The sequence below is a fragment of the Mus musculus genome, chromosome 2 (genome assembly GCF_000001635.26).
Source record: "Mus musculus strain C57BL/6J chromosome 2, GRCm38.p6 C57BL/6J".
Lineage (NCBI taxonomy): Eukaryota > Metazoa > Chordata > Mammalia > Rodentia > Muridae > Mus > Mus musculus.
The window spans coordinates 127,070,077-127,182,417 of record NC_000068.7 but is presented as its reverse complement, the minus strand read 5'-3'; the positions used below and the strand labels follow the sequence as shown (position 1 = coordinate 127,182,417).

General features: G+C 44.5%; 3 protein-coding genes, 2 long non-coding RNA genes and 1 pseudogene across 14 annotated transcripts; 3 read left to right on the top strand and 3 right to left on the bottom strand.

Moving 5' to 3' along the window:
- Positions 1-38,960: 38,960 nt before the first annotated feature.
- Positions 38,961-43,649, top strand: Itpripl1 (inositol 1,4,5-triphosphate receptor interacting protein-like 1). Of its 4 annotated transcripts, none has more exons than NM_001355634.1 (3): positions 38,961-39,203; positions 40,204-40,444; positions 40,692-43,649. In NM_001355634.1, the coding sequence occupies exons 2-3, from the start codon at positions 40,218-40,220 to the stop codon at positions 40,954-40,956; spliced, it is 492 nt and encodes a 163-aa protein (NP_001342563.1). In that variant the 5' UTR covers positions 38,961-39,203; positions 40,204-40,217; the 3' UTR covers positions 40,957-43,649. The 4 variants fall into 4 exon arrangements, with proteins under 4 accessions (NP_001342563.1, NP_001156999.1, XP_030107977.1 ...); XM_030252117.1 differs by lacking the exon at positions 38,961-39,203 and adding an exon at positions 39,221-39,894; NM_001163527.1 differs by having other exon boundaries at positions 40,204-43,649.
- Positions 43,650-43,674: 25 nt separating this feature from the next.
- On the bottom strand, positions 43,675-48,465 carry Gm35347. Its single transcript, XR_374955.4, has 3 exons — positions 48,122-48,465; positions 44,200-44,500; positions 43,675-43,793 (listed from the first exon to the last, which is right to left on the bottom strand). It is a non-coding gene; the product is annotated as a predicted gene, 35347 (long non-coding RNA).
- Positions 48,464-78,609, top strand: Ncaph (non-SMC condensin I complex, subunit H). Its single transcript, NM_144818.3, has 18 exons — positions 48,464-48,569; positions 54,696-54,933; positions 55,224-55,314; positions 56,211-56,303; positions 56,732-56,867; positions 57,463-57,587; positions 58,692-58,881; positions 60,287-60,378; positions 61,091-61,293; positions 64,193-64,341; positions 64,806-64,912; positions 65,764-65,886; positions 68,748-68,858; positions 73,760-73,933; positions 74,948-75,064; positions 76,223-76,314; positions 76,497-76,572; positions 78,138-78,609. Exons 1-18 carry the CDS (start codon positions 48,551-48,553, stop codon positions 78,195-78,197), a joined length of 2,196 nt encoding a protein of 731 aa, NP_659067.2. The 5' UTR covers positions 48,464-48,550; the 3' UTR covers positions 78,198-78,609.
- Positions 78,610-78,724: 115 nt separating this feature from the next.
- Gm39922 lies at positions 78,725-83,761 on the bottom strand. The gene is made up of 2 exons (XR_866703.1): positions 82,541-83,761; positions 78,725-79,202 (listed from the first exon to the last, which is right to left on the bottom strand). It is a non-coding gene; the product is annotated as a predicted gene, 39922 (long non-coding RNA).
- A 1,572-nt stretch (positions 83,762-85,333) lies between these two features.
- Blvra (biliverdin reductase A) lies at positions 85,334-111,789 on the bottom strand. 7 transcript variants are annotated; one of them, XM_030246651.1, is made up of 10 exons: positions 111,688-111,761; positions 108,173-108,319; positions 103,341-103,488; positions 101,760-101,888; positions 99,368-99,486; positions 96,336-96,455; positions 95,476-95,573; positions 90,272-90,379; positions 87,161-87,332; positions 85,334-85,683 (listed from the first exon to the last, which is right to left on the bottom strand). In XM_030246651.1, the coding sequence occupies exons 4-10, from the start codon at positions 101,769-101,771 to the stop codon at positions 85,425-85,427; spliced, it is 888 nt and encodes a 295-aa protein (XP_030102511.1). In that variant the 5' UTR covers positions 101,772-101,888; positions 103,341-103,488; positions 108,173-108,319; positions 111,688-111,761; the 3' UTR covers positions 85,334-85,424. The 7 variants fall into 7 exon arrangements, with proteins under 7 accessions (XP_030102511.1, XP_006498632.1, XP_006498634.1 ...); XM_006498569.3 differs by lacking the exon at positions 103,341-103,488 and having other exon boundaries at positions 111,688-111,748; XM_006498571.3 differs by lacking the exons at positions 103,341-103,488; positions 108,173-108,319 and having other exon boundaries at positions 111,693-111,787.
- Gm31414 lies at positions 88,891-90,098 on the top strand (annotated as a pseudogene).
- Positions 111,790-112,341: the final 552 nt, after the last annotated feature.

The window sequence follows — 112,341 nt, the reverse complement described above, 5'->3', positions numbered from 1 at the left end:
AGCTAACCATCCAGTAAATGACGCTGTAAAAGTAGATGGCTAAGGAGCTCTTTGTTAATCATTATCTGTGATCTAACCAATAAATGTATCAAAATATATAGATACAAAAATGTATCAATGTACAGAAAGAACAGAGAACACTAATGCAGAGGACCAACCTCACCTAGGTCTGGGTTCCTAAGAGAAGGGGTGTTTGAGAGCAACAGGGAAACAAGCAACTTGAACTCAAATCATGGGTCCAAGCTGCTGGCTTATGTTCTGCTGAGATAGCATTCCAGATGAGATGGCTTCCCAGACTGCTTTCTCTGTGTCTGTGTGCTCTAGACTGATTTTACTTTCTATTCTAAAACCTCTGTGGTTGAGACAGCTAGCTTTCTGCGTGAGACAGCTCTCTCTGCTAGTAAAAATTCTAAACGCTCTCTGGATAGCTCCTCAGTTTTCTCACCAAAGTCAGAAAAACTGATCTAAAAAATTCTTGGCTTTTCCAATCAAGTCAAAAATACTGTTAGAAAAATTCTAAAAGTAATTCTTGGGTTATCAAAATCAGAAAGGAAAAAAAAATCTGCTGTGTTCACTCTTCACATAGCCTTCTCTGGATAACTGCTAGAAAACATTTTAACAGAGCTCTGTCACCTCTCTAAGTAATTCTTGGAATTTCTAACCTCAGACATTAGAATGTTAGGAAAAAATCTTGAAGAGCTGTGTTTGCTTTCCAGAGATATCCAGATAGCTCAGCTCTCATTACAGAAAAAACACTTTAAAAAGTACTGCAGTATCTTCCTGCTAGCTCATCATATACAGATCAAAAGCCTGGGTTTTTTTTATTACATATGAATTTGGTTATTTATTCCAGGATCCCTTTTGATTATCCTATGAATCATCTGCCCATAACCCCAGCTCCTTGATACTTAAGAGACAGCAAGTACATTTTATTTATTTATTTTAACAATGTAAAAGAATTCAGAAATCTTGCTTAACTCTGTTATGTAGCTGGGTAGGAGTGTGCTGGGGGGACACAGAGTAGTTGCAAGCAGTGGAATGTTTCTATTGAGGCTTACTGGGCTATCCTAGTAGGTATTTGGAAGACTCTGCTGCTGAGAGTGACTTGTACTGTGCAGACCTGGCCCAAGATGTTTCAGTGAAGAAGAACTTCAGTATCTGGCCTAGAGACTGTTTTTGGTGAAGAAGATGGTTCAGACCCTTGTCTGAAGAGTCTACCTGAGACTAAAGTAAAGAGATTTATATTAATTACATTAACAAAATAAGTCTTAAAAAAATCCCAGCAGAGACCTTGCTCTCTTGTTTTGTCTTATAAAGAGTGTTTTAATTAAAAGGAGCAAGCAGAGAAAGGAAAAATATAAAATGTATGTTTTAAGTATTAATGGGGCACCAGGAAGTGAAATGAAGCTGAATCAAATGATCAAGGAGATAAACAAAATATGGGGGTGGTAGCTTTGGTGCAAGATCCCAACCAACAAAGCTTAGATCCACGCATGATGGAACATGCCTTTAATTTCAGGAGACAGAGACAAGCAGATCTCTGAGTTCAAGGCCAGCCTTGTGCAGAGCAAGTTCCAAGTACAGAAAAGCTTAAGTTCAGGTGTGGTGGTACAAGCCTTTGATCCCAGAATTCAAAAGAGAGAAACATACAGATCTCTTAGTTCCATCCAGGTCAATCTACAGAGCAAGTTCCAGGACAGCCAAGGTTAGGCAAGGAAGAAATTGGAAAACAGAAAGATGGTGATAATGTAATAGAACAAGGAGGGCATGTTCCAGCTCAAACAAGCAGCATAACTAAGCAGTTTCAGCTATGAGGCTCTGGCTTTAGAATAAAAATCCAGAGACAGCCAATATTGTACCTTGCACTTCAGTTGGGTTTGGTAATGTTTAAGAATCAACCAGGTGTTAGTGGTTTTAATGGTATGAAGAAGTCATGGATAGCAGCTGAGGCTTGGGACTGTGAGAGACCCAGGAAGGCCATTGGTGAAGGTGCAGTTGACAGCCTACCACTGAAGGGTCATGCAAAGAAGTTAAGGCTCGACACCATGAAGAGAGTCCATGAAAGGATTTTGGTGGTTCCTAGTTGCAGCAGAAGACCACAGTGTATTGGAGATGCCAGCACCATAGGATGGTCACCAAGAACAGCAGCAGCAGTGAAGTAGAGTCAAGTGCTACAGAGAGCAGAGCTGGAGATATGACCCAAGTGAGGAGCAGGGAAGATCATGTGTGGATCCCAGATATTAAAACAAGAAGCTGCAACCTTAAAGTTGCCTTCGATACCCAAAGATGTTAGAGATGCTAGAGCCATGGAATATCTGCTGAGAAAAGCTACAGATAGAGTGGAAACAGACCAGGAGAAATGTTTGTTCCAGTCAACACAAAGATAAAAAGGACTTAGAGATCTGAAAACCACTTTGACATCAGACATGGAGATGCAGAGTTTGGAGTTTGCCCAACTGGTTTCCTGTCATGCTTTGGGATTACAATGAAGTGATTGGATGAATCTCAGAAGAGACTTTGAACTTTGGAATCTTAACATTTTTGAGACTACTATAACTAAGGGGAGTTTGTAATGTATTTTTTAAAATTATGCTATGGCTAAGTGTGGCCCCCATAGGCATGTAAGTTTGAACAAACCTATAGGGACCAGTTACTGGAATGTGGTTGTTTGAATATGATTGGTCCAGGGAGTGGCACTATTAGGAGGTGTGGCTGTAGGGGTGGGCATTAGGACCCTCCTAGTAACCAGTTGGGAGCCAGTGTCCTCCTAGCGACCTTCTGATAAAGATGTAGAACTCTCAGCTCCTCCTGCACAATGTCTCCATAGAAGCTGCCATTCTAGCCTTGATGATAATGGACTAAACTTCTGTACCTGTAAGCCAGCCCCAATTAAATGTCCTTATAAGAGTTTCCTTGGTCATAGTAAAGCCCTAAGACATAGGCAAAAACACTCATATATATAAAGTAATGTCTAAAATGTGTGTGTGTGTGTGTGTGTGTGTGTGTGTGTGTGTGTGTGTTGTCCAAGCTGGACATAGTAGTGCATTTCTTCAATCCCAGTACTCAGACCACAGAGGCACACATACACACACAGGAAAAGAAGAGCAAAATTAATAGCACAGATAAAAGAAGCACTATAAAGCTGGAACAATACAATCACTCTGAACATCATATCAGTTATTTAGAATATACAATCATTTTCAAAAACTAATATTGCCAAGCATGATAGCATGATCCCAGCACTTCAGAGGCAAATATATGTCTATGAATAATTTGAGGCCACACTGTTCTACACAGTCACTTCCATAGTATAGCATGGTGGGACAGACATATGTTTCCTATAATGTGTCTGTGGCATTGCCATCAAAGGAAATTACAAAAAAGAAAAAAAAAAGAAAAAGAAAAAAAGAGAAAAAAAAGAAAAAACATGAACATAATAAAAATTCTGAATGGAGTTACTAGCAGCAGCTAGTTGAGATATGATCATTAAATCTTAGGAAGAACTATTTACCACAGGGATCCATAATTCAAGTTGAAAGCCCTTTCTCCATTTGGAAAATTTAACACTCTCTTATCAGTGATCTCCTTATTGCAAAGAAAGAAAATCTTATTTCTGCTTAGGATTCCATTAAGGGTAGTTTATCTTATTGCCCTCTTTGTCATACTTCTTGAAGTCATTACCCTTTCTGAATCTTCTCGACAGACTGAGACTTCATTGAGGTAAATGTATCCTCTCCTAGGTCTCGGGTAATGAAAAGTGTTTGTTCTTGTGTCTTTAACTATGATTTCTCTGTCTTTTGAAGAGTCTTCATGTTAGTTTTATTGCTGAAAATAAAATTTGAAATGAATTTATTTTTTAGCATCCACAATTAAATCCTTTCTTTTATAAGAGTTGCATTGGTTGTGGTGTCTCTTCACAGCAAAAGAACAGTGACTAAGATATCATTTTAATATGGGTTTTTGTGGGAGTGTGTGTGTGTGTGTGTGATGTTTTGTGTATATTAAATTTTAACCAGGATAAGTATTGAAATTCATATGTGAAATTCCAAGTGGTAGCATATACTTTTCTAGGAAGAGCTATAGCCAAGAAAAGAGGTTCTCATTTTCCAACATTATTACAATGTGTTTGTTAATTTTTACTGGAAGTCATTATTCTTTCTAAGTGGTTCAAGGAAGATTTAAAAAAAAATAGTTGCTGTACTGGCTGGTTTTGGGTGTCAACTTGACACAGGCTGGAGTTATCATAGAGAAAGGAGCTTCAGTTGGGGAGATGCCTCCACAAGATCCACCTGTAAGGCATTTCCTCAATTAGTGATCAAGGGGGAAAGGCCCCTTGTAGGTGGGACCAGCTCTGGGCTGGTAATCTTGGGTTCTATAAGAGAACAGGCTGAGCAAGCCAGGAGAAGCAAGCCAGTAAAGAACATCCCTCCATGGCCTCTGCATCAGCTTCTGCTTTCTTACCTGCTTGAGTTCCAGTCCTGACTTCCTTGGTGATGAACAACACTATGGAAGTATAAGCTGAATAAACCCTTTCCTCCCCAATTTGCTTCTTGGTCATGATGTTTGTGCAGGAATAGAAACCCTGTCAAAGACAAATTGGTACCAGAAGTGGGGTATTCCTGTGACAACCTGACCATGTTTTGGGGAGGACTGTGGAAGGACTTTGGAACTTTGGGCTAGAAGATCAGTGTTAAGTGCTCTGTCAGACGTTGTGTAGGAGTTTGGAAGATAATGTTGAGAACAGTGCAGAAGATGGAGGCCTGGCTTGTGAAATTTCAGAGGGAAAATTAAAGACTTTTCAGGGCCATTGCTATTTTGGACTGTGAAGATTCTGTGGTTCTGGTTAGCTGGGGCTGAAGAATCAGCTGTGATTAACAAGATACCAGAACTACTAAAGTGGAAACTTTTCCTTACTGGGACTATTGATGCTGGTTAGCTGGAGCTAAGAAATTAGCAGTGATTAAGAAGAGACCAGCATCATTGAGGTGATATCTTCTGGGAAGTGTCTTCTGAGAGCACAGAGGCTGTGTTCCAGACATAGCAAAGTTGTACCTCGTACTGCAGCAGGACTTGGTAATGTGTAAGAGTTACCCAGGTGGTACTGGTTTTGAAGGCATAAGGGAGTCACGAAGAGCAGCTGAGGCTCAGCACTGTGAGAGGCCATGGAAGGCCATTGGTGAAGGTGCAGCCTCAGTTGCATTTGATGGCCCAAGACTGAAGGGGTCATGCAAAGGAGTTGAGGCTTGGCACCATGAAGAGAGCCTATGGGAGGCTGTTGGTGAACCCAAGTTACAGTGGAAGACAGCAGCGTTTTAGAGATGCCAGTACCATGAGATGACTACCAAGAATAGCAGCAGCAGTGGAGTACAGGCAGCTGGAGCCTAGAATACAAGGTGTGTGCTACAAAGGGCATGACTGGAGAAGTGACCCAAGCCCTTGGAGAAGCCCAGAAGATTGTGAGTTAGATCCCAGACATTGGACAGTTGGAGTTTAACTTTTGCTTTTGATTGTGACTGTGCCCTGATATTTTTCCCTCTTGAAGGAAGAAAATATTTTAGTGGATCCCACAGTTAAGAGACTTTTAATTGTAAAAAGACTTTGGATTTTAAAAGATATTGGATATTTTTAAAGGATTGGACTTTTAATATGTAAAGACTGTGGGTCTTTTAAAGTTATTTAAGATCTTGGGGATGAATAAGAACTAAGGGTTGAGGCTTACTAGTGATGTGTTTGTGTGTCAAGTTGACAAGGGGTCAATTGTACTGGCTGGTTTTGGGTGTCAACTTGACACAGGCTGGAGTTATCACAAAGAAATGAGCTTCAGTTGGGGAAATGCCTCCACAAGATCCAGCTGTAAGGCATTTCCTCAATTAGTGATCAAGGGGGAAAGGCCCCTTGTAGTGGGACCAGCTCTGGGCTGGTAGTCTTGGGTTCTATAAGAGAGAAGGCTGAGCAAGCCAGGAGAAGCAAACCAGTAAAGAACATCCCTCCATGGCCTCTGCATCAGCTCCTGCTTTTTGACCTACTTGAGTTCCAGTCCTGACTTCCTTGGTAATGAACAGCAATATGGAAGTATAAGCTGAATAAACCCTTTCCTCCCCAATTTGCTTCTTGGTCATGATGTTTGTGCAGGAATAGAAACCCTGTCTAAGACAGTTGCTATCAGCACATTCAGATAGGATGTCAATGGGCTGGAGAAGGGTCTCGGTGGTTAAGAGCACTGGCTGCTCTTTTAGAGGTCCCAGATTTGAGGCCCAGTATTCACAGGACACACATCCATGTGTGACTCCAGTTCCATGGAAATCAATCCTACTTTTCTGGCCTCTACAAGCATCAGGCATGCATGGAATGCATAGATATACATGCAGTCAAAACTGCCATACACAAAAAATATTAAATAAAGCAAATTCTTTCTCTCAAAAGTCGAATTGGTCAGGCTATTTTTATTTATTTATTTTTAAACAACCGACTGAATAAATAAATATGTAAATAAATAAATAAACAAATAAACAAGTAAGTGAAATGGATTGTGTCAGAGGAGTAAGGCTTGTGGTAGAAAAAATAATGTGAATTTGTGGCTGTTTATTCCTTTGAACAATGTTTTTAGGAGAGGGTGAAGGTGGAAAACCGTGCTGTAGATGACGTTGAATGCTGAAAGACTGAGAGGCCATTCTTGTTGAAAACTGAATGCATGGTGCTAGAATCACTGTGTCTGTTGGGTAAACATATGCACATGAATGAAAGTATCCATGAAGGACAAAAACTAATGGGAAGTATTTACCCTGTAGCTACTGTGACATGCAGGTTTAACCTATCTCTTGTCCTTGTTGGGAACTGAATTCTGGTCCTCTGAAAGGGCAATGTTTGCATTTACTCAGTGAGCCATCACTCCAGCCCCATCACCTACTTTCTTTTGTCTCCCAAAACTACCTGCCCAAGGTGCCACTGTACAAGATGGGTTAAGTTCTTTCACATCAATCAGGAGAATCTCACATGGGTTAGACTAAAGACCAATCTTATGGATGCATATTCTCAAGGTTTTCTTTTCACAATTGCCTCTAGCTCAGATCAAGTGAAAAAAAAATCTACCATGAATCACAACATACATATTATACACATATGAATAAGTAAGGTTATATAAACCAGTATTTGATTTTTAATGCTTTATGTTGATCAAATACCAGTAAATGCATGTTAACATTTGTTCTAACCCGTAGATTGGAAATGAATTATTTCTTTTATGTATTCATATTTAAAAAGGCAAAGTCAAGATTTATTCCTCCAAGAGAACATCATATTTGCAGATAAGTTCTATTATTGTCAAAAATATTTGGAATAAGTTTCTTTTCTACAGATAAAATGACTGGAAATATATTAACCACCTGTAGTAGCATCCAAAATGCATGCAAGATTGCTATGTATATAATAAATGGGCTGCCATAAGACATATCTTCTCCAAACTAACTGTAAATAATAAACACAACGTGTCTGGGCTAAAGCAGGAGGGGGGGGGTTATGGGTTTAGGGCATGGGTGATGCTCTATGAACTAGGATCTGTGATGATGCCCATATAAGGTAAAAAAGCTGAGCCCTTGGTGGGTACTCCTGGGTGAGTAATGAGAAAGGCAGTGGTGGCCCAGCATATTCTCATTGAGGGTGGGATTGGGAAAGGAGAGCAAAAAGGTTTCTTAGCTTGTGTGGGGAATAAGTAGGGGGTTCAAGCAAACAAAATCACCTAAGTCCTTTGTAGTCCCGGGAGTTGCATCATGATCTCAAGGTGCTGTAGAAGGAGCAGCAGAGTTGACATTTGCCGCCCTAGAATTTGGACTTGCTTTGGTTTGATTCCTTGCTATGCTCTGATTCTTCTTTGGGGTGTTTTCTTCTATGGCACTTTATGAGAGATATAATGCAGAATGTAAAATAATAGAATTATTATGGCCCTAGAGAGCACTGTAAATTTTGAACTGCTTGAGAGGTCTTCCTGGGGATATAAGCTATGAGCAAAAAAAATAAATAAAAAATAAAAAAAAAGTTGTTAAAGGTTTGCTTTATCCACTGTGTGTGTGTGTGTGAGAGAGAGGGGGGGGGATTTTTTCCATTTTAGCTGAACCCAGAGAGCATTTCGTTGGCACCAAAGAATTAATATGTTTTTCCCTCAGAGAATTGTCGACTGAGTGATTAATTGCCGACTCGATGCCCATTCTCAGTTTACCTCACGTGTTGAAAGTGGCCTTCTATAGTAGGAATGATCCGAAGATTGACCAGCCAAGACTGCCAAGAAGAACTCACCCTGCTAAAAACATTCTCCTTTACTTCTAACCAGACCAATATCAATTCACTTGGAAGCCCCCTCTTCTGTAGTAGACTATCATGCTAGGAATGATGCTCCAAAGACACAGGATTAAATATATACAACTACTTAAAGAGTCAATGTGTGTTATTCATTATAGTGTACTTAGTGAATCAAGACAGCTGGGGTACTAGATGAAAACCTGTCAAATTAAGGAAACCAATCAAAATTATATTCACTATTTTTTCTTTTCTTTTCTTTTCTTTTCTTTTCTTTATTTTCTTTCCTTCCTTTTCCTTTTTATTAAATTATTTTATTTATTTACATTCCAAAAGTTACCCCCTTATTTGTCCCCTTTCCCTGAGTTCTTGATCCTATCCCCTTTCCCCCACCCCTCAGAGAGTGTGCCTTCACAACCACCCACCACAAACTCACCCCCACCAACACCTCTCTTCCCTGGGGCATCAAGTTTCCACAGGATTAAGCACATCCTCTCACACTGAGGCCAGACAACAGTCTTTTGCTACATATGTGCCCTGGGCCTCTGAGAAGCCCTACTCTCTTTGGTTTTTGGCTCAATCTCTAGGAGTTCTGAGGAGTCCAGGCTAGTTGACATTCACTGTGGGGTTGCAATCCCCCTTGGCTCCTTCAGTCCTTTCCCTAACTCTTCCACGTGGTTCCCCAACCTCATCCAATGGTGGTCTGTAAGTATCTGCATTTGACTCAAGTCGGTTTCTTGTAGAGACTCTCAGAGGACAGCCATGCCAGGCTCCTGTCTGCAAGCACAATATGGCATCAGTTATAGGTTCTGGGTTTGGTCTGCAGGCATGGGATGGATCAAAGGTGGCCTGGTCACTGGGTGGCCTTTTCTCCAGTCTCTGCTTCATTTTTGTCCCTGCATTTCCTTTAGACAGGAACAATTCTAGGTTAAAATTTTTGAAGATGGGTGGGTGGCCCCATCCCTCAACTCGGGACAATGTCTATCTACTGGAGGTAGTCTCTTCAGGTTCCATCTCCCCACTGTAGGGCATTTAGGCTAATGACATCTCCTTGAATCCTGGTAGCCTTTCACATCCCAGATCTCTGGGACTTTCTAGAGGTTTCCCACACACACACACACACACACACACCCTACCTCCCACTGCATCATATTTCGATTCATTCTCCTGGACCTTTGGACATCTCTCCTGTCTGCCCCATACATGATCCTGTCCACCTTTTTCCCTCCCTCCTTGCCCCTCCCCTCTCCCACCCAGCTCCCTCCCAGTCTCGGCCTCTCATGATTATTTTATTCCAGCTTCTAAGTGGGTTTGAAATATCTACACTTGTGCCTTCATTCTTGTTAAGCTTCATACAGTCTGTGAGTTGCATCACAGGTATTCTGAACTTTTCAGCTAATATCCACTTATCATTGAGGACATATGATGTCATTTGGGGTCTAGGTTACCTCACTCAGGATGATATTTTCTAGTTACAGCCATTTGTCTGTAAAATTTATGATGTCTTCACTATTAATAACTGAATAGTATTCTATTGTGTAAATGAACCACATTTTCTGTATCCATTCTTCATCTGGGTTGTTTTCAGCTTCTGCCTATTACAAACAAGGCCGCTATAAACATAGTGGAGCACATGCCCTTGTGGTAAGGTAGAGCAGCTTTTGAGTATATTACCAGAAGTAGTATAGATTGTTCTTTAGGTAGAACTATTTCCAATTTTCTGAGGAACCACCAGATCGTTATCCAGGGTGGTGGTACCTGTTTGCAATCCCACCAGCAATGGTGTGGTGTTTCTCTTTCTCCACATCCTTACCAGCATGTTTCTTCACTTGAGTTTTTGATCTTAGCCATTCTGATTGGTGTAAGGTGCATTCTCATGGTCGTTTTGATTTGCATTTCCCTGATGACTAAAGACTTTGAATGTTTCTTTCAGTGCTTCTTGGACATTTGAGATAACTCTGTTGTGAATTCCCTGTTTAGCTCTGTACCCCATAGTTTAAGTGGGTTATTTGGTTTTTTGGAGGTTAACTTCTTGAGTTATTTGTATATTTTGTATATTAGTCCCCTACCAGATGTTGGGTTAGTGAAGATCTTTCTTGAATCTGTAAGTTGCCATTTTAACCTATTAACAGTGTCCTTTGCCTTACAGAAACTTTTTAGTTTCATAAGGTCACATTTGTCAATTGTTGACCTTAGATCCTGAGTCATTTGTTCTGTTCAGGAAATTTTCTACTGTGCCAATGAATTTGAGGCTATTTCCCACTTTCTCTTCTATTAGATTCTATGTATCTGATTTTATGTTGAGGTCCTTGATCCACTTGGACTTGACCTTTGCATAAGGAGATAAATATGGATGGATCAATTTGCATTATTCTGAATGCAGAATGCCAGTTAGACCAACACCATTTGTTGAAGATCCTTTCTTCTTTCCACTGTGTGGTTTTGGCTTCTTTGTCAAAGATCAAGTGTCCATAGGTGTGTGGGTTTTTTTTTTCTGGGTCTTCAATTCTCTTCCATTGATTGACCATGAAGTTTTTATTACTATTGCCCTGTAGTACAGCTTGAGGTCACAGACGGTGATTCCCCCAGAAGTTCTTTTATTGTTGAGAATTGAGTTTGCTATCCTGGGTTTTTTTTTTTTTGTTGTTGTTGTTTTTCCCTATGAAGTTGAGAATTGCTCTTTCCATGTCTATGAAGAATTGTGTTGGAATTTTGATGGGGATTGAATTGAATCTGTAGGTTACTTTTGGTAGGATGGCTGTTTTTACTATGCTAATCCCATCAATCCATGAGCATGGGAGATCTTTTCATTTTCTGAGGTCGTTTTTGATTTCTTTGTTGAGAGACTTGAAGTCCTTATCATACAGATTTTCACCTTCTTAGCTAGAGTTACACCAAGATATTTTATATTATTGGTGACTACTGTGAGGTATGTTGTTTCCTTGTTTTCTTTCTCAGCCTATTTATTCTTTATGTAGAGGAAGGATACTGATTTGTTTTGTTTAAGTTGATTCTATATCCAGAGTAATTCAGGAGAAGAGAAACCAGATTGAATCACTCAGCTTGGAGAGGAATTTGAATCTGAAGAGCTAAGTTGAACCAGTCATCAAGAGATAAGAAAGAAGAAAGGAGCCGGGTGGTGGCGGCGCACACCTTTAATCCCAGCACTTGGGAGGCAGAGACAGGCAGATTTCTGAGTTCGAGGCCAGCCTGGTCTACAAAGTGAGTTCCAGGACAGCCAGGGCTATACAGAGAAACCCTGTCTCGAAAAACCAAAAAACAAAAAGAAGAGGAAGAGGAGGAGGAAGGAGGAGGAGGAGGAGGAGGGAGGAGGAGGAGGAGGAGGAAGAGGAGGAGGAGGAAGAGGAGGAGGAGGAGGAGAAGAAAAGAAGAAGAAGAAGAAGAAGAAGAAGAAGAAGAAGAAGAAGAAGAAGAAGAAGAAGAAGAAGAAGAAGAAGAAGAAGAAGAAAAGGAGGGGTGAGTTTATTTAGCAGAGTCTCAAAGGCTGAAATCATTATAGTCCTAGATTAGACTGTACACAGGGTAGAAGCTTCCAGGACTAAGCCTAGATTACCAGACTAAGGCAGTAAGCCTCTGAAACAATTATTACAGAAGAATAGAAGTTACGTTTATAGGAATATGTCCTGTGCGATTTAATTTGTTTCTTGATTTTATAAGGTATCACAGACAACAGATTGTTTTTAGTGTCAGTAGAGACTTTGGCCATTTGAACACTATTGCTACTATTACAAAATATGGGGATCTTTGAGGTTAGACTAAAACCATTGATCATAAGTTATAGTGTGGTGGGTCAGAATGTAGTTGACTAAAAAAAACAATCTCCCAGATATAATGATATATTTAAATGCATGCATCTTATTGGTTGCTTTCTTAGAGATGCTTACAGAAGGTCTACTAGGAGGAGTCTTAGTGGGGGATGGGATTTCACTGGAGATGGGATTTCAGTGTCTATAGCCTTACCACATTCCCAGCAGTTTGTGTCTACTTTCTTGTGGTTGAAACTGATCAGATAGTTTCCTTGTCATGCTGACATGCCTTCACTACCATTACAGACTACCCCTAAATAAACTAAGATACAGTAAAACAAATTGAATTTCACTGCTAAGCCAGTTTCCCCACCTTATGCTTCCTTGAATTTATTTATTTTTATTTATTTATTTAGTTAGTTAGTTAGTTTTGCTTTGTTTTGTTCTTCTGTTTTGTTTCATTTTGTATTGTTTTCAAGACAAGGCTTTTCTGGATAGCCCGTGTTGTCTTTAAAAAAATATGTCTAAATATCAAGTGGCCTTGAACTCAGAAATCCTTCTGCTTCCCAAATGTTCGGATTAAAGTTATGCTCTAAAGATCACATAGGGGAGGAGGCGTGGGATGTGGAGCAGTCAGAAGGTGGATGTGGGGGGGGGGCAGGGAATGGAATATGGAGTGTAAAAAAATGAATTAGAAATAAAATTAAATTAAAAAGAAGAATGAAAAAAAACGATCACATAAATGAAGTATATAGTAGTGTCTTAGTTAGGGTTTTACTGCTATGAACAGAAACTATGACCAAGACAACTCTTTTTTTTTGATTTTTTTATTAGATATTTTCTTTACATTTCAAATGTTATCCCCTTTCCTAAGCTTATCTTAAGCATAAAAGATTGCAAAGCCTGGCACCACAATGACATGATTCTTCCAACAAGACCACACCTCATAGTAATGCCACTCCTTATGGACTAAGCATTAAATCATATGAGTCTATAGTGGTCATTCCTATTCATTGTACCACAGTAACTGTGAAAGTAAAAATAGGAGCTTAGAACCCTCCCAAGGATGCTCTTCAAGGGCAGGGGAAGAAGATCTAGTAGACATGTCAGGTTAGTTTCATTCTTATTTGTAGATGGGTAGCTCTCAGTAAAAGCTCCTTCTCTGTGTCTGTTTATTCTTTGGTGTCTCTTCATTTCTGGCCTTAAGAATGAAGTGTCCTAAGTTTTCTGGACACAGTCCTGGATTGAATATAAACTGTGAAATAAAGGATGCACTGTACAGAAAATTATCACAGTAGTTTATTTTTCTACAACTTGATCTCTTTACAGCACTGGGGTTACTGACTGAGTTTTCCGGGTTTTCTGCATCTACTTGCAGATTCACCTGAACTGATTATTGTATTAGTCACACCAAGTCTAACCGGAGATCATCCAGACTGTGTGCAGCAAGATTATCTCCAATTGGATCCTAAACTTTATTATTGAATGTATGTGCAGAACCTCTTGAAGATACCAGATAACATGGAGCAGTGTGGTAATCATGCGGACGACAGTGATAATCAGTGGAGAATAATGAGAGTTAAAGGGACATTCCCAGACACCAAATCCTCAGCACAAAGCAACCTCCTCAATCCTGTAACCCTTACAATCTATAAGGTTTTTCTTTGCTAACCCTTGGGAGTAGGAGGACTTTGTAGCTGTAGCAACTAGGATTGTGCTCCATGACTTTGAACTTTTATTGGTACTTAGTTTCTTTAGTGATCTCTATCTGTTGCAAAGAGAACTTTCCCTGGTGAGGGGATGACTCCACTTATCTGTGAGTAAAAGGACAAATGTTCATAGATTGTTGCTACAGGTTATGCTGAGTTAGTAAATTAAGGGGTTAGATTCTCCCTCGTTAACCAATTCAACTAACATTGAGTAGTTTACTGGGTTTCCAATACTAGGAAAGGTCTTCCTCCTGTTGAGGGGGGTCTTAATTCCAATTAGAGAGTTGTGAATTACAGCCAATGTATGCGCACTACTACTTCACTGTGATGATTACAATGCTATGTTGGTGGCTGTCATGTTTCATAGATGTCACAAAAGGGTAGGGACTGTTGTTTTTCTCCCTACTTTGGAAGTTTGCATGCAAATTCTGATACCCTGGAAGCTAGAACTCAGACACTATTTGCCCAAGAATTAAGGCCAAAGTTGACAACGAGGAAGTCATGAAACTAAGAAGCTTCTGCAGAGCTGAAGAAATGATCAACAGAGTGAATAGGAAGTCCACTAAATGGAAGGGAAGCACTCCTAGCTATGCATCTAACACACACACACACACACACACACACACACACACACACACACATATATATATCAACAAGCCAAAGTGGAAATAAATAAATAAATAAATAAATAAATAAATAAATAAATAAATAAAGGACCCGTTCAAAATGGGCCTTGGAATAGAGCGTTCTCAAAAAAAAAAAAAAAAAAAAAAAAAAAACACTTTATAAGGAATTGTCTGGAATGAACTACAGTCTAGAAATGGAGGGCACACCTCTGACCCAGAGGCAGGATGCAACAAGTTCAAGGGGCAACACACATCCTTAATCCGAATCCTTAGACACAGTCTTAGTCTGAGCTCCATCTCCTGCTGGGGCCTCCGTGAGAGTAGCAGAAGAAGGGAGATGTGTTCATTCTTCCTCTGCTTGCACGTACTTGACAGCACATCTGCTGGAGCCCACTTTTTCAGGATTGCACTTTATACAGAAGACCAGCTGAAACATCCAGCCTTGTGGGACTGAGCAACGACTAGAGTTTTAGGCTTTCCATTCATAGCTGGTCATTGTTGTGTTAGTCAGACTGCAACATAGAAGTCTCTCTCTCTCTTTCTCTCTCTCTCTCACACACACACACACACACACACACACACACACACACTAATACAGATCTGCTCTCTGCTCCCTCTTTGTGGGGAATTTAGTCTTTGCTTAAATCTCCACACTATCATATAACACACAACTAGCAGCTTTTTCTTCTCTTTTATTTTTCTTAGAAAGAACTCAAGATGTTTGCTCATCTATGTGCTTTCTGATTCTCTTATATATATATATATTTTATTATTATGTATTTTCCTCAATTACATTTCCAATGCTATCCCAAAAGTCCCCCACTTCCCTACCCACCCATTCCCATTTTTTTGGCCCTGGCATTCCCCTGTACTGGGGCATATGAAGTTTGTGTGTCCAATGGGCCTCTCTTTCCAGTGATGGCCGACTAGGCCATCTTTTGATACATATGCAGCTAGAGTCAAGAACTCCGGGGTACTGGTTAGTTCATAATGTTGTTGCACCTACAGGGTTGCAGATCTCTTTAGCTCCTTGGATACGTTCTCTAGCTCCTCCATTGGGGGGCCCTATGTTCCGTCCAATAGCTGACTGTGAGCATCCACTTATGTGTTTGCTAGGCCCCGGCCTAGTCTCACAAGAGACAGCTATATCAGGGTCCTTTCAGCCAACACTTGCTAGTGTATGCAATGGTGTCATCGTTTGGAGGCTAATTATGGGATGGATCCCTGGATATGGCAGTCTCTAGATGGTCCATCTTTTTGTCTCAGCTCCAAACTTTGTCTCTGTAACTCCTTCCATGGGTGATTGTTTCCAACTCTAAGAAGGGGCAAAGTGTCCACACTTTGGTCTTCGTTCTTCTTGAGTTTCATGTGTTTTGCAAATTGTATCTTATATCTCGGGTATCCTAAGTTTCTGGGCTAATATCCACTTATCAGTGAGTACATATCATTTGAGTTATTTTGTGATTGTGTTACCTCACTCTGATTCTCTTTAAGATCTGAGCTGCCTGCTGTAAATTTCATTTAAAAGTGGCAACAGAGCAATTTTCAGGACAAGCCTGACATCTAGTGGTTGATGTTGTTAAGTTAAAATACAGATCTTTCACCACAGATAGGAAGAAACAGGTTATTTGAAGCTAAAAGTGAGTGACCATGCCAGTGAATGTAGATTCAGCCTTCTCCAAAAAGCTAAGGTTCCCCCATTAGTATATAACATTCATGGTCACAGAAAAAAATATTTCAGAGTCAATGCAAGCATCAGATATAGTAGAGAGACTCTACTATAGATTTTATTTGCTGTCTTACAGCCAGCAGGGCTTAGGGTTAGAGGGAGTTTGTGGCTTCCTCCAAACACTGTAAATGTTTGGCCTGAAGGCCACAAGGATGCATGGGTACATAAAGACTAGACTAATAGATGGAAATGACTCATGATGACCAAAGACAGTATTTGCTTCAACAATAAAACTCCACTTCTCAGAATCATCAAGTTCCAATCAGTCACTCAGTACTTAAAACCTTCAAAACAGATTTGACATTTCCAGAAAACCTAGTTTCACAACTGAAAAGGAAGCCATATTCAAAACCCAGAGCCACAGCAGGCATTCAAATAGAGACAGCACGATAAGAAAGGAGTTAACATTCATGCAAGAGAACACAGTGACCTCAGCATATCCCAGGGGATTCTGTCTTTCGACATTTTTGTCACTTCCTCTTCATCACAATGCAGAATATCTGACCCTGCTTATGTTTTGTCATTTAAAAGGCCTCAAAAAGTTACATATTATTCTCGAATCTTTTTACTAAAAGTAAATGCAGTGTGTACGTGTAGAAAATCTGGGCTTGGCCAGGAGATCATCACAAATGAAAGCTGTCTCAACTGAAGCCGTCCTATGAAAATGGGAGGAGCAATTATATCCCTAATGCTTCCAAACGCCCCTGCTAAAGACTGTCACTTCCAGCTTTCCCTAATGAGTACAAGGCCTGCTTAGAGTTTTCAGTCCTTTCTCATTCTATTTCTTTGCAGTAAGTACCAGCCCCTGCTCTGTGAAGTATTCCTATATCCCTGAACACTCTGGAATTCCTGTCACATGCTCTGAAGCCTCTAGACCTGGTCCTACCACATGGCTTACTTGCTGGACTCCACAGCAGAAGACTTTCTCCCAGCCTCTTCAAGCTCTTGCTGGAAACTGTTTTTCTGTCTGTCCCTCACACTTGAAGAAAGTTATGCCAGAGCTTCTTTTAATTCTGTTCCTAAATTCTTTTTGGCAGGAATTTAAAACCCCAAGAAGAGGAGCCCTAACACTCCTAGCAATGCCCTCATAGCGTGAGCCTAAATAAAGCTCTTCCTCCCTCAAAGCGCCTCTTGTCAGGGCATTTGTCTCAGAGAAATGGACAGTAACAGATAAAGAGAATCCCAATGGGACTAAGAAGTGGGAAAAAGCCACTTTGGGTTGTGCCAGCTCTGAGAAGTCACTAATACTCTGATCTCACAGGCAGCCATTGTGCGGAATGACAGACAGTATAATGAACTCTCTGGGGCTAGTTTGTGTCCTGTACAGAGAGCTGTTTGGTGGTGATCTGTAAGAGTTGGTGGTTGGATTGGATTTGGACTTTGATGGTTGTTTGGACCTCGGCATTGTCCATCAGGTACACTTCCAGATAGTGAATTCTTTCCTGCTGTTTTCTTTGCGCAAGCTCAGAGGTCTAGATTTCTGTTTATGTGACTTTATCCATTTGGGGGCTTTGTTTTTCTGTTTTGTCTTCTTGATTAATTCATTTTTCTTCTTGCCCTAACTTCTACCCATCTTTGTTTCTTCCTCGCATGTTTCCTCCCCACTCTCTCTTTTCCCTTCTCTTGCTCTCTCTCTTTCTCTTTCTTTCTTTCTTTCTTTCTTTCTTTCTTTCTTTCTTTCTTTCTTTCTTTCTAGCTTTCTTTCTACCTTTCTGTCTTATTTTCCTTCAGTTTCTTTGCTTTTTTGAAACTAACTTTCTTCTCTGTGTGGCACTGGCCATCCTGGAACTTGCTCTGTAGCCTGGGTGATGTTCAAACACATATTCAACTAATCATCCTTCTGTCTGTGCCCTGTAGGAAAGTTCATTCTGGTCTGCAGTCCAGGATATCCTTGGACCAGTTCACTGCTCTGTGTAGGACTCACAGCCCCTGGAAAACAATCATGCAGTGCTGGTGATTTCCAAGGAAACTGAGAAGAAACAACAGGCTTGAGAGAACCTTCTGGGCACAGTCAGAATGTCAGTCCAAGATGCCTGACTCCAGGTGTACCTATGAGATGATGGGATAGTGGCCCTGCTAGCAGAAGAGAAAAGCAGGAGGACCTGACCTACTGCACGTATCCAAGAGATATGTAGCTGACCCGGTTAGAGGCAGCAACAGAAGACCGAGAAGTAGTGAGGGTACATCTGGAGTCCAGAAGTGAATACAGAGATGACATCAACAACTCATTTGGACAGTTCTGCTGCAGGACCCCATAGCATCCGTCAGGATGCACAGTCACAAAGAGAGAGATCCTGAAGTCCTCACAAATCTACCAGCACTAGTCTCTGTTCATGTTGAATTTACACTTGAGTCATGTTTGGTTTTAGATATCTGCTTGGAAACACACACACACACACACAGAGAGAGAGAGAGAGAGAGAGAGAGAGAGAGAGAGAGAGAGAGAGAGAGAGAGGCAGAGAGGCAGAGAGGCAGAGAAGGAGAGACCAAGAGACAGAAGGAGACAGAGAGATAGAGACATAATGCCACTGCATTTAATGCCCCTCATGCACAGTCGATACTAGTGAGGTTTGCTTGAAATGCAGAGCAGTAACATCACAAGCAAGGTAATTTCATATGTTGTATGACTCCCACTTCTGGAAATGCCTAGGTCTCCCTCCAAATCAGTTTTAGCTTGTCTGCACCCTCATCTGAAACATGGGCCATCTGCTCAACCGCTTCATAGGAGACATGGGAAGTCAGTATGGGGCTTGCTCCCTGCTAGGTTGGTCTAGGACATCCAGCCATGTTCAAGACAAGGCTGACCTACTAATTGTCTTATGAGGAGATCCAAAGTGAGGGCTGAGGACCTTGCCACTTGAGTCCAGAGAAAGTGTGGTAACCAGTGTTACAGTGGGCAGGGAAATGTGGATGGGAAACCATGCTGAGATCTTCTGATCTGACTTTGTGGGCTTCCCTCTGGGTGGCTCCTGGTGACTTTCCACATTCCCTCCAAGTGAAGAGACCCAGAGACCCTCAAATGGGGTTAAAGAGGAACTGGATTCCCCTATCTTTTGACCCCCAAAACTGTAGTGCAAACTATTTTGCGAATATTGATCAGTTTTACCACAAAGCTGGCACCTGATATCCACATGACCTGGCTTCCTCTGCTGCCCATACTACTGTGTTGTTGTTGTTGTTGTTGTTGTTGTTGTTGTTGTTGTTGTTGCTGCTGCTGCTCCTGCTGCTGCTGCTGCTTCATTGTTATGTCCATTGCAGGCTAGGAAAGGCCAGGTGCTTCTGGAGCCAATCAATGAACATTCCAAAGCCCAGTGCTGTGGAAAACACAGAAAACACCAGGAACCTCATCAAAAGGGAACAGGGCTTGCAGCCAATCTTACCCGCAGGCACTTGGAGAAGGGCCACCTCTTTGAGCACAGGCACCTATGTAGAAGAGAGTCACACAGGTGATATTTCCTGGTTCAGGCCATCTAGCAGGGGTGGTCATTTAGTGGGGGTGATGCACAACTGGACTTTAAAAATTCTTACAAAAAAAAAATACCAAAACAACCCTTTTTATTCAGATCTCCCTGCTGAAAGATACTCCTGCTGACTGACAAGGAGGTAAGGGCAAAGTCAGACTCACAAGTGGGTGGACTGAGAAGAATAAGAAATGAAAAACTTGTTCTGATCCCAGAAGCACCTTTCACTTATACTGACCCCCTGTTGTGGGAAAACACTGAGGCAGCTTGAAGAACTTCCTCCCTGGAGACAGTTTCTCTCTGTCCAAGCAGGAGCCATGTAATCAGGATAGGGGGCTTCTTAAGTTCCCTCCATCTGCCACCTCCACTGCAGTGCATATGGGACAAGGAGAGTCAGCAGGTACTACTGCCCTCTGTAACCGAAGCAGGGAAACCTCTTCCCTAGAAAGAAGACTCAAGAGAGACTGCCACCTGCAAGGGCCAGACATGCAGAACAGTGCCACTTATGTTGGGGGCTCTTTATGTTGGTACCACACACAGCAGAGGCACCAGCCAATCCCTGTAGAACTGAACCATTTTCAAGGGACCCAGAGTCTGAAAGCTGAGTGGTTTTGCTGATTTTAGGCATTGTGTATCTGGGTGAAGATCGGCTACCCAGGATGTGCACAGAAAACTGGGCATCGTGCTGTACCTGCAGAAGTGTTACCAAGAGTGTTGCACACAGCCACCTGGAATAAATCTCCATATCTGCAGTACAAAGATAATTATTTTCTTTTCAAAAGAAATTTTATTGTCCACTTTGGGTGCCAAATGCCACCACTATTTCTTGACACATCATGTCATCATACCAGTAGCCCAGGTGACCAGAACCTGGGTTATTCACAATAATCCACCACACCCATTGCCTGCAGTGCATCTCTGACTTCTTGCCACTACACACTGCCTCATTTCCATCCTTAGGCCAACATCATTTTAGCATCTTGTGTTAGGTTCCTCTATTCTCCTTCGGTTAATGGCTTCCTTTGCTCAGGGTGTTACCATCCCATTTTACCCATCTTGACATAAATGACAGGATCTCTTGGCCTTTCCTTTCTTAGAAGCAGGCTGGTATTCTGAAGCGTAGACTGGTCATTAGTAATTCTCCATCTTTTTCTAGATCCTAAATGCTGTGGTGACAGGTTTACAGATCCTGCATTTTTAGACCTATTCCTACAATTCCTCTGCCTAGACATGTGGGTGTCTTGAGCAGGCATTTCATGGATTCCAACCCTTATCATACACACAAGCATTCACTGGGACTGGAGTTTTTTCTGTACCTTATTTTTTGTTTGTTTGTTTTTTATGCACCCGTTGCCTTGAGTGCCTTAAGGACTTGATGGCTTGAAGATCTTCCTAGGAGCTCGGATTTTTGACACCAGGGTACTTCCTTCCAGGTCTGGCTCATTCTCGGTTTATGTGCTTTCCTCAGGAACAAGTAGCAGAGACCCTGTTGTATACATCCTCTAGAGGTATGTAAGTAAAGGATGACACTTTATTCAGGGGCTGCTCTCTGCACTCTGGTTAAGAGGGTGCAGTCTAAGTGCTGTGGGTATAATGGTGATTTGCAAAGAGGACAGTGTTATGAGGGTCATGGTTGAATGAAGTATGTTCATCTAGGGAAACTATGGTATTCATGTGACGGACAAATCATTTTAGGTCTTAGACATAAGTTCCAGGCAGGAAAAAAATCAAAAGTTGCAGGCAGAGAGAAGTGGGCCACTGATGTGGGGGAAATATATGATACAATAAACTGAAATTATATTTGAACAGAAAAACTGTCCCCAATGGGTCATGGGAGGGGCTGCAGACAGAAGTGGGAGTCCTGTTCTCTCCCATCTGAGCTTTTATATGCTCTAGATGGCCTCTGTTTCTGTTGCACATGACAATGGCACTGGGTACTGAACTTTCCCTAAAAGGAAGAAGTTTTCACATCCTGGATACTTCTATTGACATCACTGAACCACTTGTGTGGCCCCCTTGACACAAGGCCTGACCTAAGGTCATCTTGTAGTTGGTGTCCAGGATACTAGACCTGTCTTGGGGAGGCAGTGTGTAGGCTACAGGGTACTGAGCCTAAAACAGTCATGAATGTGATAGCGCCTGATAGGTCCTGATCTGCCTTGGGCATAGCACAAGATCCAGCACCCAGTATTATGCTGTCTATGATGTCAATTTGGGAATAGGCCCTGGATACTTTCCCCAACTACAATGTGGTGGTCCCTGGCTATTGTTTCTTCTTGGAGAGTGCCATTTGGTGTACTCCCAGGTGCTCTCTTGTCCAAGTATCACTTTGCAGTCTCACAGCCTGCTAGTCTGTCCTTCTATCCTCTTCTAGGATCCGGATAGTGCAGGAATGTCCTCTCCTTCTAGAATTTTGTTGTGCTTGGAGGTAAAGAAAGAAGGGAAGTCACACCAGAGAAGCACTGCCTGGGGGTGAGACTAATTAGAGGCTTCATCGTTACTTTACCCCTGATACAACCTCTAAAGCCTTTTTTGGTTAGTTTCCCTTTTGTTGTTGTTGTTGTTGTTTTGTTTGTTTGTTTGTTTGTTTGTTTGTTTCGAGACAGGGTTTCTCTGTGTAGCCCTGGCTGTCCTGGAACTCACTCTGTAGACCAGGCTGGCCTCGAACTCAGAAATCCTCCTGCCTCTGCCTCCCGAGTGTTGGGATTAAAGGCGTGCACCACCACGCCCGGCTAATTTCCTATTTTTAACATCTTTAATTTTTATAGCTTCCAATTTTTTTGTTTTTTAAAATAATTAATGTTGTTATTTTGTGTATGAGTTTTCTTCCTGTGTGTATAAATGTGCACTTGTTGAGGGAGGGAGGTGCCTGGTGCCAGCAAGGGTCAGAAGAGGACTTTGGATCTCCTGGAACTGTAATTAAAGAAAATTGTGAGCCGCCCTGTGGGTTCTGGGGACCCAATCCAGGTGAAGAGTAAAAAGCACTCTTAATCACTGAATCACCTCTCCAACCTCAATCGTTACTTTTTGTAAATTAGAAATTGCATCATTACTATTCTTAAACATTTTAAAATTCAAGTCAAACTAGGCTTCTATACTCTTTAGATCTATTCTGGGTACTTCTAGTTTATATCATGCAAAAATAACCAGGTTATTCCACCAGGCCTGCCAGTATGCAGTCAAACAGTCCTCTGAGAGGGGAGTAAGGATGATTATAGGAAAGATGGAAAGAAGACTCAGAGACAAGAGTTAGAATTGGAAGGGCCGCAGGTCAGTACCACGCCAGCCTCCAGTTTACTTTTCTTAGCCTTTTGATACTTTATAGTGTCATGGGAAACAAAGTCACAAGTTAGCAGAGACATGGCTGACATACATAGAATATCTGTTCCCATCCGGAGACCTTTCTGTACCTTCCTCAGAGATTGATAGAACATTCAGCCCCTTGCCTTGAGCCTCAAGTGTATCCCTTCTAATTGTTTCATGTGTCAGCAGGACAGGAAATCTGTCAGCAGACCCTGAGCTGCCTTGACTCTGCCTGGTTGAAGCAGACAAAATGGCTCCCAACAAGGTATGAGTTTGGAAAAATAGCTTGATGGTCAAAATCACTTGCTGCTCTTGCAGAGGCCCCAGGTTTGCTCCCTAGCATGCATTATAAGGAGGCTCACAACTGTTTCAAAACTCTAGTTCAAGGGGATCCAATTTCTTTGTCTAGACTCCACAGGCACCTGCACACATATGGGTCATATGCATGCACCTGGGCATACACACACACACACACACACACACACACACACACACACAAAATAGAATAAATAAACCAATTTTTTAAAAGATCTGCAAAAGTCGCTTTCATTTTCTTAGAAGCACCTGTTGTCTTGGAGGCTTACTGCCTCCATCTGCTAGCCCAGGCCTAGTCCTGGAACCCAAACCTCTGAGACTTCTGCTGCATAAGCTCACCCTTTCTAATTCTTCCCGAACTCTGGCTGGCTCTAGCCAGCTGTTCTGGCTCAATCTCCTCTCCTACCTGATTAATTCAATTTGGCTTCTCTTGCAGCCTCTGACTTTTTGCTCTGGTTGGCCTCAAACTAACTCTAGCAATCTGTTCTGCTCTTCTGGCTCCTTCTCATTCTCTGGCTCATTTTCTTCACTTGTGTCTGCTTGTTCTCGCTGCAATCTGTCCTTGTACAAACAACTGTCCCAGTAAGACCACTTCCTCCCTCTCTTTCTCTGAACTGCTCTCTCTCAAGTAGCTTCTCTTTGTTCTTGTGAAAGTTGGACATATTTTATTCTGTCAAATCTTTCTTTGATTCGTCACTTTGTCTGCCACTCAATTAGACATCACTTTCAAGCATGGGTCCTTCCTTCTACAAACTAACTTTACCTTCGTGGTTGGGATTAAAGTGTATTAAGACTGAGCCACACCACAACTTAAAACAGCTTTTTTTTTTTTTCTCAGTAAATAACCCAATGTCAGGGTTCACAGTATGATTAAATATACTGCAATACAAATCAGACACATCAAATGCTTTCCACAGGGGAAGCTGTAAAACCAAGTTACCTCTAGTTACATTTCCCCAAATACTTGTGAGTTTATTAACCATAATCATTAAGCAACTTGAATATACCAAAAGAGAGGATTTCTCCAGACAGTCTCTCCTCCATTTTCCCCAGGAACAAACTTCCCTATGCTAATAATGGGAATAGATTTCTGGGCTGCTCATGGATGCTCCTCAGTTCTCATCTGGGGGTTGCTTCCTCCTATTGTGTCCCTGCTTGGTCCTACAGTTACACCTGGGAAGGCTGAGTGACCATTATGTCTTCTTGGCTGAGTTAGTAAGGTGCCTTCCAACCAAGACATAGTGCATGTTTTTTGGGTTTCCCATGAGAATATTACACTTTCTGTCACACCTCCGTCCTATTAGGGCAGAGGAAACAATGTGTCTTTCAGGTTTTTATGATCATTTGCTCATAGAATTTCTGAACTAAAAGTGATTAAGGTTGCAGTAATCAGGAGAGGTCACAAAAAATTCAAAATTACATACTGGAGGAGTGGCAGGAAAAAGAAACTGAATGCTGGTAAAGAATTTAGGTTTTATTTAGAACCAAACCAAATTATCTGAAAACATCCATATAAAATAAGATATTGTCTGAAAAAAAAACTAGGATTGTCAAGCAACCAGCTCAGAGTAAATCAGTAGACTTCTAAATGAAGAGAGGTCCCAAGCCCCAGAAAGAACTCACCAACTTCCAAGCAGTAGGGCACCATGAATGGATGGTCACAGAGCATCCCATGCTGGTATCTGATGCTAATCTGGGTGACTTCTCTGGTGACAGTGCATCTCCCCTTGGGGCCTAATGTTCATTTGGGTGCCCAAACTGTCACAATGCTCTTATCTCAAGGGGATTGATAGATGTTTTTGGTTTGGTTTTGTCTTTTTTTTTTTTTTTTTTTTTTTTTTTTTTGGTTTTTCATGACAGGGTTTCTCCGTGTAGTCTTGGGTGTCCTAGAACTCTCTCTGTCGTCCATGTTGGTTTCAAACTCAGAGATCCACCTGCCTTTGCCTCTTGAGTGCTGGGATTAAAGGTGTTCACCACTGTGCCTGGTTGAGATATTTCATTTTTTTTAAAAAAAATTGATTCTATTTTATATGTGTATGTTCATGTGGTGAGAGGCCAAACCTACTTCATCTTGGGACAGGCCTTCATCTTAAAAGAAGAGAGAGAGAGAGAAAGAGAGAGAGAGAGAGAGAGAGAGAGGAAGAAGGAAGAGGAGGAGGAGGAAGAGGGGGAGAACTTGGCATGCAGCTAATCCCAAGCTGCACCCAAATACCAGGAAGGACCCCATGGCTTGTCTTTGGCCAGTTACTCCCTAGCTATTCCTAGCAACAGTTAATCAGTTGCAATAGACATTCAGTTAGATGCTTGCCAGGCTGCACCTCCTCCCCACATTTACTTCCATTTCCTATAAAACCTTGTCCTGATGAGAGTTCAGGGATGCTTCACCAAACCGTCCTGTGGGCCCATGGAAAAAGCTCAAACTTGAATTTGTAATGAAGAGACCCTAATGTGACTATATTGGGAACTTCTCCTTGGTGGTCTTTTGGGGTTCATCATGAATGTTTTGTGGCACAACAGTGTTGCCTGGGAAGGACACCCAAGCACCTAGGGGGAAGACAGAAAAGGGTATCAGAATCCCTGGAAGTTGAGTTACAGATGGTTGTAAGCAGCCATGTGAGTGCTGGGACCCCAACCTGGGTCCTTTGTAAGAACAGTCAGTGCTCTTTTTTTAAAAATATTTTTATTAGGTATTTTCCTCATTTACATTTCCAATGCTATCCCAAAAGTCCCCCATACCCTCCCCTCCAACTCCCCTACCCACTCACTCCCACTTTTTGGCCCTGGCGTTCCCCTGTACTGGGGCATAAAGTTTGCAAGTCCAATGGGCCTCTCTTTCCAGTGATGGCCGACTAGGCCATCTTTTGATACATATGCAGCTAGGAGTCAAGAGCTCCGGTGTACTGATTAGTTCATAATGTTGTTCCACCTATAGGGTTACAGATCCCTTTAGCTCCTTTGGGTACTTTCTCTAGCTCCTCCATTGGGGGCCCTGTGATTCATCCAATAGCTGACTGTGAGCATCCACTTCTGTGTTTGCTAGGCCCCAGCATAGTCTCACAAGAGACAGCTATATCTGGGTCCTTCCAGCAAAATCTTGCTAGTGTATGCAATGGTGTCAGCATTTGGAAGTTGATTATGGGATGGATCCCCGGATATGGCAGTCTCTAGATGGTCCATCCTTTCATCACAGCTCCAAACTTTGTCTCTGTAACTCCTTCCATGGGTGTTTTGTTCCCAATTCTAAGAAGGGGCAAAGTGTCCACACTTTGGTCTTCGTTCTTCTTGAGTTTCATGTTTAGCAAATTGTATCTTATATCTTGGGTATCCTAAGTTTCTGGGCTAATATCCACTTATCAGTGAGTACATATTGTGTGAGTTCCTTTGTGATTGGGTTACCTCACTCAGGATGATATCCTCCAGATCCATCTATTTGCCTAAGAATTTAATAAATTCATTCTTTTAAATAGCTGAGTAGTATTCCATTGTGTAAATGTACCATATTTTCTGTATCCATTCCTCTGTTGAGGGGCATCTGGGTTCTTTCCAGCTTCTGGCTATTATAAATAAGGCTGCTATGAACATAGTGGAGCATGTGTCCTTCTTACCGGTTGGAACATCTTCTGGATATATGCCCAGGAGAGGTATTGCAGGATCCTCCGGTAGTACTATGTCCAATTTTCTGAGGAACCGCCAGACTGATTTCCAGAGTGGTTGTACAAGCTTGCAATCCCACCAGCAATGGAGGAGTATTCCTCTTTCTCCACATACTTGCCAGCATCTGCTGTCACCTGAATTTTTGATCTTAGCCATTCTGACTGGTGTGAGGTGGAATCTCAGGGTTGTTTTGATTTGCAGTTCCCTGATGATTAAGGATGTTGAACATTTTTTTCAGGTGCTTCTCTGCCATTTGGTATTCCTCAGGTGAGAATTCTTTGCTCAGCTCTGAGCCCCATTTTTTAATGGGGTTATTTGATTTTCTGGAGTCCACCTTCTTGAGTTCTTTATATATATTGGATATTAGTCCCCTATCTGATTTAGGATAGGTAAAGATCCTTTCCCAATCTGTTGGTGGTCTTTTTGTCTTATTGACGGTGTCTTTTGCCTTGCATAAGCTTTGCAATTTTATGAGGTCCCATTTGTCGATTCTTGATCTTACAGCACAAGCCATTGCTGTTCTATTCAGGAATTTTTCCCCTGTGCCCATATCTTCGAGGCTTTTCCCTACTTTCTCCTCTATAAGTTTCAGTGTCTCTGGTTTTATGTGGAGTTCCTTAATCCACTTAGATTTGACCTTAGTGCTCTTATGTGCTGAGCCACCTCTCCATCCCCTGAATAAGAGTGATTTTAGTGGGTGAAAAATAAGTGAACATGACCTGGGAATATACACTCCAGTTGTCACCAAAGCCATGTCTACTCTCTATCTGGCTATGTGAGATTGTTTATTAGCTACAGAGCAAAGAAATTCCGGGATCCACTAAGGTATTTACCAAATACCTTGATGGGAAACCACAGACAGATGGGCTATTGTTAGCTGGGAAAACTGCTCCATGTTTCACATGCTGTCTGATGAGTCTTAGCTTTTTCCATTGGCAGAAACTCATGGTCTGCTAAGAATACATCTTCATGGTTTTGATAGTCAAAAGGGTGGTAGGTCAGATACACGGGTGAGAAATGAATATCATTCAAGGGGACTAGAAATAGCCTGAAGTGATTAGGTTCTGACTCTCCAATATTTAATTCTCCAATATTTAATCAGTAAACTCAATGCAGTCATTTATCCTTCTAGCATCTTCAGTGCAGGTGTGGTTTATTTTGGGGGTGGGGCTTCTACTCATTCCTATCATCTAAATTGATTGCAGACATTTGTGCTAATGAGATTTTATTTCTTTCTTCTTTGAGGAGTGCCTCCATAAGCATAAGTACTGCCGAGACCAATCCTCAAGCACCTGATTTTCACTGGAAAATTATTTGTATAATTACATTTAATTTTTTCCAGGCAGGGTTTCTCTGTGTAGCTCTGACTGTTCTGGAACTCACTCTGTAGACCAGGCTGGCCTCAAACTCAGAAATCTGCCTGCCTCTGCCTCCTGAATGCTGGGAATAAAGGCGTGGGCCACCATTCCCAGCTCTATAGTGGGTTTTGAGTATGTTATTACTTTGTAGACTAAATGTTCCTAGTTGAAGGTCAGATGGAATCCCCACAACTGCAAAGCAACGCTTAGAATGAAAACCGTTCTTTTTACTGTAGTGAGGTCTGAAGCATCCTGTTGGAGCTGGATCGTGAACCAGAAAACATAACTGCTGCAAAGTGACATCAGAGGGAAGAGGTCATGCTTGTTTACTTTCCACAGTGTGACCAGTGCATTCAGCAGCTTCATATTATAAGTCAAAGTTAGTTTTGAAAACGGCTTCACCATGGAACCCGTGGCCTATAGGAGAGGGTAAAGACATCTGGGAGGCAGAAAGAATTCTGGGATAGAGGCAGGGACAGGAGAGTCGCTTGGGAAGATGTGACAAGGTGGATGTATGGTACCTGAGCACAGATAACCAGCCATGTGGCAGAATGTAGATTAAAATAAATGAGTTGTTATAGTTAATGATTCTAGTCAGAGAAGAGCCTAGCTATATGGCCAAGGTATTTGTAAACTTATTTTGAGTTTTAAGTCTTATTTCTGGGAGCATGAGATGGGAGGAAGAACCAGGCTCAACTTCTGCAAATGGCTCCTAACTTATGGCAACTAGAACCCAAGCTTACAGCCTGAAAAGGCCTTTGGGAAAAGTTGGGAAAAGTCAGGCCTTGGTCTAGTTAAAATAAAGAATGAAAGCAGACCAAAGCCTGAGGGCACAATAGCTGTGACAACTCCCAAGCAAAGCACAGTTAAAAGCCTGCTAGAGAGAGTTCAGCTTAAAGCCACAACCTGAAGCAACACAGAAGCACCTTGGGTTGAAAAGGCTTGGCCAGGACCAGCTTAAGGCAGAGGAGCCCTGAGCTATCTGAACAGTGAGGCCTGGGCTAGCAATAGCACAAGGTACAAAATAAAAAGGCCCAGGTGTCTGCACTGGTAAGGAGTTAAATTTAAGACTGGTAAATTAAAGTCCTTAGGGAGACGTTTTGAGATTTTAAAAAATGTTTTCTATATTTGGGGCGGAGGGAAGCACAAGGACACACTGCACCTGGATTCCATATGATCCTGCTCTACTTCTCAGCATATAGACGGCTGTCTTTTCAATGATTACAGTTCTGTATGTCCTCTTTGGGAGAGATCAGAATAACACAAACTTGGAGAAAGAAGAGACTAAGAAATTAGATACTAGATTAGAGACCATAAAGCAGAGAAAAAGAAGAAAAAAAAGAAAAAGTTATGGGTTCCTTCTAAAATGATAAAAATTGCTGGGCAGTGGTGGCGCACGCCTTTAATCCCACCACTTGAGAGGCAGAGACAGGTGGATTTCTGGGTTCAAGGCCAGCCTGTTCTACAAAGTGAGTTCCAGGACAGCCAGGGCTAAACAGAGAAACCCTGTCTCAAAAAACCAAAACCAAAACCAAAAAGAAAAAAAGAAAAGAAAAGAAAACAAAAAACAAACCTAAAATGATAAAAATCAGACATGACAGAGGGAGACCTCCTGAAGATCTTGACTGCAGAAAGAAATACGAAAATGAAAAGAGGGCTGGAGAGAGGGCTCAGCAGTTAAGAACACTGACTGCTCTTCCGAAGGTCCTGAGTTCAAATCCTAGCAACCACATGGTGGCTCACAACCATTCATAAAGAAATCTGACTGGGATGGACATATGGTCAATAAAATTTACTGGCTACAGAATTCTCATGACTTATTATTACATTATCGTCCTTTCAGATGGCATGAATGGGGACTTACATTGCAGTTTGATTACATAATCAAACTAACTTAAAAAGAAAGACAGATAGATGTCTTTCATCTGCACAGACAGAGATCAGACAGTCTTCTTTGGCAAAACTGTGCACCTTGCACATTCCATACATTGTTGGTACAGAACTATGTATTGCTTGTAAGAAATAATGTTTTCAAAAAAAGACAACCGGGGCTGGTGAGATGGCTCAGTGGGTAAGAGCACCCGACTGCTCTTCCGAAGGTCCAGAGTTCAAATCCCAGCAACCACATGGTGGCTCACAACCATCCGTAACAAGATCTGACTCCTCTTCTGGTGTGTCTGAAGACAGCTACAGTGTACTTACATATAATAAATAAATAAATCTTAAAAAAAAAAAAAGACAACCAAGAAAGCAGCTGTAACAATCTACTCTCGAGAATGCTGGGACACCTGATCCTGCCTCAGACTGCTTCAATGTCATTCCTCAGGAGAATTGCTTTCAGAACAGTTTCAGAAAGCTGCTGACCCCAATCCAGCCTTACAGGCTGATCCAGTCAGGACTTCACTTAAGCCTGAATTTTCTCTTCATACAGAAACTAGAAAACAAGTGATGCAGCTAACTTTTTTTTGACTTAACAGTTTTCCTCATTTCCTTTGCTGTCCCCCCCCCAAAGAATTCTTCACCCAAATTCAACAGGAAGCAATTATAAGATGACCATCGTCCCAGTCCCTTAAGTTGGAGTGGATGGCTTTGATCACTTATGAATTATAGATATGTTGTCGTTTTAGGGCATGATTACAAATAATTATGGTCTTGAACAGGGAGGAAATGAAATGAGCTTAAACTCAGGGATTTATGTCTTTTCTTTTCTCTATTCTTCTCTTTCCTAGATAAAAGGGATGGAGTTGAGAAGAAAATGGAGGGAATATAGAATTATCATGTAGAAATAATAGAATAAAAGGGTAGGTTATTGAATCTACTTTTCAACTTAGAGCAACTGCTATTCTCAAATAAGGTTATTTTTGTTTACACTGATATGAATTATTGTATATTGATTTAGATTTAAGATTTTCATTGATATAAATCTTTGTGTATAGATACAAATTTTTTTCTTTTTCTTTTTCTTTTTTTTTCCGAGACAGGGTTTCTCTGTATAGCCCTGACTGTCCTGGAACTCACTTTGTAGACCAGGTTGGCCTCAAACTCAGAAATTCACCTGCCTCTGCCTCCCAAGTGCTGGGATTAAAGGCGTGCGCCAGCACCATCCACCTAGATACAAAATTTTAAGGTTACTTTTGTTACAACATACTATATATTATGTTCTTAGACATTGTGCCTATACAACTTTTGCAAAAATACAAGGTTTAGTTCCTTCAGTTCTAGTCCTTTTAATAGCTGCTATCACAAACTGTTTAAGATAATTAATGCAAGTTAATAATCAATCAAACTCATGGTCTTATCAGATACTAGTCTAGATTATCACAGAAATACATATCCTCAGTAGAACAGATAATAACTAAAAACAAGCAAAGTTTGCTTGCTCAGATATGCTATAAATAAATGGTCTTCAAAAACCTCAGAGACTCACAGGATATGGCATTTAAACATGTTTTTATTAATTTAGGTCTCTTTTGACCATGCGACATGTCTGCTCCTGACAGTACCTTCATTCTACTTCAGAGATGATGATGAGCATCAATAACCTCCATATGGAGTTGCTTCAATCATGGCAAACTAGCCACTGGGCAAAGAAAATGCCCATGCTTCAATTACAGACAAATCTGTCCAGAAAGGACAAACAGACACAGGGAAGTCAACTGCCAAGCTCTGCCAAGACAGAGTAAACAAGTCCTTCATAATTCCTGCTTCACAAAGTCTGTCAGATATACTGGGCCAGAAAGTTGAAGATGATCCAACATTATAGAGACAATTCTGGGTAGCTGTTTAGGCAGCCAACTGTCTGTCATTTCTATATTTTTTAGAAGCTGTGTCCCTGTATTTCCTGCATACTCAGTTAATAGTTATTCTTTCTCAGGTCTCTGATGGGAGTGAAGGCTAGATAACCAAAGTCTTACCATAAGCTTAAGTTGTTTAGGATTTAGGAGGATATTCTAGGTCTAAGAAGATGTATTTAGGTTGATAATACAAGTTAGGATAGAAATTGATTTAGATACAAAATTTGAACTCACCAGAGTAGGATAGGTAATAGAATCCTTTCTTCAGACTTGCCAAATACAAGCAGACTGGACTTTTGCTTCCAACTCTTACTTTATAGTTTCATAACTGCTATAATTGTATTCAATTCATATTTTAAAGAAAAGAGCCTTCTATTGGACTAAAATGGGAAATTATAGAGAGAATATCTTGTGTATTACATGGATGCATCGCCTGTCAGTTTAAAAACCTATACTCTATAGGAAAGGGTAGAATAGAAGGTGGGACATATCTGGGAAGCAGGAAAAAAATTGGGGGGGGGGCCTGGAGAGATGGCTCAGTGGTTAAGAGCACTGACTGCTCTTCTGAAGGTCCTGAGTTCAAATCCCAGCAACCACATGGTGGCTCACAACCATCCATAATGAGATCTGATGCTCTCTTCTGAGGTGTCTGAAGACAGCTACAGTGTATTTACATATAATAAATAAATAAATCTTAAAAAAAAAAAAGATGTGTGCCACCACATCTGACTTAAAAAAAAAATTGGGACAGTGCCAGGCATGGAAGAATCACCTGGGAAGATATGATGAGATGAGCACAGGAAACCAGGAATATAGCAGAATGTAGGTTAAAATGGGTTATTTTAATTATTCTAGTCAGAGAAGAGCCTAATTATATGGCCAAGGTATTTATTTGTAAATATATTTTGAGTCTGAGTCTTATTTCTGGAAGCATGGGGATGGGAGGAAAATCCAGTGCAAACTTCTATATGACATCCCAGCCTTTGAGAGGTAGAGGCGGGAGGATCACCTCAAGTTTAAGGCTAGCTTGCTGTACACCAAGAACTCAGAGACAGTCAAGGATACACAGTTTCAAACAAAAATGAAAAAGTATCAAATCTGTAACAAAAGTATTTTCCAAAAGTGTTTGCTTATTGAAAATGTTTAATTTCTTTCTTTCTTTCTTTTTTTTTAAAGGGGAGGGAGGTCTACCCAGAATTAATTCTTTTTTTTTTTTAGATTTATTTATTTATTTTATGTAAGTACACTGTAGCTGTCCTCAGATACTCCAGAAGAGGGCATCAGATTTCATTACAGATGGTTGTGAGCCACCATGTGGTTGCTGGGATTTGAACTCAGGACCTTTAGAAGAGCAGTCGATGCTCTTAACCACTGAGCCATCTCGCCAGCCCAAAAATGTTTAATTTCTTAATTGTAAATTAAAACAAGAGCTATAAAAACACACCATGACTATCATAACACTGGGTGAGTCTCACGGGTTATGCTTGCTTAGTTTGTATAAGGTCCTGTATTCAATCTCCATAATCACATAAACAGGCACACAGGCCAAAACTACTTAGCCACTAGCCAGCCAGTCGGTGTGGGAACCATGACTGGGGAACTGAGGATGGTTATAATAGAGGCAGAAAGAAGATGCAAGAGACAGATATGGGTGGGCTGCTGGTCAATACTATGCCAGTAAACAAGTGTATTTTCTCAGTGCCTTTTAAAGGCAAGCAACACAAAGCGTGACCAATTCCAAGAAGATAAACAATGACCCCAAATGCTTACATGGCAAATTTATGGTACACAATATCTATGTTTGACTAAGGCCATTTCCTTCAGGCTAAGACAGTCTCTCAAGGATATATGCATAAGCGGAGGAACTTGGCAGGGTATAACGCATATCTTAATTAAAAACAAAGACAGATGTCGGCAGACTCATTCATGGTTGATCACAAGCAAGAAGTCAGCCAAAGTTAGCTCTGTAAGTGCTCCCCACAGTTGTATGATGGCAGGTAAGTATATTCGGCTTCCTTATTTAAGATTTGATTATTTTTCTTTTTATGTATATGAATGTTTTGCCTGGGTGGATGGATGGATGGATGGGCACACGTCTCTGGTGCTTATATAAGACTATCTTTTATTCTCCTTTTGTAGTCATCATCTCTGAGGCTTTTGCCTTTGTCTGCTCACCTAGGCATAGTCCTGGAAGCTTCTAGCCTTCATACATCGTATCTAGATCTTTAATGTTTTCAACCTCTGAGACTTACTGCTGAATAAGCTCACCCTTTCCTACCTCTTTCTGATCTCTGGCTGGCTGACTCAACTGAGTTGTTTGGCTCAAACTCCTCTCCAAACTGATTCAATCTGGCTTCTCTGAACTTCTGAATTGTCCTACTTGGCCTGGCAATCTGTTCTAATCTTCTGGCTCCTTCTCATTCTCTGGCTCATTCTGTCTTTACCTGTGTCTAACTTGTTCTCTCTGCAACCTGTCTCTCTACCACTGTCCTGGTAAAAATACCTCCTTCCTCTCTCTCTCTCTCTCTCTCTCTCTCTCTCTATCTCTATCTCTCTCTCTCTCTTTCTGTGATGCTCTCTTAAGTAGCCTCTTTTTCCTGTCTGTTCTCATGAGAGTTGGGCATATCCTATCTCTGACTCATTCTGTCAAATCTTTCTCTGATTTGTCACTTTGTCTGCCCCTCATTTAGACATCACTTTCAAACATGGCTGCTTCCTTCTACAAACTAACCTTATGAACATCGTTTGAGAATAAAAGTATGCACCAAGGGCATGTCTGTATTCTAGCCAGATTAAAGGTGTGTGGTAAGGGTGAACCACACCACAACTACAAACAGGGTTTTCCAGTAAATAATATAGTCTCGAGGTTCATAGTGAGATCAAATATCCTGCAGTACTCATGAGTCAGAAGAGATGTCAGACCCCTTAAAATGGAGGTACAAATGATTGTAAGCCACAACGTGTGTGCTGGGAACCAAACCCTAGACCTTATCAAGAGCAACAGGTGCCCTTAACTGGTGAGCTCTCTCCCCGGCCCCCATCAGCTTCCTTTTCTAATGAAATATACAAGACTGATGGTTCTCAACGCCGTAAGAGTTTATGGAGTTCATCACTGACACATGAAGGACTCATACGCTCCCCATTTCTGTTGCTAAATATGGCCAATAGCCAAGGTGTTAAACACCGTGTGTTTTCCCCATTTTCTGAACTTACCTACCTAAACTTTTTTCTTCCTCACATATATTTTCAGTTACAATGTGTTTTTAGCTCATTTCACAGTGTGTCTTATTGAGTTTGGGTGGGCTTTAAAAAAAAACTCTGAAATTTTTTTCTCTAATTCCGCTAGATTATATGTAACATCTAATTTCTCATTAATTATAAAGTCTGAATGAGTCTCATAGATGAAAAGCAACAACTAAAGAATACCAATAATCTTTTGATTGAGAACTGAGGAAAATGAAATTGCCTTTAAAGCAATCATTTCTTGATATTTTTCTCAATGTTGAATCTCTAAGCAACTCACCAAAGGGCAAAAGATTTTAAACAGAATCAAGGCTGTTATGTTGGTCACTACTTCCTGTCTTTTCCCCTTTTCTGGTGCACCATCATTCCTGGCCAGTTTGCATCTTTCATTTAGTGTGGTGTGCTTGTCTATTTTTGTGTGTGTAGGGGGGTTACTGCAAGGGTGCAGAGGTCAGAGGACAATCTAGAGTGTTAGCACCTTAGTCTTTACCCTCCACCTTGCTTTGAGACAAGGTCTCTGTTATTTGTGTGCTGTGCTCACCAGGCCAGCTTGCCCCTGAACACCCAGATATTTTTCTGTCTCTATTTCCCACCTCCCTGAATAAGCAATGGGGCTATACACCCCCTCCTAGATGTCCGTCCTTTTAGGAAGGTCCTGGGATTTAAGCTTATGTCATCATGCTGCACAACTAGCACTTTACCAACTCTCTCTCTCTCTCTCTCTCTCTCTCTCTCTCTCTGTGTGTGTGTGTGTGTGTGTGTGTGTGTGTGTGTATTTTGAGAAGCAGTCTTTGCAAACTCACCACTAGCAAAGTAAGGGTCCACATAAGACAAGAAGGAAATCTAGTCCAACACAACTCAGTAGCTGATGTTAGTTCAAAATTTCTTTTTTTTAAAAGATTTATTTATTATATGTAAGTACACTGTAGCAGCCTTCAGACACTCCAGAAGAGGGAGTCAGATCTCGTTATGGATGGTTTTGAGCCACCATGTGGTTGCTGGGATTTGAACTCCAGACCTTTGGAAGAGCAGTCGGGTGCTCTTACCCACTGAGCCATCTCACCAGCCCCTCAAAATTTCTAGAGTCTGACACAAGGTGGTTTATTTCAGGCATATATAAGTACAGTACAATTTGAAAAACAAGTTTCTGGTATAACACACAGTCCCGTGTTCATAAGGAGGCATAATTACATTGAAACTCTTCTCAAAGTACATGTCGCTTCTTCCATGCAGATGGGTCCTAAAGATAGGCTGCATGTGTTATCTTAGGGACCCAAGGGGAGGATCTGGTGTGGTCTCAGCCATACAGATAGCACAGAGGTCATCGAGACTGTTAGTCACCTCCATTCCCAGCCTTCTGGGCAGAGACCAGTTGTACATTCATGGAGGAGACAGCCCCATACAGTGTTTAACATTCCTAGCTTCCCTAATGCTCTCTGTGAGCACAAGGACCTTTGTGCTCCTAACACCTGTCCAACCTTTGCAGGGTCTCATGTAGCCCGGACTGGCCTGGAGCTTATCCCCTGCCTCAGATCTCCCAAATTCTGGGATTATAGTCCTGTGCTATGATGTCTGGTTTACAGTGTTAGTTTTTAGGGGCCACAGCTGAATTTACTTCACAGAAAATCTACCATATTTCTTTGCTTAACATGGGTAAATAAATTCCCACGATGTTAGAGTTCACTTGTTAAAATGAGTCACCTGGAGGGTTTCCTATTTATCCCACTATTAAGTTAACAAAATACAGGTTGGAGCGGCCTGGAGGAACAGCTCAGCTGCTAAGAGTGCCTGTTGCTCTAGCAGTGGGCCTGAGTTTAGAGCCCAGCACCAGTTTCAGGGGATCTGGTGCCTCTTCTGATCTTCATGGGCACTAGGCACCATATGTAGTACACGTACATACATACAGGCAAACACCCATACACATAAAAAGTAAAAATAGAAATACAACTTGGAGCTGGGCATGGTGGTATACACCTATAATCCCAGCACTTGTGAGGCAGAGGTGGTAGATCTCTGTGTTTCAGACCAATCAGGGCTTCAGTGTAGTGAGACCCTATCTCCAAAACAAAACAAGTTGGGGAAAAAAAGTGGTGGTGGTGGTGGAAACAAAAGATGTTCACTGATAATGAGATAATGAGATAAATGAGATAAAGAGATATTTGTTAATTCAAGTGTGATCTTTAAGTGAGATAGCTTGGTGGAATTTTTTTTTTTTTAAAGACTGATTCACTTTAAAAAGTTGTGTATGTTTTGCCCACATGAACTCTGTACCTAAGTCCATAGAATAAAAGGAGGGTGTCAGGTTGTCGGATTCTCTGGAACTGGAATTACAGATAGTTGTGAACCACTTAGTAGCTGCTGGGAACCAAATGAGTGTCCTCTAGAAGAGTAAGTTCCCTTAACAGCTGAGCCATCTCTCTAGCCCCTTGTTGTTTTTTATCTATTTATTTAATGTGTATTGGTGTGTTTGCCTGCATATGTATGTTCACTGCATGCACAAGTCACAAACAGTTGTGAACTACCATGCAAGTGGCTGGGAATCAAACCTGAGTCCCCTCAGAAGAGTAGTCAGTGCTCTCAACCGTTAGGCCATCTCTCCAGCCTCTTGTTGGGGTTTCTTAACATGTAGTAAGCCTTGTCGTGCCTTCACACTTTATGAAGTTCTCTTTGCTATGGACGTAGGATCAGCAGAGCTGCCTGAAGGCTTAGGAATTTTTGTTTTTTGTTTTTGTTTTAGAGGACCAGGTTTCTCTGTGTAGCTCTGGCTGTCCTGGTACTCTCTCTTTAGACCATGTTGGTTTTGAACTCAGAGAGGTGCCTGCCTCTACAGCCTGAGTGATGGCATTAAACATATGTGCTACCACTGCCTGGCTAGGTTTAGGGTTCTTACCTCTATGTGACTAGTAAGTGACAAACAATGCTCCAAGGCAGGTCTTTGAGTGACAGATGTCCTTTCCTAAGAGTCACTTTGATTAGGGAAAGATACCTGATTTGGGGAAGTGACGTCTATAGTGGGGTATGCATATACCTGTGCATGTGTGTGTAGTATTGCATGTGTATGCTCGGACCTGCCTCCTGTGCACCTGGGTGCAAAATCATCGTCTTTAGAGATCTCTACTTTGAGACAAGGTCTCTTAATAAAACCTTATACCAGTCACTTAAGCTCAGTGGCTCTGTCTAGCTCCATTTTTTAAACTTTGGATTAGAGGTGGATGTCTGGGGACCCAAACTCACATTATCGTGCTTGGGCAACAGGCTCTGTACCCAAATGAGTCATCTTCCCATCGAGTGAGGCTTATTAGTGGTGCCTAAAAACATCTCATTTCCTTTTTCACCTTGCATAGAGCCAGAGGGAAGTGAGAATGGCTTTTCCCAGTCCTTAATTTCTTTCTCACCTTCCCACCCAAATTCTCAATAAGCACACATTGCCCTGGTAAAAGAAACTTGGTGGGAGTGGCAGCAGGCACTTCAGCCTTGTGCCACGGAATGAAGCAGAATAGCTGTGAGCGCGTGGCCACAGATGCTCTGCTGTCCCTTCAAACCCTAGGGGGGACGACTAGAAACAAAAAGGTGTGAGGCCTTAGGGAGGGAGGGCCCCATAGGGAGGAAGGGCCCCATAGGGAGGGAGGGCCCCAGCTCTGGAAGAGTCCCTGCCTTGGGCCCCGCCTCTTGGCTTCGAGCAAGGGGTGGGGTTTGTCGGGGCGGAACCCCTGAGGCGGGAACCGCTGTGGATTGCTGGAGTCCGCCGGGACCAGCACCGCGTGGTAGTCGCTGCAGTCCGCTGCCCGCAGACTTTGGACCTCGGAGACATGGTCTGTACCCAGAAAGAGCTCGTCAGGTGGACTCTCTCAGTTTGTGTGGAGTATGAACTGGGAGCATCGCGTACGCCCGGAAGAAGGCGAGGGCGGCCAGGTCGCGCTGTCTCTTTAAGAACGCTCTCCTGCTAACTGAGACCGTGAGTAACTGAGCCCCTAGTTCCAGGAGAAACCCTTAAATTTGGGTATTTTATTGGGTCAGGAGAGATGGGTGAGTTTGGGGGAAGTTACTAAGGGTAGAGGGGGGCCTTCACTTTGAAGCAGGGCCGGTGGCTCGGGTATTTTGAACATGGAGGGGGCAGTTGGGCTTAATTCCAAAGCGAGGAGTGCCCCTCACCTGAACTCGATGGCCATGGTGCACTGCCTTTCATGACTCAAGAAGCCCCATAGCTGGTGAATTACTGGGGTGAAGGCCGGAAGCTTCAGGTTTCAGTGGTTGGGCAATGGGGCCAGGGAATCTCTGCTACTGTCTGTCAGTTGGGTCTTGGCCCCTGAATTCTGCAGGCACTTTCCTGGACTGAGAAGTGCAGCTGGACTGATGGCCATATGCTAGCCTGCCTCAGAACCTCATCACTGTAATACTAAGGAGTTGGCAGCACAGTGCCAAGTCTGGCACCTGCAGGGCAGAGTGGTGAGGTTAAGTGGTCTAATGACACAAGGTAGGGTTGTGAAGTCACAGAGGAAGTGGGATGCTGCAGCTAGGGACTGAAGCTGGCTACCCAAGGATGGGGAAGACATTGCCCGAACAAGATTCTGTGTTTTCTGCCTGTGGAAGGGAGCCTCTGGGACTGGCAGGGCATATCTGGGGCCCGAGGTGGACCGATGAGTCGGGTGAGGCCACCCCACTGTAAGGGTCCCCCTTCCCATCTTATACTGGAATAAAAACAGTCTCATGTCCCCTAAACACCACCCACGGTATGTGGAAGGAAAGAGGTTGACTCAGGGTACATCCTATGGTCTCCACTTCCTTTCCCCAAGGCGGACCGTTCTTGCTAACTCCCACCCTAGCTCTATGCACTTTCTGTTCCTCCTGAGTAGTTGGCATCCAGGATTTGAGGTACCAGGGCTCTGGGGACTCTGTGCTGGAGAACAGATGTGCCCCGGAAATCACCACTGATCCCCACCCTCCTACTCCTCCAGATGCAGAGGCCTCCATGGCTGTGATAAGCCTCATGTTCTTGGCAGTGATGTATGTTGTTCACCACCCCCTGATGGTCAGTGACCGCATGGACCTGGACACGCTAGCTAGGAGTCGGCAGCTGGAGAAGCGAATGAGCGAGGAGATGCGGCAGTTAGAGATGGAGTTTGAAGAGAGGAGCCGAGCCGCTGAGCAGAAGCAGAAAGTGGAGAACTTCTGGAGAGGGGATACATCCAGTGACCAGTTAGTGCTGGGGAAGAAGGACATGGGATGGCCCTTCCAGGCCGGTGGCCAAGATGGGGGGCCTCTGGGCTGGATACTGGGAAACCTGTGGAATGCAGGCCTCTTTTGCCTTTTTCTCATCTTTGAGCTCCTACGACAGAGCATGCAGCACGAGCCAGCCTTTGAGTCCAGCAGCGAGGAGGAAGAGGAAGAGATCCGTGTCGTGCCCGTCTCCTCTTACACCCGGCTCTCTGATTTTCCCTCCCAGGAAGCCCTGGAAGCCTTTTACAAACATTATATCCAAAATGCCATCCGTGACCTGCCCTGCACCTGTGAGTTTGTGGAGAGCTTTGTGGATGATCTCATTGAGGCCTGCCGGGTGCTCAGCCGCCGGGAGGCTCACCCACAGTTGGAGGACTGCCTGGGCTTTGGGGCTGCCTTTGAGAAGTGGGGAACCCTCCACGAGACCCAGAATTTCGATGTCCTGGTGCCCATTGTCCCTCCCCAGGGCACTATGTTTATCTTGGAGATGAGAGATCCGGCTCTGGGCCGTCGTTGTGGCTGTGTGAAGGTGGACTCTGAGTGCATGTGCAAGCATGAGAAGCTCTTGGGGGATGTGTTGTGCCTGGTGCACCACAGGGACCACTCAGCCATGTTGAGCAAGTGTACTAGCTCCATCAAGGCAGCTCTCTGCACCAGCTCGCACCTGGACGTGTGTAAGACCGTGCAGTGGTTCCGAAACATGGTGAGCAATGCCTGGGCACTAGTGGCCCACAAATACGACTTTAAGCTCACTTTCCCACCGTCCACCACCTCCTGCAAGCTCAGGTTGGGTTACCGCTCAGGCCGCTCTCTGTCCATCAGTTTGGTTCTAGGGGTGCAACGGGAAGATACCTTGGTCTACCTGGTGAGTCAGGCCCCCGAGCAAGAACAGCTCACCAGTGTGGATTGGCCTGAGTCCTTTGCAGCTTGTGAACACTTGTTTCTGAAGCTGGTGGGGCGCTTTGCCCCTGAGAACACCTGCCACCTCAAGTGCCTGCAGATCGTTTTGAGTCTTCAGGACCATCAGATCTTACCCCCGGGAGCATCTCGCCCCATTCTCACCTCCTACCACTTCAAGACAGCCCTCATGCACTTGTTGCTACGACTGCCTCTGACAGACTGGCAGCACAGTATGCTCTCTCTGCGCCTCCAGGACCTCCTCTGGTTCTTAGGCCGAGGCCTCCAGCAAAGGTCTCTCCATCATTTCCTCATTGGTAACACCTACCTGCCCCTGACCATACCCATTCCTAAGGCATTTCGGAATGCTGAGCCTGTCAATCTTTTCCAGCACCTGGTACTAAACCCAGTGGCACACTCGCAGGCAGTGGAGGAATTCCACAACCTTTTGGCCCAGGTGAAAACTCTACCTTGCTCCCCAGTGGCTGGAGGACTTTAATGGAAAGACCATTAAAATATATACATGTAGATAGGTATTGCTGATTCCTCAGGCTGCAAATGTGACTGACCTTCGCCTTGCCCGTGGGAAGAAGGCTGCAGCCAGTGGAGCCTGATCTGGGAGAGCTGGGGGTGGCTGAGGGCTTATCTCCTGACTTAATTTCAGTCATGACCTAAAGAAAGTAAAAGTGCGTGAAAACAAATGTTATGGGAGGGGATTGCCGCTGTGGCACTGAGATCCTGTTGAACTGCATTTTGTATCAACCCTGGAAGCCAAAGCTCCAGCGATCCCTCCGTGCTAGCTCAGTTCTTTCTGTGACTGGCTCCGTGTTCCCTGTGAAACAGCTTGTGTTGCACTGTTAGCGTAATTCCCACCCAAACTGATGCCTCCCACCTTTCTCCCTTGAAGCGACAGCCACAGTTTATACTTCAAGATGTAAGTTTTCATGACTGGTTTGAAAGCACAACCAAGATGTTTCTTTTCTTTTCTTTCTTTCTTTCTTTCTTTTTTTTTTTTTTTTTTTTTTTTTTTTTGAGACAGGGTTTCTCTGTGTAGCCCTGACTGTCCTAGAACTCACTCCATAGACCAGGCTGGCTTTGAACTTATAGAGATCCACTTGCCTCTGCCTCCCAAGTGCTGGGAGTGTATGCTGCCACTGTCAGACAAAGATGTATTTGTAGTTCATGTGTATGAGTGTTTTGTCTGCATTCTAATCTATGCATCATACGCATGTAATACCTGCAGAGGACAGGAGAGGGCATTAGTTCCCCTGGACCTGGAGTTAAAGATGGTTGTGAGCTGCTGTGTGGGTGCTAGGAATTTAGCTTGGATCCTCTGGAAGAGCAGCCAGTGCTCTTTAACCACTGAGCCAACTTTCCAGCCCCATTCTTTTCTTTTTCTTCATTGGCACACAAATTTATAGCTGTTTTTGTGTGTCTGAGTACTCAAATATTTGTTAGTTTTGATTCATTATGAGTTAGTGGTGACTCATCCCATTTTAAGAAAATGTGTTTCCTAGACTTAGTGAAACCAGCGACACCTGATGACCCTCCTCGTTCCTGGAAGCGCTATTAGAAAGCTCTTCCTGGTGATGATTTTCTGGGGGCTCTACGATGGACAATCTGTTTCCTAGAGAGTGGCCTGTTTGTTACATGGAAAGGCTGAGCTGCCGCTCACTGTGCGTTCCTCTGGTGATGGCTTTCCATTTTCTTTTCAAAGATGACACAGAGGTTTCTTGAACTTTGTGGTTTTGAAACGAGGAGTCCCCACAATCCAGGCCGGTTGCCAGGCCTGGGCAGGAAGGCCTGTGAAGTAGATCAGTTCCAAGAGCCCTGATTGTAGTCGGTGACTGTCACGTTTTCCTCTTGTTCCAAAACCTGCATCTTGAGTATTAAAAAAATAGTTATGGGTGTGGTTGTTTTTGAAGTATCAAAGCTGTTCTGTACCCAACACTGCCAGGAAATCTGGGAAGGAGACCCTGGCCCTTCGTTTGACTTTCCCTCTGCAGTTGGTGAGGAAGGAGGTATCAGATGCTAGCCTTTGGGGTTTCTGTGGAGGGATCCATACCATAGCCAAAAATAAAAGAATTCTAGAAACGTATGTCAATCTTTGAAATTCTTGCTACACAGAGGTATAGTATTCTCCATGTTACCTGCTTTCCAGGTAAAAGGATGCGGTGATGCCTCTGTGCTGGTGGGAATTCTGTTTTTAAGATGTCTGTAGACTTTTGAGAAAACTATCTGCTTCTATATTAACTCCAATAAAAATGTATGGAGGCTGGTCTCTGTATGAACTGGAATCTGTTCACTAACAACACTGGTACATACCTTTCCCAAGAAGTTCTTGTGACTCTCACAGCTCAGGCTGGTGTATCCTGGTGTTTCTCAATGCACCTTGAACCAGTCTGCCCTGTGGTTTCCAGTGGCATGGCCACTGGCCAGGAGGGAAAAAAAACTCATAAAGTTAAGGAAGGTCTAAGTTATTAATTTCCACGGTGCCTAAACCCAGATTTCAGCTAAATTAAAAGCTCTTAGTAACTACAAACAGCACGCTGTAGGAGTCTGCTGGGGCAGAAAGACGGTGCTGTGATTGCTACGTCTGCAGGGTTGTTTCTCATCTGACAGACAAGAAAGAAAACGTGAAATTATGAGTTGGGGGGAAGGCTACAAAGGGAATAGTCAGCAAAGCTTGGGTGGGGCAGAAGGTACAGGGTGTGTGTGTGTATGTGTCTATGTGGGGGTGGGGGTAGGGGTGGTGAGTAATGGAAAGAACAGATCTGTAGTGTACTGGGGATATTCTTAACAATCAAATGGAGAACCTCTCCAGATAGGATGCTAACCTTGATTCTGATACAGAACCTGGCAAGCCCTCAGGATGCAGCAGCACTTCCAGTAATGTGAATAGAGTCCTCTGAGTGGCGCAGGCACTGCTGTTCTCAGTAGGAATTCACTCCTTCCTTATATGATAGCCCACCACATCGCACAGGCTCTGTATTGTGCATGTGAGAGACTGAGACGCAGAGAGGGTGTGCACGTTCCTGTGGTCGCACACCTAGTGAGTGGCACCTGGAATAACGTACCCGCCTAGCAACCTTCCACTGTGGGCTTTGGAATGAAACAAGATGAACCGGTACAATAGCTCTGAAAAGCAAATGTATTATATTAGTTTTAAGAACAGGGCGGTATGTTATTGTTTGAAAGTTCTAAAATTAATTACTAGTTCATAGCCCAGGATTTAGATGAGGGATTTCTATTTCATACAAGGGGGCAGGGTGGGGGTGGGGGAGAGATAGAGAGAAGAATGTAAAGCAATTTCCTTTTTTATGTCGTTTCTTTTTCTTTTTAGTTTTTGGATACATGGTTTCTCTGTGTAGCTCTGGCTGTACTAGACCAGGCTGGGTTTGAACCCAAAGATCCACCTGCCTCTGCCTCTGCCTCAGGAATGCTGGGATTATCTATCTATATATTTAAATGATCTATTTATTTTTATTTTATGTGCATTGGCATATTGACTCCTCACACAGGTGAGGAGTGCTTGGACTAAAAGCATGCACCACCATAGATAGGGCCAGGATGTTGAAAAGTCATTTTAACAGCAATCCCTTTTGGTCTCAGTAACTTGATGACTTAAATTAGAAACTGTTAGGGCAAAAGCCAGCAAATCTGTAGCGAAAGGTTGCTTGTTTGGCCAAATGGTAACTGTTGTTCCTCACCCAAACTAAGGCTGTTTCTTTTGGATTTTCAGGAAGTAGAATCTGTTGTGCTGTCGGGGTTCTGGCAGCCTATAAGTGGGGGAGGGGCCGAGTACTTCACTTCTGTACAAAGAGAGGAACTGAGCTTCATGTGCCTCTGATGCTACTGATAAATCACTTAATCTTTTGGCACCCTTCATAGCCTTAACTCTGAAACAAAGGAGGCATTCAGAGTAGGACGTGAAAGACCTGCCTGGGCATGCTTGGCCTGTCGACACTGGGTATGGAGCTGGCACAGAGCCAAGCAGTCAGTTTAGGAGGCTCATTATTGCTTCGGCATAGCATAGCCTCCAGCTTCAGCCAGTGGGTCACTTAGCATCTTTCCTTTGTCAGAGGTTCCAAACCAGTTCTTCAGGGGCCTCTAATTCAGAGCCACCCACTACCCCTCCAGTGCTTGTTGCTCTTAGTTTAAACATCTAAGTCTCCAATAAGGAGCCTTCCATGTTTCCAGGAATACTTTCCTGGGAAAATGGTAAGAGCCAAAACCTGACTGGAGCTAACTGGAGGAAGATAAAGATGGAGAGACCCCCCCCCCACACACACACACACAGGGTTTCTCTGTGTAGCCCTGACTGTCCTGGAACTCACTCTGTAGACCAGGCTGACCTTGAACTCAGAAATCCGCCTTCCTCTGCCTGGAGAGACTTCTAAGTGGAAGAGAGCATGCATACAGAAAAATGTGCTAGGAGCAGGTAGGATGAAGACAAGTATGAAAAAAGGTGGATGAAGGAGGGAGGTGCCAAGCTCAAAGCAAGGCTGAAGAACCTGTGTGTGTAAGAGAGAGAGACAGCGAGCACAGGGATGGAATGGGGGGCTGTAAATCATTGTAGGTCCCTTTGGAAGTTCCCAGAACAATGGAATCTTTGAAGGGGTTTTAGACGTCTGGGAAGATGCTGTGGTAAGCAGACAAATGGGAGTGAGGTCAGATTTACACTTGGCAAATGCCACTCTGGGCTCACTGGGAAGGAGATCATAGCTGAGCAAGGTGATGTGGATGAAAAGGTGAGGGACCTGCAGAGATTTTTTTCAGAGGCAAAAAGCTCAGTACCAGATGAGGTGGGGAGTGTCCAGTCCTGGGTGGCTGACAGTAGCATTTAGGAAGGTGAGGGACATTGTGATCTTTTCTCCACATAATCCTATTGTTGTGGGGCGTCTGCCAGAGAGGACTGCTTGGAAGTGGGTTTAAGCCAATAGAAAGTCTTTGTTAGCCGGCTGATGCCTGTACTGAGTGTTCAAGATTTCAGTGTAGCCCTGAGCCTTTCTCATTGTGATTTTTTTTTCTTTCTTTCCTTTTTTTTTTTTTTTTTTTTTTTTTGAGACAGGGTTTCTCTGTATCGCCTGGCTGTCCTGGAACTCACTCTGTAGACCAGGCTGGCCTCGAACTCAGAAATCTGCCTGCCTCTGCCTCCCAAGTGCTGGGATTAAAGGCCCATGCCCAGCTTCATTGTGAACTTTTAAGAACAAAAACCATGTTCTGGGTTGACATACTTCAGTTAACATGAACAGTTAGCCAGAAGTGGGACTACAGAAGCTAAAAAACAAAGTTAGGACATTTAGAGACTTTCCCAGAACTGTGGACTTTGATGGAGTAGGTATTTGGCAGGTGCTCCTATCTAAATGATAAAGTTTAACAGTCCAAACTGTCATGGAGTCAGTTGTGCTAAGGTCTGGGGCCTTATTCTAAACACTCTGCCTCATTCTAAAGTGGTGCAAAAACTAGCTTTAAAGAGTAACTTTTGGACACCATTGCATATACTAGTAAGATTTTGCTGAAAGGACCCTGATATAGCTGTCTCTTGTGAGACTATGCCGGGGCCTAGCAAACACAGAAGTGGATTCTCATAGTCAGCTATTGGATGGATCACAGCGCCCCCAATGGAGGAGCTAGAGAAAGTAACCAAGGAGCTAAAGGGAACTGCAACCCTGTAGGTGCAACAACATTATGAACTAACCAGTACCCCAGAGCTCATGTCTCTAGCTGCATATGTATCAAAAGATGGCCTAGTCGGCCATCACTGGAAAGAGAGGCCCATTGGACTTGCAAACTTTATATGCCCCAGTACAGGGGAACGCCAAGGCCAAAAAGTGGGAGTGGGTGGGTAGGGGAGTGGAGGGGTGGGTATGGGGGACTTTTGGGATAGCATTGGAAATGTAAATGAGGAAAATACCTAATAAAAATTTTTTTAAAAATCCTGAATAATAAAGTAACTGCTGGAATATCACTAAAAAAAAAAAAAAAAAAAAAAAAAAAAAAGAGTAGCTTTTGGGGTTAGAGAGGTAGTTTAGAGTACTCGTTGCTCTTGCAGAGGACCTGAGTTTCATTCTCAGCACCCACATGGTGGCTCACAAACATCTGTCATTCCAGTCCCGGAGGATCTGACACCCTTTTCTGATCTTCTCAGGTACCAGCCATGCATGTGGTAAATATACATACATACACACAGGGAAAACACTCATACACATGAAATGAAATATTTTTTTAAAAAGTAGCTTTCAACAAAAGGCAGAGTTTTGGTCACCATAATGAGGGGTACTGCTGATAGGCAGGCAAATAATGTCAAGGATGCTAAACAGCTACACCCCAGCCTCTTTTTAAAAAAATGATGGTAGGTAAATGATTTCCAAAAAGCTCTTTACAAGAATCTGGACAAAAATTTAGTTTTAAATGTGTGTGCATGCATGTGTATAGATATATGAACACAATGCTCTGGTGCAGATACACATGCCTGCACAATGTTCTGGTATGTCCATGTATAAGTAAGAGCATACACAATGCTCTGGTATGTGTGTGTATAGACATGTACACACACACACATACAGAAAACTCTTTGGAAATGTACACACATATATAAAAACTACTGGGGGTATAAACATAAGTAAACACAATGTTCTAGGGTGTGTGTACACACGCATACACAATGCTCCTGGAAGAGTATACACATGTAAACGCAATGCTCTGGGGCCTGTGTACACATGAGCACACACAATGTCCTTGTGGGTGTATACATACACAATACTCTGGGTGGAGTCTACACGTGCATACACAATGCTCTGCATTCCTTCTTGCCTGCCTGGAACTTCCAATAAGGGCAGCGTTTTCTACCGGCAAAGAACCTCGATTCCTCAGAAACCTGCCTCCCCGTTACAATCCAGATTCTAGGAAAGCACAGCCTTCGCCTGCCCAGATCCACACATCCTACTCCGCGCCCAGCGCTCGGCGCCAGAATGTTTCCAAACGTCTTCAGCTGGGTCACCGCTGCACCTAGTTCACTCGCGCGTAGACTCAAAACTGTCCAAGTTTCCGGGGCCACTCTGATCAGCCAGCCGCCTAGGCGGCCTGCGCAGGCGCACCAAAGACCACGCCCCAGTGACGTCACGCGGCGGTTACCGCGCTTGGCGCTCGCGATTTAAAACTTACTCCGGAGACGTGGAGAGCAAGATGAGAATTCCGCGCTCAGGTGAGCTCGAGTGGGTCCAGGCGCGGCTGGCAGGATCAGGACCGAAGGGTGCTCGCGTGGGCAGGTCCAGAAGGGACGAATGTGTTCGGCGGGGTTCGGCCGGGGGCTCCGGCGGGGGAGGGGAAGAGAGTGCAAGGGAAAGCGGGGCGCTGGGCCAATCAGGACGCAGCTGCCAGTGGCGGCTGGGCTCTAATACTCCCCGCGCCCTGGTTCTAACGGAGGATAAAGTGGGTTTTTTTTGTTTTTTGTTTTTTCTGGACTGGACGTTGTGTGGGGAGCTGTGGAAGCAAAGTGTCGACCGCTCTGTGTTGAGCATTCGTGCCTGTGTTTTGGAACTGATTCTAAAGTCTTGAGGGCTTCCTTTGGGACAGACCTTCGGTCAGACGCCGAGATTCGCAACCGAAGAAGCCTGGGCACTTGAGATGGAGACTGGAGGATTAGAAGTTCAAGGTTGTCCTCAGCTATAGCGACTTCGAGGCTAGCCTGGATTACAGGAGACCCACTCTGAAAGGGGGCGGGGGGTGGGGAACGAAACAGATAAATACCTTTTCCTCTTGGAGCTTGTGTCAAGTTGAGGTAGTATGGCAAATATTTGACAGATAAAACCTAGTGCTATAACTCCTGTCCGTTATGGACTCGAGATTTTTAAGCAAACATTGAGAAGAACTTTATGGGCTGAGCATCCTGTACAAGAGAAGAGCTAGGAAGGAACCTGGACTAGTCTAGGAATTAACTACACCGTAGGTTCTCAACCTTTGGGTGGCAGCCCCCATGGGGAGGTGTCAAATGACCTTTACACGGGGTTCGCCTAAGATCGTCAGAAAACACAGATATTTACATTATGATTCATAACCACTAAATTTACAGTTATAAAGTAGCAATGGAAAATAATTTTATGGTTGGGGGTCACCACAACATGAGGAACTGTGTCAGAGGGTCACAGCATTGGGAAGGTTGAGAAACTCTGAGCTAGACCGTCATAACTAAGCTTAGTGAGACTGACCACCTGGTAGACCTAAGTCATAGTTTTGGAATAATAGTTTCAGTTTGGATTTGTTGCCTGTGACTTCTGGAGAGGCGCTCAGGTGAAGGGGTTCGTATCTACTGGGCGAGTTTGACCGAGGTCCATAGGCTGGGAGGTAGATTTGTTTTTCTTCATCATGGAGATGATAAAGCCATGGGTACCGGTGAGATCACTAGACAGACCTTGCAGAGAATACATTCAGGACCTGCACCAGTTGTCCGGGTGTGGGGAGGAAATAACTCAGGTTATGGGTACCACAGGGCCTAGAGCAGCTCAAGAAGAAAAAGATGAGTCCCGAAGTGGGCACTTCAGGCTGAGAACCGAAGCAGAGCAGAGGAGCTGAGGAACGTGCTCTTGACTTCAGTAACAATCTGTTGAACTAGACTCTTGTCTACTGCCCACGGCAGAGAGCAGCGGGGGAGGAGTTAGCCCCTCCGTGCTTCCAGTTTCTCAATTCCTTTCCATACCCACATTTACAGAGTCACAGATGTCTTGATTTATGCCCATAAAACGTCTCTCATCTCCTCTTTTGACCTTTTTGTTTTGTCTTGGTGTGTCAACTATACTCCTCGACCTGTAGGAAGCATTGTAATGCCTTTCCTCCTGCTGCCCTGTGGACAAGCATTTGTTGTTTATTATGTCTCTTTGTTTACTTTTGTGGTGAAGCCTTGTACCATGGCGTGTGTGTGCCAGGCAAGAATTCTACATTGCTCTATACTCCCTGCCTCCTTTTATTTCTCCGTGTTCCTATAAAATGTCATCGTGCCACCTGTTCCTAAACAGCAAGTTCTGTGCCCGGGTCACTCCCCCCCATCCCTCCTCCCATTTCTCTCCCTCTCTCCTTTTCTCCCTTTTTCCCTCCCTCTTCCTTCTTCTCAGCACATGCCCACCTACCAGCCAAGGATGAGCGCTAGGTCAGGACTCCTCACTAGCTGTACCCACAGCCAAGTGATGGTCTTCCATTCAGGGCGATGGTGAAGCAGAGACAGCATAGAGACAGAGAGCTTGTTTGCTTGCCTAAAGTTTTCTTAGCTAATTCATTATAAAGCCAGGTTTAAAACAGTGCTCTCTGTTTCTTAAATCGGGGTAGGGATGAGGATGAGTTGGGTTCTTTTAACTCCTTCCAGGAATCTTGTGTCTTGCTCTAAAACAGTAGGTCAGCAGTGCCACAGTCACACGTTGAACATGTCATTGATGGGAGCCTCGTCAGCTGTTACCTGTGTGTTCACTATCCCCCCACCCCCACCCCCGTGTGCCCAGCTCATTTCCTCTTATTTACATACTGAGGTCGGCTTTTGTTTCTGCGGCTTCTCACCATGCAGTGCCACCTTGTGTTCCTTTCCCTCCTTATTTATGTTACTTTCCTGGTCAGTCAATATGATCAGGTGTCTCCCTGTGTCCTCTTGGCAGTGCCGAGAACGCTGGTTAATTTAAACACTGCCATTCTGCACACTTGACAGTGGCCAGAGAGACATCCTCAGGGCTGCTGAGTGACTGGTTCTGGGCCCTTCAGAGCTTCGTCAGCAATGCCATCCTCTCCACTTCATTCATTCCTAATCCTAGATGGCCACCTCTTCCTTTCCTTAGCTTTCCAGTGCCTTTTCCCTGACTGGCCCCCTAGCTGCTAAGTTCACCTGCGTTCTAGTCATAAAGAGAGTAAAAGCCACAGAGAGCGTGTGACCTAGTTGGTAGAGCCTCGTTGGCTTTTCCCGATTCCGTGTGCTTCCGCAGCCCTTTTCCTGTTGTGTAGGGTTGTTTTTTTTTTTGTTTTGTTTTGTTTTGTTTTTTTGGCGGGGGTGGGGTGGGGTGGGCTTTTCGAGACAGGGTTTCTCTGTGTAGTCCTGGCTGTCCTGGAACTCACTTTGTAGACCAGGCTGGCCTCGAACTCAGAAATCCACCTGCCTCTGCCTCCTGAGTGCTGGGATTAAAGGTGTGCGCCACCACCGCCCGGCCTGTTGTGTAGTTTTGTAGGTGTCCCAGGACCCCTCTACGCTGTCACCTCTTCTCCATTCACTTATTTCGTGAATAAATGACTACCTGCTGGCGACTCCCAAACTTACCTAGCCAGAAACTGCCCCCTGAGATCTACCATTACGCGTCCAGCTGTGTAGTGCAGTTGGATGGCTAGGAAATGCATGTGGGGTAAAGCTACGGCCTTGCCTCCTGCCCCGCAGCATGCTGCTTCTGTAGCTTTCTCAGGTCCAGGCAACTCAGTCAGTTGTTGATGATAACTCGGAGTTAGCCTTCAGCCTTCACAATCCACATTTAAACCATCAGGAAGTCATACTGACATCATGGAGACCTATCCAGTATCCATACACATCTAATCATCAGTATTGCCGCCTGTCTGGTCATCTTACTGTTAAGATGGTAATGATGGTTGCTTAACTTAAATCTCTTCTAATTGGCTCTTACCTGGTCCTCTGTCCTCTAGAAGCTCAGGCTAGCTCATTTTGTTCTTCCTCTCACTGTTACCCAGTGATGTCCTTTCTCACTGCATTTGAGATGCACAGGTAGGGCTGGGGACGAAGCTCGGTTGATAGAGTGCTTGCCTAGCGTTGAGTGAACCCCAGGTTAGATCCCAGCACCATGGAAACCAGGCATGGTGGCATATGCCTGTCATGCCAGAATGTAAGAGGTAGAGGCAAGAAGACTAGAGGTTGAAGGCCATCTTCTCAGCTGTTGTGACTTTGAGGCTAGCCTAAGCTACGTGAGACCCTGTCTAAATATTTTCAGGGGGTGGGGTGAGATGTAAAGTCTGTACAGTGGTCTCCTGCTAGTCTGTCTTCATTGCTCTAATTAGTGTTTTTCCTCCTTGGCCCTGGAGAGCCCAAGGCGTCCATGGACTACTGTATTCAGCCACAGTAGGTCCTGACACATGCCAGCATGGTCCCACCTTTGGCCTGTGCCCTTGCCTTCCATTTGGGTTTTCCAGACCGTCTTCACGGCTTTGATAATTTCTGCTGTAACCTTTTTCGAAAAGCCTGCCCTGACCACTGTATTTAAAGCCATCTCACTCACAGCCCCTGTCTTCCTTATTCCTTTCCTGCCTCACCCCGTCCCCAAAGCACGTATACCCATCTCACACACCATCTGATTCCCAACTTGTAATTGAAGTACCAAGAAAGGAAAAACTCCGTGCCTTGACCTGAGTCCAACAGTTGCTCATGTTTTACCACCTTTACTGTGAATGCAAGTTACACTCTTCAGCTCACTCCACACCGAAGCTGTTTCTCACACATCTTTGAAAAACAGTGACTTTCCACATCAAAATGTCACCGTGACACCTAAGATAATCAAAATCGATTTCCTACACTAAGGTCTAGACTTTATTCTAGATTTCCAAAATCACCTCCAAATGTTGCTCTTTGCCGACTTTTTGAGCAGGGATTGGCTGAAACCTTCTATGTGCTGCTTGGCTTATGTGGCCAGTTGCTTTCTTTTCATCCAGAAGAGCTCCCCTGGCTCTGTTGATAATTCGCTTGTTACTCTTGTTTTGAGACCATATCACCGTGTAGCCCCCACCTGCCTGGAGCTTGACCAGGCTGGCTTCAAACTTTAGTGTCCCACTACAGCATTCTAAGCATGCACCACTCAGCCCAACCTTCTTTTCTGTGTTCCCTGGCACTCATCTGTCTCAGCACCGCTTGTCTGAATCAGCCCTAAAGACAGCTGAGCTTTCTTTTCTCTCCTTGGGCACAAGCAGAGGAAGCTGTGGTGTGATGAAATGCGCCACTAGACTTGGAGTTAGAAGCCTTGGATTTCGGTCTGAGGCTTGGTGGCCCTTGCTAGGTTGTTTTAGACATGCGTTAATCAGGAAAGTCTTGCTTCTGCCACAGTTCTTATCTTTAATGATACTAAGTTTCCATTCATTTCCTTTTTGAGACCTGGCTCATTACTTAGCCCAGGTTGGGCTTGAACTCTTTGCAGTTGTTCTCCTGCCTCAGCCTCCTAGATGCTGGGATTACAGGTGTGAACTAGTTTGTACATACAGTGTCTCTCCCCATTCTCAATTTAGGTAAATGCTTATTTGTCTCCTTTGACTCATTCCCCGTTCTTATAATTTCTTACAGGGTGGTAACATCTAAAGTGTTAGTAACATTTAAATAAAATAGTCCTGGTAAAACCATTTCCAAGGTGATTCTAAGAATTTCCTGTAGTTGGGGCTGGGGCTGGAGAGATGGCCCAGTGGTTAAGAGTACTGGCTGCTTTTCCAGAAGACCAAGGTTTAATTATCAGCACCCACGCTCGTGTGCACACACACACACACACACACACGCACACACACACACACACACGGCAGCTCACAACTGCCTGTAACTCTAGTTCCAGGGGATCTGGCACCTTCACACAGTCACATATGCAGGCAAAACACCAGCACACATAAAATAAAAATAAATAAATTATAAAAACTTGGTGCTGAGTCACATCAGAGGTGAGGAAACTTCAGTTTCTCATTTTTGTCTGCTTGGTTAATGTAGTCACTGTTGAAGGGTTTTATGTTTGCATGTGATCTGTGGGCAGTTCTTAGGAAGGATGTGTGTGTATGTCTGTCTGTCTGTCTGTCTGTGTTCTACATATTTCCAATGTTTTTTCGCTATCTCGCTGCTAAGAGATGGAGGAGCCAGGATCAGAGCCCAGCCTTGTCATCGCTTCACACCAGTGTCTCCCTGGCCTGGGATTATGAGTGACAATGAGTGACAGATGTTTGTTCTGCCAGTTTGTGAGCTTATCAAAGGCAGCAGCAAATTTTCCTCATCCATCTCTCTGTCCTTGGAAGTGCTGGGGACGGACTAGCCTTGAGCATGCTAGGCAAATGCTCTACCAATCAACTCCACCCCCAGTCCTGCCTTGCCATTCATATACCCTGTGGTTTGCTTGAATATACAGTAGCTGTGAAGTGGATATATGTCCTGTCATCTTTTCTTTGCCCCTCAACCCCCACTCTACCAAGAAACCCAAATTGTAGTGTCTAGCATCATGCATTGTTGGACTTAAATGAGAACGTACCAGGAACACCATGACAGAACCGGGTCCCCCCTTCCATATAGGAAATTATTCTGTTGAAGCTTTCTTGAGCAAGTACTTTGTTTTGTCACCAGAAACAATGAATAGCTCTTTTCTGAAGGCCCGAGGACAACAGGATGTTCTTTCCTCACCTTTGGAACGGGTGCCCCCAGCATCCCGGCCCGGGAAGGCTCCACTTGGCACTCCTAAAACCCCAGTCCTCGAAGACTTTCCTCAGAATGACGATGAAAAGGAGCGGATGCAGCGGAGACGCTCCAGGGTCTTTGACCTGCAGTTCAGTACAGATTCGATTCATCTGGCCTCCCCTAACAGGTGAGTGCAGCTCTGCATTGATTCTGTCGGGGTGGCATGGGGGTGGCGTGGACTGTAAGGGTCCTCCCTCGGGTCTCCAGAGGACTTCATTGGCATTTGTTTCTTATTTTAATATGTTTATTCTCTGTGTGTAAGTCAGAACAGAAGTTACTCCCCCACCCTCACCCCCTTTGGTTTCAGGGATCAATCTCAGGTCTTCAGGTTGGGCAGCAAGCACCTTTACCTCCTGGGTTTGTGTTTTGAAGTAGTTATATTGTAGATCCTTGCTAGAATTTTTGTTTTTCATTTAGGAATATTGATGTTTCAACTACCATATCTAAGTTTACAAACACACAGATTACAGAACATTACTCTACCTGTATCAAGCTTTCTTCTGAAAATGTGAGTATTTGTTGGTTTGGAGTTTTTTTTGTTGTTGTTGGCTTGGATTTTTTGTTTATTTGCTTTTTGTTTTTTCTTTTTGCTTTTTTGTTGTTTTTGTTTTTGTTTTGTGACAGGGTTTCTCTGTGTATCCCCGGCTGTTCTGGAACTCACTTTGTAGACCAGATTGACCTCAAACTCATAGAGATCCACCTGCCTCTGCCTCCCAAGCTCTGGGATCAGAGGTGTACGACACCAGGTCCAGCTTCGTTTATATTTATTTAGGCAGGATCTTGCTATGTAGCTCAGGCTGGCCTTGAACTTGCAATCCTCCCGCCTCACTTCCCGAGATCTCAGGTGTACACCAGCATGCTGAATTCTGATTCTGGGCTTTCTTGATTTATGTAGGAGACGAGGTGGTTTGTTTATTCTCTAGTGTAGCTGTGCTGTTTCTGGCAGAGCTTTGATGCTGGGTGCTTAGTCCTTGCAGTACCTCTCACACAACAACATGGCTTACAGGCAAATGGTGTGAGTGTGGAAGCTAATAATGAGTTCTGGAGTCACCTGCAGTAGAACTTTCTTTCCCACGTATAAACTGGGTGGCTGTAACAAATCTCTGACCGCCCCCCTGCTGTAAAGGGGAGTGAGGGTGGAGGCTATTCCTGCCTCACAGGTCCCAACTCGACTGAGTCCTCTGTGCGGAGTTCTCAGAGCAAAGCGTTAGAGCTCTCAGGAGGAGCGGTCCATCCCAGTTAGGCTGTGCTACAAGTGGTTATGGGAACTGAGGTTAGTGTGGGTATTTGTGTGTAAACTTTGGTGGGATTATTTACATGCTAGGTATTTGTATGTAAACTTTCTTTACATGCACTTATAAGGCAAGCCTATAAGTAATAAAGTTTTAATTCTCTTTCCCCTAGAAAATCACTACTAAGAATGCTTTCGGCTTGCATTTGATTGATTTCATGTCAGAGATTCTGAAGCAGAAAGATGCAGAACCAACCAACTTTAAAGTAAGGAGAACGCACACTTCCTGTATAGCTCACCCAGTTCTTATCATCAGTGCTTACTGTAACACACTTGGACTCTGCACACAAGAGAGTACCACTCTCACACTTGGACTCTGCACACAAGAGCCCCGGTGAGAGAGTTCCATCCTCACACTGGAATTCTGCACACACAAGAGCCCCCGTGAGAGACTCACACAGGAATTCTGCACACACAAGAGCCCCTGGTGAGACAGTACCAGGCTTCTTTATATCCTTTCCTCAGAGGTGAACTGCAGAGAAAGAGGGACATGTTTTTATTTCCCATCATTCACTGAGTACCTTTCTGTCTCTCTCTTTTTTTAAGTATTTAATAAATCTCGCTGGATTTTACTTGTTCAAAGTGCTGTCCTGTGCATCTTCACAAATGTAATGTAGCTGTGCTTTTGACCTAGGTGGCTGCTGGCACCTTGGATGCCAGCACCAAGATCTATGCTGTCCGTGTGGATGCCGTCCATGCTGATGTATACAGAGTCCTTGGGGGGCTGGGCAAAGACACACCACCTCAAGGAGAGGAGAGCCACAGTGGAGGTACACAGGCTGGGGTCTGGACTTAAAGGGCTGCTTCTAGTATGTACTGGACAATATTTGAGTGCTGTGTCAGGATGAAAACAAAAATTTGGAAAGCCTTTTTTTTTTGAAGGCATGGCTATTTCCAGAATGTGGTTTTCCATGAGGAAATATAGGAAAATCTAGTTTACTTGCTTCCGTAGAGAATTCATGATGGATGGTTGATTATTTTATATATCTACTTGTCTCTTGGGATGGGTGGTTTACTGGAAATTGAACCGAGCCTCATCCAACTGACAGCCCTTACATTTGTATTTTGTGCTAGGGTTTCTCAGGGTGGTTTTGCTGGTTGTTAAAGGCCTTCTATTCTCCTTAGAGGAGCTTGCTTTTGGCCACACTAGTTCCAAAGACTGTATAAAAGCTCTTAGGATTACTTAGTTAAATTTGAGTAAACACTAACTAGGGAGCTTCTGCATGGTTTTATTAGAAGTGAAGTGTATTGTCTAGTAAGTTACACTGTCACCGCAGGTTAGATCAGCCTGCTGACGTGAGGGGATTTCCTGTTTAAATTATGACTGCCGTAGAGGGCTTTTAAGAACTGGTGTTACTCCTTCAGATGGAAGTACCCTTGAAACAGAAAGGACTAAAAAACCTGCAAAGCCAAAGAAGAAGCAGTCCTGCAAAACCATTGAACAGAATCTCAGCAATATCAATGTCTCGGAAGCCGATGGGAAGTGTGCGGTAAGGAAGTGTGCGCCTCGCTCGCGTGGTCTCTGGCAAATTCGGCAGGACAGTCGGTAGGGCCAGTGTTTATGGCTTGGCTGGGCTTTGAAAGAAAGCTGGATGGATTTGGAGCATTAACTGCAGACTCAGGACCTGTAGGTCTGGGCGACACACAGGAGCACAAGCCTGAGAGAGGAACTGGCAGTGACAACACTGGTTCTGGGGGCCCGGTGCATGAGTGGCCCTGGGGGGAGGAAGGGTGAGTGGATGCTCATGGTGGGTGCTGCCTGCATGGGGACAGCTGAGAGGGTGGAGGTGTTCCTTTCTGGGACTCAGGATGCTGAGATGGGGTTGTGAAGACAGCAAGGTCCCACCCTCCAAGGGAAGCCAAGGAGCCACATCTATGTTATCAGATCCAAGTGTGCTTCTCCTTGGAAGCCACATCCTGAAGCTCCTGTTCTGTTCCTGGGAGATCCCAAGTGATGTGCTCTTTTCCGCCTCACATTCATTTGTCTTGACCTGTCCCCATGTGTGAGATGTGATGTACCTTTGGGTTGGTATCACATGACTGTGCCCCTCTTCTCCCTGACCCAGCCTCTGAGCTCCTCACAACCCTTGCCGCCCTTGCTCTGCCACTAGCCCTTCTGGCTCTGCCTGTCCTTCACCTCGCCATCCTGGTTGGGTTCTCCCAAATCTTAAAAATTGTGTTCAGAGGAACAGTAGTGAGTGAGTGAGCCAGATGTGGTTTCGCACACCTGTAACCCAGCACTCAGGAGGCTGGGCAGGGGCTTCTGAGTGAGATGCCAGCCTGGGAGTAAGACCCCACCTTCAATAGAAGGTCCCCAGAGCTAGTAGGAAGGATAGAGCCTGTGACTGCTAAGCAAGCAATTTGTTGTGATGTCATTTACTGTGCTGGGACTGTTAGATGTAGTCATTTAGGAACTGCCTGCAGCAGGGTGTCTGTCCATGTGTGTTGTAGGTAGAGAGATTGACAGTACACTTCTCCACACTTATCCATCTGAGCATGCGCAGACATTCAATCTTGCAGACAGCTGTGGGTGAGCTTGTGTCTCCTGCTGCTACCGCCGTCATTCTTTGGTTCCCTGTTTTCCTCGCGTGCAGGTGGATCCTATGTTTCAGAAGACAGCAGCCTCCTTTGATGAATGCAGCACGACTGGGGTATTTCTCTCCACGCTGCACTGCCAGGACTACAGAAGCGAGCTGCTCTTTCCTTCCGACATGCAGACCCTCTCCTCAGGAGAGCCCCTCGAGCTGCCGGATCTGGGTTTCGTAGACATGACAGATTTAGAAGGTGAGTAAAGTCAGCCTTTGTCAGGGCATCTTAGTCACAGAGATGCTTCTCATAGTCCGAGGGGCAATGTTTAAGTTGCCTCTGAACACTGAACGTTACACAGGTGGCTCTTCTGGAAAACCACCTTGGGTGTTCTTTGGCAGTGCCTAGCAATCCACTCTCCTCTTCCTTCTTCTGTGGTAAAGAGTCTCAGCAGTAAGCCATCACTGTGTCCGTGTGCTGTGGACCTTCTGCAGTAAGAGTCTCAGCAGTAAGCCATCACTGTGTCTGTGGGCCGTGGGCCTGTTTACTGCTCACTGGTTACAGCACCCAACTCTGCCACTCACAGGCTCACCTGGAGGGTCAGTGACTGAGCTGGGATGCAGGAAAGAGACACTGTTTGGCTAGAGACAGCTTGTTCTTACTTGCTCCCAGTTCACAGGTCTTTTCAGGACCCGTGGGGTTGTTATGACTTTATTCTTGTTGCAGTTAAGAACTGACCTATCCTGTTAGTAGTTAGTAGTTTCCTGATACTTGGCAGGATTTCAACATCTTCCCCTAGCCCCCAGTTCTCCCTCTTTCCTACTGACCCAGAAATGTTGTAGGGGACATTGTGAAGGACATGTGCTGCAGTGTAGTAACTGGGCAGCTTGTGGTCCCTTCTATGTGCTGAACACTATTGATCTCCCCCCTCTGGACTGACCTTACAGATACTTTGTTACCTATTCTTGTCATTGTTATAAAAAGAGTCCTGCTGTTTACCTAAGCTGTCCTAGTACCTCTCTCCTTCCCCCTTCTTCCCTGAGTGCTGGAATCACAGGCTCACACTGGTACTTTCACTTACATTCTTTGTAGTCTTTCTTTTTTTGTTTTGTTTTGTTTTTTTAATGGCATAGCCATTTATTTTTACATATGTGACTACACGGAAGCTGTCTTCAGACACACCAGAAGGGGGCATCAAATCCTATTGCAGATGGTTATGAGCCACCATGTGGTTGCTGGGATTTGAACTCAGGACCTTTGGAAGAGCAGTCAGTGCTCTTAACTGCAGAGCCATCTCTCCAGACCCCTTTCTATTCTTGCAGAAGTTATGACCTCAGCTAGGGCTCTGATCCCCTGAGATTTGTCATCTGTAACTACTTTAGTTTCAGACTGAAAAGGAGTACCATTTTGCCATTACTGAAGGGCTTAGTATACTTTTAAAGAAAGGCTTTATGCATTTTCGAGCTACACTTCAGAAAGAAATGTCTGTGCTTCTGGTTTCTCCTTTGCATTTAACTCTGGGAATAGCATTTAGCCCGACTCCACTGTGGGTGCACTTGTGTCTGTGTCAGGAGATTGTGAAGTAATGATGTGACTGCCTCTCCCTCTGTGTCATCCTTGCCCCCCCCCCTCTAATCTATGCTGTGATCTTGCTGTCCCCCAGCTTCCTTGCAGCAGTGTGTGGAAGACCGCCCGCTCTGCCCATCCCTGGCCGGGTTCCAGTTTACTAAATGGGACAGCGAAACACATAATGAGGTGCGGTCAGCTTTGGGGTTTATAGGGCTCGGGGTGTTCCCGGTGGCTGGTGGTTTCAGTTAGCTAGCCCAAGATCAGCTCTGCCCAGTGGGAGCCGAGACATGGACTGTGTTTATTCAGGAGCACAGAGAATATTTCCTGTGGCTCTTGTGTAGGAACTCTCAGCTTGGCTGGGAGGGTGGGACTGTGAGCCCCAGCTGGACCATCACACAGTTGTGGGTTCTGGGGTCAGCTCCCTGTCTCTTCATTTGCTTCCCAGGGGTCAGATTTGCTCTGGAGTCCACATATCACAGTAGCCTCTGGCCTCCAGCCACTGTCAGGCTAGAGGCATTTCCTTCTTTGGGGGCTAAGTCACTTGGCACACTGTTTCCTGAGAAACTGTCATGTTTAAAGCCTTCCTTTGTGTATTTTTAGCAGGGCCCCCTTTAGCCTACTTACTACAACTTCCAACATAAATTGTCTCCATGGAAAACTGTTCTCCAAACATGCAGTTGATGAATGCAGATTCCTGTTTAGTGTTTTACAAAATGTACCTAACACAATGCAGCCGCAACCTGCACTGCACAATGTAAACTTCCTCCTGACAGCGCTGCTTCTGGTGGGGCAGGGCCAGGAAAAAGAGAGGCTGAAAATGTGGGGGCTACTTTCCAGGGATGAACTGGGGCGACCCAAAGAACGGGGACAGCTGGAGAGCTGTGTCTTCTCCTTGTAGTCTGTGTCGGCCCTGGTGGACAAGTTTAAGAAGAATGATCAAGTATTTGACATCAATGCTGAGGCTGAAGACGATGAAGAGGATGTCCCTGATGGGCCCCTGGTGGAGGATTTTGTTGACAATGATGAGCCAGACCTTTCTGCAGCTGGGGACCATGAAGAGTTCCGGAGCTGGAAGGAGCTCTGTCAGGTCCAGAGCAACCAGTAAGGCTCCCGGGGTCCCAGAAGGTTTCTAAATAGGCCTCTAGCTCCAGCTGGCCGGGCTGGTATGCCATGTTGAATACACGGCTGAGCTACATCCTGACTCACAGGGAGGGTCACACCTGGCTTTGTGTGTTGGTGACCCACTTCATTATAGAACTGATGTTGGTCAGGCAGCGCTCACTCCCACTCTGAGAGTAAAGGACTGAAGTGTTCTGCTGGCTGACAGCTGCCTCTGAGCTGGCTGGCAGGAATTGTTAGCTCAATGGCATTAGGACAATTAGACTGAAGGGGAGGGTCTCTGCATTGTCAGAAAGATGTGACAGAAGTGAAGATTGGGAGGAACAGCCTTAAAATGAAGTATAATATAGATTTTGTTAGTTATATAGAGTTGGGCAAGGGGTATCTGTCACTCAGAATGTGTTGAAGGATATTTTGGGTGACTGGAGAGTTCTGTAAGCCTACAGGGCCTCTGTATGGTATCAGGCCAGGCTGTGGGGAAGGGAGGCAGGCTCCTCACACCTTTGCCTGTAAATGCTTGTCTTAGTCCTGCACAAACATCATGACCAAGAAGCAAATTGGAGAGGAAAGGGTTTATTCGGCTTACATTTTCATACTGCTGTTCATCACCAAGGAAGTCAGGACTGGAACTCAAGCAGGTCATGAAGCAGGAGCTGATGCAGAAGCCATGGAGGGATGTTCTTTACTGGCTTGCTTGATCTGGCTTGCTCAGCCTGCTCTCTTATAGAACCAAGACTACCAGCCCAGAGATGGTCCCACCCACAAGGGGCCTTTCCCCCTTGATCACTAATTGTGAAAATGCTTTACAGTTGGATCTCATGGAGGCATTTCCTCAACTGAAGCTCCTTTTTCTGTGTCAACTCCAGCTGTGTCAAGCTGACACAAAACTAGCCAGTACAATTGACCCCCTTGTCTACTTGACACACAAACACATCACTAGTAAGCCTCACCCTTACATTCTTATTCATCCCCAAGGTCTAAATAACTTTAAACGTCCCACAGTCTTTACATATTCTTAAAATTTCAATCTCTTAAAATATCCATCTCTTTTAAAATCCAAAGTCTTTTTACAATGAAAAGTCTCTTAACTGGGCTCCAATAAAATAGTTTCTTCCTTCAAGAGGGAAAATATCAGGACACAGTCACAATCAAAAGCAAAAATCAGTCTCCAACCATCCAATGTCTGGGATCCAACTCACGATCTTCTGGGCTCCTCCAAGGGCTTGGGTCACTTCTCCAGCCACGCCCTTTGTAGCATATGCGTCGTCCTCTAGGCTCCAGCTGCCTGTACTCCACTACTGCTGCTGCTCTTGGTGGTCATCTCATGGTACTGGCATCTCCAAAACACTGCATGACCCCTTTAGTCCTGGGCCGTCAATTGCAACTGAGGCTGCACCTTCACCAATGGCCTTCCATGGCCTCTCACAGTGCCGAGCCTCAGCTGCTCTGCATGACCCCTTCATGCCTTCAAAACCAGTACCACCTGGGTGACCCTTACAGTGCTTAACCACTAAGAGCCGACCACAGAATGCAGGTGGGGACCCATGAGGGGAGGCTCTGACGCAGTCTAGTTCCATCTGTAGTTCTGTGGGACTACACATGTTAGTCCGTGACATGCTCTAGGTCCTTGACAGCACTGATCCAGTGGGCCGGAAATGTGGGGCTTTTGTGTTTTAATTTTAAAAATTATGTTTGAAATATGTAGTTTCTTGGGCTTTTGATTTGTTTGGTTATGTTTTTGGTTTATTTTTGTTATTTTTGAGATTTTATAGAGAAAACCAGTCTGCTTTTTACGGCTTTTTTTTTCTTGCTCTGTAGAGTGTGCCATAAGGATTCATTCTCAGCTCAATACCAGTACAAGGCCACTCTGAAAGATCTCACTCGTCACCTTTATCCTCACAGGCCGGCAGAGGAGAGGGTTCCCTCCCACACTAGAGCTGCCGAGCTGAACAGGCTCTGTGTATCACAGAGAGCAGATGAAGCTGGATGACATCGCAGATTGTTTTTAAAAAAGGGGGGTCCCAAAGTGTTTGGAGCTACATATGTAAAGTGGAACGACTTTTTCACTTTTAGGAAGAACTAAGGCAGTGTCTAAGGGTCATAATGAGTGAGCAAATGGAAACTAAGATTGTCTGGGATTCAGACAGTTGCATCCTTTGCTTATTTTTTTGAGAGTAAATATCATTGTGTAGCCTAGGCTAACTTCAAACTCAAGATCCTCCTGCCTCATTCTCCTCCCTATGTATGCCACCACACCCAGCCCAGCACTGCCGTTTCCCTGGGGTATGTAGTGAGTTTCAGGCTCTCCAGAGCTATGTAGAGACCTGCCTAAAAACACAAACAGCCCTTGACTTTTCTACCTGTTTTCTTGTCCCTCAGATGGGCTACCACTGGGACCACTCAACAAGGAGAAACTTGGTGGTTCCTTTTGTTTGTTTGCTTGTTTGTTCCTCTAGATAGGCTCTTACTGTGTAGCCCTGGCTGTTCTGGAATTCACTCTATAGACCAATCTGACCTCGAACTCACAGAGATCTGCCTCTGTCTGCCTCCCAAGTGCTGGGATTAAAGGCATGTGCCACCACCGCCCAGCTAACTTGCTGGTTTCTTAATGAAGTATTTGCTTGGACTGGTTGCTCACAACCATCTGTAATTCCAGTTCCAGGGAATCCATGCCCTCTTCTGGCCTGGAGAGTACCAGGCACGTATGTAATTCATGTAGGCAAAACATCCATACATATTAAAAAAAAAATGAAAAAGAAAGAAGTGCTCTTTTGTGGTAGAAGAGGTGGCTAGCATTTCCGGTTTCATCAGTTTCTTACATGTAACTACATGGTTTATATTCCATGCCGTGTACATGAACATGATTTCATATGTGTTACAGGGAAGAAGTTATTTCCCTCGAGGACAGAGACATCCAAGTCATGTGCTCCTTTTTATCCATGAAACCTGGGGAATATTCCTATTTCAGTCCCCGGACCATGAAGATGTGGGCTGGCCCAGATCACTGGCGCTTCAGGCCTCGACCCAAGCGTAAGTCCTGTGGGTGGGACTTGTAGACAGGGCAGTGCAGCGGCACATGCTGCCTGCGGTCTGCAGTAAGCAGACAAGAGATGCTGCTGATCTCTGTCCTTTGCATCTCCTGAGGAGGAGCTAAAGCCGGAGAGCTGAGCCAGCCTCTGTCTGCGGTCAGTGTCAACCTCGGGAGAGTCAGCAGGAGGGGCAAGAGGGAGATTTAGTCGGGAGAACAAGGCTCATGGCCTTACCCTGCTTCCACGGACCAGTACGACTTAAACTGTAGGAGCCTCTCTTAAATTGGAGGGGCTGGAGGAAGCCCCTCCAGCCTTCTACAGACATTAAGTTAGGTGGGCATGAGGTGTAGTGATGTGTAACTGCCATAAATTGCACCTTAAGCTTGACAAGGCCATTGGTAGATGTGAGATGAGAATACTGTTGACACGGAGACGAACGGTGCTATAAACTGTTTATTTCTGCAGAAGATGCTACCTCCTGCACAGAGCACAAAAAGAAGAGTGCAAAGAAAGACTTTGAAATTAATTTTGATGATGATATTGATTTTGATGCATATTTTCAGAAAACAAAGGTTTGTGCCGGATCTCCGTGCCCTTCTTAGATGACTGCCCTCCTCTTGCCCTTTCAGACAGGCTTTTCAAAAGTCTCTTAACAAGCTGGGTGGTGGTGGTGGCGCATGCCTTTAATTACAGCACTCAGGAGGCAGAGGCAGGCAGATCTCTGAGTTCAAGGCCAGCCTGATCTACAGAGAGAGTTTCAGGACAGCCAGAGCTATACAGAGAAACCCTGTCTCGAAAAATCACCACCACAACAACAAAATCATTGTACAGCCTGGTGTAGTGGTATACGCCTTTAATCTCTGCACTCAAAGGCAGAGGCTGTGGCTCTCTGAGTTCCAGACTAACCCAGGTTTCATAGAGAGACCCACAACAAAAGAAGCAAGCAGAAAGTTATTGTATATTTCAGTTTTTGTTTTTTAGAAATAGGGTCTTATGTAGCAGGCCATCCTCACCTCAAACTTGCTATATAGATGCGGCTGGCCTTAAATTTTTGTTCCTGACTATACTCCCCAATATGCCACCATGCCTAGCTATAACTTTAATTTGGTAAGCAAGTAGTCTGTTCTCTCCCTCAGTCCCTGAGGGACCATTGAGAAACAAAGTCAGTGGCAGGGTCAAGAAAGTTTAGGGTTTTAGATAGGGTAGCACCATGTAGCCCAGTCTCCTGCCCTCTACAGGGCTGGCCTTGAACTCATGCCAGCGCGCCTGCCTCAGCCCTCTGAGTACTTTGGTTAAGTGCATCTGCTCTCGTGCCTAGTACAATCACTTCATCACTTCATCAGACAGACCCGAGAGTTGCAAGTAGTAGAGCAATGCCCAAACCCATTTGTCAGTTATTAAGAATTTTTCTTTAAACAAATAGGCTGCTACCATTCTGACCAAGTCCACTTTGGAGAACCAGAATTGGAAAGCCACCACTCTTCCCACAGATTTCCACTATGAAACTGATAATCTGATCCAGCTTCACCTCAAACCAGGCAAAAGGGTAAGATGGTGCCTCCCTTCCTTTAAGCTGTTGTGGCTGCCAGGCCTGTCGATGGCCTGTGTGGATCAGGTGGCTTGTCCTGTTGCTGATGTGCAGTACCTCAGAGGAAAGGAGGGAGGCCAGGAGGGGTCACAGAGAGTGGATGGTGAGGTAGAGCTGAGGACAGAGACTGCAGAGCCCTCACTCAGAGAGCTCTGCCTGCTTACAGCCCATCGCAGGGTCTCGGAGGGTTCCTCCTGGTTATAGCCCATCACCTGGGTTACACCCCATCACAGAGAGCGCTCCGCTCAGGTTACAGCCAGCTCTGTAGTTCTGCTCTTGCACTGGTTTGTAGTTTCCTCCTTATCTTGTCTGTTCTTCTACATGAGCTTGCGTTCTTTTCCTCTAGGGCTTGAGCATGTTCTAACTTTTGTTTTCTTTTGTAGCTCAGGCTGGCCTTGAACTCGCGACATATTCCCAACTTGCCTCAGTCTCTGGCTCCTCATGCTTCCGCATTTTTAAAAAATTTTTTAAAGATTTATTTTTATGAGTACACTGTAGCTGTCTTCAGACACACCAGAAGAGGACATCAGATCCCATTACAGATGGCTGTGAGCCACCATGTGGTTGCTGGGAATTGAACTCAGGACCTCTGGAAGAGCAGTCAGTGCTCTTAACCGCTGAGCCATCTCTCCAGCCCCGTGCTTCAGCCCTTTGAAGGACCAGGATTCCAGTTGTGCACCACTGTGTTTAGTCACCGTGCAGTTTTAATGATATGCATATATTTTCCTTAGTTCACCAAGATGCTACACTCTACTTAAAACAGACTGGCATGTTTTCTTTCTGATCAATGTTGTTCACTTAGCAGAAATGCTTTGGTAAACACAGGAATCGGCAGCTGCACAGCACTGAGTTGCAGCTCTTGATGCCAGCAAGGACAGACAGTCTGGTGCAGGATGGCAGAGCAAGGCTGAGCTACAGCCGCACAGCAGAGTCCCCTGGATGGCTCCCCTCCCTGTGGCTGTGATTGTGGACTTTTCAGTAGGCTAGCCAAGATGGTAATTTGCATATTGAGAGGAGAATGTGATGGAGAAAAGCCGTCCTATTGTAGAGTCTGGTTTTTACTCTTTGATTTCCCCAACCCCTGTCAATAAGTAGCTGATTTTCTACAAATTGCTTTTGTTTCTTGTTCCTGACCCCCACCCCACTCCCACCCAGAAGCTTATCCTGTAGCTCAAGCTAGCCTGAAACTGTGTAGTCCAGGTTTCTGTCTCCACCTCATAAATGCTAGGACGAGCCCCCATGCCTTGCTTGTCAGTATTTCTTTGAAAGAAAGAACTTGAGGTCTTTATTATACTCAGAATCATATGAGAGGCAGGCAGGCAGGCAGGCAGGCAGGCAGGCAGGCAGGCAGCAGGAGCTGGAGGTCCTTTGTTCTTCCACGGAGCTACACTAGACGCTAGAAGTTTGGCAAGGGGCAAGCTTGCACATGCACAGAGAAGGGCTTCCCAGTGGAGAAGAGCTCCATGTGTCATGAGAAACAGTGGAAGGACGTTGGGCATCTCTCTTTCCTTTTTTTCTTTTTGGTTTTTTGAGACAGTGTTTCTCTGCATAGTAGCCCTGGCTATCCTAGGATTAGCTTTGTAGACCAGGCTGGCAACTCACAGAGATCTGCCTGCCTCTGCCTCACAAGGTCTATGATTAAGAGCATGTGCCAGCATTGCTCGGCTAGTGGGCCATTCCTTAACTCACTCAATGTTTGATATTATCTTTGAATTTGTATTATAAAAATATTGTTTTAAACAGTTGATTTTAGATTGTATTAGAATCATCAAGATAGTGTTGCAAGTTAAATCCATCTCCAGCTACATTCTCCTTAATTCAAAGGCATATTCCAAGGATAGCCGACAGGGTAAGAGCCACAGATGCTTGAGGGCTGTGGTGCCTGAGCCCTCCCATAGGGAGGCACAGTTCTGTGGGCTGTGGAAGGCTGAATGAAAACTCAGGGATAAGTAGGGGAAAGAGCTTCTTTCTTTGCTGTGTGCTTGCCCCAGTAAGGGGCAGCTGCCTTTATTATTTTATTTTTTGTGTGCACGCGTGCGCTCATGCTTGTGTATGTGCTGGGACAGATGTAGATTTGGGGTGTCTTCCTTGTATATCCTGTGTGGGAACATGCACATGGGTACCGCAGTGTGTGTGTAGAGGTCAGGGGATAACTTGGAGGAGTCAGTTTTCTTCTTCTACCATATTGAACCAGGGGATTGATCTTAAGTTGTCAGGCTTAGTGGCAAACAGCTGCACCCACTAAGCATCCTCCCAGCTCCTCCTGAGACAGTGTCTCACGTCGCCCTGTAGTCACCAGTTAGCTAAACTGGCTGGTCAGCACAGTTCTAGGGACCCATCTCTTGGCTTTCCTGAACATCTGCTTTTTTACATGGGTGTTGAAGAGCCAGACATAGGCCTCATGCTTGCAAGGCCAGCACTGTACTGAGTCCTCTCCCCAGGCCCCTGTGGGCTGCCTTTAAGATAAGGAGTTCTTAGCAGGGTTGTTCAAGTACAAGTTGAGTTTCTTTTAGAAAGTTGTAGATGGGTGGCCAGCCTTTGGTTTTAAGTAAAACTGCAGAAGATGCAGTTTGCAGAGCAGAAGAGGAAGTGTTTTGGTTTGGGGGGTGAGTAGTGGCTCTGAGTCCTGTATCTTGTGTTGTTCTGTGCAGTAGAGACTTGGTTAGACTATGTAGCCTTTTAGCCACACACACACACACTCTAGGGTCATGTCCTGCTAAAATGAGACTGAAATAGGAAACAAGATTGATATCCCCAGCTTCGCCCAGTAGCTGCTTTTTTTAGAGATTTCTTTTTGCACACCCCCTCCTCTATTCTAGTCACTTAAGATGGACCAGGACCAGAAGGCTAAGACTGAGCACTATGAGGAAATTGAAGACTATGATTACAACAACCCTAACGACACCTCCAACTATTGTCCTGGACTTCAGGTAAGGGGAGAAGAGTTCTTGCCTCTTCCAAATGGTGGGTAGTCTCTTCCCTGGTTTCTGATGCCCTCTGTCTCAGTGTATAGCAGTGAACAGTGCTGAGAAATGAGCTGGCATGGCCGCTTTCCTCATACTCCAGGGGCAGGAAGCAGTGGGCAGGATCTGTGGGGTGGTTTGTATATGCTTGGCTCAGGGAGTGTCAAGTAGGTATGCCCTTGTTGGAGTGGGAATGTCACTGTGGGTGTGAGCTTTAAGACCCTTCTCCCAGCTGCCTGGAAGCCAGTCTTCTAGTAGTCTTCAGATGAAGATTTAGGACTTTCAGCTCCTCCTGCATCATTGTCTGGACACTGCCATGCTCCCACCTTGATGATAATGGACTGAACCTCTGAACCTGTAAGCCAACCTCCATTAAATGTTGTCCTTTGTAAGAGTTGCCTTGGTCATGGTGTCTGTCACAGCAGCAAAACCCTAACTAAGACACTCTGCTAATGAATAGACAAGTGGATAGGCTCTGGCCTGTACAACACAGCACTAATCTTGGATATTGTGGAATTTCAAAGAAATATAACTACACTTCCTGTTCATAGGAGCTAATATTTTGGCTATGAGTTGAAACAAGGCATGCGAAAGTGGTGTGATCTAGTAGGGCCAAGAACTCTCTGGAAGTACCTACTTATCAGGAGAACTTGTCCAAGCCTTTCCTCATTCTCAGACCTTGGTGGGCATTGCTAATTTGTTTCTCATTGTGAGTCTCCTGAAGAAACAGCAAATAGAAGCTATGGTGAGGAGGACAGAGCCTCCTGTGACCCTTCATGCAGGGAGGACAGAATTGGACAGTCATTTATTCTGTTTCTTTCTCTACTGAGGGGAGAGATTGTTTTGTTTTAATGAGGATCTAGTCTGACCTCTTGGCCGATGCTTCTGCAACTTCAGCGCCGGTAAGGACCAGCCCTGGAACCTGTTCAGAGCTCTGCCATACTGCCTATGTCACAGTTCTCATCCGTTCACTCTGGGCTTGGTTCTGAGAATGGCTTTCTGTGAGTGGAGACTGCAGACCAGCATGAATGAAGCAGGGATTGCTCCCCATCACCTTATAAACCAGGTGTCTTAGAGTTCTGTTGCTGTGAAGACTGTGGCAACCCTTATAAAGGAAAATGTTTAATTAGGGCTGGCGTGCAGAGGCTTAGTCCATTACTAGCATTGTGGAAACATGGTGACATTCAGGCAGATGTGGTGCTAAGAAAGGTAACTGAGAGGTCCGTATCTAGAGGGTGAAAGACCCACAACGTGAAGACTCCCCCACGTTCTGACTCAGGAGAGCAACACCCCAAATCACTCACGAGAAATGGTCTTGGTGCAAACCGCAAGAGGACTTTTATTCCAGGCGTGCTCTGGGACCCACAGCCATACACCACACAGGGGGTAGAGGACCGTGGGCCCCGAGTAGCTGGGACAGGGGGTATTTAAAGGAAGGAACCACAACTCAAGGGGGTGGGGAGAGCGTTGTTGGAAAATACCAAAAATACCAGTTAAGAGTCGTGAGGGAGTGGGAGTCAAGACAGTTTCTATGAGTCTCTAACAATAGCACATTTGCATAGTGGGTTCCAGGAGCTGTCCAGGTGGGTCAGGGTGACTTTCTTTGAATGAACACTCCCCAAACCCAGGAAGCCAGTGGATGGAGGAATGTCACTATCTGTTTTATAATTAGCATGCCTTGGAGCATTGAGTCACAAAGGTCACATTCTCAAGCCTGGGCCTAACGGCCTAGAATTTTTTGTTTTTTATGTTTCACTTTTTTATTCACCACTTCTACTTGCTAATCTTAGAACTAGACACTATATTCTCCCTGATGCACTTGATCCTTTAGGGCATGGTACTGTTGTCTCAAAACTAAAAGCTGCACTGTACTAAGTTTTGCTCTAATAAAGGCAACTAGCCTATCTAACACACATGGACCTATAATTAAAAGTAGAAGCAAAATCAGAAGGGGTCCCATAGGATAGAAAGTAGGATGGTCAAGAGTACAAGATAAGGGCCTTTCCACCGAGTCTCAAGGTTTTCTGCGCAATGGCATCTACTGTAGACTGAATCTCTAACTTGGAAGCGATGTGGGCTTGCAGGTCTCCTTCTCTTGAGTAGGCATTCTGGAGCTGCTTCCACACTCGCTGTCTCACCCTTTTGAGCACCTTGAGCCTAGAGAACAAAGGCTGGGAAAGCAGCATGTCTGCACTATGTACAGAGGCTATTTTTACCAGTGGAGCCCCCCCCCCCCCATAGAGTAATTCATAGGGGGTCAGTCCAAACTGTCTAGGGGTGTTTCTAACCCTGAAGAGCACAAAGGGTAGGAGAGCTATCCAATCATTAGCGCCAGTCTCTGCTGTCAATTTGGTAAGGGTCTCTTTAATGGTTCTATTCATCCTCTCTACCTGTCCTGAGCTTTGGGGCCTGTATGCACAATGTAACTTCTAATCAATTCTAATCAATGTAACTTCTAATCAACCCCCAATATCTTGGCCAGTCCCTGACTTACCTGGACAACAAAGGCAGGTTCATTATCGGACCCGATTACCTTGGGTATCCCAAATTTCGGGAAGATTTCTTCTAAGATCTTCTTGGCCATCACATTGGCCGTCTTAGTCCTGGTAGGAAAAGCTTCTACCCAGCTTGAAAAGGTGTCTATTAACACTAATAAGTACTTGTTACCATATCTAGCTGGCTTAATTTCTTTAAAATCTACCTTCCAATAGGCCCCCAGCCAGTTGCCCCTGAGCCTCTTCCCAGGAGTATACATGGAGTGTCCTGCATTAGTCATAGCACAGGCCTTGCAGCTTTGACTATTTCTCCTGCCAAGTCAGAGAGTCCTGTAACATAGTAGTCAGAGGACCTAACCACACCTTTTAATTTCTTGACCCCAAGTGGGTCAAGTAATGTAAGTTGGTAACATACTTGTGTCCTTCTTCCCATGGGAGAACTCATTTTCTTTCTTCTGTTTCTATTACCCCATATGAGGTTTCCTTTACCATCCCTAATTTGTCCATAACTTGATAGTCCTCAGGGGTATATCTAAAGCTGGTCTCTGACATCATAATCTTTAGGCTTCTTGACTGCCAGGATCATTACTCCTTGGGCCGCCTGTTTGGCGGTTAGATCTGCCATCTGATTCCCTTTAGCCACAGCATCTTAGGTCTTTCTCTGCAGGTGTCAACAGCCCTCTTTGTCTGTATATTGCTCCGTGCAGTGGCAAAAGCATATCTGCTGTCAGTGTAAATGTTGATAGACTTCCCCTTTGCCATTTGTAGAGCTTATATCAAAGCCACAAGTTCGGCTTTCTGGGCCGAAGTTCCTTCAGGGAGGCTGCTGGCCCAGATCACTTGCTTTCTGTCCACCACTGATGCCCCTACCTTCCGCTTACCTTCAACCACAAAGTTACTGCCATCCGTGTACCAACTCGGACTCCCAGGCCAAGGCTGATCCTTCAGATCATTTCGAGTACCAGTTTCTTCTGCCAGAATGTCAGTGCAGTGATGAGCAGGTGAAGAGTCATCAGTCTCGGGCAGTAGGGTAGTGGGATTCAGGACAGCAGGGGGAGCAAAGGTCACTCGTTCAGTCAACAAAGGGCTCTGATAATGTGTCATATGAGCGTTGGTCATCCATTGGTCAGGAGGCTGTTGGATAATACTTTCAAGAGTGTGGGGTGCCACTACAGTTATTTGCTGTCCCAGAGTGAGCTTATCAGCATCCTTGACAAGTAATGCTACTGCAGCAATAGCTTTCAAGCAAGAAGGCCACCTGCTGGCAACAGGGTCTAACTTCTTGGATAGGTAAGCCACTGGCCTTTTTCAAGGTCCCAAAGTCTGGGTAGACTCCTATGGCAACCCCTGCTCTCTCAATAAAGAGTGAAAGGCTTGGTTAGGTCAGGCAAGGCCAAGGCTGGGGCCATCAGTAGGGCTTTTTAAATTTCTTTAAAGGCTTTCTGGTGATCTGGGTTCTACACAAACACCTCCCCTTCCTTGGCTAGGGGGTACAAGGGGCAGCTAAGGTCGCAAACCCAGGTATCCAGAGCCTGCAGAAGCCAACGGTGCCCAAGAATTCTCTTACTTGCCTTGGTGTAGTTGAGGTAGGAATCTGAGTTACAGTCTTTTTTTTTTTTTTTTTTTTTTTTGGCTTCCTTTAGCCACCACTTCCCATCTCGAAGGTTGTATCTCAAATAAATAACTTCAGTCTGACACAGCTGAGGCTCGGTCCCCTAACTCACCTAATTCTGTTAAGCACATTGGTCTTCTAATAGTCCCTTTGAGTCTATGTGTGGGGCATTTTTATTGTAACCATCACACTGGGTGTGGTGGGACACACCTTCCAGTCTTGAGGTGGAGGAAGGTGAATCGAAAGTCACCCTTTGCTACAAGGCAAGTTTAAGGTCACCTTGGCATTCTTGAGAGTCTGTATCCATCCAAAATATAAAAGGGCGTTGCTCCTGCTACAAAATTAGATAGCACCTGGGATTTCCTGTACTGTTTTTGGGTGGTAAGGATGGAACCTAGTAACTCACATGAAATGTGTGTGTACTCTGTACTTAGCTACATGCCCAGCCCCTGTTCTGTGCTCTTGTTAGGCAAGGGATGCAGGCTGTGCTCCAGCGTTTTGGGAATGTTTTCTGTAAGATGAAATATTTATCTAGTTACTAAGCAAAGGGGATGCTGGTCTCTGTGGTCATTGCACTCTTTAAACTCATGCTTCCGAGGTCTCAGGCTGATAAGAGACCCCTCTCTCTGTAGTAGGGCTTATGTGAAGCAGGAAGAAGTGAGCGAGCAGGCCACGTTGGTGGGACTCTGCTTGCTTTGTGTACGTGGAGTCTCTCCCATTGATAGCATCTACCAAACTTGAAGGGTTGTTTCCTTGCCCAGGCTGCTGACAGTGATTATGAAGAGGCAGACGATTTATTTGCGGATCCAGTCGGGACCCTTGACCTTGAGTCTGATCCAAAGACAACACAAGAGAATGGTCACATTTCTCCTGAAAACCAAGGAGTAGATATCACAACTTACCAAGAGTTGAACTTGGTGGCTGAGCCTCAAAAGGTAAGGAAGAGACAACAAGGAATTGTGTGGATTCCTGGCTGTCTGTTTAACTCCTCTCAGATGTGAGTCCCATCAGCCTGCGCTCCACTTGTTTTCCGGTTCCATCTTAACCTGCTATCTGAGTTTTCACACAGGGTTGTGCTGTCTAAACTGCTTCCCAGTTATTGACATTGGCTACTTAGGTTATATGGTAGTGATATTTTTCCAAAGACCTTATTTTATCTTATTAACTTTTATTTACTGCTGTAGTGTTGAGAGTCAAACCCAAGTCATAAGTAGGAGTGGATTGGCCACACCAATAAAACACATGTAGGAAGGCTGCAGCGAGAGCATTGCTGTGGGGCTTTGAATACCTTGGCCATTTTCAGTTCCTGTCATGTGTTAAATACCTGATGCCTTATCCCAAGAGCCAGGCTGGGTGCTATCTGTTTCATATACTCATCTCTTACACTGCAATTCTTGGTCTTAATCTAAATTTCCTCTGATTAAAAGGAGTTAGGATTGGTAGAGTGTTTACCTAGATTCAGTCCCATGCACTGGCTCATTAAAATTGGGCGTGGTGGTTCATACTTGTAATGCCAGCACTTGCTTGGAGGCAAGAGGTTGACAAGTTCAGGATCTAACAGTAAGCCCAGGCAAGACTCGGCTACACGAGATTCAAAAGCAAAACAGCAAAATCCGAAAGGTAAAAACAGAAAGAAGTGAGATCTTTTTGCAGGGAACTCTGTATATGAGGTTGAGACTGGCTTTCTTTTTTGCTTTTGTTTTCGAGACAGGGTTTCACTTTATAGCCCTGGCTGTCCTGGAACTCACTCTGTAGACCAGGTTGGTGTCTAACTCACTGAGATTCAGTTGCCTCTGTCTCAGAGGGCTGGCATCAAAGGTGTGTGCCACTGTGCCCGGCTGGGATTTCTCCTTGATTTCCAACTTTTTCATTCGAGACTTCTATTTTACAGGAAATTGATAGTGAATGTTTTTCTTCTGGTTAATTTTGCTTTGTTACACCTATTCCAGGTGAATAAAATAGAAATTCATTACGCCAAGACTGCCAAAAAGATGGACATGAAGAAGCTGAAGCAGAGTATGTGGAGTCTGCTGACGAAGTTTTCTAGGAAGGAGGCTGACACAGAGGTAACATCACTCATGCTCCTTAGGTTCCCAATGTGTAGGAAGGGAGAGCTGATGTCTACAGCTCATGATCCCTCAGTGTGGTCCCCACCCTAAAGCAGAGAGATGCAGTCACAGTTTAAAACAGACATCACCGTGGCTTGGAAGAAGAGACTGTCCCAGCAGAGGATGGGACAGGTCACACAGCAAGCTAATGCCTTGGCCTCTATCTCACCTTACTGGTGATGAAAACGTGCAGATGCAAGCTTTCCCATGCTGCCCTAGCAGCTGCGTGCTTTACAGTCCTGATGGGCATTCGGAGTACTTACCCAGTAGCAACCGGACTTAAAATAGGACTTTGTACAAAGTATTGTGGCTACCTTACAAGTGTCAGAAGGTGTGTATGCTTTGAAGTGGTGTTCTGCCTTAGGATGCCCATTCTCAGCAGGAACGCTGGAGACATAATCACGCTGCCAGACCCCTCTCCTGAGAGTGAAGCAGACTAAGTGTGCAGACCTAGAACCCCGGTTCAGACCCATTGAGCTCTACAAACTCCATTCTTGCTTACACGTTTTGCTGGCTGTGCAGTGAAATGCATGATTATTGAGGACCCTAAGCTGTGTGGTCTTGGGTATGTCAGAGAATGCCTCAGTCGCAGTGTTAGTGTGTGTACAACAAACAGCAGAGGCTCTCACCTCAAAGAAAAGCCAATCCATTGACTCACCTTTAGAGGTTTCAGTCTGCAGTGCGTTGGCACCATTGCTTTGGTCTTGTAGTACTTTACAGAAGCACAAAGCAGGGTCTGATCATTCGTGTCATGGCTAGACTATGAAAGAACAAGGAGGGCATATGGTCCACTATCCACAGTCACACCTTGGTGAATTCGTGACTCAGCCAGGCATGCTGGCTCATAACAGAAGCAGATGGACAGACCTCTGTAAGTTCAAGGCCAGCCTGGTCCACATAGTGAGTTTCAGGACTGCTAGGACTACATAGAAACCCTAGAACAAAACAAAAAATTCTATCACCTCTTAAGAGTGCCAGTGTGGGGATCAAACTAAGACCCATCCTTAAGGTCTCCAGAGAATTTAACTTTGCTTCCTTCAGTACACTTTTCTTTATGGGATTTACAGTTTTGTAAGTTTCTGTTGTTTCAACCCATAAATATGCTTTTTTGGTTAGGCAAACCACACTGAAAGTGGACAGGAAGGTGCCCCCGAGGAAGTGGCTGATGAGAAGAAACTCAGTGGGCTCACAAAGGACCTGCAGACAAGGTGTGTGCTGATAGACAGAGGGCTAGGGTGCGCTGTCCCCTCTGAGCCCTGGGCAACTTTCTTGGTGGGACTTTTAGCATGAAGGGCCCATTGTCCACCTCTTACTTTCTATAAACACTTGAAGGAGCTGCATTGTCCTCTGGGTTGCCTGACCTACTCAGTGCTTGCCCCTCTCTTCCCAGGCTGCCCCCGCTCATGGCTCAGAACCTCTCCATACCCCTGGCTTTTGCCTGTCTTCTGCACTTAGCAAATGAAAAGGTAAGCCATCCAAGTAAGTATGGGGGCGTTTGAATCCACCTCTGCCAGCTCTCTAGAGCTTTTACAGCAGATCTTCCGAGCATTGCCACATTAGTGGGCAAGAGCACATACTCCTCTTCAGTCCCCAGCATCCTTATCGAGCAACACACGACTCTTCTAACTGCGGCTCAAGGAGATCCACACCCTTGGCCTTTAACACAAACACACAGAGAGACAGACACACACATGAATAAAATAGAAAGTTTTTTTTCTAGATAGGGTTTCTCTGTGTAGCCCTGGCTATCTTGGAACTTGCTCTGTAGACCAGGCTGGCCTCAAATGCAGAGATCTGCTGCCTCTGCCTACTGAGTGCTGGGATTGAGGTGTGTACCACCACCATCACCTAGCTCAGTAAAAATAAAAATCTTTAAAAAAAAAAAAAAAAAACAAGCCCATGGGGGCTAGAGAGGCAGGCACACAGCACCTGTCTGCGCTTATGGTAGTCGAAGCGTCTCTGTGTGGTTCCTGACAGAAGCTGAAGTACCTGTCATGCCAGCAACCCAAAGAAAGGCTAAGAAAAGCTGACTGACTGGGGTGTACTGTTACCACCCTGACAAGAGTGTGCAAAGCGGCCGTTGAGACTCACTTGACGCAGGAGCGTGGCTCACTGAGGCCCCTGCTCTGCAGCTCTGCCCCGTTCCCTAGTGATGGCCAAGGTTTTAGTGTCCTGACTCCCTCCTGCTGCAGTCAAGTCTCCCCTGTAGAGGTTTGGATATCTAAAGTATGCAAGATAGCCACAGCCCGTGTGCTGTCAGGCTGACACAGGATTGGACATTTCCTAAGAGTTCTGTGATGATTTAGAGCTCAGCACCTCCACGGAAGACACTCGTCCCAGACATTCCTTTAGTCACTCCCATGTGGACCCTAGTCATCCTTTGCTGTGTGGTGGGGCTTAGGGACGGATGGGCCCTGCTGCTCCTCCCTCTGCCTCCATAGTGAGCAGGATACAATTGATCAGCATACAACTGATCAGCATACAACTGAACTGGAACCACCCCAATCCCACGCTAGAGAGCAAACTTAGCCTTACATGTTAGGCAAGTGCTCTACCACTGAACTCTCCCCCATCTCAACAGCTTCTAGAACCTGAGCTACAACATACCAGGAAGACAAGTTAGGGGAGAGTGTATGGCAGATGTGAGTACCAGCAGGTCTCACCACTGCACCTTTGAGGGGAAAAGACAGTCTTCTCTTGGCAGTCAGTTAGCCCTAAGGGAAAAGCTGCCTGAAGTTAAGATGAGAGGTGTAGCAGCCGGGGATGGGGTAATGGCCTGGGGGCCTATGTTGGTCTTCTGTGGGAGTCCTGTCAGCTGCAGCAGAGGCGGAGAAGGATCTCTGCTTTTCCCTGCACTTGGCAAGGCCTGAGAAGCAACTTTGTGCAAACTGTATTTGCCACGAGATGATTCTCCTTGTGATAATAAAACAGCTCGTTCTCCGTGGTCACCTTGTCTCCTCAACTAAAATGTGTCTTAGGATTCTGTTCTCAAGTCTATCAAAGCCTGTGTTTCTTTCTTCTCTTCCCTCAGAATCTGAAGCTAGAAGGCACAGAGGATCTTTCTGATGTTCTGGTGATGCAAGGGGACTGAGTCCACTTTGAGACGTCTGCAGCGGGATGCCCATGGCTTCCTGGTGGCCGTGGAGAGGTGCTGGGCCTGTAGCGTGGCTATAGCCAACCACCACGGTGCTGGTTCTCGGGATGCCACCACGCTAGGAAGCTCCATGCTGTTGGAAGGTCTCACGTGGGTAACGTCCACCTAGGAGAGGGAAGCCCTTTAGTCTGTACAGACAGTCTGATCTTTATATCCATGTGCTCTGGTCACTTTCTGTGACCGTCCCACTTTTCATTCTGTACTGTCGAGAATCATTTCTCCATAGCCTCTTTCTGTCCTTAAAGAATTCCCAGATCTATGTACATAAAATTTATCATTTTTAAACTTGTAAGTGTATTTAATACCCCAAAATAAAACTATTCTGGCAAGTGTCTGAGTGCCCAGTAAACAGTCAGTATTAGCGTCACACACACACACATACACACACACATACACCCCGTTATCCCCTGAGGAGGCCACACCTATCGGGGCCAGGGTACAGAAAAGGCAAGAGGAAACAGAACAGCTGTTTGGAGGTCAGATCTGTATTTAAGCACCTATGGACTCTGGGGGAGGGGTGGCAGTAGCAAAGGTGGTAGAAGTGTTCTCTTGTCCTCCTGTGACTTCACTTAGCCTGGACCCCACTTGGGGAGTACACCAAGTTAAAGAGGACAGACACGGAAGCGGGTCAGGTTGTTTCAGGGACAGGCCTTGAGCTGATGCATCCTGACTCTCTGGCAGCCATCTTGCTGCTGTGCTGTTGTAGTCACGGGCTACACGATGACTCCCCGGTGTCCTCACCATTCCCAGTCACCAGCAAGTTCGGACGCCTGTTGCCTGCCTTCTGTCTTCTAGCTCCACACTGCAGGGCTAGGACCTCATCCAGCCCTACAGAATTCATGCTCCCAGATATAAAATGTCTTCTCATACCTTGGGGAAATGAGCGTCAGGATGGCTTGCAGTGTGCCTTGGGTCCCTGTCACTCATTGTCCTGGTCAGCACCTGGGATGATGGACAAGAAGCAAGAGTGCAATTGGTAATTCTTTTTGTTTTTCAAAACAGGATTTCTCTGTGTAGCCCTGGCTGTCCTGGAATTCACTTTGTAGACCAGGCTGGCCTCGAACTCAGAAATCCGCCTGCCTCTGCCTCCAGAGTGCTGGAATTAAAGGCATGCGCCACCACGCCTGGTGCAATTGGTAATTCTTACTTATAAATTGCTCTAAGCCCAAACAAAGGGCAGTTCCTTCCTCTGTGGCTTCCTGTTCATCCAGATGCTAGACAAAGAAATAGTGTCCAGCTTGGTGAAGCAGTGAGTGTCCGCTGATGGGAGCATGAGTGACAAAGGCAGCTACCTCCTGAGCCTGCCCGAGCATGGATGACCACTTACAGGGCCTCCCTGCTGCTCCTGCTCACTTCAGGCAGCTCCAGCAGTCTCTAGCAGTTGTCCTGTTTATGTGTGGCAGGGCACATGAGTCAGGTACCATGAACCTCCCTCCTCTCAGTGCAAGGGAAAGAACCACACCCCCTAACATGCTTTCTAAATCATGTTCAAAGTAGTGTCTGCTTTCCTCTGCTCCATCACAAGGTTTCGGAGATTATGAATATAATTTCGTAGGAGCAGTCTGGCCCTGTGCAGTGGGCGAGTGTTTCCCACATCAGGAGGTACCAGTCCTGGCTCAGCTTTTAGTCTCTCGCTTTGATTGGCCAAGCCTTCTTCTCCTCAGCTATCACTTCTCTATAGCAGGACATCTTATGTTTCTCCCATTTATGGTACCTTTTTGTCCAAGACATTTTTACAATCGGTATATAGGATATAACACACAAGTCAAACACTCACTTATAATACATTTAAAACAACTCAAGAGACAAGGACACTTCTTAAATATAAGTGTGCAGGTAGAGCTGCATATCTTAATGAGCAGAGGGCAGTTTTAGATTAAGTTGGCATTCCGATGCCTTCTCCCCATGTGGCCCTCTCCTACTTGATGAATTCTACACTGGGAGGATCCCAGCACTCCTGTGTCTCTCACCCTGGAGCTGCCTTGGGATGGTCCAGCATTCACGCAGGACCTAAACTACTTCCCAGTGTCACTCCTGACTATTGCTCTTGCCATTGTCCACACACTTTAATCTCTCCATTCACAGTCACCACCAGCTATCTTTCCTGACTTCCATATTTATACTCCAGTTACAGCCACCATCTTAAAACACAACTCTAGTCATGTCTAAAGTATCTGCATCCTCAGTTTGAAGAAGAAGAAAAGCCTACACTATCTGGGTTGAGAAGGTCCTAGGAGGCTGGGCCCCATGTGTCCGACCCCAGCTTCCTGTGGGTGCAGAACAAGTACCAGCCACAGGCTCCCATCTCTGGGTTATAACACCTTAGAACCTCTGTACTGCCTGTCAGGATGCCCTCCCAACATCAATTCTCCATGGTCACTGTCTTAGGGTTTTACTGCTGTGAACAGACACCATGACCAAGTCAAGTCTTATAAAAAACAAACAAACAAACAAACATTTACTTGGGGCTGGCTTACAGGTTCAGAGGTTCAGTCCATTATCACCAAAGTGGGAGCATGGCAGTATCCAGGCAGGCATGGCACAGGCAGAGCTGAGAGTTCTATGTCTTCATCCAAAGGCTGCTAGTGGAAGACTGACTTCCAGGCTACTAGGGTGAGGATCTTAAGCCCACACCCACAGTGACACACCCATTCCAACCAGGTCACACCTATTCGAACAAGGCCACACCTCCAAATGGTGCCACTCCCTAGCCCAAGAATATACAAACCATCACAGTCACTGTCTTAGTTACTATTCTATTGCTATGAAGACACCATGACCAAGGAAACTTGTATCTTTTTGGGTCTCTGCGCTAGCTGTTTTGGAATTCTTTAGATCAGGCTGGCCTTAAACTCAGAACTCTGCCAACCTAGCATTGGGTCTAAAAGTATGGAGACTGAGACTGGATCTGGGGTGGATCCATTCCTTGTCCTCAGTGGCCTTGTAGCCATATCATAATGCAAATGCATTCAGTCTAACTTCAGAAGTCTCCATAGTCTATCAAACCTCAAAGCCCACACCCAGTGACAATGTGGGGATGTAAGAGCCAGCCCTAACCTGATAGTTATTGCCTGCCTAAAAATGAACTGCTCTATCCTAGACATTAGCTTGCTCAGACCTGGGTAATGTGATGGCTAAAGAAATATAATATGGGCCGGGTGGTGGTGGCGCACACCTTTGATCCCAGCACTTGGGAGACAAAGGGAGGCGGATTTCTGAGTTTGAGGCCAGCCTGGTCTTCAGAGTGAGTTCCAGGACAGCTAGGGCTATACATAGAAACCCTGCCTCGAAAATAAATAAATAAATAAATAAATAAATAAATAAATAAATAAATAAAAACAAAAGAAACGTAATATGGAGCTAGGCATTCTTTAAGGGCTATTGACCTGTTGCTCTGGGAGGGCTGGGAGATCCTAGTGGCTCTTATCTTAAATAGGGCAAGGGGCTGTGAGGTATTAAGAGTCGCCTTCACTTCTGTAAAGCTTGCTTACCACTGTGGGGAAAGAATGAAATAGACTTTTTATTACTATGTATCGGAAGAAAGCAACAACTGAGGGAAGTTAAGCAGTTTTCCTGTCCAGCTGTGATTCTGTGGATAATTGTAACACATACCTTTCTGATGTCCACTTTGAAAACCCCATCTTACCCTTCTACACAGCATGCTCTTTGGCTCTAAGACTGGTTGTCCTGCTTTTAGCAGCAAGAATAAATTCATTAATCTACATTTGAATTGAGTATAAATCTTTGGTCTTTCCCAGTAGATTTGAATGCTACAAGAAGACACAAGGCCACACTTCCTAATCTTCCCAAAAGTTTGACCAATCATGGTCCAAGCATTCAAGACATATGAGCGTATAGGGGTCACTTTTATTTAAACCATCACATTTCATTCCTTGGGTCCCATGGGCTTGAGCCATATCATAATGTAAAATGCATTCAATCTAACTTAAAAGTCCCTATAGTCTATCATAGGTCTCAACATTGCTTAAAAATCTGAAAGTCAGCCGGGCATGGTGGCGCACACCTTTAATCCCAGCACTCGGGAGGCAGAGGCAGGCAGATTTCTGAGTTCGAGGCCAGCCTGGTCTACAAAGTGAGTTCCAGGACAGCCAGGGCTATACAGAGAAACCCTGTCTCAAAAAACAAAAGCAAACAAACAAAAAAAATCTGAAAGTCTCCTCTGAGACTCAAGGCAATGTCTTAATTTTAACCCCTGTAAACTAAAAAAAGGAAATTACATAATTCCAGCATATAATGGCACAGAATATGCATTACTATACCAAAAGGTAGGAAGGGACGATAGGAGGAAACACTGGACCAAAGCAAGCCAGACCCAGCAGGACGAACTCCAAACTCTGCATCACCACGTCTGCTGTCAGGATGCTCATGAGTTCTTCTGTTCCTTTCATCCTTACAACACACTTCTCTCTCTTGAGCTGCTTCTACTTGGGCTGTAGCTCTCCTGGGCAGGTATTGTGAGATCCATAAAACAAAAATGCCTCCAACCTGTAAGTCCCTTGCCCAAGGACAGATACTTCCTGAGACGCTGGGGGCTGTTGTTCATATGAGATAAGTCATACATTTTCACTTCCCTAACAAGTTTGGTTGACCCAGGTGCAGTGGACATACTCGATCACACTTAGGCTGGAAGTACATCAGGAAGTATGCTTGTCTCCTATTGGATGAAGCCAGTGGGGGGTGTATATAGCCTTATAAGTTGCCAGTATAACTCCTGGCCATTTTCTAGGAACCCCAGAATGGATCTAACCAGAGTCCATCAGCCAATATTTAATTAAAGCTTGCTTCAAATTTGGCTCAAAGCTGTGGTAGTGGTCTTATTCTCACCCAGTGGGATTGACAGTATCCCACAGCTCTGGCATCTTCAAGATCTTAGGGTCTCCAACACAATCCAGGCTTCATTTTCAGTTTCATGTGATGGCTTCTCCACTCCTCCATGCAGGAACTCCCTGGCCACAGCCTGGTGTCACCAGCTTTCCTTTATAGTGGAGGAAGAAACCACAGCCTGTTTGCTCACTGCTGCATCCTTCTTGACTGAAGCAGGTCCAAGTTGCTGAAGCTGCCAAATCCTGCTTCCTGCTTGGGATGGAGCTGCCACCTTCCATACATTTGTATAAGCTTTGATTCCTGGATGCTTTCCTTTGTTGAATAAGCTTTCCTTTGCTGTAGGAGGCCTTTTAACTGGTTGCAAGTTTAGCTGGGTGGGGTCTTCCTAGGAGACACCATTCTCTATTCCATTTCTCATCAGGCCTTTCTTTAAACTTGGGCTCTCTGAGCCCAAGACTTAACTCCGACATTATATTTCCTAGTGTTCTTTTTCTCTTCAAATTGTACATTTTGTTTTGTTTTGTATACATATAAGACATGAAGGTAAGAGGACTGACTACCTTGGGGACAGAAGAGGCTTGTAGGAAAGGGTAGAGCAGTGGCTCTCAGCCTTCCTAATGCTGCAACCCTTTAATACAGTTCCTCATGTTGTGGTGACCCCCAACCATAAGTTATTTCATTGTTACTTCATAACTGTAATTTTTAGTTATAAATTAGAATGCAAATATCTGATATGCAACCTCTAAGAGGGTTGAGACCCACAGGTTGAGAACCACTTGGGTAGTAGCCAATGTCAGATTAATTTGAAGGTGAAAAAGGTGAGCAGGGCTGGAGAGATGACTCTGCTCTGCCACAGGTCCTGGGTTCAATTCCCAGCAACCACATGGTGACTCATAACCATCTGTAATGGGATCTGATGCCCTCTTCTGGTGTGTCTGAAGACAGCGATAGTGCAGTATACTCATAAAATAAATGAATCTTTAAAAAAAAAGAAAAAAATGAGCAGAGTTTATGATCCACATGTATGAAAACATTATAATGAAACCTGTTCATTTTAAAAAGCAGTAAGCGGCTAGTGAGATGACTCAGGGGTTAAGAATACTAGCTGTTCCCCTAGAGGTCCCGAGTTCAATTCATAGCAACCACAAGGTGGGTCTCAATTTATAAAGGTGTCTGATGCCCTCTTCTGACATGTAGGTGTACATGCAGATAAGGCACGCATAAAAAAAAGGAAAGGAAAGGAAAGGAAAGGGAAGGGAAGAAAAGGGAAGAAAAGAAAAGAAAAGAAAAGAAAAGAAAAGAAAAGAAAAGAAAAGAAAAGAAAAGAAAAGAAAAGAAAAGAAAAGAGAAAAGCAAAGCAAAGCAAAGCAAAGCAAAGCAAAGCAAAGCAAAGCAAAGCAAAGAAAAGAAAAGAAAAGAAAAGAAAAGAAAAGAAAAGAAAAGAGAAAAAGGCAGTAAGAAATAAAGTCAGCTGTGGAGAAAATGCAAGAGATGCAGGTCCCTGACTCTGCTCAACCCAAGGCAGCAGAGGCGCATCCCTATGGGCTGCTGCCAGGACACTCTCTTGGCAAACTGTCAGCTCTTTCTGGTGGACTTCTGAGTGCTCAGCCTGAGCTAAAGAACTCATCAAGCTATTCTTTTAAATAATAATCTCGGGAGCACAGTGCTGCCCGATACCGTCTCCTATATCTGGTTTATATATCACACTAAGTCATTTCTCTCCCCAGGACTCTCTCCTCTAGGCCCAGCTGCCACAGCACACTATTGCCAGGGCTTGCTCTAGACCACTTCATTGTCTCTTTACCCCACGTTTACTTCCCACAAACTCAAGTGACCCTACCAGCAGTGCACAGGGGTAGCCATGTTCTTCATATTCTTGTCATTTTTTTATCATTTGCACCCTTCCACCAAAGCCCCTTCCCTCCACTAACATACAAGTTACCCACTGGTTAGTAAGACAGGATTACCAGCAACTAGTAGTGACCCCTTGACTATGAGGGACAGACACATTTCCTACAGGATAGATTGCAGCTCAAGGTAAGTGGTTTGGACATGGGTAGACCTTTAGATCTTTTTTCTTTTCTTTTTTTCCTGCCTGGATGACTTCAAGCTGTTCCACAAGAATGAAAATAGCATTGGCTATATCCTCCTCCTAAGGTTTTCCTTATTCCTACAGGATGGCCCCAGCACCAAGTATCACCCCGACACAGTCATCAACACTATTCTCGTTCTGTTTATCCAGAGTATTTTATTGTAAGAGCTAAAGTGTTGATAAGACCAAACCCTGGCCCCGTTTCAGAGGTATCTGAAGCTTCCTCCTCACTGCTTCCGGTGGCACAGCCTCTGGATGTCGCTGGCCAGCTCCAGGCAATGCAGGATGCGCTTCTTCTCAGCAGCCAGGTCCTCTGCAGAGACCTGGCCCAAGAGCTTCTGGATAAATATATCCTGATCTTTCAGGAAAATGTTCTTATTGACTCCTACATTTGGCACTTCCTCCAAGGACCCAGATTTGAAGTGGATGCTTATATGTCTGTTCCTTTTTAAGCCAGGCCCTTTCTCTTCAATCCATGATAATGGACTGCAAAGACAATAAGAAAAAAAAATTCCTCCTGTTAAAAATGACACTGGACAGAGCTGGAGAGGGGGTTAGTTCATGCAGTGCCTGTTGTACAAGCAGAGGGCGAGAGCTGGGATCTCATACAAAAGTGGTACTGGCTGGCAGCCCACTTAATTCCAGAGCTTAGGACTCTAGGAAGGCTGCTATCCAGACTCATGGAACTTGCAAGGTCTGGACTCAGTGAAAGACCCCGGCTCAGTAAATAGAGACTGGTCAAGGAGGACGATAGCATCCAACATCAACTTCCAGCTTCCACATGTATGTGCACACGTGCAAGCACACACATATGAACACATGTAGGTACTCACACCTGACTTCATGTGATTTCACCTTCCCTGGAAGGCTGCCTCTTGGTGATGGTTCAGTACCACCACACCACTCAAAGGCTACAGTGACTATTTTCTAATCTTACGATAGCCGAGTTTTTATTTCGTCGTGTCATCTCATGTCACCCATTTGCCACTAGGATAGCAATATTCTCCTGTTGATCGCAAAGCACCTCTGTATCTATTTCACTTCCTTGACCTCTATCTATCTATCTATCTATCTATCTATCTATCTATCTATCTATCTATCTATCTATCGATCTATCTATCAGAGCTATGATATCTGGCCATAGAAAACACCAAACTGCCTAGTTGATTGTGATTTCAAGCAAATACGTCACTGAATATCAGAAGATAACAAAAGCTGACCATACTCTATCCAAAAAGCAGACCCCATGCCTGTTTTGCAAAGTTCACAGAACAAGCTGGGTGTATTGGTAAGTCTAGCTAAAGTAGGAAATTCTTGAGTTTGAGGTGTGTTGCACAATCTATACAGTAAACTGAAGGCCAGCCTGGGCTTCATATTCACTAATTTTACTTCAATTCTGGATAAAATAAATTTGATTTATTCAAGTTTTGTCTATTTAAGACAACTTCATATATCCTTCCAGATAACAGAGTGTTGCAGTCTGAGGCAATAAAGATTACCAATGTGTTTCTTGCACCTCAGTTTTCTCATAACTAAAAACATTCAATGGTAGTAACGGCAGATGCTCGTGTGTTTCCTACTACTTGGGCTGAGACAGAAAGACTGCCTGAGCCGAGGAGTTTGGGATTAGCTTGGACAACTCAGTGACATCCTATCTCTTTGATAAATAGAAAAATAAGTAAATAATAAAGCTTAAAACTAATAACTTACATAACTTAATTACATGCAACTTGGCTTATTTCTGTAAGCCATTATTTATGTAATGGCAACTGGACTTACCTTGCTCTTTCATACCTCAGAGGGTACAAAGGATGAAAGGCAACATGAGCAGTAGTTCTCCTGACAGGAGCAGGCACCCGTCTTGGGTCTGAATGCCTGGCAATGGTCTTTCGGGTCCTCGTCAGAGTTACCTGACGAATGCCTGAGGATGTTAAGAAATCTCTTACTGCTCCTCACAACTCACCTTTTGTTCTGGGTCTCGAGCTGCACGGTCATTTTCATATATTGATCTTCTTTTCGGTTTTCCATGGTGGCAGAAATAAGAGAAAGCTCCCCAAAGAGGGAGACCAGCCAGGTCAGGCGAGAAATGCCACTGAACGCAGGGAAGCCAAATTTCTCTTCTTCCAGGGGGCTGGCTGCAAGACAAGACAAATGCTAAGAGAGGTGGGAAAAGGAACTGTCTCACAAACATCACACCCAGGGAAGCTGGGGAAGGGGCCCAACAGAGTGATCTGAGAAAAGGACATCTCGCCTCAGGGCGCATGCGTGTACAGTGATCAATAAAAGGATGGAAAGTGAGGTGAGTAAGTGGAAAATGTTTCTTTTCTTTTTAAAAAAATAGTATTTTATTTAAATTTTTGAAAATTTTCTTTTTTTATTCAATATTGTTAGTAAAATAAGGCAAACAAGCAACAGGAGTCAATACAGCCAGAGAGAATTTAAAAGTTTGTTATTGGGCTGGCTGGCTGGATGGCTCAGCAGTTAAGAGCACTGACTGAGCTGGGCAGCGGTGGCCACACTTTTGAGTCCAGCACTTGGGAGGCAGTAGCAGGTAGATTTCTGAGTTCGAGGCCAGCCTGGTCTACAGAGTGAGTTCCAGGACACCCAGGACTACACAGAGAAACCCTGTCTCGGAAAAACCAAACCAAACCAAACCAAACCAAACCAAAACAGCACTGACTACTCTTTCAGAGGTCCTGAGTTCAAATCTCAGCAACTAAATGGTGGCTCACAACCATCTGTAATGTGATCTGATGACCTCTTCTGATGTGTCTGAAGACAGTTAGTGTACTTACATATAATAAATAAAATCTAAAAAAAAAAGAAAGAAAGTTTGTTGTTTTGTCTTTGTTTTAGAGAGGGAGAGGGGGAGGGAGTTGGGTAGACTTGGTGGGAGGAGCTGGGAGAAGTTAGAGGGAAAACATGATCAAAATACACTGCACAATTTTTTTTCTAAGAAAAAAACATTTAATGTAGGAGTGCTGTCTGCTTGTACACCCAAGTGCCAGATCTCTTTATAGATGGTCGTAAGCCACCACGTAATTGCTGAGAATTCATCTCAAGACCTCTGGAAGAGTAGCCAGTGTTCTTAAAGGCTCAGCCATCCCTCCAGATCAAAAAATGTTTTAAAAATATTTTAGATTTCTAATATACTGAATCCAATTATTTATGCATATGAGTATATATATATATTTATATGCATATATAGATTCTTGTAAGTCTTGCCTGTGCAGACAGCAGGCTGGCCTCAAACTCGGATATCTACCTGCCTCTGCCTTTCAAGTGCTGGGATTAAAGGCATGCGCCACCTCTGCCCCGCTTAATCACATTTTTTATTTATTTACATTCCACAAATGTTGCACCCCTTCCCGTGCCCCTCTCTCCAAGTTCTTCACCCCATCCTCCATCCCCTTTGCTTCTGAAAGGGTCACCTTTTAAGTCAGGTTATAGCAAATGATTCAATCTCATTAAGGAGAAATGAAAACAGAGAGATGGTTGGTCTTCCCTGTCAGCCTGGTTAGATTTGGGATCACTTAGGGTCACACTTTTGGGTGTGACTTTAAGGGAGTTAAGAGAGTTTCTCCCTGAGGAAGAATCATGAATGTAGTTCTGCCCACAATGGGCTGAAGTCCTGGCTGAATAAAAAATAGAAAAGGCTCTCGAACCAGGCGGCCTCAGCCGTTAACAACGCCGAAATGGTCAAGATTAAGGCTCGGGACCTGCACAGCAAAAAGGAGGAGCTATTGAAACAACTGGACGATCTGAAGGTAGAATTGTCCCAGCTGCGTCCAAGCTCTCCAAGATACGAGTCGTTTGCAAATCCATTGTCCGAGTCCTACTGTGATTAAGCAGACTCAAAAAGAAAACCTCAGGAAATTCTACAAGGGCAAGAAATACAAGGCCCTGGACCTGTGACCCTAGACTATGGCCGCCGGTTCACCAAACAGAGGAGAAGCTTAAGACCAAGAAGCAGCAGCGGAAGGAACACTGTACCCACTGCGCAAGTCAAGGCCTGAGACGACAACCACAGAAAGTGCAAGACTTAACTGGAAAAAACAAAAAATAGAAAGGACGGCTGGAGAGATGGCTCAGCAGTTAAGAGCACTGACTGCTCTTCCAGAGGTCCTGAGTTCAACTCCCAGCAACCACATGGTGGCTCACAAACTTCTATAATGGGGATCCAATGCCCTCTTCTGGTGTGTCTGAAGACAGCGACAGTGTACTCACATATATAAAATAAATAAATCTTAAAAAAAAAAGTTTTTTTAAAAAGTGGAAAAGAAAAACGTGAGCTAAGTAGCAGCACTAGGCTTCTTGACTGAGGAGACGATGTCACCTCCTGCCACAGAGTCCTCTCTGTCGGTGGTACAAAACGGACACTTCCTGAAGCCGCTGTGGCAGGTATGTTGTCCTAACTAGAAAAGTTGTAATATAGATGTTTTTATTGTTCTTGTATGAAATTCTCTAAAGATAATTAAAAAATAATACTTATTAAAAATAGACAGTGAACTATGCCTCAAATCTAACCTCTTTCTAAAAATGTTCCCTTCATTTTTATTTTATGTATATGGGTGTTTCGCCTGCAGGTATGTCTGTGCACCCCATAAAGACAGTGTCAGGTCATCTGGGACTGGAGTTCTATCTATGCAGTTGTAATCCCCTATGTCGATGCTGGGAATTAAACCTGAGCCAGGGAGTGGTGCTTTTAACCTTGGAGCCATCTCTCCAGCCCTTGAATCTAGTCTCTCTGTGGCGTAAACTATGTGTATAGTTATATTAGTTATGGCTGAGGCACTTCAGTCTATGTGCCTTTCCTCCTCTGCCCCTGACTCTCTTCACCGCTTCTGTTTTTTTCCCTTCAAGAGCTTACTGACTTCTCCCATTTTAACAACCTGAAATGATAACTGTAGAAGCAGTGTGTGTGAGGTCAAGGACCCAGCTCACCTCAGCAGAGGCCGGCTGAGACTGCCCAGGTAGCAGCTCTAATCTGGATGGTTTCTGCTGCCATCGATGTTAGTCCCGGGGCCTTTCCCCACCCCCTCTCCCTTGGCCAGCAGCCCTGCCTTGCACTGACCTGTGAAGCGAAGAGATCCTTTTAGCAGCTCCTTCCCGGCCACTTCTCTTTTCAGGAATTCGAACTCTTCCATCAAGAGTTCGATGTGCTCCTCATGCAGGACTCTCCCTGTTGTGACAGTGTAGAATAAAAGGCAGCCATTACCCAGTGTACAGCTAGCTCTGTGGTTGCGGGTTATGCCATTCTTCCTCCTGAACAAGATACAGTATGCCCACAACAATATCCGGAGCACATGCGAGGACAACACCACTCTACCCTCACACACCACGCCTGACGTTAATGTGCATAGCTTCCTAACATCTCCAAATCCTTGGGAATACTTATTTTTCTAGCTAATGGTGGATATCCGTGGGACACATGGAGGTTCTTGTGATCATTGATAAGGGGAACCAGGAATGTTACCTGCCCAGAATATGGGGAGCAGACATGGTTAACAACTGGTGATCTTGTGTCTAGACTGATGAATTTGTCAATCTATAACACCTCTCTTTATGGAAAGTGTCGCATGTACTTAATCTATAGACCCTTCCTTCTTTATGGAAGATGTCACATGTGCTTTACAAGAGTTTTGATATCGTCCCATTTTAAGCTTTATTTTACACATGGAATTGAGTTAATTATTTTTCACTAAATTTTCCTTGTTTAGATGTGCCTAAAATATACTACTCATTCAGGGTCAGACTCCTGAAGTCTGAACCAAAACCAGCTACTCAGTTATGTGGGGTTGAACCACCTTCTCGTCTTCTGTGAATTATTACGCTGCTGGCCATGGTGGTCACAGAGACCCCTGCAGATATCATGGTGAATGTGGTATCTTTTGGAGATTTTATTAGCATTTCTTTAGGGACTGGTGACGTTTTATTCGTTTGTCACTTTGGAAAATGAGATTTCTACAAAGAGCCCTTTTTTAGTTATTTGGTTTGTTTTCAGTTGTGGAATCCTGTAGATATTCTGAATGTTAAACTTTTCTCAATGCTTTCATGTGTACACACCTTCCCGTTAACACTATTCAACCTTCCCTTTGAAGCATCACAAGTCTTTTACATTTGTCAGTTTTACACTTTTACTTTTTTTTTTTTTTTTCTTCAAGACAGGGTTTCTCTGTGTAGCCCTGGCTGTCCTGGAACTCACTCTGTAGATCAGGCTGGCCTCAAACTCAGAAATCCGCCTGCCTCTGCCTCCCGAGTGCTGGGGATTAAAAGCGTGTGCCACCATGCCCGGCCCTTTTACTTTTCTTGTGCTTTTAGTATTACATGAAAGAATTGCAGCCATATAAAATGAAAGAGTAATTTCTTCATTAAATGATATTTGGAGATGTAGATAATCACATGCAAAATACTATACTACACACTTATCAAAATCGACTCACAATATATTATTAAATACTTTATTATAAGCTCGAAAATTAGGGAACAATAATGAAAACATATGGTAAGTGCTTGAGAACAGTGGTTCTGCTGCTGTGATAAAATAAAATCACCAAAAATAACTTTGCAAGAGTTTAAGATTCCATCACAGTAGGAGGCATGGCGGTAGGCAGCAATCATAGCAGCAGGCACAGCATCAGGCAGTGGGCACAGCAGCAGGCAGCAGGCACAGCAGCAGGCAGCAGGCACAGCAGCAGGCAGCAGGCACAGCAGCAGGCAGCAGGCACAGCAGCAGGCACCATGCATAGCAGCAGGCAGTGGGCACAGCAGCAGGCAGCAGGCACAGCAGCAAGCACCATGTATAGCAGCAGGCAGCAGGCACAGTAGCAGGCACCATGCACAGCAGCAGGCAGTGGGCACAGCAGCAGGCAGCAGGCACAGCAGCAGGCACCATGCATAGCAGCAGGCAGCAGGCACAGCAGCAGGCAGTGGGCACAGCAGCAGGCACCATGCACAGCAGCAGGTATGGTGGTAGTCTACAGGCATCAGGCATGGCAGCAAAGCAGAAAGCTGAGTAAGCACATTTTAACCAAACACACACACACACACACACACACACACACACACACACACACACACACACACACACACACACACACCAGGGAAAGTGGTAATGATAATAAAAATTTAAAATAGGCAATATGCATAGAAATTTCAAAACCAAATGGCCAGCAGCTACAGGAAAAACATGTTCAACATTTATCATTAAGGAAATAGAAATATAACCCACAAATGAAATATCACTTCATTCCATTTAGAATGGCTATTATAAAAATAAGGCCTAAAAGATGCTGGCAAGGATGTGAGCTGAAGGAAAGGCTTACTGTCATGGAAAACATGCGGAAGATCCTCACAGGGTTCAGAAGAGACCTAACGTGACCTACCAATTCCACTACTACTTCTGTAAACCACAGAAAACAGATTGTCAAAGGGACATCTGCATGGCCTTGTTCGTCTCAGCACTATTTCAAAGTGTCATCTACAGACTCAGAACACATAGACTGCAGTGCTTGCCCACAACAGAACACTGTTCTTCCACAGTGAGGCTGAGGCCCTGCAATTCCCACCAGTATGAGAGGCCAAGAGAGTATTATGTTAAGCAAAATTGAAATGAGCCGGTGCAGAATGGAAGAAGCCGATCTTACAGGAGATGGGGAAGGGAGACAGGAGAAGCCAGGCACTGAGTACAGATTTAAAAGGGATACCTGGTGCACCAGTCCAGTCTGATGAGTCCCTGGAATGGAGCCAGTCCCAGCTTCCAAGCTTAGCCTCGGTCCCACATCCTGTCCACCAATCCAGTTTGGTTAGCCCAACAGACCCTATCCTGTCCATTCCATATCTAAACTGGCCTAGCCTAGGTCACATATTCTGTACTCTAGTCTGGAAAGTTCCCTGGACCCTAGCCTGCCTGCCTGCCTGCCTGCCTGCCTGCTCTCTCCCTAATCCCCAGTTCTAAACCAGGCCACACAACTGTGCACCAACTCAACCTAACCCACAGGCCTAACTTTGGTGGCATAGACTATCTATCTGCCAGCCTTGCTACCCTGCTCAGTGGTCAAGATCCTTCCCGGTCCCTGCTCTCCTCACTCCCAGGCATAGCTTGGGTAACACATCTTGCACACCAGGCCAAACGGATGCAGCCAATATATACTATTTGATTGCTTTCTTGTCGCTGCTTTCTTGCTTACCACTGAATCGGAATGCTCCCATTCCTCCCATCCAAAACCAACCCTGAATCTGAAGGATTAACCAACTCCTCATACCTGATACAAACATACTTTCATTCAACAGAGGCAGCCTTGAATCTCATACTAGACACACAGTCAAGGAAGGGGAATCCACATGCCCAGGTCTCCCTGGAAAATCCAGAATATGGAAGGCTAAGACAGTATGTCCCCTCCTGAAAAGCCACCAGTTCTACAGAAGTTTTCTCTGGTGAGAATTACTTAAATGAATCCCAGGACGCTGAGTTAGAATTTTTTTTTACCTTTATTTTTATTTTATATGTATGGGTGTTTTGAGTGCATGTATGTTATATCTATGTACCACATGTGTGGAGGTCAGAAGAGGATATCAAAAGCCCTGTGATTGGATTTACAGATGGTTGTACAGGTGCTCAGAATCAAACCTAAGTCCTATGAAAGAGCAACCATTTCTCATGACTGCTAAGCATCTCTCCAGTTACAGGACATAAATTAAAAGAACAATCAAACTTACACAACTGATAGAGTTTTAAAAAGACATAAGCAGGGGTTGGAGAGATGGCTCAGCGATTAAGAGCACTGGCTTCTCTTCCAGAGGACCTGGGTTCAATTCCCACCCACATGGCAGCTTGCAACTGTCTAGACATAACTTTAGTTCTGGGGAATCCAACACCCTCACACAGACACACATGCAGGCAAACACCAATGCACATAAATAAAAATAAACAAAAAAAGGAAGAGTTAAGCAAACAGCTCAATGAACTTGAAGAGACCAGCAATAAACACCGGAGCGATGCACAAGAAAACACAAACACAAGGCTGAACAAAATGACAAGAACAATTAGGAACTTGAAAATGGGATTCAGTAAAGAGTCAGAAATACTGAAGAAAACTCAGGCTAAAATGAAGATAGAATTGAAAAACGTAAAACCCAATTAGAAAACTCAGGGGAAAGCCGTAAAGTGGGATGGGTAAAATAGAGGATAGACTGTCAGGACTTTGGGCCTCTCCAAACTGTTCTTAGTCCTGCTACCTGGAGAACAAGAAACTCTCAGACACCAAATGGATACAGCTGCTCAGCTCTGGACTTCTAACCTCCAGCAGTCTGAGATATGAGCTACATAAACCTCTTTTTTTTTTTTTTCATAGATTACTAATCTTAGCAAACAAAGATCTCTAATCCCCAAACTTTTTAAAAGAACTAAACATACAGTATGTTTAAGTTTCCTAGCATACAGTGAACCTTTAATAAATACTTATTAAATTAGTATAACAAGGAAACTATATAGTATACATATAAGACAACCACTTACATTGATTTGGGAATTTTTCCATTATTAAGTTGTTGCAGGATATTTGATCACACTGTGAACCCTGACATGGTGCTGTTTACTGGAAAAACCCATTTCTAGTTGTGGTGTAGCTCAGCCTTAACACATACCTTTAATCCAGTAGTTTTCTGCTTGAGTATTCTCAACGGATTAAATAAAGTCAACCATAGGTCAAGAGGAGGAACAAGTAACCAGTGGACAGGAAGTGAACATAGGATTATTAAGAAAAAAACCATAGAGAGTAAGAGGGAGTCAGAAGGGTGGGTAGAGAGACACACAGGAAGTAGAAGGGAGGGTCATTCAGTTTGAAGGAGCTTTTTGGTGATGGGGATTCATTCTGGGATGTCAGCTGAGAAGGAACGACAGCTGGGTGCTTCCTCTACTTCTCTGAGCTAGAAGGTTTTCAACCCAGCCCCTGGCTTCAATGGTAAAATCCAATGATTAAGATTTTGTTAAAAAAAAACCAAAACCCATCAGTAAGTATCTGAGGTACAAGTACAATATCAACATCATGCCACTGTGACATGTGGCAACCAATCTACTGTTTCATTAGAACAAAGCTAAGAGTCCACAGGCTCCTCTGCATTTTTCTCATCCACACACCTCCCTATGCATCCACAGCCTGGGCCAGGAGGGAGATGGGAACTCAGTAGCAAAGCCGATGCACATAAGGCAGCTTGCTGGAAAGGCAGTGACGTCACCCTAGAAACTCAGGAGGCAGACAGAGTCAGAGAAAACATCACCTTTCTGTGCAGCCAGCTCCCACAGCTCCTGCGCTGCCGCAAATGACAATGCCATGGGGTATTCCACGAGGACATGCTTGCCAGCCTGAAGAAACTGCCTTTGAAAACAAAAAGACAGGGAAAGGACACTTCAAATAAACTCACAAATGCCCTGTAGGAACACAAGTCTGCAAATGCATGAGAGCCTGTGTACGAGTGTCACAAACAGCCAAGACCCAGTGCCCCCATGAGAAAGTGTCACAAACAGCCAAGACCCAGTGCCCTTGCAAAGTAAAGAATGATCTATACCAAACATGTCCAGTTGTAAGATCATTTCACTATTCATCAGTATTCAAACTCTAGTTTACTTTCCACTACTGGGATAAACGCTGTGATCAAAAGCAGCTTTGGGAGAGAAGGGTTTATTTCACGAGATCTCACTATGTAGCTCTGGCTGTCTTGGAATTCACTAGGCTGTCCTGAAACTGACAGCTCTGCTTGCTTCTGCCTTGTGATTGCTGGGGTTAAAGGCGTGCATAACCACATCCGGTTCCTGACAGTATTTTTTTTACGTACAGTATAGTTCCTGCAGTAATTTTTTTGTGTGACTACACTGTCACTATCTTCAGACACACCAGAAGAGGGCATCAGATCCCATTACAGATGGTTGTGAGCTACATGTGGTTTCTCAGAATTGAACTCAGAACCTCTGGAAGAGAAGTTGGTGCTCTTAACAGCTAGGCCATCTCTCTAGCCCTCCTGACAGTAATTTTTAAAGGTCACAGGACAACGAGAATTTTCTGTGTTGACCATTAAGTCCCACTTGCATAGTTTTTAGCTTGCACATGTAAGGCAAAGCCTGTGTGCATCAAGAAACCTACCTTATATAGTCTTCGTGGCTGGAACTCTCAGTGCAAATATAGGCGACATCAACCTCTTGGCTGCGGAGAGCATCTTCCAAAGAAATCTGCCGTACATTATCAAGGCTCCCAAGTTCTCGTCTGTTTCAGAAATAACAAGCAGTCTTAAAAGTAGACAAAACTGAGGCTGATGAGATGGCTCAGTGGTTAAGAATACTGACTGCTCTTCCAAAGGTCCTGAATTCAAATCCCAGCAACCACATAGTGGCTCACAACCATCTGTAATGGGATCTGATGCCCTCTTCTAGTGTGTCTGAAGACAGTGACAGTGTACTTACATAGAATAAATAAATAAATCTTTTTTAAAAAGGTAGACAGAGCCAAGGCTTCTATTAGATGAGCAGCACTCTTCTCCCCCCTCCCAACAGTGCCCAGGGATGAGCTTTTGGAAAGTAAGAGACTCATTTTCTCCTTCCTATTTCCTGGGTGTTTTCCACTGTAGAGGAAGGAAAGTAAGCAGCACTTGGGCTGAATTCAGGAGACCTGGAATAGAAGCCAACATGGCCACCAATGCTGTGCAGAAACCACAAGCCTTCCAAGTTACTGCTCTAAAATAAAAAGAACCAGAACCTTGTAGTTCACACAAAAGGATCTTTGTGGTCATTTCTACTAAGCTCCTGATGAAATGTTGTGACTACCACAGCAAGCCAAACCTCACGTTCACACCACCCTGGTACAAACCATCATATACTGCAAGTTCCTTCATGTACTTCAAGGCTTGCTGACCATCAGGAGAAAAAGCAAGCATCCCTGTCTCTATTACAACTAGCCTAGAGAGGCCATGGTACCACAGCTGAGCAGTGGGGCCAGGATGGAAAGCTAGGGGACTATCACTATGACAGAGAACACAGTAAAAGAGCCGGAGTCAGGCCATTCTGTACTGGGCCCCGGTGCAAAAGCTTTAAGTGGTCCTGGAAGGAGGCTGCCTCGGAGACACGGACAACCAACAGCAGCTTCAGCCAAGCGGGAATCTGTAAGCTACCCACTGCACACTGCTAGATTTGACTGGCACTTATTGTTTGCCTACTGTGTGCTGCACTGTGGGAGAAAACATGAAGAATGAGCTCATGGGGCTGGAGAGATGACTCAGTGGTTAAGAGCACTGACTGTTTTTCCAGAAGTCCTGAGTTCAACTTCCAGCAACCACATGGTGGCTCACAACCATCTATAATGAAATCGGATGCCCTCTAAAATAAAATAAAGAATGAGCTCACATTCTGACAGAGGCATGGAGACACACACACACACACACACACACACACACACACACACACATACAGTACCAACAACAGCAACAAAAAGACTAAGTGGGAATTATATAGGGGTGCCTGGAAATAGGGGGCCAACTCAAGTCAGTCAGACTGGGAGGACGTGTTCCTGTGTACTAAATATGAACCACCACAGTGGTTATTTATGACTTGTGAAAGTATTTATATGGCTGGGCACAGTGGCACACACCTTTACTCCCAGCACTTGAGAGGCAGAGGCAGGTGGATCTCTGAGTTCAAGGCCAGACTGGCCTACAAAGTGAGTTCCACGACAGCCAGGACTACATAGAGAAATGCTGTCTCAAAAAAAAAAATTATCTGATTATCTGATGCTCTTCAGGAGCAACTGGACACAGAGCTCTGCCTGCACTGTCACTGCCACCCCATCATACTCCCCCTGTACCTGTGTCTACTTCATAATTAGTCTGCATTGCAGATGCTTGGCTGGGGAAGAGGGTAGGAGCAGACCTGACCGTGAAGCAAAAATGAAGACGAGGATCACATTTAGTTTCTATTCAGCTATAGTGAAAAGAATCCATACAGAAAAATGCCACGAGGAGAGGCCCTTGGACCTGAGGGCATTCGATGCCCACTGTAGGGGAATGCCAGTGCAGGAAGATGGGAGTGGGTGGAAGGGTGGGGGAGCATCCTCATAGAGGCAGGGGAAGGGGGATGGGATGGGGGGTTTACGAAGGGGAGACCTGGTTAGGGGAAGGTATTTGAAATATAAATAAAGAAAATATCCAATCAAAGAAAGAAAGAAAGGAAGGAAGGAAGGAAGGAAGGAAGGAAGGAAGGAAGGAAGGAAGGAAGAAAGAAAGAAAGAAAGAAAGAAAGAAAGAAAGAAAGAAAGAAAGAAAAAAAGAAAGAGAGAAAGAGAGAAAGAGAGAAAGAGAGAAAGAGAGAAAGAGAGAAAGAGAGAAAGAGAGAAAGAGAGAAAGAGAGAAAGAGAGAAAGAGAGAAAGAGAGAAAGAGAGAGAGAGAGAGAGAGAGAGAGAGAGAGAGAGAGAGAGAGAGAAAGAAAGAAAGAAAGAAAGAAAGAAAATGAAAACTGCCATAAAAGCCGAAAGGGACTTGGAGCAGGGGTACAGGGAGATGGGAAGCCAAAGGGGAAAAAGTAAGTAAAACAAATTTTGCTTAAAAAATATAAGTGAGACTTAATAATTTCCATATTAACTTTAAATTTTTAATTAAAAAAAGAAAAAAAGTTAAGTTCAGGTTGATCACCAACCTGAAAAGAACATATAGAATTAGAATCAAACACTAGTTTTTAAATGTAATTCTTGGGTTTTCCAGTTGTTAAGATTACCGAATCCTTCTATGTCTGATTTCTTATCTTGACCTGGAGTTGGTAATAGTGCTGAGAATGGTAATATAATGTATGAAGCCCCGGGGTGACAGTTTTGAATGACAGAATGGCTAAATGACACACCTAGACTTCCTTCAGGCCAAACATACCATTCCCTCACTGTGTGCATTCTGTAGTAAACACATACTCATTGAATGCGCCTCCGTGTGAGGTCTGTACTGGGCATCACTCCCTGGACACGCAGCAATAGGCCCCTGACTTCAGCCCTCAGGCCTCTCCAAATTAGAGAGTTTCTAGGGACCACTACTCGGCATGGTTCTCTGGGGACACTGGCTTTCCCTTACTCTGGGTCTAGGATGTCCATGCCCTCATTGTGATTCCCATGAATCACAGAGCACAAACCAAGTGGACCTTACCTGGACACATATCCAATCAGGTTTAGGAATGCTGAAGAGTGTGGATCCTTCAAGTCCCTTATCCTCACAGAGCCAGCTCTGCCAACACCAACCACTACCACACCAAATTTCCTCTTTGGCTGAAATATCAAAGACCGATGTGGGGTTTAAAAACAGCCCAGCTATGCAATGGAGTGCATCAAAACTGAAGACCAGGTCAGGTTCTGGCAAGCAAGGGAAGCTGGCAACCCCAGACATACGAGAGTTGGGATAAGACTACCCTAGAAACCAGGTCTCAGACACCAGAGAACTAGACCCAAAGCATATTGGGAAAGGGCTCTGCCCATCTCTCTGTGTTGAAGACCTACCGCCCATTTGGATCTATCTACAACCACTTTTCCATAGACTTAGGAATTTTCTGCTATAAGTCACACCCAGCCTGGTATGGTACCTCTACCCTACCTGACTCCAGGTTCTAGGGACAAGGGCTCTAATCAGCTGGGAGTCATAAGAGGCTGACAGACCAGGATACATAGGAAGACATCTCTTTACTCAGCCTCAAGATCAGGTTGTTTTAAGTTCTTACCATGGCTGAGCTCCTCTCTTCCTGTACCTTATATAGTATCTTTGTATCTGTAAATATACTGCTAGAGGACAGATGTTAATAAATTATAGTGGAGAAAAGTCCATTTTAAAAGCTATAGAGGGGGGCTGGAGAGATGGCTCAGTGGTAAGAGCACCCGACTGCTCTTCCAAAGGTCCAGAGTTCAAATCCCAGCAACCACATGGTGGCTCACAACCATCTGTAACGAGATCTGACGCCCTCTTGTGGTGTGTCTGAAGACAACTACAGTGTACTTACATGTAATAAATAAATAAATCTTAAAAAAAAAAGAAGCTATATAGGGCTGGAGAGATGGCTCAGTGGTTGAGAGCACTGACTGCTTTACCAGACAGAGGTCCTGAGTTCAATTCCCAGCAACTACATGGTGGCTCACAACCTTCTGTAATGGGATCCAGTGCCCTCTTCTGGTGTGCCTGAAGACAGTAACAATGTACTCACATATATAAAATAAATAAATCTTTTTTTTAAAAAAGCTATATGACTGCTGGGCAGTGGTGGCACATGCCTTTAATCCCAGCACTCGGGAGGCAGAGGCAGGCGGATTTCTGAGTTCGAGGCCAGCCTGCTTTACAGAGTGAGTTCCAGGACAGCCAGGTCTATACAGAAAAACCCTGTCTTGAAAAACCAAAAACCAAAAAAAAAAAAAAAAAAAAAAAAAAGCTATATAACTATAATACATTATAACCCCAAAACAAAAGTTACTGCCATGTTCATTAAACCCAGTTCATTTATGTGCATATATATCAATTGTAATTAATGAAAAAGAGACCATGAATTCAAGAGGCAATAATGGAGGGATGTGGGAGGGGTTGGAGGGGGAAATTATGCAATTATATTTTAATTAAAAAATTAAATTGCAAAACAAGTAAAATAAAAATAATTTGGATGAGAAAAAAAAAACCCTGAATTTACTGTTAAAGTCACAAGCCAAGTCTGGAACCCCATTCACTATGTGGTCTAAATCTTAACAACTAAGTCAAAGAAGTAGATGATGGACGACCTCCAGCACGTAAGCCCATCTTAGGCTCCAATGAGTTTGGAGCCCATCTAGGACCTTCCAACTAGGGTAAGCAACGGGAAAACTATTGCATGGTCTGCAGTAGAGATCTGCTGCTCCGACAGATCCACCTGATCACCACAGCTGTGGGGGCAGATGAGCTCCTGGTTGGTGGCTAGAGTGGGTGACCCAGGAAGTTACAGGAAAACATCCAAGAAGTGACCAGAGCAGAATGCTGTATCGTGGAGAAACTTCCAGAAGAATATGCCCAATAGTAATTTAGCTTTTTGTGATTATAGGAAACATTTGAAATCATCAACATATCCGAACCCTGCTCATTCTACATGGACTGACTTAAGGGAGGTGGACATAGATAAGAGCCCAGGCGGTCCTAATGCCTCCCCTATCTCCCAGAGCATGTGCACATCAGTGACCTAGAGGGAAAAGCTTACTTGTCTGGGCTAATGTTTCTAAACTCTTTGGGGTGTGTCGGGCGAGGGCAGAGGCTATTTTAAGTGGGTGAAATCACGGATTAGTAGGCCTCGTTGTGTGGGCTTGGAAGGCAAAGCCCACTATGCCAGGAGCACACAGCACAGGGAGATTCCTCACTTCATGGCTAGGAACTGAAAGGGGCGGGGGAGGCAGCATAGTGACCCATAGCAGGAACAGATAAAACTCAAGGGAGATAATTTTCCCTCTATCACCCACAGCCGTGAGCAAGTGGGTAGCTTAGGGGACAGGTTTGGAAACTGCAGCAAAGGTGTCCCTTACAGCCCCTGAGGGCAGCTCACCTCAGTACTCATCTTGGCCTCTTCAGTCAGTGTCCGTGAAGAGAGAGAGAGGTTCGGGATCTTGGGGCGCGAACTCTCTATGGATACAGTTTTCACGCTGGCTTTAGATGTCAACACTGTAAGGGGGAGCTAAGAAGAGGAAACCGTGGTGTGATAGGCAGATAAGTGATATACAGACATCTACACCCCCAAAGGGAGCCCTGGGCACACCAAAGTACAACTGTGCCAAAGTCCAATTCGGTGATGCAGCAAGTATTTAACTGAGTCACTTAAAACTCACCAACAGAAGTATGAGCGAGGTGCTAACTACAAGGAGCAGAAGTAATCAACAACACAGGTGCAGCCTCCAGACACACACAGCTTGCAGTGGACCGTGAGTTAATAATTTCTTTTCGCAGTGTGGCTGATCACAAACTATTTTCCCCCTTTTTCCACTGCCCTCAAGAATATTTCAAAGTTCCTGTTTTCTCCCACATTGTTAACATTTTATTTGCCTTGTGACTCTTTTTCTTCCCCCTTGGAGGAAATGTTGCAATTTGGAGAACATGCCTCCGAACAGGAACGTCAGCTGAGGTCCCCAGATCAGATTTGCCATGACCATGTCACAGGGCGTTTTCTTCATTGCTAATTGCTACAGTCCCTCCACTGTGGGCAGTGCCATCCCTATGCAGGTAGACATAGGCTGTCTAAGAAAGCTAAATGCTAGGTGGTGTGGTGCACGCCTTTAATCCCAGCACTTGGGAGGCAGAGGCAGGAAATCTCTGAGTTCTAGGCCAGCCTGCTTTATAGAGAAGCCAGGACTACACAGAGAACCCTGTTTGAAAAAGCAAAACAAAAGAGAAAGAGGGGGGGGGGGCAGGGAAGGGAAAAGAAAAGCAACTGAATGAGCCAGAGGAAGCAAGCCAGGAAACTGCCTTCCTCCAGTCTCTCCTAGAGTTCCTGGCTCCAGGCTTCTTCTGCCTCTGTGTTCCTGACCTTACTTCCTGTCTTAGTCAGGGTTTTGATTCCTGTACGAACATCATGACCAAGAAGCAGTTGGGAGGAAAGGGTTTATTTAGCTTACACTTCCATACTGCTGTTCATCACCAAGGAAGTCAGGACTGGAACTCAAGCAGGTCAGGAAGCAGGAGCTGATGCAGAGCCATGGAGGGATATTCCTTACTGGCTTGCTCTCCCTGGCTTCCTCAGAGATGGTACCACCCACAAGGGGTCTTTCCCCCTTGATCACTAATTGAGAAAATGCCTTACAGCTGGATCTCGTGGAGGTATTTCCCCAACTGAAGCTCCTTTCTCTGTGATAACTCCAGCCTGTGTCAAGTTGACACAAAACCAGCCAGCACACTTCCTTTAATAGACTGTGAAGGGCCTCTAGCCAGCCCATGCATAGCAAACACAGCTCTGACAAACCTTGCCCTTCTACCCGATTCCCTCTGCCTTGCTAAAAACCATTAGATTACATTCCTGATGCTAGCCCACACAGTCTATTTCCTTATATGGCCACTTCCTCCTCCTGAGACTGACTACCAAGATCCAACAATCAAAGTATTGAAGACCAGCAATCAAAAGCCCCCTTTGGCTCACCTAATTAACATGTCCAGTTAAAATTAAACACCTCTGTCTGGCGGTGCGAGCACATGCCTTTAATCTCAGCAGAGGCAGGCAGATGTCTCTGAGTTAGAAACCAGCCTGATCTACAGAGTTCCAGGACAGCCAAAGCTACAGAGAAATCCTGTCGCAAAAAAAAAAAAAAAAAAAAAAAAAAGAAAGAAAGAAAGAAAGAAAGATACAATCAAGCAAAAACAAAGCAAAACAACAACAAACATTTAACACCTCATCCTAACACAGGGTTTCCCCCTTTACCTTTATAAACCACCATTTTTCTGAGTCACATCTGTCTCATCTGTCTCTATCCAGACCTCCCTAGTACTCCATCTCCTGTCTGTCTGTCTCTGTCTCTCCCTCTCTCTGTTTCTAGCTCTCTAAAATGTATATGAGTATACTGTTGCTCTCTTTAGACACACCAGAAGAAGGCATCAGATCCCATTACAGAAGGTTGTGAGCCACCATGTGGTTGCTGGGAATTGAACTCAGGACCCCTGGAAGAGCAGTCAGTGCTCTCTCTTTTTTTTTTTTTATTGGATATTTTCTTTAATTACATTTCCAATGTTATCCCCTTTCCTGGTTTCCCCTTTGAAAAACACCCTCCTCCTATCCCCTCTTCCCTCCCCCTGCTCACCAACCCACCCACTCTCGCTTCCTGGCCCTGGCATTCCCCACACTGAGGCACAGAGCCTTCATAGGACACAGGGCCTCTCCCCCCATTGATGTCCCCTTGGCTACATATGCAGCTGAAGCCATGAGTCCCACCATGTGTGTTCAACATCCTTGGTCATCAGGGAAATGCAAATCAAAACAATCCTGAGATTCCACCTCACACCAGTCAGAATGGCTAAGATCAACAACTCAGGTGACAGCAGATGCTGGCGAGGATGTGGAGAAAGAGGAACACTCCTCTATTGCTGGTGAAATTGCAAGCTGGTACAACCACTCTGGAAATCAGTTTGGCGGTTCCTCAGAAAATTGGACATAGTACTATCAGAGAACCCAGCAATACCACTCCTGGGTATATACCCAGATTCTCCAACATGTAATAAGGACAAATGCTCCACTATATGGTAGTTACAACCATACACATGGTAGCTCACAACCATCTGTAATAAGATCTGACGCCCTCTTCTGGTGTGTCTGAAGACAGCTACAGAGTACTTGTATACATAAAATAAATAAACGCAAAGCACAGCGTTCCTCCTGCATTTTGCCTCCCTAAGCAGTGACTCAGCAGCATTCAGGTCCCCGGCGGCGGCAAGGTGAAACACAGAATCACACTAACATGGTGGAAAGGGGATGGCAAAGCAAAGTCTTAAAAGACGGGGATGTGAGAGGGAGCATAGGAGAGGGCTCGTGAAGCACTGGGAGGTTGCAATAGCAAAACATAAAGCACAGAGGGGAAGGATAAAGTAATGCATAAAAAAATAATAACGCTGAGAATGATCCCTGTGAGTGCTCAGCAAGTGCTCAGTACCTAGGCATCACACGAAAGGCTCAGTACCACACATCTGTCTAGGTATCACACGAAAGGCTCAGTACCGCACATCTGTCTAGACATCACACGAAAGGCTCAGTACCACACATCTGTCTAGGTATCACACGAAAGGCTCAGTACCGCACATCTGTCTAGGCATCACACGAAAGGCTCAGTACCGCACATCTGTCTAGGCATCACACGAAAGGCTCAGTACCACACATCTGTCTAGGCATCACACGAAAGGCTCAGTACAGCACATCTGTCTAGGCATCACACGAAAGGCTCAGTACCACACATCTGTCTAGGCATCACACGAAAGGCTTAGTACCGCACATCTGTCTAGGCATCACACGAAAGGCTCAGTACCGCACATCTGTCTAGACATCTTTTTCTTGTGATTTGAGACAAAGTTTCTCTGTGTAACCTTGGCTGTCCTGTAACTCAGAGGTCTGCCTGCTTCTGAGCTGGGATTAAAGGTATGTACTACCACTGTCCAGCTGAAATAAGTCTTTAAAAATTCATTCTTTGATACTTTTCAGTGAATGACTTATCTTTACATCTATTTTATATACTCGTAACATGGAACAATGCAAAACTGTCTCATGTGAAAAGGGCTGCTATTTGATTTTTACCAATGAAGACCAGGGAGCCGGATCAAAGAGGCAGAGAAAGCACCCAGCTGACCTTCCTCCTCAGCCCAGAAGCAATGCCTTTTCCTCATGCCTTCTCAAAACAAAACAAACAAAACAAACAAACAAACAAACAAACCCGTCAGGGGGCTGGAGAGATGGTTCAGCGGTTAAGAGCACTGACTGCTCTTTCAGAGGTCCTGAGTTCAATTCCTAACAATCACATGGTAGCTCACAACCATCTGTAATGGTATCTGATGTCTGAAGAGAGTCACTGTATATTCACATGCATAAAATAGATCTTCTCTAAAAATATTGATTTAAAAAACCCATCAAACCATCTACTTCCTGTGTGTCTCTCTCACCACCCTCCTAACTCCCTCTTACTCTCTATGGTTTTTTCTAAATAAATTCTATGTTCCTGTACTACAGCGCAATTATGATAAAAACTGCATGGTACTGGTATAGCGACAGACAAGTAGACCATATGGAATAGAATTGAAGACCCAGAAATGAACCCACACACCTATGGTCACTTGATCTTTGACAAGGGAGCTAAAACCATCCAGTGGAAAAAAGACAGCATTTCAACAAATGGTGCTGGCACAACTGGTGGTTATCATGTAGAAGAATGCGAATTGATCCATTCCTATTTCCTTGTACTAAGGTCAAATCTAAGTGGATTAAGGAACTCCACATAAAACCAGAGACACTGAAACTTATAGAGGAGAAAGTAGGGGAAAGCCTCAAAGATATGGGCACAGGGGGAAAATTCCTGAATAGAATTGTGCTGTAAGATCAAGAATCGACAAATGGGACCTCATAAAATTGCAAAGCTTCTGCAAGGCAAAAGACACTGTCAATAAGACAAAAAGGCCACCAACAGATTAGGAAAGGATCTTTGCCAATCCTAAATCAGATAGGGGACTAATATCCAATATATATAAAGAACTCAAGAAGGTGGACTCCAGAAAATCAAATAACCCCATTAAAAAATGGGGCTCAGAGCTAAACAAAGAATTCTCACCTGTGGAATACTGAATGGCTGAGAAGCACCTGAAAAAATGTTCAGCATCCTTAATCATCAGGGAAATGCAAATCAAAACAACCCTGAGATTCCACCTCACACCAGTAAGAATGGCTAAGATCAAAAATTCAGGTGACAGCAGATGCTGGCGAGGATTTGGAGAAAGAGGAACACTCCTCCATTGTTGGAATTGCAAGCTTGTACAACCACTCTGGAAATCAGTTTGATTTTTGGTGGTTCCTCAGAAAATTGGACATAGTACTACCGGAGGATCCTGCAATACCTCTCCTGGGCATATATCCAGAAGATGTTCCAACTGGTAAGAAGGACACATGCTCCACTATGTTCACAGCCTCCTTATTTATAATAGCCAGAAGCTGGAAAGAACCCAGATGCCCCTCAACAGAGGAATGGATACAGAAAATGTGGTACATTTATACAATGGAGTACTACTCAGCTATTAAAAAGAATGAATTTATGAAATTCCTAGGCAAATGGTGGACCTGGAGGGTATCATCCTGAGTGAGGTAAGCCAATCACAAAAGAACTCACATGATATGTACTCACTGATAAGTGGATATTAGCCCAGAAACTTAGAATACCCAAGATACAAGATACAATTTGCAAAACACATGAAACTCAAGAAGAACGAAGACCAAAGTGTGGACACTTTGCCCCTTCTTAGAATTGGGAACAAAAACACCCATGGAAGGAGTTACAGAGACAAAGTTTGGAGCTGAGATGAAAGGATGGACCATCTAGAGACTGCCACACCCGGGGATCCATCCCATAATCAGCCTCCAAACCCTGACACCATTGCATACGCCAGCAAGATTTTGCTGAAAGGACCACCCTGATATAGCTGTCTCTTGTGAGGCTATGCTGGCGCCTGGCAAACACAGAAGTGGATGCTCACAGTCAGGTATTGGATGGAGCACAGGGCCCCCAATGGAGGAGCTAGAGAAAGTACCCAAGGAGCTGAAGGGGTTTGCAACCCTATAGGTGGAACAACAATATGAACTAACCAGTACCCCGGAGCTCGTGTCTCTAGCTGCATATGTATCAGAAGATGGCCTAGTCGGCCATCATTGGGAAGAGAAGCCCCTTGGTCTTGCAAACTTTATATGCCCCAGTACAGGGGACACTAGGGCCAAGAAGTGGGAGTGGGTGGGTAGGGGAGGGGGGGATGGGGGACTTTTGGGGATAGCATTGGAAATGTAAATGAAGAAAATACCTAATTAAAAAAAATTCTATGTTCACTTCCTGTCACTTGACTGATTTTATTTAATCTTGTTTACAATATTTATGAAGAAAGTTCTTGGACTAAAGGTGTGTGCTAAGGCTGAACCACACACAACTAGAGACAGGTTTTTGCAGTAAATAACACACTCTCTCTGGGTTTACAGTGTGATCAAATATCCTGCAGCAGGACAGATACTCTGCTTAGATGGCTCCTCTAGAGTTGACATGCTGTTTTGTAATTCTCTTGACTCGATTGCAAGTGTTTGGCTTGGTCTGGTTAACTGAGAGTTCTTAGCATCTCTTCTGTTCCTAGGAGGACAGATAGGTACATGCAAACTTGGCTGAGGCTCAACTAGTCAAAGCCAAGAAACTACTTGCCTCTGGGGCCTAAGTGCGAAATACAAAACAGACATAATGCCTTCACTCTTACCTCAGCCATCCAACTGGCCAGCAATAGCTACCACTCCCCAGTCTTCCATACCAGCTCCTCTCACCTCCCCAGTCTTCCATACCAGCCTCTCTTATCTGATTCAGGGTTCATTTGTTCTTTCCATCTTCATTTCAAAGGGTCTACCTTCTACAGTGGAGTTGAAGGATGGAATCGTGTCATTTCCAGGTAAGTGGATGGAAAAGAAGATCCTCATGTTACATAAGAAATAAGACTTAAATCTTTCACCTTTTCTCTTCTATGTATAATTTAGATTTATCTATATGTACATCTACTAAATGAGGTGATATGTATAAGTTACTCAGTAGAGAGCTCTTGGTGCGGCCTCAAGAAATTTAGCAGGAATGTGACATTGGGCGAGGTTAAGGAAGTAGGCTAAAGATCTTGACCATCTTGATAAGTCCCTGAATATCACAGACAGGGAAAAAATAAACCCGCTTCAGCCTCAGCAGTGACTCGAGTCATGTTACGGTGTTGTCTGTCTTTTTCTTTTCAATCCTCATCCCCTCCCTGGCGACCCCACTGACTGACTGAGCTGGCTCGGTTATTACCCTTACCGAATAATGGATATCTCAATATATATTTAAACTGTACTTATCATAGCTTAAAATAGAGAGCATATCCATATTTAACGAAAAAAATTTTTTCATTCAACTCAATTTTAAAGCTTATTTGAATGAAATCCAGACATTCTGGGGTCCCATTCATGTTCTTATTTTATTTTATTGTATTTGTTTTGTGAAACAGGATTTCTCTGTATAGCCCTGACTATCCTGGAACTTGCTTTGTAGTTCAGGCTGGCCCCAATCTGCCTACCTCTCCCCCTCGAGTGCTGGGATTCAAGGTGTGCTTCACTGTGCCTGGCCCCCCATCCAAGTTCTTAGGCTTGTTCCAGGTCATGATCTCACTTCCCTATGCTACAACTACTTGGTCTGATAATTACAGGAAACCATGAGCCATTTGAACCAATCAGAACCTGCTGATCATACCAAGCAATTTTTCAAAAACAAGAGACCAAAAGAATCAAAACTTTTAAACAAGCAAAATATCTTTGGGTCTAACTTTTGCTTCTAACATTAAAAATCGTAATTATTACATTTTTATAGAGATCTCCAGTTAAGACCTGGAGAGATTGATCAGCAGTTAAAGGATATGCTAACATCCAAAACTCTAAGATCTACAGGTAACATGTTTTCATTAATAACAGCAGCCACACAACATGGTTCTGGACAGATGGCTCATCAGTTAAGAGCATTTGCTGTTCTTGCATAGGGTCAGAATTCAGTTCCCAGCTCCCATGTAAGGTGACTCACAGATGTCTGTAACTCCAACTACAGGGGATTTGTCACCTTGTATTGTCATCCTCAGGCATGTACATACATAAACACACACACACACACATACACACAAATAATGTTTTTTAAATTTTTTATTTACATTGGTGTTCTGCCTCCATGTATATCTGTGTGAGGGTGTCATGTCCCCTGGAACTGGAATTACAGACAGTCGTGAACTGACATGTGAGTGCTGAGATTTGAACCTGGGTCCTTTGGAAAAGCAGCCAGTCCTCTTAACTGCTGAGCCATCTCTCCAGCCTTAATATTATACACTTTACAAAGCAAACAGATATCAAATGCTTAGCCTATCTTTGAGAACCTCCAGACTGCAGGGACACAGAGACTGGCTCCTTTGGTAATGGTGTTTGGCCAACTAAGAATCACTGAATAGTGAAGAAAGGAAGACAGGATTACTTATGCCTCACCTGCACAGCTCTCCTAACAGTTCATCACCAAAGCTGCATTTGGCCACAGTTGCTACAGCCCTGAAGGAGGCATGGAAGGGCTCAGGCTCCTCTGCCATACCCCAGCCTTGCTCTGAGACCCCCTACACCTTCCAAGCACCTTCCAAGCACCGTCCATGCACCGCGGAGACAGCAGTCTGCTGATGTTCACTCCCGGTTGCCACCCTTCTCTCATGGATATCCTCAACTCTGCCCATTTTTCTACAATGCAGGCCAACAACAGTTCTTTCCTTTTATTCCGTTTTTCAGGATTTGTGTGTGAATTTTGTTTCTGAGGAAGGATTTCACTTTGTAGCCCAGGGAGGCACGAAACACACTCTGTGGCCTAGGCTGACCTCACACTCTCAGCAACTCTTCTGCCTCAACCTTGATTTATAACAAAACCTATGAAGTAAAACATAATAGCTATACAGATGTATATAATTTATATACATCAAAATAGCAACAATACTTGTCTCTGAGTACTAAGTTTCAGCAAAATTTGTTCCTTAGTTCTAAAAGTTCAAGTATAGTTAGCCACACATATTTCTCAGTTTTCTAGCCATCAAGAAGGCCCTTGACAATACTTTGTCTACCACGTGGCTTCAATATGTGCTACTCTGCAATGCAGAATGGAAGAAAGGGATCTGAATATTTATTAATACAACCTATTACAATAAAAATGAACTCTAGTTCAGTAAGAACTCAAATTATTCAGTAAGAACAATTTAAGAAATTCTTGGAAGTAATATAGAAACTTCATTAATTATGGGGGGAACTTTCCAGTGCTATAGTGTTTGCTTTGTGCATTGTGAGTGCTAATATTTATAAAATCTTAGGTTGAACATTCTGTGGCCTTACATAGCTATAGCTATCCTACCGAGCAAGCATGCTCTTTATCCCCACTTGTACAAATGAGGACACTGATACACCAAGAGGTTAGCTAGTATACCCCAAACCCATAACAGCTGTAAGATGCAAAACTGGAATTATGTAATGTTAAATAGAAAAATATCTGGATCCAAAACTGCACATAATGGGTTTCTCTGTATAGCCCTGGCTGTCCTGGAACTCACTCTGTAGATCAGCTTGGCCTTAACTCAGAGATCTGCCTGCCTCTGCCTCCCAAGTGCTAAAGACTAAAGGTGTGCGCCACCACCGCTGGCCTTTTAATTTCTGTTTTTAGTAGGACCTAAACTCAGCCTTATCTCTGAGTTCTTCAGATAAGCAAGCGACTTAAAATTCAACCCTCACAGGGTCTTCCAACACTCTTTCTTTCAGTTTTCAAAGAATAAAGTACAGCTAGGAGAGATTATAAAAGACACACCTGGCGCAAACTCTCAACCTCCAGAGTTCAAAGTCATCATTCTGGATATGACACTGTCAAACCGGGGGTAGGGGTGGGGGTGGGGGGCTCAGTCCCCCAGTCAGTGCACGATACACCTACCAGCCTCATCTAGGTAAGGCCGGAAACCATCAGCACTTTTAAACGAGATGGAGATTTAATTTCTTTACCATCTTTACTCGGGAATGCCGCTTCCTGAGAGGAGGCCCCCCCCCCCCCCGGTCCGGCCTGCGAAGGGCTCCGCAAAGAGAAGCTGGCGGCCAGGGCGCTCCGGGGTCCCGAAAGGATGGCGGGCACGCGGCCCCTATCGGCCTTGGCCTCCCGTCTCAGGGTCGTGCGCTCAGCCCCGCGCCCCTCCCGGCCAGAGCTCACCTTACCAGCGGCTCACGAGCTTCCGCTTCAGCGCGCCCAAATTGCAGCGTCCCAGCAGCTACAGACAGAGCGCTGCTAGGATTCGATTGGCTGTCCAGATGGTAGGCGGAGCCTTGACCGAGCAATTCCCGTGAGTCCCGCGGCCCATGCTGCTGAATGGGGAAAATTACGAGCTGCTGTGTTTTTGCACTTGTTTGGTGTGGTGTCGCTACTTTGTCAGCTCCCTTCGCGCCAAATGCAACTAGGGCTTTTTTTTTTTCCTGGGTATATTCGGGACCTTGTTTAGTTTTGCGGCTCAAACATAATTGATCTGACACAAAAACTTGTTCCTGTAAGGAGCGAGGATTCCAGAAAACCAGTGTTTGTAATTCCCTGTCTTCAGGGCTAGGAAACAGCATTTTCCCAGGAACAGCCTGGTCTCACCCTGGGAATGGCGAAAGAGTAGACGCACTGAGGGGAGAATCAGAGTGCTGTGCGAGGAAAGTGTACCAAGGGTAAGGGAGAAGAGGGAGGCATCTGAAGGACGCTTTGACCTGTAGGGCTGGAGTCTGTTCCAAGTCCACTGACATTTACCCTTTTTTATCCCTTGACAAAACTGATGAAACTAACAGGGTTGGTGGCGACGAAAAATCATCTTTGTTTCTCGTGAGATAA

Coding starts and splice junctions, on each gene's coding strand:
- Ncaph (NM_144818.3), top strand. Junction 56,868..57,462: donor AGAGGAGAGCCACAGTGGAG/GTACACAGGCTG, acceptor TTACTCCTTCAG/ATGGAAGTACCCTTGAAACA. Junction 76,573..78,137: donor TGCACTTAGCAAATGAAAAG/GTAAGCCATCCA, acceptor CTCTTCCCTCAG/AATCTGAAGCTAGAAGGCAC.
- Blvra (XM_006498569.3), bottom strand. Junction 99,487..101,759: donor AGGCCAAGATGAGTACTGAG/GTGAGCTGCCCT, acceptor TTGATATTTCAG/CCAAAGAGGAAATTTGGTGT. Junction 95,574..96,335: donor AGCCACGAAGACTATATAAG/GTAGGTTTCTTG, acceptor TTGTTTTCAAAG/GCAGTTTCTTCAGGCTGGCA.
- Itpripl1 (NM_001163527.1), top strand. CDS start 40,218: ATGGCTGTGATAAGCCTCATGTTCTTGGCAGTGATGTATGTTGTTCAC.